The 116,042-nt window shown below is 43.1% G+C and overlaps 5 protein-coding genes across 18 annotated transcripts; 4 read left to right on the forward strand and 1 right to left on the reverse strand.

Moving 5' to 3' along the window:
* Nucleotides 1-7,810: 7,810 nt before the first annotated feature.
* Nucleotides 7,811-15,194, forward strand: LOC132836116 (zinc finger protein OZF-like). The gene is made up of 2 exons (XM_060855395.1): nucleotides 7,811-7,949; nucleotides 10,375-15,194. Exon 2 carries the CDS (start codon nucleotides 10,537-10,539, stop codon nucleotides 12,199-12,201), a length of 1,665 nt encoding a protein of 554 aa, XP_060711378.1. The 5' UTR covers nucleotides 7,811-7,949; nucleotides 10,375-10,536; the 3' UTR covers nucleotides 12,202-15,194.
* Nucleotides 15,195-33,421: 18,227 nt separating this feature from the next.
* LOC132836201 (zinc finger protein 850-like) lies at nucleotides 33,422-86,031 on the forward strand. The gene is made up of 3 exons (XM_060855530.1): nucleotides 33,422-33,481; nucleotides 41,789-42,943; nucleotides 84,826-86,031. Exons 2-3 carry the CDS (start codon nucleotides 41,862-41,864, stop codon nucleotides 85,925-85,927), a joined length of 2,184 nt encoding a protein of 727 aa, XP_060711513.1. The 5' UTR covers nucleotides 33,422-33,481; nucleotides 41,789-41,861; the 3' UTR covers nucleotides 85,928-86,031.
* Nucleotides 62,623-107,667, reverse strand: LOC132836120 (gastrula zinc finger protein XlCGF8.2DB-like). 13 transcript variants are annotated; one of them, XM_060855414.1, is made up of 6 exons: nucleotides 107,540-107,667; nucleotides 102,695-102,777; nucleotides 96,507-96,570; nucleotides 93,199-93,324; nucleotides 69,105-69,321; nucleotides 62,623-63,955 (listed from the first exon to the last, which is right to left on the reverse strand). In XM_060855414.1, exons 5-6 carry the CDS (start codon nucleotides 69,145-69,147, stop codon nucleotides 62,883-62,885), a joined length of 1,116 nt encoding a protein of 371 aa, XP_060711397.1. In that variant the 5' UTR covers nucleotides 69,148-69,321; nucleotides 93,199-93,324; nucleotides 96,507-96,570; nucleotides 102,695-102,777; nucleotides 107,540-107,667; the 3' UTR covers nucleotides 62,623-62,882. The 13 variants fall into 13 exon arrangements, with proteins under 13 accessions (XP_060711397.1, XP_060711398.1, XP_060711395.1 ...); XM_060855415.1 differs by lacking the exon at nucleotides 107,540-107,667 and adding an exon at nucleotides 107,357-107,373; XM_060855412.1 differs by lacking the exon at nucleotides 107,540-107,667 and adding an exon at nucleotides 107,065-107,241.
* Nucleotides 95,044-99,482, forward strand: LOC132836119 (zinc finger protein 84-like). The gene is made up of 2 exons (XM_060855408.1): nucleotides 95,044-95,121; nucleotides 97,484-99,482. Exon 2 carries the CDS (start codon nucleotides 97,807-97,809, stop codon nucleotides 98,941-98,943), a length of 1,137 nt encoding a protein of 378 aa, XP_060711391.1. The 5' UTR covers nucleotides 95,044-95,121; nucleotides 97,484-97,806; the 3' UTR covers nucleotides 98,944-99,482.
* On the forward strand, nucleotides 107,455-112,614 carry LOC132836131 (zinc finger protein 664-like). 2 transcript variants are annotated; one of them, XM_060855441.1, is made up of 2 exons: nucleotides 107,455-107,542; nucleotides 109,548-112,614. In XM_060855441.1, exon 2 carries the CDS (start codon nucleotides 109,944-109,946, stop codon nucleotides 110,616-110,618), a length of 675 nt encoding a protein of 224 aa, XP_060711424.1. In that variant the 5' UTR covers nucleotides 107,455-107,542; nucleotides 109,548-109,943; the 3' UTR covers nucleotides 110,619-112,614. The 2 variants fall into 2 exon arrangements, with proteins under 2 accessions (XP_060711424.1, XP_060711425.1); XM_060855442.1 differs by lacking the exon at nucleotides 107,455-107,542 and adding an exon at nucleotides 107,798-107,865.
* The last annotated feature ends 3,428 nt before the right edge of the window (nucleotides 112,615-116,042 follow it).

Genomic DNA, 116,042 nt, shown 5'->3' on the forward strand with positions numbered 1-116,042 from the left:
GAAACCCCATTTGCCATTTCTCGGCCCACTTCCCCACCCCAGCTGATCAGGGTCCTGCTGCAATTTCTGACAACCTTCCTCACTGCCATGATACCACCTATTTTAGTGCCACCTGCAAACTTACTACTCATGCTTTCTACATTCTCATCCAGATCATTGATATCAATAACAAACAGCAATGGGCCCAGCACCGACCCCTGAGGAACACAGGCCTCCAGTCTGACAAGATTCCTTCCACGATTACCCTCAGCTTCCTACCATCAAACCAATTGTGTATCCAATTTACCAAGTCCCCTGGATTCTATGCAATCTAACTTTACAGAACAGCCTCCCTTGTGGAATCTCATCAAAGGCCTTACTGAAATCCATATAAACTATGTCTTCCACCCTTCCTGGCCGCTTCATCAAAGAATGCTCCTAAACTTGTGAAGTATAATGAGAATGAGATGTAATAGCCCACTTTGAATAAAACAAAATCGCACCAGCAAATGGGAATTTGAATAACTCAGCATGTGTATGGTTCGACGGAACATGTACATTCAAGTCAGTAAAGTATGAACAAGATTAATAAATAGATAGTTTTCTTTTGGCAATGTTTGCTTACTTTAGAACATCGCAAGAAACTGGATGTGATTGTCCAGCCACTACCTGAGGTACTAGAACTTTACTAAAGGAGTTAAGCAAAGATCTTCAAACTGATACTTCCTTGGACTTCTGACAAAGTTACCTAAATGTCATGAGTGGTTTGTATCAGATGCCACTTTTAGCATGATATTGGGAAGGAAGTGTTAGAAAGCAGATATGATTTATAGCCCCTGAAGAATAAAATGTGGAAATGCATGGGGGAGCTGCCCTGAACAGCATGTCCCAGACATACTCAGAGATTTGACAACAGAGCAACATGACCATTGTAAATCATTAAGGGACACTCCACATCGGAACTGACTTTAATGTAATGGATTCTACCAACAGAATCAGACAGAGTGGCTTTTACGTAAAAGTGAGACAGAGAACCTGTATTGAGGAAATACCTACAAGGTGGATGCAGGCAAATAGTGAGAGCTGCAGAATCTTGAAATTCCCACAGGAACTTTTACCTAAACCATAGGGATTGACGACGTGTCAACAATTTAGAATTGTGAGAGCAAATCTAGTTATTCTAAGTTGACAGGTTTTCACACGTTGGTGATAGCATTTTGAGATTTATTCCTGGAGGCAGATCGAGGGCTTGTGTTCTGATTCTGATCTTTTTAGTAGCTTAGGTATTTTCTCTTAGGTATTCCATCATGAAATTAGGTAAATAAGATTGGAGCTGAGAGCTGGAATAGCCTGAAATCAATATGGATGGTACTTTCTGAAGACTGGGAGATTGGTAACAAATTGCTGAATAATACTTGATATAACTGTCTTTGTTACGTGGTATACTAAGGGTTATAGATGCGAATTTTGGTTTCAGTTTAAGGCAAAATACAGGTTGTTTAATCTCCTTTTGGCTTATTATGCCTGCAGGTTTATAAATAACGCTTCCACTTTTAACCTAGTTTAGAGTCCTAGAAGTATGAAAGCCCTAGGGTTTTTATGGGGAAAAATGATAGTGGAGCTGTGATCTAAAGCAAGATTGGTGGTGCTTGGTTCAAAAAGGAAGGATGTGAGAAGAAATTTGATCTGCTGTGTTGGACTAAAGAAATTGATTCTTCAGGTTTACAGAGAGTCAGAGTGAATTCTCATGAATTGGACAGAACCAAATAGCTCTGTAATGAGAGAGGTCCGACTATGGAATAGACATTCACAAAGCGTCTACATCCGTCTGATGGACTGTTGTATGAAACTGTCAGTGATGCCTATATTTGGACAAGGAGGTTGTATTGTAGGGGCATACTGAAGACCCTCAGAGAAGAAAAGAAACTCTCTTCCCAAGTATGAATCTGTTTAAAAACCTGTCTGCATGAAAGCCGCGGTAAAAAAAAAGAGCAATGTTAGGTCTGTTGGATTTCATTCAAAGTAGAAATTTATATTGATTAAAATTATTATCTTGCTCGCTCATTGTTGTGCGTGTTGTTTTGTTGGAATATGTCCAGTAAAGACTGTTTTGGTATTTCAAGTTAATTCTGATGTCCTGCTGCTCCATTTTTGTACCCTAGGTTATTCTCCACATTCTATTCTTTAAATGATTGTGGTGCATCCCGTCCTTAAAAAGTTCAACTCATCCAGTATTCTGGGATCATGTCTCCTGATAAAAACCTGAAAACATTGGTTGAACATTATAGAAATGGAATCCTAATCCTAGATTCTCGCTGTCTTATAAAGAAAGTTTTCTTAGCAGTTTTCTGGCTGGACAGGCCTGTCATCTCTGCCCAGGACATATCTCGAGCCCTGAAACAAGACTGGTACCACTGGACCTGTATGGAATCCAACTGTCCATGTGTAAAGATCAAAACAGACTCTGTGCAGAATTGGTCATCTATTGGTTTGACATCGAGAGCAGGAAGCCATTTTTAAGTTGTTGCTTCTTCTTCAACTCTTTGAAAACCCTGTCCAAATTAATTAGGTTTATTGGGGGGTAAGTGTGACCACAGGATCACTAAGACTGCAAGCAGTCTGACTGGTGACACTCTGCAGAAAGATATCAGAGGCACTGGAGAGGGCACAGAGAAGAGTAACAAGAATGATGCCAGAAAGATGTGGGTCTAAATTTCAGGAAAAAAATTATAAAGACTGGGTCTCCTCTCTCTTGAGAGAAGAAGACTTAAGGGGTGACCAAATAAAGATCTTTAAAATGTTTTTAAAATTTTGACAAAGAGCATACAGAGATTGTGGGGAAAGGTGCAATTAGAGATCATCAATATGATATTCCCCAAGAAATTAACTAGAGAATTCAGAAGAAACTTCTTCACCTAAAGAGTGCTGAGGTTGTGGAGCTCACTATCAAACAGCATGGTTAAAGTTGAAAAGTGTGGTGCTGGAAAAGCGCAGCAGGCCAGGCAGCATCCAAGGAGCAGGAGAATCGACGTTTCGGGCATAAGCCCTTCTTCAGGAATGAGGCTGGTGTGCCATTGGGTTGAGATAAAAGGTGGGGGGGAGGGGGGAGGAATTTGGGGGAGGGGCGCTGGGAATACGATAGGTGGAAGGAGGTGAGGGTGAGGGTGATAGGCTGGAGAGGGGGTAGGGGCGGAGAGGTCGGGAAGGAGATTGCAGGTCAAGAGGACGGTGCTGAATCCTGGGGTTGGGACTGAGATAAGGTGGGGGGAGGGGAAATGAGGAAGCTGGAGAAATCTACATTCATCCCGTGTGGTTGGAGGGTTCCTAGGTGGAAGATGAAGGGCTTATGCCCGAAACGTCGATTCTCCTGCTCCTCGAATGCTGCCTGGCCTGCTGCGCTTTTCCAGCAATACATTTTTCAGCTCTGATCTCCAGCATCTGCAGTCCTCACTTTCTCTTAGCATGGTTAAAATGAACAGTATCAATGTATTGAAAGGAAAGCTAGACAAGCATGAGAGAAAATGGATCAGAGGAATATGATGATAGATTTACATCAGGAAAGATGAATGCCAGCTCATCTGTAGAATCTACACTGGTAAGACTGGTTGTGTCGAGTGGCCTGTAGCTATGTCCAAAAACACTCCTTGATCTAACTCCATCTAGTCTTATTCCTAGATTCCCAGTTCAGTGAAAATAATTGATATTTACCTTCTGTTCCCCTCAATGTGTTTGATTCTGCTGTTAATCCAACCATTAATTGCCCCCAGACTGACCCATTTTCATTCTGACTGTTAGAGTTTATTTGTACTTATTCTAATGATTCCTATAGCCAAGCTGGAGCTTAATATCTTGATGTCTGTGAAATAAATCAGCTTGGTTTCACATACACAGTCTGTCAAGTCCTTGATTTCTGCAGGGTAAGCAGAGACTAATTGACATCCTGTTACTGACTGTTGCATTATTTTGGATATTTTCGTCTTTCTTAATCTAGATTATTTCATGTGCATCAAACTCCTGATATCGCTGAGAGAGCCTTTCTTCACCCTTGGGTGAATGATTAGATTAGATTCCCTACAGTGTGGAAACAGGCCCTCCGGCCCAACAAGTCCACACCGACCCTCTGAAGAGTAATCCACCCAGACCCATTCCCCTAACTAATGTACCTAACACTATGGGCAATTTAACATGGCCAATTCACCTGACCTGCACATCTGTGGATTGTGGGATGAAACCGGAGCACCCAGAGGAAACCCACGCAGACACAGGGAGAATGTGCAAACTCCACACAGACAGTCACCCAAAGCTGGAATCAAACCTGGGTCCCTCGTGCTGTGAGGCAGCAGTGCTAACCACCTTGTCGCCCTAATGCAAGGGACATAAGAGATGAACCACATTGCTGAGGATCTGGAGTCGAAATGTAGGCCAGATCAAGCAAGAATAGCATAAGGACATTAATGAACCCATTTTCTAACAATCAGCAACAGTTTCACAGCAATGGTTTCATAGAATCCTACAGTACAGAAAGACATCATGCGGCCCATGAAGTCTGCACCATCTCAGTCAAATCCAGCCCCCCCGTATCCCTATAAACCCATATTTACCAAGGCCAATCCACCTAACCTGCGCATGTTTGGACTGTGGGACAACACTGGACCACCTGGTGGAAACACATGCAGATGTGGGGAGAATGTACAAACTCAAGACTGGAATTAAACCTGGTGTTGTGAGGCAACGGTGCTAATCACTGAGCCACCATACCATCCCATGGCTGTCGGTGGAATCTTACTTTCCATGTTTGTTACTGAATTAACATGCCACCATGGCAAGGTTTGAATCCAGGTCCCCACATTACCTGGGTCTCTGCATTAATAGCCTAGTAATTATACCACTAGGCCATCATCTCCCCATTAGGAATGGCTGAAGAGGGATGTAAATATTGTCTTTTGTTCTGATGTGCGGAGCTGCCCCTTCATTGAGGATGGGGGTATTTATGGAGCCTTAATCAGTTGTTTAGTTGTCCATCACCTATCATGACTGGGTATAGCAGGACTGTAGATTCCAGATCTGAGCTATTGGGTGTGGAATTAATCTTGTCAATCGCCTGCTGCTTACAGACTCCAGACCCACAGCAAAGTGGTTTTCTTAACTGCCCTTCGGCAATTAGGATAGCTAGTAAATGCTGGTCCAGACAGTGGCGCCCACATTTCATAAATGGATGAAAAAAAAATACAATTAACTGAATGGAATTTGACATTCCATTCCAAAAACCAAAAACATTTCTACTCACTAGGACATATTAACACATATTGAGGCATTCCTTTTTTCCCTCATGTCCAGAATTAGGACAGAATTAATCTTCTCCCAGGAGGCACTGTGGCTCAGTGGTTAGCACTGCTGCCTCACAGCACCAGGGTCCCAGGTTCGATTCCAAACTCAAGCGACTGTCTGTGTGGAGTTTGCACGTTCTCCCAGTGTCTGCGTGGGTTTCCTCCCACAATCCAAAGATGTGCAGGTTAGGTGCTAAACTGCCCATAGTGTTGAGTGCACTAGTTAAAGGGAAAAGAGGTTTGGGTGGATTAATCTTCGGAGGGTCGATGTGGACTTGTTGGGTCAAAGGTCCTGTTTCCACACTGTAGGGAATCAAATCAAACTGCCCTCACTTTCCTGCCAGTTCATTTGTTGTTTGTCTACAAACAAAAATGAAAATTGCTGGAGAAGTTCAGCTGTCTGGCAGCATCTGTAGACAGAAATCAGAATTAACGCTTCGGGTCCAGTTACCCTTCCTCAGCGGAAGCTGTGATTTGGAGATGCCGGTGTTGGACTGGGGTGTACAAAGTTAAAAATCACACAACACTAGGTTATAGTCCAACAGGTTTAATTGGAAGCACACTAGCTTTCGGAGCGTCATTTCTTCATCAGGTGATAGTGGAGGGCTCAATCCTAACACACAGAATTTATAGCAAAAAATTTACAGTGTGATGTAACTGAAATTATACATTGAAAAATTGATTGTCTGTTAAGCCTTTCATCTGTTAGAATACAGTGATAGTTTCACTTCTTTCACGTGTAAATCACAAAACCCTTTTGTAAAAAGTTGCATTCTCGGGTTAGCTGTTAACAATGGTGATAGCTGGACAATATGTTGAAGGTGTTGGCCCCCTGTGTTCTGTGTTCTCTGTCTATGACCTGATGTTTAAATTGATTCTAATCTAAAAAGGTGAGATAATGGAGTTTTACATGAATTCATGCAGTTTTTGAGCAAAGTACAATGTAACCCTGCAAGTACAAATTCACCCCACAAAATATACATGTGCATGTGGGTCTTTGTCTGTGTGTGTGTCTGTCTGGGTTGGGGGTTGTGAGTGTGAGAAAGTGTATGTGTGTGTGTAGTGAATGCAGAGTGTCTCAAGTCTGTGAGGGGGTGCATGTGTGAGGGTGGGAGTGTGTGTCTGTAATGGTGTGTCCATGTGTATGTGTGTATAGGAGTGCCTGTGAGTGTGTGTGTGTGTAGGAGTATCTGTGTGTGTGTACAGTGCAATGGTGATCACCTGTAATGTGACATGAACCCAAGGTCCCGGTTGAGGCCCTCCCTATGGGTACCGAACTTATCTATTAGCCTCTGCTCAGCCACTTTTCTCTGCTGCCTGTCCCGAAGTCCACCTTGGAGGATGGTCACCCGAAGGTTCAAGGATGAGTGTCCTGGACCACTGAAGTGTTCCCCAACTGGGAGAGAACGCTCCTGTCTGTTGATTGTTGTGTGGCGCCCATTCATCCATTGTCGTAGCATTTGCTCGGTTTCCCCAATGTACCATGCCTCAGGACATCCTTGCCTGCAACGTATAAGATAGACACCGTTGGCTGAGTCACATGAGCACCTGCCACGTACATGGTGGGAGGTGTCCCCACGCGTAATGGTGGTATCTATGTCCACACTCTGACACATCTTACAGCACCTACCGTGACAGGGTTGTATGGAGTTGTCCCGAGAGCTGGGCAGCTTGCTACAAACAACGATCTGTTGGAGGTTTGGTGGTTGTTTAAAGGCAAGTAGTGGAGGCGTGGGGAAGGCCTTGGTCAGGTGCTCATCCTCATTGATAATGTGTTACAGGTTATGAAGAACATGGCGTAAATTTTCAGCTCCGGGGAAATACTGAACAACAGAAGGGTACCCTGTCGGTTGCAGCAGGTGTTCTCCAGCAACTTCGGTTTTGTTTCTGATTTCACAGAAAAACAGAATCTCTACAGTGTGGAAACAGGCCATTTGGCCCAACAAGGCCATACTGAGGAGTAACCTCCCAGATTCATTCCCCTACCCTCTTACTCTACGTCTACCCCTAGCCTACACATGAACACTACAGGCAATTTAGCATGGCCAATTACATCTGCAGTTCTTTCAGTTTTTATTTGGTCGCTCTGTCTAACCAATATTCTCTTAAATTGGCCTTTGAAATATTTGTGCGTTTGTCTCATCATATTCCCCTTTTTATTTAATCCCAAGTTTTGAAACGAGTGCTCCAGCAATACACTCTTTACAGCCACAACCAGGAAGACCCACTTCCATCCTGGCATCTGAACTAAATAAAGGAAGGTCTCAGCCAATGAGAGCGCGGCGGGCTCTACCCCGCCCCCACTTCTTTCAATCTAATTCGTTGGAGGACCAATCACCCATCTCGGTCCTCCAGCCACGCCCCCTCTGTCAATCAATTTCGTTGGAGGACCAGTCTCCCCAGCTCGGTCCTCCCGGCACGCCTCCTCGTCCTATTGGCCCGGAGCCGCCGTTAGTCACATGTGCACAACGCGCCTGTCGATGCTGGTCCCCAATGCGCAGCAGCAGTGCGCGTGTCGGATTCGGGAAGAGGTTCGCCCTTCACGTCTTTCGGAGACAGGCCTCGGCGGAGTCTGTAGCCGGAGCGAATGGGCTGAAAATCCGTAAACAAACACCCAACATACGTTTCGAATCCCAGTCAAAGGTACCCGGTCGCTTGTTTTCACCAACCTGCGACGTGTTCGCGGCTTCTTCGCTGACAGGCCCCCGCGTGGACTGCCGCCTCCACCGGGGCTCTGCTGGAGGAGGACGCAAGCGCAGCCGCCATCTTAATGTGGTGTGGCACATGCGTGGCTGTCATTTTGTAGAGGCGGCGTGCTGCAAGGCGCATGCTCTGGGTCAGAGAATGTTGAGAATATTTTCCCCTGGAATGGGACAAGTGTGTTTTATAGGAATTTACAAAGTTAAAAATCACACAGCACCAGGTTATAATCCAACAGGTTTAATTGGAAGCACAGTTGTTTTCAGAGCACTGCTCTGATACACATTCATCAGGTGTATGTGGAGGGCACAGTTGTAAGACACATAATTTATAGCAAAAGTTTACACTGAGATGTAACTGAAATTATACATTGAAAAAGACCTTGTTTGTTTGTTGAATCTTTCATCTGTTCGAATACTATGTTAGTTTCACTTCTTTCGTATGTAAATCACAACTTTTTTTTCAAGTTACATTCTCAGGTTAACTGTAACAATTGGTCATGATTTGCAGATGCCTGTATTGGACTGGGGTGTACACAGTTAAAAATCACACAGCACCAGGTTATAGTCCAACCGGTTTAATTGGAAGCACAGTTGTTTTCATCACTTGATGAAGGACATCGCTCCGAAAGCTAGTATGTTTCCAATTAAACCTGTTGGACTATAACCTCATGTTGTGATTTTTAACTTTGTAACAATTGGTGTTAGCCAGATAATATGTTGAAGGTATTAATGCAGCTGGACAAATCATAGGTTAGGCCACTGTTGGAATATTGCGTGCAATTCTGGTCTCCTTCCTATCAGAAGGATGTTGTGAAACTTGAAAGGGTTCAGAAAAGACTTACAAGGATGCTGCCAGGTTTGGAGGATTTGACCTAAAAGGAGAGACTGTTTTCCCTGGAGTGTCGGAGGCTGAGGGGTGACCTTATAGAGGTTTACAAAATTCTGAGGGGCATGGATAGGATAAATAGAATCTTTTCCCTGGGGTTATGGAATCCAGAACTAGAGGGCATAGTTTTATGGTGAGGGGAAAGATATAAAAGAGACTTAAGGGGCAACTTTTTCACACAGGGTGGTACGTGTATGGAATGAACTGCCAGAGGAAGTGGTGGAACCTGGTACAGTTGCAACATTTAAAAGGCATTTAGAAGGGTATATGAATAGGAAGGGTTTGGAGGGATATGGGCCAGATGCTGGCAGATGGGACTAGATTGGGTTGGCATATCTGGCTGGCATGGATGGGTTGGACCGAAGGGTCGGTTTCCATGCTGTACATCTCTATGACTGTATTACCCCCTGTGTTCTCTGTGCCATAATGTTTAGACTGATTCTAATCTAAAAAGGGAGTTATTCCTGATGAGGAGCTTTTGCCCAAAACGTCGATTTTCCTGCTCCTCGGATGCTGCTTGATCTGCTGTGCTTTTCTTGCACCTCTCTGATCCAAACTCTGGTTTCCAGCATCTGCAGTCCTCGCTTTTGCCTAAAAGTGTGTTAACAGAATCATTTATAGCAGTTGAGGAGGAGAGTATTTAGACACAGTAAAGTTGAAAACAAATATCTGTCTTTTATGTACATTTTGAAAATTCTGAATAGTTTGGATTGGTCCATATAGCTGAAATGCTTCCACATCTTGGAGAATCCAATAGGGAGTCATGAATGCCCGAGAGAGACTGATGCATCGATAGAATTTATTTCTTTCCTTAGTTATTGAAATGTGACATTCGCTATTGCAGGAAATCATTGCAATTATCTGAAAGTCTGAGATGATGTCAGTAGGTTCAGGTGGAATGGAAATTCCGACGCAGATGAGAGACTGAAAATTTTTGGAATGAAATGTTTTACCACACTGATGCCTGGGGTGGCAAGACTGACCTATGAGGAGTGATTTGAGTCGGTCAGAATTGTATTCACTGGAGTTTAGAAGAATGAGAGTAGATCTCAAAAATCTACAATACTCTAACAGGATGAGACAGGTTAGGTGCAGGAAGAATGCTCCTGATGGTGAGGGAGTCTCTAACCATGGGTCATCATTAAGGGTAATGAGCAAACATTTTACGACTGAGATGAGCATTTTCTTTACCCAGAGAGTGGTCAGCCAGTGGAATTCACTACTGGCTGAGGCCAAAATATTGTGTTTCCAATATAGCTCTGTGGCTCAAAGGATAAAAGTAATGGAATGGAGGGGGAGGGGGGTGACAGGGCAATATAAGGGTGTATTGCTCGATGATGAAGGGCCAAGCTGGATCAGGGGGTCGAATGGTCTACTCTTGCTCTTCTATATTGTAATATACTATAAATCTGTGTTTCTAAGTAAAAGCCTGATTGTATATTGGATGTTCTGTGTAATTCCTTGCAAACTCCTTTTACAGGATATTGGAAGAGAACGTTTGCACTTTGGAAAGTCAACCCAAGCCTCATGTCAAGACGTTCTCTTGAATCTCAAGATTTGCAGATTGAAGGGAGATAATAACAGGCTCAGCTGGAAACTGGTGAAAGGCCGCTGTTGGAAGGGATAGACCCAGCAGGGAAACATGCTGACACGCCAGCGAGCTCGCAAAAGCGAGAGACTGTTTACTTGCTCTGTGTGTGGGAAGAGCTTTAGTTGTTCGTCCAACCTACGGGCACACCAACTTGATCACATTGAGAGGCATCTTCAACGCTCTGACCCTGGGGACATCTTTGAATCCTCTAAGGAAATAGTGAAAAATCACATTGATGAGAGGCCGTACAGTTGCTCCCACTGTGGAAAGAGGTTTAGTCTGTTGTCCTGTCTCGGGGAGCACCAGCTCCTTCACATTCATGAGAGACCGTTCAGCTGCTCTCACTGTCGGGAGGTTTTCACTGGGCCAGAGGATCTCGCTGAGCATCAGCAAGTTCACACCAAGGACAGGCCATTCAGCTGCTCCCACTGTGGGAAGAGATTCACTCAGGCCTCCCATTGCATTAATCACCAACTGGTTCACTCTGCTAAAAGACCTTTTAAATGTTCTAAATGTCAAAAGACATTTAAAAGAAAGATTCATCTCTTGAACCATCAGACCACACATGTCAAGGAAAGATTGTTTTTCTGTTCTGTGTGTGACAAGAGATTCACTCATCCATTCCACCTCCTGACACACAAACGGATTCACACTGGGGAGAGGCCATTCAGTTGCTCTGCATGTGGGAAGAGATTCAATCGGGCATCTGACCTTTCAACACACAAGCGTGTTCACACTGGGGAGAAACCATTTTCATGCTGTGTGTGTGGGAAGAGATTCACTCGTTCAACCTACCTTCTGATGCACAAACGTATTCACACAGGAGAGAGGCCGTTTTCTTGCTCTGTGTGTGGGAAAAGATTCAGTCAGTCATCTATTCTGCTGACACACCAGCGGGTTCACACTGGGGAGAGGCCATTCATCTGCTCTGTGTGTGGGAAGAGTTTCCCTCGGATGTGTCACCTTTTGGTTCACAAACGTGTTCACACTGGGGAGAAACCTTACATTTGTGGTGTGTGCGGTAAGGGTTTTGCTCGTTTCCACCATCTGCAGAAACACCGTCTTATTCACACCAGGGAGATGGTGTTCACCTGCACCACATGTGGGAAGGGATTCACTTTGTTGTCTAGATTGCAGAGACACCAACGTATTCACGTTGGGGAGAGGCCGTTCACCTGCCCCGAGTGTGGAAAGAAATTTGCTCAGTCACACAATCTGGTGAGACACCAGCAGGTTCACAAGACGCTCATCTGCCCTGTGTGTGGGAAGAATTTCACTCAGTCATCTAAGCTCGAAGCACACCAGCGAGTTCACACCGGGGAGAAGCCATTTCTCTGTGCCGTGTGTGGGAAGCGGTTCCCTCGTTTGCCCTACCTTAAGATACATGAGCGAATTCACACTGGGGAGAGGCCGTACATCTGTCCTGTGTGTGGTCAGGGATTTGTTTATTCATCCCACCTTGTGAGACACCAACGTAGTCACAGTGGGGAGAGGCCGTTTAAATGCTCTGTGTGTGGGAAGGGATTCACTGATCCATCCCACCTGCAGAGACACTACAGAGTTCATGCCAGGGAGAGGCAGCTCACCTGCTCTTTGTGCAAACAGAGATTTAGCCGGCCATCCAGCCTCCTGAAACACCAGCAAATTCACGTGTTTGAGGCAGAGCTAGATTCTGTTCTTGCTGCTGTGAGACAGATCAAAGGAGGTGTTAGCTGAGTGGTATTATTGCTTGACTTTTAATCCAGAAGCCAATAGTGCTCTCGGGAGCCAAGTTCAAATCCTGCCATGGCAGATGGTGGAGTTTGAACTCAACAAAAATCAGGAATGAGGAGTCTAATGAAGACGACTAAATCATTGCCAATTGTTGAAAAACCCAACTGGTTCACTAATGATCCTTTAAGGAAGGAAACTAACATCCTTACCTGGTCTGGCCTACATATGACTGCAGCTCCACAGCAAATGGCTGACTCTTAACTGCCCTCTGGACATTTAGTTATGATAATAAATGCTGGCTGGTGATGCCCATATCCCATGACTGAAGATTTTTTCCTTTTGAATCTAGATTATTTTAGTTCTTGTCCCTTTAATTATTCTCACCAACAGGTTCGAGCTCCTGACACCTCTTAGGGGTGTCTCTTGTAACATTAATATCCAGAGAATATAAAGTAAATGCTTCCATGGATCACCCCCAGCCTATACCTCATATCATCTACTGGACGTCATGTATGCCTCACAGTATCTCTGCACCTTGAATGTGTGACTAGAACACCACACCTGCAAACCTGGTTTCAATGTACATCCAGTCAGTGTACTGAACGGAGACCTGCAGGCTGCTGATAGTGTTAAGCAGCCAGTTTGTTCCTGATCTACTCTGCTGCTTGTAATTTTGAAATTTGTCTGAATGTAACCTTGCTGTTCTGAAATGTGGATATGCATTAATGAGGCTCGCATCCTATGTCGAGTGTTGTAAAACTGCAGAGTAGTGAAATTATCTCCAACCTGTTTCGAACTTTGTTTAGACCAGACTTAGAGCACTACTTACAGTTATGGAGGTTATATAATGAAAATGTTAATCGAGGCACTCAAGGGAATGCAGAGAAGTTTGAGAAGGATGATGCCAGACATGTGCATTCGCAGATCAGAAAATAATTAAAGAGCTAACCCTAAGTCTCCTGACAAAACAAGACTGAAGTGGTGACCTAATAAAGGTCTTTAAAATAATAAACGGTTTTGTTAGAAAGAAAGTAGAGAGAATCTTTCTCCTTGTGAGGGAGGCAATAACGAGAGGCCATCAATACAAGATAATCACTGAAGAAATCCCAGAAGAAAATTCAGAGGTAGTTTTTCTCTCCAAGTGGGGAGAATGTGAAGCTTGCTGTCATAGTGTGGTTGAAGTGAATAGTATGATGTGTTTAAGGAGAAGCTGGACAAGCACAAGAGGAGGAAACAGCATAGGGAGGTATAATGGTATCTTTAGATAAGGAAAGATGGAGAATCAAGTAGAATGTGTACACAGGATGAATTGGTTGGGCCAAATGTCCAATTCTGTGCTACCTGTATTATGTAATTGTGTGTAATTGAACTCTGAATGCAAACAATATTATTTCTGCTTGTGTTTGGAGGCTTCATGACATTAAGCTGAAGCCCAAAACCAAATGCCATCAGGACATTGCACCAGACAGCAGAGTGGGGAGGGCAGAGTCTTGGGTCTGATAAAGGACCACATCAAAGCTTGAGAACATTTCCTCAAAAGATGGCTGAGAACTATTGGGATGGCAGGAGAAAAAAAAAAAATCACAGTGAGGTTTTCCCTAGTGCTGGGTTCAACAGCATGAAAACCACTCTCCAGGAAATCTAACTAAAGCAGATCATGTCACCTATATGGCTGATTACAGAATCCCTCAGAAGTCCCAGAGATGTACAGCACGGAAACAGACCCTTCCGTCCACTCATCCATTCTGGCCAGATATCCTAAATTAAACTAGCACCATTTGCCAGCACTTGGCCAATATCCCTCTAAACACTTCCTATTTGTAACTCATCCTCATGCCTTTTAAATGTTGTAATTGTCCCAGCTCCTTGAGTCCCTTTTAACTTTTTGTCATCTCCTCCTAAACCTATCTTTTTAGCTCTGAACTCTTCCACCCCAGATAAAGACCTTGTCTATTTATCCTATCCGTGCCCCTTATGATTTTATAAGCCTGTGTAAGGTCACCCTTCCGCCTCCAACGCTGCAGGGCAAGCAGCCCTAGCCTATTCAGCCTTTCCCGAAAGCTCAAACCCTCCAACCCTGGCAATATCCTTGTAAATCTTTTCTGAACCCTTTCAAGTTTCACAACAACCTTTCCTATAGAAGGGAGACTAGAATTGCACACAGTATTCCAAAAGTGGCATGATCAACATCCTGTACAGCAGCAACATGTCTTCCCAACCCCTAGACCCAATGCTCTGACAAATAAAGGCAAGCATACCAAGTGCCCATCTTCACTAACTGTGACTATGAACCTGCACTCCAAGCTCTTTGTTCAGCAACAAACTTCTTGCCTTTCCAAACTGCATGGAAACAGACCCTTTGTTCCAACCGATCCATGCCAGCTATAATCCTAAACTAAACTAGTCCCAACTGCCTGCACTTGGTCCAGATTCCTCCAAACTTTTCTTAGTCTTGTACTTATCCGAATGACTTCTTAAAAATTGTAACTGTACCTGCAAGCACCACTTCCTCTGGAAGTTCAATCCACACACAACACTCTGTGTAAAAATGTTGGCCCTCGTGTCTTTTTTTAAATCTTCCTCCTCTCCCCTTAAACATATGCCCATAGTTTTGAAATCCCCCACCCTGTCATTCAATGGGCAACAGTATCAGAATAAAACAACAGCAGGGAGATTCATACAAACCACACAACACTGCAGAAATTCCTCTAGTACCAATGACAACTACATGATGCATCAGTTCTGTGGATGTTTAGGCTAATCTCACATCATATGCTTCAGGTATGAGAGCAGCCACAGAAGATGATTAAATAATTTATGGCTTGAATGTATGCCCCACAATGGGCTGTCCACCTCAATTTTTATCTCTGTTTCCAGGTGGGTTAGCTGTTATACATCTGGTGAGGGCACAGAATTTACTGTTTGCCTTGTGCTTTGGGTGCTTAACTATCTGTTTATATTACTGAATTGCTATTAATAAAGTCAGTAGACGACAATCTGTTGCTATGAACTTGATTTATGTGGTGTCTGAAATCAAAAGGAGCAATATTTAGAGTCTACAGAATGAACAAAGAAATGTATTCATGAGACACTGTGGGCTATCAGCAGAATTGTACCAGTACAATTTGCAGTCTCATACCCTGTCCTTTCTTGCCGTTGCCATCAATCCAGAGGATCAATTCTCCTTCGATGAAGAGTGCATATGGGCATACCAAGAGCTGCACTCTTGGAGTGCTTAAAAATGAGGCATTAGCTTGGTGAGGCTACAGAACAGGATCATTTGTGTGCCAAACAACATCAGCAACAAGTTGTAGACAGGGCAAAATAATTCCAAAACCAGCAGTTCAAATCTAAGGCCTGCAGTCCTACTATGTCCAGTCATAAAGTGACAATTGAACGACTCTCTGCACTTGGAAGCACCACAAGCCCTCAATAAGATGAGAGCTCAGCTTTTGAGTGCAAAATATAAGGCTGAAATATTTACAATGGAAACCAATGGGCATCCAGTGGTTAGAATCATACCTGACACGTAGGAACTTGGTTGTGGTTGTTGGAGGTCAGTCATCTCAACTCCAGAGCATCTCTAGAGGAACTTGTCAGGGTAGTGTCCTCTGCTCAACCACAGTTCATCGATGACCCTCTCTACATTATAAGGTGAGAAGTGGGAATGTTTGCCAATGTTCAGCATTATTAGTGACTGTGCAGATACTGAAAAAGTGCATGTTTGAATGTAACAAGATCTGGACAGTATCCAGGCTTGGACTGACAAGTGGCAAGTAGCCTAGCATTTGTGTGGCATGTTATGACCTTCACAAATAAGAGACATTTTCACCACTAGCCTTTGGCATTCAACAGTGTTACCATCACTGAGTTCCCTCACTATCAGCATCCTTGGGGTTATCATTGACCAGGCATTCACTGGACTCACCACATAAACACAGTGGCTACAACAGCAGGTCAAAAGCTAGGAATACTACGGCAAGTTAACTCACACCTGACTCCTCAAGTCCTTTCCACCAACTGCAAGGCACAATTCAGGAGTGTGATGGAATACTCCCCACTTGCCTGGTTGAGTGCAGCCCCAACAACACTCAAGAAGCTTGACACCATCCAGGATAAAGCAGCCTGCTTGATTGGCACTACATCCACAAGCATCTACTGCCTCCCCCACCTACACAGATGTATGGGAACACCACCACCTCACCATCCTGACTTGGAAATATATCACCATTCCTTCACTGTCATTGGGTCAAACGCCTGGAATTCCTTCCGTAATGGTATTGTGGGTCAATCCACAGCAGGTGGACTGTAGCATTCATGAAGGTAGCTCCCTACCATCTTCTCAAGGGCAACTAGGGATGGGCAATAAATGCTGGTCAGCTAGTGATTAAACATCCCACAAAATGAAAAAAAATCTCTGCCTTCTCCAGAGGTCCTCAGCATCTCCATTGCCAGTCTTCAGCCAATTCAATTCACTTCCTGTGAGGCCAAGAGCAACTGGAGGCACTGGAAACTGCAAAGGCAATGTATCCTGACAGGACACCAGAGCTGCTTGTGTCCCTAGCTATGCTGTTTCAAGACAGCTACAATACTGACAACTATTTGACAATACAGTTATGTGCAGCACAGAAACAGGCCCTTTAGCCCAATTCGTCACTGCCGACCAGATTATCTAAACTAAACTGGTCCCATTTGCCCACGCTTGGCCCATATCCCTCTAAATCATTCCTATCCATGTACCTGTCCAAATGTCTTTTAAGTGTTGTAGAAGATAGGGTGATTGTACTCATCTCTACCACTTCTTCTGGCAGCTTATTCCATATACACACTACTCTCTGTGGGGAAAAAAGTTGCCCCTCAGGTCCCTTTTAAATCTTTCCTGTCTCAACTTAAACCCAGGCCTTCTAGATTTGGTATTCCCTACTCTGGGGAAAAGACGTTGGCTATTCACCTTATCTATGCCCTTAATGATTTTACAAACTTCTATAAGGTTACTTCTCAGCCTCGAACACTCCAGGGAAAAAAAGGTCTCGGCCCATCCAGCTTCTTATATGCTGGGACTTCCCTGGCTGTAATGCACTTTGAAGATATTCAAAACGTAATATTTCCTTATCTGCTGTTCAATGTCTCTTCTGTCTGTACTTTATTGTTTAATTTTTTTCTATTCATCCCTCATTTCTCTATTCATCCCTCTATTCATCATCTCATTTCTCCCTACTTTTTTTCCCCCATCTCATCCACTATTTCCTTATAACTCAAACCCTCCTGTCCCCATTAATAGCTATTCATCCTCCTAACCAGATCGTAATCCACTCCTTTGTCCAACTGTTTTTCTCTCTCTTTGGGATCTATCCCCACCTATCATTTATTTCTTAACCCCTCTCCCACCCTATCGTCTGCATAAAAATCCATATTTTCCTAGCTACTATTAGTTCTCAGGAAGGGTCACTGGACCTGAAATATTAACTCTGATTTCTCTTCACAGATTCTGCCAGACCTGCTGTGCTTTTTTTTTCTGCAACTTCTGCTTTTATTACAGGACAAAGCATTTGTTTGATTGTCAGCACAAGCGGAGATTTGGGAACATTACCACCTGCAGGTTCTACTCCAAATCCCTCACCATCTATTTTTGGAGATACTTCACCAATGGTCAGCACAGTAGCTCAGTGGTTAGCACTGCTGCCTCACAGCACCAGAGACCCAGGTTCAATTCCCCCTCGGGCAACTGTCTGTGTGGAGTTTGCACATTCTCCCTGTGTCTGCGTGGGTTTCCTCCGGGTGCTCCAGTTTCCTCCCACAGTCCAAAGATGTGCAGGTCAGGTGAATCAGCTGTGCTAAATTGCCCGTAGTGTAAGGTACATTAGTCAGGGGTGAATGTGGGGGAATGGGTGTGGGTGGATTGCTCAGATGTGGACTTGTTGGACTGAAGGGCCTGTTTCCACACTGTAGGGAATCTAATCTAATCTAATCATTTCTTCAGTGTTGTTGGTTCAAAGAAGGTGAATGGCTTATACCAGTGTGGGCTTGCTGGTGTACAGTAAGTTGAGATGGTCCCTTGAGCCCAGCACGTGAACAATCTCTCCTCAGTGTGAGCACGTTGGTGAGACATCAATTCCCCTGAAGTTTCATAGCACTTTCCATAATCTGAACGTTTGAAGGGTCTCTTGTCAGTGTGAGTTCGCTGGTGTGTTGGACAATTGACTGAATCCTTTCATTGGAATGGATGAACAACTTTTCACCTGTATGTTTTTGCTGATGTCTCAGAAGATTGTTTCAATGGGAGAGTCCTTTCCCACACTCTGAGCAGATCGATGGCGCCTCTCTGGTATGAATTCTCCAGTGTCTCTACAGACTGGATAATTGAGTGAATCCCTTCCCATAGTCAGAGCAGATGAATGGCCTCCTCCCAGTGTGAGGGCGTTGGTGTCTTAGCAAGGTGGATGAATTGGTAAATCCCTTCCCATACTACATACAAGTAAATGGCCTCTCTCTGGTGTGAGAGTACTGGTGTATGATGAGTTCAGATAAGCGCCTGAACCCAATCTTACAGTGGGAGCACCTGAATAGTCCCTCATCAGTGTGAATTCTCTGATGTGGCAATAGTTTGGATGACTGAGTGATTCCGTCCCACACTCTGTGCAGGTAAACGGTATCTCCCCAGTGTGAATTTGTTGGTGGATGAGCAAACTGGATGACTGAGTGAATCCCTTCCCGCACTTGGTTCCTGCAGAAGACTGACAAAGGACGGGAGGGAAATATGTATCTGGTGGTAGCAAGTCTCTGAAGGTCGTGAAAATGGAAGTCAATGATCCTCAGGATGTGGATGCTGGTGGGATGGCTGGTGATAGAGGTTTACAAAATTATGAGGGGCATGGGTAGGATAAATAGACAAAGTCTTTTCCCTGTGGTCGGGGAGTCCAGAACTAGAGGGCATAGGTTTAGGGTGAGAGGGGAAAGATATAAAAGAGATTTAAGAGGCAACTTTTTCACACAGAGGGTGGTAAGTGTATGGAATGAGCTGCCAGAGGAAGCAGTGGAGGCTGGTGCAATTGCAACATTTCATGGGTATATGAATAGGAAGGGTTTGGAGGGATATGGGCCGGGTGCTGGCAGGTGGGACTAGATTAGGTTGGGATATCTGGTCAGCATAGACAGGTTAGACTGAAGGGTCTGTTTCCATACTGTACATCTCTATGACAAAGGCCACCCTATTGCTGTTGCGGGAGGGACGACAGGGTGTGAAGGTCAAAGTATGAGAGATAGTTTGGACCTGGCTCAGGGTCTGCCAACAACAGTGCTGGGGAATCCTCAGTTGAGGAAGAAGGTGGACATTTCAGAGGCTCCCTTATTGAAGTTGACATCATCAGAATAGATGCAACGGAGATAGAGGAATTGGGAGAATGGAAAAGAATACCTACAGGGTGTGAGGATGTGTAGTGGAGGTAACTGTGGGAGTTGGTGAGTTTATAGTGGATATTGGTGGCCAGTCTATCCCTGAAATGAAAACAGAGATTTTCAGGAAGAGGAGGGAGGTGTCAGAAATGGACCAGGTGAAAGTGAGGGAGGTGTGAAAATTGGAAGTGAAATCGATAAACTTTTCCAAATCTCAAGAATACAAAGTCATCTGCCCTGATATCTTCTAATATATCTCCAGTATTGGTTACTATCGTTTCTGTGAAACTCCTCAAAATGAACTTTATTCTACAATAGGATGTGGGCAAGGTCAGCAGCTGTCCGTGCCTAATTTCCTCTTGATTGGGTTTGCTAGGCCAAAGGCTTTGACAAAGATCAAAGCCTTTTCACTAGTCACTATTGTTGAGATTGGATTTAGGTTGAATTTAAATTCCATCAACCGCCTTGATAAGATTTGTACTAATTACCATTTGACCGTTATATATGAGAGCAATAATAGGCCATTCAGCCCATCAAATCTGTGCCATTCGATGAGATCAAGGCTGATCTGATGATTGTCAACTCCACTTTTCCGCCTTTCCCACTTAACCCTTGATTCCCTTATGGATTAAATATCTATCAGTCTCAGTCCTGAATATCCACAATGACACAGCCTCGACAGCATTCTGCAGTAAAGAATTCCACAGATTCGCTACCCTCTGGCAGAAGAATTAACTCCTCACATCTGTCTTATAAGGGTAACCGCTTACACTGAAATTATTCCCTCTGGTCCTAGACTCTCTCACAAGGGTAAATAGCCTTTCCACATCATCTCTGTCGAGTCCCCAGTCCTGCATGTTTCAATCAGGTTACCTTTCATTCTTCTAAACTCTGACAAGTACCCAACCTCTCCCCATGAGAAACTCCCTCTATATGTGTGATCAGCCTGGTGAACATACTCTGCATTGCCTCCAATGTTCACAGACTTCCAGTTGTGGTAAAACTAGTACCTGTGAGTCTCATATAACAACAAGCGGCAAACCCATTCCATCATCAGAGACATTGCTCCCTATAAAGTTGGCTGCCACACATGGCAGCCATTAATGGGCTTGCTTACTGGCGGCAGTGGCTTTTGCTTGCTGCAAACCGAGGGGCCGAGAAATTGTTTATCCCTGCTTGCATATTGCAGACACCTTTATGAAGGCTTCCCAACCACTGTCTGGATTCAACCCTCCTTTCGGCTGCCATTCTCTTACTGTTTGTGGAAAAAAAACCTCTTCCCTGCTGTTACTGACTCCGTTCCAAGCTCTGTCTGATTCTGTGCCCGAAATTCATTTTCGTATTCTGGAGTTTCCTCACCACGGGAATACTGGGCAAAGACCCTGCCATGGGAAGTGTGAATTATTCATCATGATTTACTTTCTTTCATAAGATAAATATTGAGATTAGAGGATTCTATAATAAAGTTACAAGACAAATTTTACCTCTGAATTATCTGGCTCTAACAGAAGTCCGGAATCCTGCAGCAAGTAATTTGATTCCTGACTCACCAAAAACTGTCCACAAGGCACAAGTGTGACAGAATATTCTTCACTTGCCTGAATGAGTGCAGCTCTAATAACACTCAAGAAGCTTGACACCATTCAGAACAAAGCAGCCCACTTGACTGGCACCACATCCTTAAACATTCATTCCTCACCACTGCTAATGTTCATTAGGAGCAACAAGATGTACTGAAGGAATTCACCAAAGTTTCTTCCAAAGCCATGATCACTACCATCCAGAAGGACCATTTTCTTTTCCAAGTTTTTTTCCAAGCCACTCACTCATCACTGGAAATATGTCAGTGTTCCTTTAGTATTATTGGTTAAAATACTGGAACTCCCTCACTAACAGCATTTTATGGGTGTATTGATACAAAATGGACTGCAGTGGTTCAAGCAGGCAACTTATCACCACCTGGAGGGCAAATTAGAATGGGCAGCAAATGCTGGCCTAGCCAGCAAAACCAAACCACTGAATTTTTTTTAACAAGAAACCTATCTATATGGGCCTACCATTATCAGTCAGGAAGAATGAGTGTGGGGCTTAGTGGAAAATCAAGACTCCCTAAAATGACACAAATAACAGTAGTATTAACAGCCTAAAGTCATGTAAACTCACTGCATTTCAGTAGGAGAGATGCAGGAATGAATTACTGAATGTTTAATAGATTCAATCCTGTTTGAGGGTGTTATTATCCATCAAATCCTTTAAACATTCAAAGTTAGCGGGTTTGGAGGTGGGAAAATGAAGTAAATCATTTCACACTCGCAAAGTACCTGAATGGTATCTCTCCAATGCAACTGCGCTTCTCTCTCTGGAGATGGGATAATTGAATAAGTTACTTACAGAATTAGCTTGTGAAAATACTCTCCCTGGTGTGAACGTGTCCATGAGTTTCCAGCTGAGACAGAGAATGGAATCACTCCCTAGTCAACAACAATGCAGTGCATTTATATATCACCTTTTTCTTGTAATAAAAGTAGCCTGAATTGCTTCACTTGGGTATTAATATTCTCATATTAAGACAGGCTCTGCTTGTGTCTCAGTTTACTCTCAGTCATATGGTATAATGTTCATCCAAATAAAATGATAATACATCTTTTACCAATATACATCAGTGTCTTTGTACAATTTCCTTTATGGTTGTAAAATAGTAGATAAATAAGATCTGTGCTGTGGTTTGCCTGCTGAGAGTAGAAGGCATTGTTTGTGTATTTCACACTGCTACACACATGTACCTATTTTATTAAAATATCTGAATAGTTTAGTTTTCTCCTCCCATGTTCATTTGTACTGCTCATCCATCCAGCTGAACCCATTTCTATTCCTCACTTACATTTTAGCTCACTATTTTCCTCAGTACCCTTTCTTGTATTTTGTTTCCAACCTACATCCTTCCCAAGTGTTCAGATTATGTCAACACAGTTGTAAGACAAACATGTTTCTGGTGCTGGTTGTTGATGCTTGTGCAGAAGGTATTCCTCTTCGAGAGTCCCATCTGAAACATGAACCTTTATGCTCGGGAAATGTGTTTCTCTGAGGCCGGGGAATCAGTCAAGATCTAGTTAATAATCGTGGGAATTGAGTCCACAAATATGAAGTACCATTTGCTGGCTGCTCCTGTGCTCTTTGGTTCTCATTTACAAACAGGGACAGTTTTCTCTTTACCTATTCTGTTCAGACGACTCATGATTTTAATAACTTCTAGAAAATCTCCTTTTAGCCATCGCTTCTGCAAGACAGCAGACCCAACTTCTCCAATTTTCCCTCATTACTAAAGTTTCTCAATGCTGGAATAACCTCATAAACTTATTCCACACTCTCTCCAATCCATTCACATCTTTCCCATAATGTAGCATCCAGAGCTGTACGCAATACTCCAACTGAAGTCTAACAAGAGTCCAATTTAAGTTAATCATAAATTCCCTCCTTGTGTACTCTTAGATTCCTATTAATGAAGGCTAGGATTCTGTATATTGTATTAACAAATCTCTCCATTTGTTCTGTCACCGCCAGTGATTTGTGTACATATACAGCTAGACCTCTCTGCTTCCATATACTCTTCAGAATTAGATTCCTTTCAGTATGGAAACAGGCCATTCGGCCCAACAAGTCCACACTGACCCTCCGAAGAGCAACCCACCCAGACCCATTCCCCTACATTTACCCCTGACTAAAGCACCTAACATTACAGTCAATTTAGCAATCCACCTGACCTGCACATCTTTGGACTGTGGGAGGAAACTGGAGCACCCGGAGGAAACCCACGCAGACACGGGGAGAATGTGCAAACTCCACACTGACAGCCACCGGAGGCTAGAATCGAACCTGGGACCCTGGTGCTGTGAGGCAGCAGTGCTAACCCATTGAGCCACCATGCTGCCCCAAAATAATCCCTTTTGATTTATATTAGAGTCACATAGAGTTGTACAGCACGGAAACAGACTCTTCGGTCCAACTCATCCATATCAACCAGATATCCTAAATTAATCTCATCCCATTTGTCAGCACTTGGCTCATATCCCTCTAAACCCTTCCTATTCCTATACCCACTCAGATGCCTTTTAAATGTTGATATTGTTTCTTCAGAGTTTTTGTCCCAAAGATTTGTATTATCTACAAACTTTGAAATTGTCAACTGCACATCCAGAACTAGATCATTTATGTCAGGAAAGGCAGTGGTCCCAATATTGACCTCCGGGGTGCTCCACAATAAACCTCTGCCAACCCAAAATTGTCCTTTAACCCATTACTCTCTGTCTCCTATTGTTCAGTTAATTTTGTATCCTCAATGCTCTTGTCCTTTTTTTTATTCAGGAACATTTGACTTTCTTCATGCCATACAGTGGAAGTACACTGATTTCAACCTAGCTCATGTTTCCTCTGGGATTCAATAACCTGCACATCCTTCAGGAACTCACATAGAACCTGATGGATAAACGATGGAAAACAAGTCTCTTGATAACACAAATCAGAGGGTGTTAATTGTCAGATTCACCTATCAGCTTTCAAAAAAAAAGGAAGACATTTTGTGGTGAAATGATTTAGAAAATTGTGAGTTTGATCTGTCATTCTCACTCGGGGACTGCGTTAATGCTACTTGGAGGTTTAGTCAGCTTGATATAATCTCCCTGCATTGTTCCGAACCAGTGCTCAGTGAATGGGAGATCTGGCCCATGTTAGGGTCTCATTGCATCCCAGGGATGGGCAATAACTTACTGGGTGCAGGTGCAGGCATCACTTTCTGTTGGCAGCAGAGTATTGGAGGGATTGTGGCTGAAATATTTCAGCGTGTCCCTGTCTTGCTTCATTTGAACCTGAAGAAGAGTGAATCATTGAAGGATTTGGTCGAATCATTTCATAGATATCTAGTGGCTCGGATGCACATAGGTGTGAGGTCTAATTATTTTCTCACCATATTTGAAGGAATATTCATTTGAAGAAAACGGGAAGAAATTTACTGAACAACGGCAGAACTAACAAGCGATGGGGAACATTTTCTTACAGCCAAAGTCTCCATGACAATCCAAAACTGTGCAATAGTGAATGTTGAAACAAACACAAGAGAATGCTGGTGAATTATGACAGATCTGGCAATATCTGTGGAGAGAGAAACAGAATTAACATCTTGAGTCTGTATGACTCTTCTTTAGAACTGAAGAAGGTCTTACCAGATCTAAAGAAGAGTAATGCTAGATTCGAAACATAAACTCTGTTTTTCTCTCCACAAATGCTGCCAGATCTGCTGCGTTTCTGTAGCATTCTCTGTGTTTGTTTCAGATTTCCGACATCCGCAGTATTTAGCATTTCTTGGTGTTGAATGCTGGTGCGGTGAAATGGTGAAGGCCTCATCCTTAAATTGACTCAATCCACCAATCTTTAAGTTCGTAATGGAACAAATTGAGACACTGCGCTGCAGAAACTGAGGCAGTGAAATCTACAAGGTTCCCTCAAACAGATTTTGAGAATGCTAGAGAAACTCAGCCATTCTGGCAGCATCTGCGGAGACAGACAGAGTGACTCTTCTTCAGAAGTCAGGGAGTTCAAGCTTCAGATGGTCTCTTCCAGGAATGATAATCATCCTCTATCAGTTTACTCTTCTGATCCCACTCACTGCAGAGTCATCTATGTCATTGAGATCCAGCTCTCCTACGACTGGAACCATCTCCTTCTTGCACTTCTGCTTCTTGTCTGTTGCCACGTGTCTGATCACTTCACAGCCGAGATTCAGTTTAAATTCTTGTCAATTAATCCTGGTTCTTTCAATGTCTCAGATCAGGTAAAGTTGCCAACAATGTCAGCATCAGTGTCACAGCATCTTAAAGAAGGGAAAGGTGACTTGACCAGCTCTGGTCAATCAGACAGGTCACTCTTCACTCTTCTTCGAGTCTTATTCACAAAGAGATTTGAAAGATTCACAAGCTACTATTTTGTTTTGTTTCAATATTTCCACCTGCCAACGGATAATATTTTCCAAAAATCTCACCACATCCTTCAGCCTGCAGTATAAAATTTCCTACAGTGCAGGTAGAGGCAGATGGACTAAACCATATCCATGTAACCATGCATTTTACCCTGATTAATCCACTCAGCCTGGCAAAAGTGAGGACTGCAAATGCTGGAGATCAGAGTCAAGATTAGAGTGGTGCTGGAAAAGCACAGCAGGTCAGGCAGCATCTGAGGAGCAGGAAAATCGACGTTTTGGGCAAAAGCCCTTCATCAGGAATCAGATTTTCCATCACCAGTCTAATTTTGACTTTAATCCACTCAGCCTGCACATCCTTGGACACTACAGACAATTTAGCATGGTCACTACCATACCTTTGGACTGTGGGAAGAAACTGGAGCACCCTGCAGTGTTATGGACTGGGCCAGACCACTCAAAACAGTCTTAAGCAGGCAGGCCTAGACCTAACTTTGCAATTTGTTTTGGTAGGTATACAGTGAAAATTACCTGGAGTAAGAGAGCTAGGTTGACTACTAGACTTTAAAACAGACAAAAACTTTATTCACAAAATTACACAATGAAACACAAAGAACAGAATAATGATCCCCCACAGAACTCAACCTATCCAGCTATTATTACACTATTCTGAATACACACAACAGTCCCAATAAGCAAACTCCCTTTAAAAACCAGTATAAATGGAACACATGCTTACAGGTTGAAGTTGAGGGGCAGAAAGGACCCAGAGTCTCCACACAGCTCCTGTTGAACTTCCCAGTTGAGGACTGAATTAAAAACTGTTTAGCTCAGCTCAGCTCGCTAAAGAGCTGACCACTCCCCTCTCTTTATAGAGGTCACTTCTAAAGCATGACCACTTTGACCTGAAGTCTCATCTGTTTACATATAAACAAAAGGCCTCTCAAAACCCTTTTCATCTCTGTACCAAACCAGACTAATCAGAGGCCAGCCCCGTTTATTGCCCTCTGAGAAAAATCAAGGACAGTCTCCTTGAGCCAAGGAACAGCTTTTAGGAAAAAAAAGGGACTAGCTTTATGACAGCAGACATGAGGAGAATATGCAGACTCCACACAGACAGTCACCCAAGGCTGGAATTGAACCTGGGTTCTTAGTGCGGCGGGGCCACTGAGCCCCCATATCCACTGCCAGGAATGAATAAACTCAGTTTTATGGAGAGGATCCAGACTCCAGGATTGCTCCTTTAGGGCAGAAAGGTTAAACAAAGATTCCATGGCACTGTTGAAATTATGGAGATGGGGAACAGGGTAACACTGAGCTTGACACAGCAGATAGTGAGAAACTGCATCCACGGATGAGGGTCAGTAAACAGAGGACTGTCAAGATTAGAGTGGTGCTGGAAAAGCACAGCAGGTCAGGCAGCATCCGAGCAGCAAGAAAATCGACGTTTTGGGCAGGAGCTCTTCATCAGGAATGAGGCTGGGAGCCTTGGGGTGGAGAGATAAATGGGAGGGGGTGGGGCTAGGGAGAAGGTAGTTGACAGTCCAATAGGTGGCTGGAGGAAGGGGTAAAGGTGATAGGTCGGAGTGGAGGGTGGAGCAGATAGGTGGGAAGGAAGATTGACAGGTGGGACTGGTTAAGAGGATGGTGCTCAGCTGAAAGTTTAGAACTGGAGTAAGGTTGGGGGGGGGGGGAAGGGAAATGAGGAAACAGGTGAAATCCACATTGATGCCCTGGGGGTTGAAGTGTTCCAAGGAGGGAGATGAGCATCATCCTCATGACCTGTCCCACCTGTCAATCTTCCTTCCCACCTATCCGTTCTACCCTCTTTTCCGACCTATCACCTTTACCTCTTCCTCCATCCACCTATTGCACTCTCAACTACCTTCTCCCCAGGGAGTGGCGGTGGAGGAGGCCCAGAACCTGCATGTTCTCGACAATAAATGACATTCATGGAAATGCAGGTGAAACTTTGAACAATGTGAAAGGCTTCTTTGGGGCCTTGGATGGAGATCAGACCTCCAACCTGACCTGGTCAGGTCCAAGCCTCCCAACAATCCACCCTGCCCTCCTGGCACCTTCCCCTGTCACCGCAGGCATTGCAAAACCTGTGCCCACACCTCCCCCCTCACCTCCATCCAAGGCCCCAAAGGAGCCTTCCACATCCATTAAAGTTTCACCTGCACTTCCACAACTGTCATTTATTGTAATCGTTGCTCCCAATGCAGTCTCCTTTACACTGGGGAGACTGGACACCTTCTTGCAGAGCACTTCAGGGAACATCGCCGGGACACCTGCACCAATCAACCCCACCGCCCTGTGGCCCAACATTTCAACTCCCCCTCCCACTCTGCCGAGGACATGCAGGTCCTGGGCCTCCTCCACCACCACTCCCTCACCACCCGACGCCTGGAAGAAGAACGCTTTACCTTCCACCTCAGAACACTTCAACCCATGGGCATCAATGTGGACTTCACTAATTTCCTTATTTCCTCTCCCCCACCTTACCTCAGTTCTAAACTTCCAGATCAGCACCATCCTCATGACCTGTCCCACCTGTCAATCTTCCTTCCTCCGTTCACCTATTGCTCTCTCAACTACCCTCTCTGCAGACCCACCCCCTCCCATTTATCTCTCCACCCCGAGGCTCCCAGCTTCATTCCTGATGAGGGGCTCCTGTCCAAAATGTTGATTTTTCTGGTCCTCGGATGCTGCCTGACCTGCTGTGCTTTTCCAGCACCATTCTAATCTTGACTCTAATCTTCAGCATCTGCAGTCCTCACTTTCACCTAAACAGAGGACTGTGGTAAGACAGACTTGCCTCAACGTCATGCTTTTCACTTCCAGTGAAAATCTCAAAGTGCTCTGAAGTCCTTTTTGAAATGTTGACTTTGTTGTAATGTTGAAAATGTGTTGCTGGAAAAGCGCAGCAGGTCAGGCAGCATCCAAGGAGCAAGAGAATCGACGTTTCGGGCATGAGCCCTTCTTCAGGAATCCTTTTTTCTTTGTTGTTATGTTAGAAACATGGCAGGAATATCCATCAAGCAAACTCTCAGAGACAGCAAGGGCAGAATGAGCAGAGAATGTGTTTTTGTGATGTGACAGTGTAGCCATTGAGCAGGACACTGTTGTTAATTCCTCTACTTGTCTTCCAAATATTCTCAAGTGATTTTTGACATTCTGGCACCTAAAAATAACCCATCCATGTGTTATCTTTCCAGATTAAATAAGAAAGGAGGGTCTCACCACACCTGCACTGAACTTCAGTTTTGTAGCCAACCTGGCATTTTTTTCCTTTTCCTCTCTTATGAAAATCAATACAAATTTATTTGGCAGCCTATCTGCAGTTTCAACTGTTTCAATTCCAGTATCACCTCTATTTGTCTTTTGGAGTGCATGTTACTATCAATCACTCTTTGTGTGGTTTATAGAATCCCTACAGTGTGGAAACAGGTCATTCAACTCAACAAGTCCACACCGACCCTCAGAAGAGTACCCCACCCAGACCCATTACCCCTCCCCTATTATTCTACATTTTCCATGACTAATGCACCTAGCCTCCACATTCCTGAATACTATGGGGCAATTTAGCATGGCCAATTCCCCTAACCTGCACATCTTTGGACTGTGGGAGGAAACCGGAGCACCCAGAGGAAACCCACGCAGACACGTGGAGAATGTGCAAACTCCACACAAACAGTCACCCAAGACTGGAATCGAACCTGGGTCCCTGGTGCTGTGACGTTAATCTTTGTCAACAAACAGATCGGTGTCAGTTGCTGAGTGTACAAGCTCAATAAATGATCTGGATGTGAAGGTACGAGACATGATTAGTAAGTTTGTGGATAATACAAAATTAGGAGGTGTGGTTGGTAGTGAAAACATGTTATCAAAACTTACAGAAGGATCTTGATCAGATGGGGAAGTGGGCTGAGGACTGGCAAATCTAATTCAACACAGATAAGTGAGGTCAGTCCAAGGTAGGACGTATACAGTAAATGGTAAGATCCTGAAGAGTGTTGTAGAACAGAGGGACCTAGGAGTACAAGTATATAGTTCTTTGAAAGCGGTGTCATAGGTAGACAGGGTGGTGAAGAAGTTATTTAGCATGCTGGCCTTCATTGGTAGAGGCACTGAGTATAGGAGTTGAAATGTTATGTTATTGTTGTATAAGTCTTTGGTGAGGCCGCACTTGGCGTATTTTGTACAGATTTGGTCACCCTGTTATCGGAAAGACATAGTTAAACTGGAAAGAGTGTGAAGAAGATTGGCAAGGATGTTGCCAGGACTAGTAGGCTGGGTTATAGGGAGAGGTTGGCCAGGATAGGACATCATTCCTCGGAACATAAGAGAATAAGGTGAATTGAGGTAAATAAAATCATGAGGGGCATAGATGAGAAGAATGCATATAATCTTTTTCCCAGGGATAGGGGATTGAAAACTAGAGGGCATAGGTTTAAGGTGGACCTGAGGGGCAACATCTTCTCATAGAAAGTGCTGTGTATATGGAATGGGCTGCCAGAAAACGTGTTGACAGAGCAATAGCAACATTTAAAGAAACTTTTGTTTAGGTACATGGACAGGAAGGGTTTAGAGGGAGATGGACCAAATGCAGGCAGTTGGAACTAGCTGAGTGGGCACCAGTTTGAACTGAAGAGACTGTTTCCATGCTAAATTACTCTAGGACTCTATGCTAATAGGTCTGCTGAGTGACCATTGAAATTTTTTGACAATATTTACTGTGACAATGCTATCACGTTATTTTGTCCCAGGCTTGTTTGAAGAGAGGTTGTAAAGGCAGAGGGTCACGTTTAACACTGAAAAGCCAGTGGCCAGTTCTCCCACTTCAGGTTTTTTCTCATTTGTTTTCAGCTGTAGCAATCACAAGGTGTGTGAACCCAGGGGAGTTGCAAGCTTCAGTAAAGAATTCCTGACTTTCTTCTGAAATCTCCCTTTGGATGTTGTTCCCTCCTGCCTGTAAGAACCTGTGTTTGAATTTATCGTTTTGCCAAGGGGTACTTATGGGATGTTATTGTATTGCAACGGTCAATTAGTAATAGTTGTTGAATTAGGTGGTGACTTTTTCCAATAGTTAAGTTATTCTAAATTCTGTTTTCTTTTGTTCATGTTTCAACTGTAGTGTTTCAAAAAATTCTAATTTGCTTAAAACCAAGTGGGTTGACCAAGTGGAACTCCACTTCACATCTGCCTTTAAGATAAGAAAACGTGAGGGTCTAGGCTACCTGCTTAAAATATTTTGAAGGGGTCTGGTCTGGTCCATAATATTACTGTTTTGTGCACCATGAAGTTTCACCTCTTCTTATTTTGCAGATTATTTTCCAGCGCTTCAGGTAGAGAAGTAGTCATGTGGCTGTATGATGCTGTGTTCAGTTGTTATTTATTAATAATAATAATAATTGCATAAGCTTTGATCCATTCAGATTTCACACTGGAAACTGCACATGTCAGGCCAACATGATAACCACCATTTTCGTCGAAATGCTGCACTCAGTAAATCCAGTGATCTGCCTCAAGTGTGAATCTGTACAGTAATACACTTCAGGTATTTTCACCAAGAAACTGCTTTCCTCCAACTGGAGAGGCAAGAACTGAGTTCATATTCACTAGATGATGGGTCAGTCAGTTAAGACTGAGGTGAGGAGACATTTCTTCACTGGACAGTTTTGTGAATCATTTGAATTCTCCAACCCAAAAGTCAGTAGATAATCAGTCAATGAGGATATTGAAGTTTCAGCTGGAGAGAAAGTTTTTGGAGTCTAAGGCAATCAGGAACTGTAGGAGCACATGGCAATTTGATACCGAGGATGGAGTCCATTATGATCTGACTGGATACAAATAGTTGAGGTGCTGCTTGTTATCGTGACATGGCTGCTCTTTCTGAGGTCAAAGGTCCTGTTTTGGTGACGTGGGCGTGTATGGAGAGATGACTGGCTAATTAATAGGAAACAGAGAGTAGGCATAACGAGGGCTTTATTCATTGGCAGGATGTAATGAAGTGATACGCCAGTGCATGAAACTCAACATTTTTCACAATTTATACAAATCATTTGGATGAAGGTTTTCACAGAATGGTTATGACATTTTTTTTTATAGATATTTTTATTGGGAATTTAACATTTTGACAAATTTACAAAAATAAGCAGAATTTTCAAGCACAAACATTAATGGTTATGACATTTGATCAGGACACAAAGATAGATAGAATGCAACGCTGTGAGAAGCTTTAGTATGGAAAGGCAAAATGTGTTAGCACAGAATTGGAGCACTGAAAAGATCATTCCTGTGCTGTATTGTTCTTTGACATCAGGAGGATACAAAAGAGAAGTAGATAGGTTAAATGATGGGGCAAATATTTGGTAAATGCAGTTTAGTATGAGAAAATGGCAGAAAGGATAAAAGAAAGAAATATATCATTTTAGTGGTTAGAAATTGCAGATTTCTAAGATGCAGAAAGATTGGCCCAAGTGTATGAATAACAAAGAGTGATAATAGCCAAACTGCAATTTTCCTCTTGTAAAATCTAGAACTTGGGATCACTGTTGGGAAAATAAAGTATCTTCCTATCGAGGCAGAGATAAGGAAGAATACTTTCTCACAGAAAGACACAATTATTAAGAACTCTCTTCCTCAAGAGGTAATAGAAGCAGAATCATTGTATGTTTTATTAGGCAGTGGTAGATTAGTAAGGAAGGAGCTAGGAACTTATTGGAAGAGACCAGAATATTCAGTCATCAGTTGATACAATCCCTACAGTAGAAGGAGCCCATTTGCCCTATTGACACCGCAAACTTCACACAGACAGTTGCCCAAGACTGGAGTTGAACTTGCATCACTGGTGCTGCTACACCGTATCTGAAAGGATTTTGATAATTGGAAATCAGTGGACAACAAGCACTAAGTTGATACAAAACCCAGGCAGTTTAGTTACATTCAAACATGTGACCCGAACATGATTTGAACACACAGCCTTCTGATGCAGAGTCAGATATGCTGCAATTGCACCGCAAGCTCACACTGATAATATTAGCCATGAACTTAGTCACCTTGCAATAGGAAAAATATTATTAAATTGGAGAGGTTTCAGAAAAGGGTTTGAGTTATATGGATAGGCAGGGACTGAGGGGTGACCTTAGAGAAGTTTATAAATCATGAGGGGCCATTGATAAAGTGAATTGCAAAGGTCTTTTCCCAAAGGTGGGGGAGTTGAAAACTAGGGGGCATAGTTTTAAGGTGGGAGGAGACAGGTTTTCACACAGAGGGTGGTTCATATGTGGAATGAACTGCCAGAGGATGTGGTTGATGCAGGTACAGTTGTCATATTTAAAGACATTTAAAAGGATGGGTACATGAATAGGAAACGTTTAATGGGATATGGGCTGAATGCAGGCAATAGGGACCTGTTTGGTTTGGGAAACTTGGTTGATATGGATGAGTTGGACCGAAGTGTCTGCTTTATGACTCTGTAACTTATTGGATGGTGGATCAGTGATTGAGTGAGCAACTCCTGTCTCCAACTTGTGTGTTCGTCTACTCCATATATTCATACTGGCGATTCGCTTCAAGGGATCTGTGCAAGAACACCTACCAATTGTTTTAACTCCTGCTTCATCACCAATTGCCTTCTTTCTGGCAGTTGAGGATGGAGGATGCATGCACTATAGTTTCAGGATTTATTATTAGACTTTCCAAATCAAGTTTCCCTTCCACAAGTTGATAACATTCAGCAACAAGTCACAATTGCCTGACTGTAATGTTCAACAGTGGAGGGTTTACCCAGCATTCTCCGAGGTGAATGTCCACAATGGGACAGCAGTGCACAGGCGCAGTTCCATATACTACAGGGAGCATGCGCCCAGCGAGTAATGGCGACGGCGAAGGTTTTTTTTCACGGACTCATAAACGGTGAGAATCTGTGGGAGGGGGAAAAAGTATTCTATTTAGTGCGTCGACCGAGAGCTTTCGAGGAAATATTATATAATCATTAAATTTCAAACAGGATAGGGTCCCCTATTTGCACTGGTCGGGGCGGGGGGGGTTGGAATGTTATAGGTCTGTGTGCTAGGCCCTTGTCAACGGTCGCCATCTTTAGCGGGGCAACGGGCAACGTCGCGCGTGTAAGGCCGCCATGTTTGTTGGGGGAGAATGGTCGGATGGTGCATGCGCAGCAGCCATCTCAGTGTCATCTGCAGAGGCTTCCTGAGAGTGGTTTAAAATGGAGCTGAGATAACACCACAGGAAAAAGGAGTTGGCCACTTAGACATTCGAGCCTCCTCCAGCATTCAATAGGAGGACTGCTGATCCGACATTCTTCACGTCCACTTTCCCTGTAACTACTGATTCGCTATAGATCAACAAATGAAGGATATGTAGGTTAGTTTGATCTTAGAGTAGGATAAAAGGCTGGCACAACATTGAGGGCTGAAGGGCCTGTATTCTATGATCTATCTCAGAGTCATATTACATGGAAACAGACCCTTCGGCCCAACACGTGCAGGCCTATCTGGTGTTCTAAAATCATCTACTCCCACTTGCCTGCATTTGGCCTACATCTGTAGAAACCCTTCCTATCCCTGCACCTGTCCAAATGTCTTTTAAATGGGGAATTGTACCAGCCGCTACCAGTTCTCTGGCAGCTCATTCCATTTACTCACCACCCTCAGTGTTTAAAAAGTTGCCTCTCCATCTCTTGTAATTCTTTCCCCTCTCACTTTACGCCCTGTAGTTTTTGACTCCCCTACACTGGGGAAAAGACTTTGGCTGTTCACCTTATCTATGCTTTCGCAAGATAATCCCCTCAGCCTCCTATGCTCCAAGGATAAAAGTCCCAGCCTCTCCTCAAACCCCCCCAGTCTCGGTAACACGCTTGTAAATCTTTAGTAACATCCTTCCTATGGATTAGATTACCGACAGTGTGGAAACAGGTCATTTGGCCCAACAAGTCCACACCGACTCTCTGGAGAGTAACCCACACAGCCACATTCCCCTACCCTACCCTACCCTACATTTACTCCTGACTAATTTTCCACCCAGGCGTGGTCGACGATGCTCTCCACCGCATCTCCTCCACTTCCCGCTCCTTCGCACTTGAGCCCCGCCTTTCCAATCGCCACCAGGACAGAACCCTACTGGTCCTCACCTACCACCCCACCAACCTCCATATACATCGTATCGTCCGTCGTCATTTCAGCCACCTCCAAACAGACCCCACCACCAGGGATATATTTCCCTCCCCACCCCTATCAGCGTTCCGGAAAGACCACTCCCTCCGTGACTCCCTCGTCAGGTCCACACTCCCCACCAACCCAACCTCCATTCCCAGCACCTTCCCCTGCCGCAAGAAATGCAAAACCTGCGTCCACACCTCCCCCCTTACTTCCCTCCAAGGCCCCAAGGGATCCTTCCATATCCGCTAGAAATTCACCTGCACCTCCACACACATCATTTACTGCAACCGCTGCACCTGATGTGGCCTCCTCTATATTGGGGAGACAGGCCGCCTACTTGCGGAACGTTTCAGAGAACACCTCTGGGACACCCGGACCAACCAACCCAACCACCCCGTGGCTGAATACTTCAACTCCCCCTCCCACTCCACCAAGTACATGCAGGTCCTTGGACTCCTCCATCGCCAGACCATAGCAACACGACGGCTGGAGGAAGAGCGCCTCATCTTCCTCCTAGGAACCCTCCAACCACAAGGGATGAACTCAGACTTCTCCAGTTTGCTCATTTCCCCTTCCCCCACCTTGTCTCAGTCCCAACCCTTGAACTCAGCACTACCTTCCTAACCTGCAATCTTCTTCCTGACCTCTCTGCCCCCACCCCCACTCTGACCTATCACCCTCACCTTGACCTCCTTCCACCTATCGCATTTCCAACACCCCTCTCCCAAGTCCCTCCTCCCTACCTTTTATCTTAGCCTGCTTGCACACTTTCCTCATTCCCGAAGAAGGGCTCATGCCCAAAACGTCGATTCTCCTGCTTCTTGGATGCTGCCTGACCTGCTGCGCTTTTCCAGCAACACATTTTCAGCTCTGATCTCCAGCCCTCACTTTCTCCTGACTAATACAGCTAACATTACGGGCAATTTAGTATGGCCAGTTCACCTAACCTGCACATCTTTGGACTGTGGGAGGAAGCCCACACAGACACAGGGAGAATGTGCAAACTGCACACAGACAGTTGGCCTGAGGCTGGAATCGAACCTTGGTCCCTGGGACTGTGAGGCAACAGCGCTAACCACTGAGCCATCATGCTACCCCCAAAGCAGGATGACCAGAATTATGCCCAGTGGCCTTACCAATATCTTGCACAGCAGTAACATGACATCCCAACTCTTGGAGTCAGTGCTCTCTGACCGATGAGGGCATCCTGTCTACCTGTGAGTCCATTTTCAAGGAACTATGTACCTGCACCTCAAGGTCCCTCTATTCGACAACACTTCCCAAGGCTCTAACATTATTGTGGAGAAAGAAATGGAGGGCAGAGACGTCAGGGAAATAAATACTGATATTTTAAAAGCAGTTCACAGAACTGAAGAGGAAGTGCTGAAGGTCTCAGAAAATTTAAGGTGGATAAATCTCTGGGACCTGATCTAGTGCAACTCAAGACTTTGTGGGAAGTTGGCGAGGAAACTGCAGGGCCCCTTGCAGAAATATTTGTCTCATCTATAACTACAGGTGAGGTGCTGGATGACTGGAGAGTGGCAAATATGCTTCAGTTTAGGAAGAGATACAAGAAGAAGCCTGGGAACTACAGACCTGTGAGTCTGACTTCGGTAGTGGATAGGTTGTTAGAAATGATTCTGAAAGATGGGATTTATATGCATTTGGAAGGCAAGGAATGATTAGAGATAGTCAGCATGGCTTTCAAACATAGAACAATACAGCAGAGTACAGGCCCTTTAGCCCACGATGTTGCACTGAACATTTATCTTAATCTAAGATCAACCTAACCTATGCACCCCTCAATTTACTGCCGTCCATGTGTTGCTTAAATATCCCTAATGTCTCTGACTCTACTACCACTGCTGGCAATGCATTCTACACACCCACCACTCTCCCCGTAAAGAACCTACCTCTGACATCTCCCCATACCTTCCTACAATCACCTTAAAATTATGACCCCTCATGACAGCCATTTCTGCCCTGGGGAAAAGTCTTTGGCTATCTATGCTCTCTTGTACGCCTCCATCAAGTCACCTCTCTTCCTTCTTCTTTCCAGTGTGAAAAGTCTAAGCTCACTCGACCTCTCTTCATAAGATAAATCCTCCAATCCTGGTAAATCTCCTCTGCACCCTCTCTAAAGTATCTACATCCTTCCTATAATGAGGGGACCAGAAATGGACACAATATTCCACATGTGGTCTAACCAGAGTTTTATAGAGCTGCAGCAAAACCTCGTGTCTCTTAAATTCAATCCCCCTGTTAATGAAAGCCAAAACACCATACGCCTTCTTAACAATCCTATCAACTTGGGTGGCAACTTTGAGGGATCTATACACATGAACCTCAAGATCTTGCTGTTCCTCCACACTGCCAAGAATCCTGTATTTAAGTCTGTATTCAGCATTCAAATTTGACCTTCCAAAATGAATCACTTCTCAGGTTGAACTCAATCTGTCACTTCTCAGCCCAGCTCTGCATCCTGACAGTCATGTTGTAGCCTGCAACAGCCCTTGACACGATCTACAACACGGCCGACCTTTGTGTCATCGGCAAACTTACTAATCCACCCTTCCACTTCCTCATCCAAATCATTTATAAAAATTATTAAGAGCACAGGCCCAAGAACAGGTTCCTGCGGACACTACTGGTCACCTATCTCCAGGCGGATTACTTTCCATCCATTACCGCTGGCTGTCATCTTTCGGCCAGTTAATTCTGTATCCAGACAGCCAAGTTCCCCTGTATCCTGTACTTTCTAACTTTTTGAATGACCCTACCATGGAGGACTTTGTCAAATGCAATACTGAAATCCATGTAAACCACATCCACTGCTCAACTTTCATCAACTTGTCCCGTCCTCAAATAACTCATTAAGGCTTGTGAGGCATGATCTGTCCCTCACATAGCCGTGCTGACTATCTTTAATCAAACTATGTTTTTCCAAATAGTCATAAATCCCATCTCTCAGAATCCTTTCTAGTATATTGCTTACCACTGACGTAAGACTGACTGGCCTGTAATTCCCAGGGATTTCCTTTTTCTGCTTTGTGTGAGGAAGACAGTGTCTCACAAACTTAACTGAGTTTTTTTGACGAAGTAAGCCAGAAGATTGGTGAGGGCAGAGCAACAGACATTGTTTACTTGAACTTTGACACGGTTCCACATGGTAGAGTAATGAGTAAAGTTAGGTCACTGGATTCAGGGTGAGCTTGCCAGTTGGATACAAAATTGGTTTAACAGCAGGAGACAGAGGGTGATGGCAGAGGGTTGTTTTTTGACTGGAGGCCTATGACCAGCAGTGGTCCACAATAATTGGTGCTGGATCCACTTTTACTTGTCATTTATATAACAATTTAGATGAAAATATAGAACGGATCTGATTTGATTTTATTCATTATTGTATGTACCTAAGTACAGTGAAAAGCTTTGTTTGTGAACAGTACAGGAGATCATAGTAGGCAAAGACATACAGATCATAGGGTGCTTGGACAGAGTGAGGAATACAGGTTACACTGCACAAAGGGTGTGTGAAGCAAGATCAGTATTATCAAGATCAACATTATTTGAAGTTAGGAAGAAAGGGTGTCGTTGTATCTTCTTGACCATCACATCTATGTGGGGATTATCGTCACTTCTCAGAACATGATACTCTCAACCTCCGCACCGTTGATGTAGATGGACTAAGTAAGTTTGGAAATGACAACAAGATTGTGGTATAGTGGACAGTGAAGAAGGTTATCCAGGATTACAAATAGCTCTTGATTAGTTGGGTCAATGGGCTGAAGAGTGGCAGATGGAGTTTAATTTGGATAAATGAACTATTGCATTTTGGTGATACAAACAAGATCAGAACTTTTTAAATTAAAAATAGGGCTTTGGGTAGTTGTGGAACAGAAAGACTTAGGGGTTCAGGTACATAATTCTTTGAAGGTTTGTATCACATTAAGAAGGCTTCCAGCACGCTTTAATTGCTCAGATGTTTGAGTATAGGAGTTGGGACATTATGTTGAGGTTCCCAACTCAGGCGACTGTCTGTGTGGAGTTTGCACATTCTCTACGTGTCTGTGCGGGTTTCCTCCCACAGTCCAAAGATGTGCGGGTCAGGTGAATTGGCCATGCTAAATTGCCTGTAGTGTTAGGTAAGGGGTAAATGTAGGGGTATGGGTAGGGTGCGCTTCGGCGGGGTCGGTGTGGACTTGTTGGGCCGAAGGGCCTGTTTCCACACTGTGAGTAATCTAATCTAATCTTGTACAGGACCTTGGTGATGCCTCTTCTGGATATTGTGGCCAGTTCTGGTTGTCCTGTTATAGGAAGGATGTAATTAAATCAGAAGAGATTTACCAGGATCTCGCCGGAAATGGAAGGTTTGAATTATAAGGAGAGACTGGATAGGCACAGGAGGTTGAGAGGTGATCTTATAAAAGTTTATAAGATCATGAGGGGTATAGATAAGGTGAATGGAGGTGTCTTCTACTTAGGAAGGAGGGTTTCAAGACTCAGGCATATTTTTTAGGTGAGACGAGAAAGATTTACACAGAGTGGTTCATGTGTGAAATGAATCTCTAGAAGTAGTGCATGTGAGTAAATTTACAATGTTTAAAAGTGATTTAGATAAATACATGACTAACAAATGTTTGGAGGAATATGGGCCAAGTGCAGGCAGCAGGGACTAGTTTAGTTTAGGATTATGGTCAGCATGGACTGGTTGGACTGAAGGGTCTGTTTCCATTCTGTATGACTCAATGACTCTATTAATTGATCAATTGGGGAAGTGGGTTGAGAAATGGCAAAAGAATTTAATATAGATAAATGTTAGGTCTTCCATTTTGGAAAGTCAAATCAAAGCAGGAGTTTCATGGTGATTGGTAGAGCCTTAAGGAGTGTCGTGGGATCGAGGGGTCTTGAAGTTCAGGTGCATGGTTTTCTGAAAATGGAGTCCCAGATAGACAGGGCGGTGAAGAAGGCTTTTGGCACACTGGCCTTCATCAGACATGAGTATAGAAGTTGGGAAGTTATATTGCAGTTGTACAGGACATTGGTGAAGCCATACTTGGAGTATTGTGTTCAGTTTTGGTCACCTTGTGAAATAGTGATGAAGAAATTTACAAGGATGCTGCCTGGACTCAATAGTCTGAGTTATAGGGAGAGATTGGACAAGCTGGGATTTTCTTCTTTAGAGTGTAGGAGACCGAAGGGGGACCTTACAGAGGTGTATAAGATCATGTGAGGCATCTATTTAAGGTTAGAGGGGAGCCAATAAAAGGGAACCTGAGGGGAATCTTTTTTACACAGATGGTGGTACGCATGTGGAATGAGCTGGCAGCGGAAGTGGTTGAGACGGGTCCATTAACAACATTTAAAAGGCATTTGGACAAATACATGGATAGGAAAGGATTAGAAGGATATAGACCAAGTTTGGGCCAAAGGGCCTGTCTCCATGCTGTGGGAAGGGCAATGGAGCCAGTGGCAAGACAATGGAGTTGATCTTTCCAATATTTAAATGGAGAAAATTTCTGCTCATGCAGCATTGGATGTCAGACAAGTCAGGCTAGTGTGAGACTTGGAGGGGAACCTGGAGGTGATGATGTTCACGTCCACCTGTTACCCTGGTACTTCTATGATGTGGAGGTGGCAGTGTTGGACTGGGGTGGACAATGTCAGAAGTCACATGACACCAGGTTTTAGTCAGAACAGGTTTACAGAACAACCTTGATTATCCGAACGAGATGGACGGGGAATATTTTGTTCGGATAACTGATCTGATTGTAAACAAAGGAAGCCATACTGAACATAAAATGTTAAAAAAGCATGTTTACAGTTTTTATTTCATTCACTCAATAAAATGTGTACAAACACTGGATATTGCTTAAAAATTCATGACATGTTACAAATAAAATCACTTCTTGTGTAAATAAAATTCATTGAGGTAGGGGCCAAATCTTCAAATATTCCTGAAGCACTCTACATATGTCTGGAGGAGACTTGAGGATCTAATGCTGTGCGCTACCAGAGTTTGTTTAAATCTATAATTTTATGAGTCTGCTATTTAAACAAACTAATCTTCGCGTTCTGCAAATTATAGATTTTCAAGTGCTTTGTTCAGAAGTATCTTGGTATTTTAGCAGCAGGAAATAATACTAAAGCAACATTTCAGTCTGCAAGGAGCAAATTGCACAAATCCAGTTAAACTGAGAGGGAGGAAACCCTCACCATCACAGAAGTATGGAAATCCCAGCATTAAACAAGGTCCTCAACACCTTCTAAAATCACAAGAGCATTTGTCAGTTTCTTCTGAACTCAGTGTCTGGAAGAAAGACAGAAGCACCACCTCACTCATGCGTTTACTTCCTCTGCCTTTTTTTTCATGAACAGCCTGCTAAAGTGACTGGAATAAAGCACTTACTTTTGTAAAGGGCTACGTAACTAACCCTTATGTAAAAAATATCCAGTCGCTTTTGCTTGAGTTGCTTGTGTTTCTTTGTTTTTGCAGCGTTTTCACATGTTCTTCAGTACAGGTAATCCAAATTCATTTTTAATCATTGTAAACAAAAGACACAAACGTCGCACCATTGTCGGTAACACCTCTTTGATGGAATGTTTTTATGGGACCTTGAGATCTTGTTCAGAAAACTGAGGTTGTTCTGTATTTGAAATCACAAACTTTCAGAGCATGCTCCTTTGTCAGGTGAAGCCATGTTAGAACAGTGCTCCAAAAGCTTGTGATTTGAAATAAACCCGTTGAACTATAACCTGGTGCTATGTGATTTCTGACCTGGACCTTCTCAGTGGTGAACTTTGGTAATTTGAAAGATTCTACAAACATTTTGGTCAAGTTATAGATATCTAAAATCCCACTCCTTTTCCCCTGACCTCTCTCCTTCCACACAGCGTCTTGTTTAGATTCATATTGGGTAACCCTGAAGGATATCAATTGACTAAGTGCAACAATTCAGCAGCTTTCATGTTAGTTTTTCCTTATGCCAGTTCGATAAATGACTGGGCTCATTCAGTTCAACTTCATAACCTGGCTTTGTTTTCATAGGCTTCTCTCAATCCCTTTTGTTTTAAAACAATTCCACAGCAGAGGGGAGGATTTGGAGTGGGGTTGAAATCCAATGAAGTCACCTGACTTATCACAACTTGAATCTCATCAGTCTTCGAAAATGGAGGGAAAAAGCACTGTTCAGAGTGGGGAGAAACTGTACTCATGTTGTGTGTGTGGACGAAGCTTTAGCCAATCAGCTGGCCTGTCAAGACACAAGCGCAGTCACACTGGAGAGAAACCATGGAAATGTAGGGACTGTGGGAAGGGATTCGGTTACCCGTCTGAGCTGGAAACACATCGGCGCACTCACACTGGGGAGAAGCCGTTCACATGCTTGGACTGTGGGAAGGGATTCACTCGGCCATCAAATCTGCTGACACATCAGCGTGTTCACACCGGGGAGATGCCGTTTGCCTGCTCCAAGTGCGGGAAGGGATTCATTGATTCATCAAACCTACTGAAACACCAGCGGGTTCACACTGGGGAGAGGCCGTTCACCTGCTCTAAGTGCGGGAAGGGATTCACTCATTCATCCACTCTTCTGCGGCACCAGCGAGTTCATACCGACAAGAGACCTTTTAAATGTCTGGACTGTGGGAAGTACTACAAAAGTTCTGGGGAACTGATGTACCATCAGCGTGTTCACACTGATGAGAGACCTTTTAAATGCGCAGACTGTGGGAAGTGTTTTAAAAGTTCCTGGGAACTGATGTCCCATCAACGTGTTCACACTGACGAGAGACCATTCAGGTGCTCCCACTGTATGGCTGGATTTTTGCGTTCATCTGACCTTGCTGTACACCAGCGCATTCACACGGGCGAGAGACCGTTCACCTGCTCCGAGTGTGGGAAGGGATTCAGCCAGTCATCTACCCTGTTAACACACCAGCGGGTTCACACTGATGAGAAACCTTATAAATGCCTAGCTTGCAGGAAGTGTTATAAAAGTTCCTGGGAACTAAGATGCCATCAACGTGTTCACACCAATGAGAGACCGTTCAGGTGCACTCACTGCAGCGCTAGGTTCAGACGATCATGTCAACTCACTGTACATCAGAGAATTCACACTGGGGAGAGGCCGTTTACCTGCTCCGAGTGTGGGAAAACATTCACTCAGTCATCCCACCTGCAGAAACACCAACAAGTTCATAAGTATCCACAGTGATTGGATTTCATTGTTAATCACATCTAGGACTGAATTATGTTCACTGTGGTCTGTTTTTGCTGATGTTAATAAACTCCATTGCAGTGATACTGATTAATAAAAAGATTAAAAGTCAAATAAAATCAGCCTTGTGTTAAACACTGTAATAAGAATCATACAGCACAGAAACTGACCCTTTGGTCCAACTCATCCATGCTGACCAAGTTTCCCAAACTAGTCCCACTTGCCTGTGTTTGGCCCATATTCCTCATAACCTTTCCTATTCATTTATCTTTTTAAGTATCTATTAAATGTTGCAACTGTACCTGCATCTACCACTTCCTCAGCCATTCATTCCACATATAAACTACCCTCTTCTCACGTTAAAAATATGCGCCTAGTTTTTCCCCTCAGGAAATTACTTTTGAAGAATTTTATGAAACTGTACAAAATACAAACCACCAGTGAATAATAAACAGCCATTTATAGGGGATGAGGTAGCAATGCCAAACCCACCGTACAACCAATTTGACGGAAAATGCGGATGAAAAATGACCTTTTCAATTCACCTTATCTCTACCCCTCATTATTTTATACACCTTTATACGATCACCCCTCAGCCTCCTATATTCCAGTTAGAAACAAAAATCCCAGTCTATCCATATAACTCAAACCCTCCATTCTCGGTAACATCCTAGTAAATCTTTTCTATACCTCTCCAATTTAACAATATCCTTGCTATAGAGGGAATTGTACAGCAATTGTACACACCACAAAAGTGGCCGTGGCCTCAACGTCCCAACTCCTGTAAATCGATGGTCTGAGCACTAAACACCTCCTTAACTATTCCCAAAGTTCTAAATCCCCATCCACACATTCTCACTTCTCCTTGTGCCAAAATCAAAACCCATCACACTAACTCAACTATTTATTTCCCTGAAATCCATTTTCTGACCGTCTCTCTGAGTATGCAGTGCTCAAGCTCCCATACACAAGGAGAATATAAAAGAATCATTTTTGCTCCTAGGCACCAGGACTCCAGAACACCAACAAGTGTCTTTTTTTTTTAGAATAGCACCATAAAATTATAAATCATGGAAAGAGTCCATTCGGCCCATCCAGTCAACAATTTGCCAACCCCCCCCCCCCCCGCCATCCTAATCCCACTTCTTAGCTCTTGTTTCATAGCCCTGTGGCCTCTGACATTTTCAAGAGTGCATCGAAATCCATTTTAAAATATGATGAGGCTTTCTTTCAGTCTTTCAGACACTGAGTTCCAGAGCCCCACTAGCCTGAGTGAAAACAATATTCTTTCTAAAGGTATCACTTCTTCCCCTAAATATGTGGCCCTTGTAACAGGTCTTCTGCCAAAGAGAGGGGCTCCTTCCTATCCACTCTATTCAAAATGCGTCATCATTTCATACATTTCACTGAGTTCTCCCCTCAGCCTAGTCTATTCCAAAGAAAACATCTCCAACTGTCCAATCGTTCCTCACTATTACAAACTTTCAGGCACACCACCTAAGGTGCAGTCACATTATACCACAGAAAGCATCCTCGCCGTATACATCGCAGCTTGGAATGGCAACCGCTCTTCCTAAGACCACAAGAAACTACAGGGAGTTGGGAACATAGCCCAGTCCATCACACAAACTAGCCTCCCACCCATTAGCTTCATCTATAGTTTCCACTGCTTCAGGAAAGCAACCAACATGATCAAAGACCTCTCTGACCCTTGTTATACTCTCTTCCACCCACTTCTGTTAGGTAGAAGATACAAAAAATTGGATACACAATGGATTCAAGAACTACTTAAACCTGTTGTTAACAGACTTTTGAATGGACTTCTTTATTGTTAATCTCTCTCTGCACCTTCTTGGCAGCTGTAACATTGTATTCTGCGCTAGGTTCTGTTACCCTGATGCACAGTATGATCTACCTGTAGATTTTCTCTTTTCTCTGTACACCTGACAGTAATAAATCAAATCCTTCCTGTATGGTAATCAGTGCTCTAGCTGTGACCTAACTGGTAATGCATACAGTTAAAATACAACCTTCCTGTTCTTACATTCCTCATCTTGGCTAAATAGGTAAAAAAAACCTGTGTTCTTTCTTAATTGTTACTCTCCAGTTGTGGTATGTTCAGAGGTCAATTAACATAAACTCCAAGATAGTTGCAGGTAGATAAGATAGTGAAGAAGGCATTTGGTATGCTTTCCTTTATTGGTCAGGGTATTGAGTGCAGGAGTTGGGAGGTCATGTTGCGGCTGTACAGGACATTGGTTAGGCCACTTTTGGAATGTTGCGTGCAATTTTGGTCTCCCTACTAACGGAAGGATGTTGTGAAACTTGAAAGGGTTCAGAAAAGATTTACAATGATGTTGCCAGGGTTGGAGGATTTGAGCTAAAGGGAGAGGTTGGGTAGGCTGGGGCTGTTTTCCCTGGAGCGTCGGAGGCTGAGGGGTGACCTTATAGAGGTTTATAAAATCATGAGGGGCATGGATAGGATAAATAGATAAGGTTTCTTCCCAGAACTAGAGGGCATAGGTTTAGGATGAGAGGGGAAAGATATAAAAAGGACCGAAGGGGCAACTTTTTCACGCAGAGGATGGTGCGTGTATGGAATGAGCTGCCAGAGGAAGTGGTGAAGGCAAGTACGATTACAACATTTAAAAGGCATCTCGATGAGTATTACGAAGAAGGGGGGTTTGGAAGGATATGGCTCGGGTGCTGACAGATGGGACTAGATTGGGTTGGGCTATCTAGTCAGCATGGACGGGTTGAACCAAACAGTCTGTTTCCATGCTGTACATCTCTATGAATTTATATTCCTTTTCGAGCATAATTCCCAGAATCCTACCATTTACCGTAGAATTCCAGCACAGACAAATGTTCCCTGTGCTAAATATTCAGTGTAATTTTACGTCAATCCTTTTAAAGCTTATTAGAAGCATATAATTTATAGACAATAAACTCAATATTGATCAGAGTCACTCGATATGATTGGCCTTGTATGTCAAAATAGAAATGTTTGTCGCGTGTGTTGACTGGCCTTCAACATATCATCCAAGCTGATGAGAGACAAGGACAGCCACATAAAGGAGAACTGTGGAAACATATAACTGGTACTTGGGTGGCTCAGTGGTTAGCACTGCTGCCTCACAATGCCAAGGACCTGGGTTGGATTGTCTGTATGGAGTTTGCACATTCTCTCTGTGTCTGCATGGGTTTTCTCCAGGTGCTCCGATTTCCTCCCACTGTCCAAAGATGCACAGGTTAGGTGGATTGGCCATGGTGAATTGCCCATGTATGGCAAGCTAGGTGGATTTCCCATGGGAAATGCAAGGTTTCAAGGATAGGACAGGGTGTGGGTCTGGTTGGGATGCTTTTTGGAGGGTCAGTGTGAACTTGATGCGTTGAATGGCCTGTTTTCACACTGTAGGGAATCTATTTATACATATGTGCAACAGGGAAAGAACATTGTCTTCTGAGGAGATGTTAGAGAGGCTGGGCCTTTATCTATTGATATTTAGAAAAAAATGAGACATACAAGATCCAAGGGTGGAAGTTGAAAGCATGTTCTCCTTTGTGAAAGGCACACTGTACACATAAAAGTAGCTGGAGATCCCATATCTGGTCTTGTGAAACTTTGCCCTGTCACCTGACATTCCTCTTGATGTAGGAGCAGAATTAGGCCATTTGGTCCATCATATTTCCTCTGCTGTTCAATGAGATCATAGCTGATCTGACAATCTTTAACTCCACTTTCTTGTCTTCTCCCCATAACCCTTGATTTGCTTTCTGATTAAAAATCTGTCTATCTCAGCCTTTATTATACTTAATGACCCAGCCTCTACAGTCCTCTGTTGTAAAGAATTCCACAGATTCATTCACAGCAGAGAAAAATATTCTTCTCCCTTTGACTTAAATGGACAATCTCTTATTCTGAGATTCTGCCCTCTGGTCCTCTGAAACAACCTCAAGTCCCTTATATGTTTCAATAAGGTTGCCTCTCATTCTAGTGAATGCCAGTGAATACAACTGATGGGCTGTTCTGATCTGTTCACTTCCTGTCCCAATTCCAGACACATCACTTTATTTCCTGCTAAGCCTACCCATGTACCTGGTCATAAATTCACAATGAGTTTGCAATTTATACTGCAGAATTGGCACAACCTCCTCAGTTCAGCAGTAGCATCTATAATATGTATCAAAAGCAAATAGATGATGCTGAACTTGCATAAGACACTAAGCTGGAGTATTGTGTACAGTTCTGGGTGCCACACTGCAGGAAAAATTGTGACTGCATTGGACAAAATGCAGATGAAACAAGAATGAAGTAAGAAAACCGTTTTCACTCAGTGAGCAGTTGAAAGCCACTGCCCAGAGGTATGATGTTTGATTGAGGCATTCAAGAGGGTATTGGATGATGTTTTGGATAAAAATAAAGTGTAAGGGCATGGGGAAAAAGCAGAAGATTGGCATTAGGTAATGATGCTCATTTAACAAGTCTGTAGAGGTATAATGAGCTGAAAGGCTGCCTTCCAAACCCTAACACTTCTGTGACTCTTTAATGCTCCAGCTCCCCGTGTCTGTGAGATTTACAGCAGATCTGGAACAATAGGGAAATGGGGCCATTCTGAAGGACAAAGGCTGAAATAGCTGACCCTCCATCCATTTCAAAGATGTGGTCAGATAAATTGGCCATGCTAAATTGCCTATAATGTCCAGGGATGTGTATGTCAGGTGGATTAGCCAAGGGAAAATGTAACCGTTAAAGGCATAGGGTGGGAGTGGGTTTGGGTAGGATGTTTTTCAGAAAGTTGGTGTGGACTCAATGGGTGAGTGGCCTGTTTCCACACTGTAAGGATGCTATTGATTCAAAAGAGAGTTGGGTCTAGGCCTGGTCCTACTCTCCCTTGATGAATAAAGCTCTGTTTTATTTAATATTGATCACTCTCTGCACTTCTCGGCAGCTGTAACATAGTATCCTGCACTCTGTTTTGTTACCCTGATGCACTTGTTCAGTATTATCTGCCTGTAAATCATGGAAGAAAACACTTTTCACAGTACTTTGGTACTCGTGACAACAATAAATCAAATCAAATTTGGAAACCTTATTTGTGTCAAACTGCTGGAGAAAACTCAACCTTTCTGTTTGTGGCTTTAAACAGATGAAATCCTGTGGGACCAGACCAAACTTTTCCACATTTGTACACTTTCATGAGCAAGGAAAGGCCGTCTAGGCTTGGAGAGCTGAGACTTATAACTGAAGAGAGGAGGAAATGAAAAGTGAATATTCAGTATTATAACATCAATTAGTCTCCCCTTATCAAAGTGAAACTAAAAGACTGACAGAATTATAACTGATTTATGACTTAAATTGGGATTTTTTAAGTTTCAACCCAGTTGAGATAACTAACGTCAGCAATAATAAATACAAACCATCAAAAGGAAGATCGTTCAGTCCTGGATATAATTAACAGCAGGAATAACAACATGTATTTATATAGCACCTTCAAAAACATCCCAAGGTGCTCCACAGGAACAGTATCTAAGAAACCTCCATGCAAGTCCCAGAAAGACATATTAGACCCATTGAGAGTACCCTGTTATTCCAAGACTATCTCAGCTGATCAGATGCCTTTTACACATCCCCTCCTCATAATTCTGTATGACACTGATAATCAGAAATCTATCTTAAACATATTCAAAGACTGAGCCTCCACAGCCCTCTGTTGTACTCAATTGCAAAGGTTCTCAACTGGCAGAGTGAAAACAAATTCTCCTTATCTCACACTAGTAACACCACTCCCTCCTTTATTTTTAAATTGGTTTCAGGCTCACTGAAAAGGGAAACATCTTCCCTCTCTATCCCTTTAAGTATTTTCTAAGTTTCAATGAGATCACCTCTCAATACACGTCCAGTTTGCTTAATCTTGCTTCACACGACAGCTCTGCCAGCCTGAGAACAAGAAAAGGTGATAACATATTTCCCGAGATAATGAGAATAAAACTACACACAGTATTCCAGGTGTGGTTTAAAAAAGCTTCTGTACAAGTGATACTGCTCCTGTACTCAAATCCTCATGCAATAAAGGCTACCATTCTATAGCTTTCTTAATAGCCTGCTACACTTACATATTACTCTTAATTATTTACTAACAGGGACACTAAAGACCTTGTAGAATGCTCCACACAGAATCACAGCATGGAAACAGAACCTTCAACCAGTCCATGCAGAACATGATCCCAAACTAAACTAGTCCCACCCCCCTCTGCCCTGGCCTACATCCCTCCAAACATTTCTTATTCATGTTCTTAACCAAATGTCTTTTAAACATTGTAACTGTGCCCACATCCACTACTTCCTCAGGTGGTTCATTCCATAAATAAACCACCCCAGGTAAAAAAAAATTGCCCCTCGTCTTTTCTAAATATCTCTCCTCTCACCTTAAAAATATAACCCTAGTGTTGAAAATTCCCCTCCTAGGGAAGGTACACCTTCCTTTAACCTTATCCATACCCCTCATGATTTTCTAAACCTCTTTAAGGTCATCTCTCAACTTTCTGTGCTCGAATAAAAAGTCCCAGTCTATCCAGCCTTTCTTTTTAAATCATACCCAGCATCTGTTCCTCCTAGCAAAGTGGATGACCTCACATTTCACATTATGTTCCATCTGCTAAGTTCCTGTCAAAAAAACTCCTGAAGCCACTTAACATTCTCCTCACCACACATTTGCCTTTTAAAATATTTGCCAATTTGGAAACATTACACTTTGTCCCCAACTCCAAATCACTGATATATATATATATATATGATCGCTCATCACTGATCAGTGATCAGACCTTAAGTACCGATCTTTGCAATACTCCACCAATCACAAACTGCCAATGGGAGGTTGATGGATTTATTTCTAATCTCTGTTTTCTATCTGTTGGCCAATTCTTAATGCATGCCAGTACAACACAGCACAGTGGCTCACTGGTTATCACTGATGCCTCACAGTGCCGAGGTTCAATATGACCCTTGAGTGACAGTCTGTATAGACATTTTATGTTCTCCCTGTGCCTGCGTGGGTTTCCTCCTGGTGCTCCAGTTTCCTCGCACAATCCAAAGATGTGCAGGTTCGGTGGATTGGCCATGATAAATTGCCACAAATGTCCAGAGATGTGTAGGTTAGGTGGAGAAGCCATGGGAAATACAGAGTTGTGGGGATGGGCTAGACGCTCTTCAGAGAGTTGGTGCAGATTCAATGGGCCGAATGGCCTGCTTCAACCGGATTACTTATAATTCCATTTTAATTTTTCTAACTAACCTCCTGTGAGGACAATCAAAAGCCTTCTGAAAATGTAAATATATTACATACAACAACTCTCCTTTATCAGTTTTGTTAGCAAGCTGTCCATTCCAGTCCCATTGAGGTGTAACCTATCCAGGTTGTCCAGGTCTCACTGCCTCACAACTGGTCACAATTGCTCAGAAACCTGATGCTCTCCCTCCTACACCTGTTCCACTGCCACAAGTGCAATTGTTCGATCTTCCTGTTCTTATATTCATTAAGCACTGAGAGCACTCCTGAGCTTACTGCTCTTGAGAGCCTCCTATTTAATTTCTTGATCATAATTATTGGTTTTCTAATGTTCAGAGAAAATGTACAGAAACCCCCTCTTGAGCTGATCTTCGTGGGTGCTGTGAAAATGTTGATGTGTTTTGAACACCAATTCACCCACAATGCAAATCAGAACCCTTATACTTCTCCCTACTCCGCTCTCCAATGTAATCAGCAATTAGCTGATTGGCGGGTGGGATGGTGGCACAGTGGTTAGCACTGTTGCCTCACAGTGCCAGAAACCTGGGTTCAATTCCCACCTCAGGCGACTGACTGTGTGGAATTTGCACATTCTCCTTGTGTATGCGTGGGTTTGCTCCAGTTTCCTCCCACAGTCCAAAAATATGCAGGTTAGTGAATTGGCCATGCTAAATCGCCCGTAGTGTTAGGTGAAGGGGTAAATATAGGGGAATGGGTCTGGGTGGGTTGCGGGTCGGTGTGGACTTGATGGGCTGAAGGGTCTGTTTTCACACTGTTAAGTAATGTAATCTTATGCCTATTTACCAAATATATAAATCAGATAGGACTGGGTGATTTCTAAAACAAGTAAAACACAAATCCAAGGATCGACTTAACTTCAATGAAGTGGCTATGTTCAATCTTCTTTTGAGCTTCGGAGGCTGAGGGGTGACCTTATTTAGAGATTTATAAAATCATGAGGGGCATAGATGGTGTAAATAGACATGGTCTTTTCCCTGAGGTGGGGGAATCAAAACTAGAGGGCAAATATTATTCGCCTCCAAACCCGCCACTCATGTGAACCATCTTCTACTTGTTGCTCCAGGGTGGCTGCTGTTCCACTGTACCTCTTAGAGAGAGAGAGACACAGAGAGAGGCGATTATAAGACCAGGAACTGATAGCTCTGGATCAGGGTCTGGCTTCACAGTGCTCCCAATACCACCTGGGCCAGCTACAAGCTCCATTGCATCCTCCATATGCTGGAGAGGCAACAACGCTTTTGGTCAGACCACATTTGGAGAATTGTGCGCAGTTTTGGGCCCCATATTTCAGGAAGGATGTACTGGCCTTGAAGCATGTTCAGACGAGATTCCCGAGAATAGTCCCAGTAATGAAAAGCTTAACATATGAGGAATGTTTGAGTCTATACTTGACGAAATTCAAAAGGATGTGAAGGTATTTAATTGAATCATACAGAATAGTGAATGGCCTGGACAGAGTAGATGTTGAGAAGATGTTTCCACTGGTAGAAGAGACTAGGGCCCAAGGGCATAGCCTTAGAGTAAAGGGAAGACCTTTTAGAACAGAGACCACGAGAAATTTCTTTAGCCAGTGAGTGGTGAACCTATGGAATTCATCGCCACAGAAGGTTGTGGTAGCCAAGTCATTAAGACTGAGATAGATAAGTTCTTAAGTATCAAAGGGATCACGGGTTATGGGGAGAAAGCAGGAATGGGGCTGAGAAACTTATCAGCCATGATTGAATGGCAGAGCAGACTCAATGGGCTGAATGGTCTAATTTCTGCTCCAATGTCTTATGCTCTAACAGTGGGCGGTGGTGACCGAGAGATATTATTGCCATCTATTAATCCAGAGAGAAAAGTAACAAAGAAATGCAGATGTTGGAAATCAGAAACAAAAGTCAGAAAACTACTGGAAAAAACTCAGCTGGTCTGGCAGCATCTGTTTTATATAGCATCCACGGTTCTTTGCTTTTTATCCTCCAATCTTTTCCTGGCTACAATAATTTGTGAAGAAGGGTCTGTGGACCTGAAGCGTTAACTCTCTAATATAAAAGCAAATTACTGCGGATGCTGGAATCTGAAACCAAAAAGAGAAAATGCTGGAAAATCTCAGCAAGTCTTGCAGCATCTGTAAGGAGAGAAAAGAGCTGACGTTTCGAGTCTAACTGATCCTTTGTCAAAGCTAAAAAAAAAGGAGAAATAGGGAGGTAATTATACTAGGCTGAGAGAAGGTGAGTCATGGATCCAGAAGCAAAGGTGATAATGACAGTGCATAGAGAAATTATAGGGAGATTAGGAGCAGTGAATGACCAAGGCTGAAGCCAGTGTTATGTGACAAAATATGTGGGGATGGGTGAAGCAGAGGCAAAATGGAAAACAGGGGAGAAGGATAGCAAAGGGGGAAGAGGAGAGGAAAAAGGTGATGAGAGAGTGGGGACCGAGAAAAAGAGAGACAATCAAGAAATATGAGGTACAGAACAGTGAAAGAAATATATACAAAAAAAATAAAATTATGGAGCAGAATGAAAACAGAGGGATCGAGATGGGATAATCATCTGAAGTTGTTGAATTCAATGTTGAGACCGGCAAGCTGTAATGAGCCTAGTCGGAAGATGAGTTACTGTTCCTCCAGTTTGTGATGAGCTTCACTGGAACATTGCAGCAGGCCAAGGACAGACATGTGGGCATGGGAGCAGGATTATGTGTTGAAGTGGCAAGCCACGGGAAGGTCCGGGACCTGATTGCGTACAGACCGAAGGTGCTCAGCAAAGTGATCACCCAGTCGGCGTTTTGACTCTCCAATATAGAGGAGACCACATTGTGAGCAACAAATGCAATAGACCAAATTGAAAGAGGTACAAGTGAAACGCTGCTTAATCTGCAGATGCTACCAGACCTGCTGAGTATGAACCCAGAGACCCAGGTGATATTCCGGGTACCGAGTTCAAATCCTACCATGGCAAGTAGTGGAATTTGAATTCAATATAAAGGTTAGAACTAAGAGCCTGTGACCATTATCAATTGTCTGAAAAATCCATCAGCTTCACTGAATTCCTTTAGGGAAGGCATTATTTACTAGGTCTGGCTGACACATGATTTCAGACCCAAAGAAATGTAACTGACTCTTTAACCTCTGAGAAATTTGAAATGGATATTCAAGTTTTGCCTGTGCATGGACAATCACATCCCTACAGAATGTTCACAAATAGATGTGATTGACGGCAGTATAGACCAATAGACGTGGCGGGTGGCACCGGAACACGCTGAACCAACCAATCAGAATGAAGTGCATTTGCCTTCCGCCTGCCAACTGAATCTGCATGTTATTCGTAAGAGAATCCTGAGCTTGGACTCCTAAGTCTCTTTGTCCTTCAGATTTCCAAAGTTTTTCTCCATTTAGAAAATAGTCCATGCTTCCATTCTTCCTAGCAAAGTGCGTAACCTCACACTTGCCCACACTGTATTCCATCTGTCGCTTCTTTTCCCTCTCTCCTTGTCTGTCCAAGTCCTTCTGCAGACTCCCACTTCTTTAACAGTCCTGCCCCTCCACCTATCTTGGTGTCATCTACAAACATAGTCATGATGACCTCAGTTCTTTCATTCAGATTGTGAATGCCAAATAGGTGAATAAATGTGGTCGCAAAACCAAACCTTGCGATCCACCACTTGTCACCAGCTGCCATCCTGAAAAAGACTTCTTCATTCCCACCCTCTCTGCCTTCTGCAAGTCAACCATTCCTTACCCATTACCTTGCCCCGAACACCATGGGCTCATATCTTATTTAGCAGCCACCTTTGCAGCCTAAATTACTCTAGTCATTTCCTAAAGATCACAACCAATGCCTCCACAATCTCCTCAGCCCTCTCCTTCAGAATACTGGGGTGTAGCCCATCTCATCTGGGTGATTTAGCCACATTCAAACATTTCAGTTTCCTCAGCACATTCTCCTTCGTGATGGCCACTGCACTCACCACTGCCCCATGATTCTTCTGAAGCTCTGGTATATTACTGTTGTCTTCCACCATGAAGACTAATGCAAAGTACCTATTCAGTTCCTCCAACATTTCTTTGTTTCCCATTACTACTTTTAGAGCCCTGTAGTACAGAGACAGCCCCATCACCCAAGCTGGTCCAAGCTGACCAAAATGTCTATCCACGCTACCCCCTTTCCCTGCACTTTGCCCATATCCTCCTTAACCTTTCCTATCAATGTATTTGTCCAAATACCTTTTAAATGTTGTTGATGTACCCAACACAACCAATTCTTCTGGCATATCATTCCATATACGTACCACCTTGTGTGTAAACAAAAGTTGCTCCTTGGGTTCCCTTTTATTCATTCCCCTGTTACTTTAGACTGATGCCCTCTAGTCCTCAATTCCCCAACCCTGGGAAAAAAAGACAGTACATTCACCCTATCCATGCCTCAGATTATCTTATACACCTCTGTAAGATCCCCCTTGGTCTCCCACACTCTAACGATAGAAGTCCTAGCTTGTCCAATGTCTCCCTATAACTCAGATCCTTGAGTCCTGGCGACATCCTTGTAAATTTATTGTGCACTCTTTCCAATTTAATAACATCTTTCCTATAGCAAGGTGACCAAAACTGAACACAATACTCCAAGTGTGGTCTCACCAATGTCCTTTACAACTGCAACATACCTTCCATACCCAATGCCCTGACTGATGAAGGCCAGTGTGCCAAAAGCCTTCTTTCTTGCCCTGTCTACCTGGGACTCCACTTTCAGAGAACCATGCCCCTGAACTCCAAGGTCCCTCTGTTCCATACGCTCCTTAAGGCCCTACCATTCACCATGAAACTCCTATCTTGATTTGACTCTCCAAGATGCAAGACCTCACACTTATCTCTAGTAAATTACATTTGCCAATTCTCAGCCAACTTCCCCAACTGATCAAGATCCTGGTGCAATTTATGATGCAACTTTCCTCACTGTAACCAAACCAATTTTGTATCTAATAAGACAGTTCCCCCTGCATTCCATGTGATCTAACCTTCCGGAGCAGCTTACCATGTGGAACCTTATCAAAGGCCTTTGAAATGAAATCCATACAGACTACGTCTAATGCCTGCCCTCATCAGTCCTCCTGGTCACTTAATCAAAGAGCTCTAATAAATTTGTAAGGGATCATCTTCCATGCTGACCACTCCTGATCACACTTTGTCTTTCCAAATGCATGTATATCTTATCTCTCAGAATTTTCTCAAGTAACTTACCTACCACAGATGTTAGACTTACTGGTCTATAGCTTCCAGGTTTTTCTTTGCAGCCATTCTTCAATAAGGGCACAACATTTGCTACCCTCCAGTCTTCCAGACTTCACCCATGGCTGACGATGATGCAAAAATATCAGCCAGGGCCCCTGCAATTTCTTCTGTCGCCTCTTGCAGTGTTCTTGGATGTATCTGGTCAGGGTGTGGAGGCACCGGTATTGGACAAAGTTAAAATTCACACAAGAGGTTATAGTCCAACAGGTTTGTTTGCAAGTACAAGCTTTTGGAACACTGCTCCTTTGTCAGGTAGCTAGTGGGGCAGGTACATAGGACACAGTAAAAGATCAAAATGTCATACAATTGATGTGATTTATTAGACAGACCTAGATGGGCTGTTAAATCTTTAATCACTTAGAATGGGAATGCAGGTTTGATTGATTAATATGTAAATTCCAGAATTTCTTTCAAGTCACAGCCCCAGATAATTTAATGTTTTATCATTAGATTACAAAAAGGTGAGCCCAGACAATGCATTAAAAGTATGAGGTTAGAGTCTGTCTGTATCCCAATCTGGAGTCAGACTGGTTGTATTTCCAAAGTAGGAAATTATAAAATGTCACATTCATTGACTGCCTACAGATTGTGTACTTTTTGTACAAAATAGAATGTATCTGCAAATTCTACAAATCTGCAATCTACAAATTCACCCCATAGAATTAAGTGTATGTCTGCATGCGCTGGTGTGTGTGTGAGAGAGAGAGAGAAAAGAGTGTGTGTGCATGCTTGATACAGTGTGTGCATGAGTGTGATAGAGTATATGCCTGTGAAACTGTGAGCACTTGAGTGAATGTGTGTGTGTGTGTGTGTGTGTGTGTGTGTGCAAGAGAGAGAGTCTGTATGCGTGTGTGTGCTTGTGTATGATTGTGTGTGTGGGAGAGTGTATCGTGTAGTGGGTCACCTGTAGTAAGATCCCTATTGAGGCCATCCTCATGGTGCCGAAGGCCCTACCAGCCTCTGCTCGGTGACTCTGCATTGTTGCTTATCCCGAAGTTCACCTTGGAGGACCTTCACCCGAATATCTGAGGCTAAATGTCCTTGACCGCTGAAGTATCCCCCAACTGGGAGGGAACATCCCTGTCTGGTGATTGTTGCGCAGCGTCCATTCATCCATTGTCATGGTTTCGCCAATATACTATGCCCTGGGGCATCCTTGCCTTCAGCGTATGAGATGGACAATGTTGGCCAAGTCATGCAGACGCTACATTATACACTCTCACTTATACATGTTCTCTCTCACACACTTGCGCACACCCTCTCACAGGCATATACTCCACCACACTGACATACACATGCACTCACACTATCTCCCTCTCTCCCATACACTCTCTCTCTTTCTCACTCACACACATATAAGTCTATGAGGTGAATTTGCATTTGCAGATACATTCTATTTTGTTCAAAAAACACACAATCTGTAGGCAGTCAGTCAATGTGACATTTTATAAATTTCTGTTTTGGAAATAAAACCAATCCAACTCCGGGTTGGGATACAGACAGACTCTAACCTCACACCTCTAATGCATTATCTGAGCTGAGATGTCACCTTTTTTAAATCCACTGATAAAACCTTAAGTTACCTTAAATTCTGGGATTTACATATTAATTAATCAAAACCTGTATACCCATTCTAAGTGATTAAAAACTTAACAGGTTTGTCTAATACATCACCTCAGTTGTATGACACCATGATCTTTTGCTTATAAATTCTGTGATGTACCCACCCAACTGATGAAGGAGTAGCACTCCAAAAGCTTCTACTTTCAAATAAACCTGTTGGACTATAACCTGGTGTTACGTGATTTTTAACTATATCTGATCAGGACCAGATCAGATTTATCCACCTTCATACATTCTAATACATGCCAGCACATGCGATATGGACTTCTCCAGCCTTATTTTCCATCAGTCCATTGTCCACTTTAGCCTCTCTCTTACCTTTTATGTATCTGATATAACTCTCACCAGTACCCAGTATGGCTGAAGTGTGACCCATCTACTTGTATTCAATTACCCTCACAATAAATGATAATATTCTGTTAGTTTTCCTAATTACTTACAGTGCTAACCTCCTCAGATTGATGAACAAGGACACACATTCCCCACTGCATCTCAGCTCTGTAATCTTTCACCATGTAGATAATGGTTTTTTGAAATTATTCCTTCCAAAATGAACAATTTCACCTTTTCCAACATTATACTCAATATAACAGGTCTTTCCCACACACTCAACCTATCTGTATCCTTTTGTATCCTCCTTATGTCCTCTTCACAGCTGAGATTTATTTCTACCTATCACTGCTTCATTAGCAAATTTGGTAAAATTTCCTTTTGGTCTTTTATATCTGAACATTTACATATATTGTAAACAGTTGAGGTTCAGTAAAGACTGCATCCTTTTATTTTCTGTAATGTTGATTGTGGATTGGAATGCGAACAGGACTGTTTTGGAACCAAGGACTGGTGCAACTCATTGTGAGCTGTGTTTACACGGTTGCTTTGGAGGAATTTAGGAGGAGAGGTAAGACAGAATGGCACTGAAGTGTGTGTGTAAAGTGAGATTCAGCCAGTAAGAGGTAACATATTATTTTGTCCCTTTGTGACTAGTTGTGGATTTCAAAGGTCATTAGCCTAGCAACAATCTCTGGTACCTGGGGAACTGAAGTATATAGTAGCTGAAAATTTCCAGACAGCTTAAGGCAACTCAGTCACGCCTGGAGACACAGTTACTTTCTCCCACCATTTATTGTATTTTATTACCTTCAACCAATAATTGTGAAAATGAACAATTAAAGTTTAAATCTCCTATGTCTTTAGCAAAGAACCAAGGATCTGAAAGGATGGACTTTGGAAGACAAGCGTTTGGGAAAGAAAAAGGAATACTTCATCTCAGCCTGTAGATGTATGCTTTTGAACTATGATTCCCTAGTACTTTTCTCCTGCATCCACAACATCCATGGTTTGTCTGTCCCTGCCTGTATGGTGTGGAGGGATTTTAAAGGAGGTTTAACATGTACAGCCAGGTATAGATAGTTCATGGCTGAGTACTTCTGTTAGAATGTAATTATTTACAATAAACAGAAGTTCTTGTTAAGTACAGGAACCTGGTTAATGTTTTCTATTAAATTGTTCCATCAGACGGTATATTGGGACTTTGTGTTGTGACAATACTATGGCTTTAAGCGATGTATTTTATCCTTGTTTTTGAAGAGAGGTTTTGACCCATAGGTAACAAGCGGTCTCCTCCAAACCAATAACAACTTGTGAGGCCTTAGGTTTTTTTGAGTTGGAACAATGGAAGCAGCCTGAATGGGTGGAGTCAGGCTCCCACAGAACCAGGGTTTTAGTTTAGCTTTCAGTAGTTGTTGGGGTTTTCAAGTTGGTTGCGGAAGCAGCCAAACATCTCCCTCTGCCAGAACTTTTTCTTGGTGCTTTACTCCTGGACAGGAGAAACATCACATTTCAGACAAACTATTTTGCTAAATTTGCCTTTGTTAAGAATACACTTGCTGTTCACTAGCTAAATAATCAATTGTTCTGTTAAGTTTTCTAATAGACTTTTAAAGTTATAACAATTCTTTCTTTTGCTTGTATTTAACTGTGTTTTGCTTAAAGCCAAGTGGTGTAACCAATCAAATTACATCTGGAACACAGCACCTTATACTTGCCTTTAAATAAAAGTTAGGTTTGAGATTATCATCTTGATATACTTGAAGGGGTTTTGGTCTGGTCTATAACAGTGTACTTCGATTGAATAATTTACTTTTGTCGCAACTATAAGGGAGTGAGGCTTGAGAATCTGTGCACTTTCCCAATTGGATCACAACAATATATGGCAGTTCAGGATTATTTTGAAACAGAAATAATGAGGATTTCTTGGGGCATTAATTAGTGATAACAGTTAAGAAAACATCAAAATTGCAAATAAGAAGTGGTCTAGAAATTGCAATGAATTGACTGCATTTAGAAGAGTTGCCCCTGACTGTACTAAGTAAACTTCCAAAGATCCAATTAATTAAATTGGCAAGTAAGGTAGGGTGTGCATTTGTCTGCTAAAGCTAGGAAAACAGATACAATTAAAGCATTAGCACAGCATTTGAATTCAGCAGAAAGACAAGAAAAGATACTCCTACTGGCAAAACATCAGAATCACATGAAAGCAGTGTGAGTATGAAAAAAAGCTGGAGACAGAAGTAGGAAAGGAAATGGAATTAAAAAAGGTAGGAAGTGGAAGTGAGAAAATTCAGATTAGAATTGGAAAGGGGAGAGAAAGAGAAAGAACCCAAGTAGAGGTTTTAAAATGCTGCAGTTTAAAAGAGACATCAGATGCTGATGTGGGCCCTAGTGCAGAAAATCTGAGTCAAAGTCCAGTAATTAATTTTTTTGAATTTGTACAGGTTCTATCAAAATTTAAGGAAAAGCATGTGGAGATGTTCTTCGTGTCCTTCGTGAAAACAGTGGGACAAATGGATTGGCCAAAGGAAACTGGACTTTATTGATGCAGAGTAAGCTGATAGAGCACAGGAAATTTATGCTTCGTTGTCAGAGATTTCTAGGGATTATGACTGTTTAAAAAAAAACTTTTGATTGTAAATGAGTTAATGAGGCATATAGTAAAATAGCTTGAATTTAAGGAAATAATTTAGGCAAACCTACATTTGATTTGAAAGAGTTAAGCAAAGTAATTTGTCAAGTGGGTACATGCAATAGAAGTTGAAGCTATTTATGAAGTCCTCTTAAAGAAATGTAAAAAAAATGTAAAGAAATGTATAATAATAATACCCATATTGAGGACAAAAGGATTGCAACTACTGGACAGACAGCAGTAATAGCTCATAAATACAGCTGATCCATAAAACAAAATAGTTTCCATCCTACTCAAAAATTCAGAAGTGGGAGGATGAAAGGAAAGGCAAGTAACAAGTATAAAAGATATAACATGAAATTTTGACTTGTATTTTTTTGTGGGAAGTGATCAGTTATTAAGTACTCCCATTTTACAAAGCTTAAGATGACTTTTACTGTCAGAATCTTACAAAATGGAAACAGACCTGTCAGTCCAACTCGTCTATGCTGAGCAAGTATCCCAAACTTAATTCGTCCCATTTGCCTGTATTTGGTCCATATCCCTCTTCTTTATCAACATTTAAATAGACAGATATATGGATTTGTTGCAGTCAAGTGGTTAAGACATTGGATACATTGAGAGAATGAATTTGTAAACTCAAATAATCAAAATTTCAGTTCGGCGATTAGATCAAAGAAATTAAGGCTGTTCTCCTTGGAGAGAAGCCTGAAAGAAGATTTAATAAAGGTTTCCAAAATAAGTGGGCTGGATAAGGAAAAGCGGTTAGATTGGATTTTAGATTACATTCCCTACAGTTTGGAAACAGGCTCTTCAGTCCAACAAGTCCACACCAAACCTCTGAAGAATAACCCACCCAGACCCATTCCCCTACCCTATATTTACCCCTGACTTGGCAATTTATCATGGCCAATTCACCTGACCTGTACATCTTTGGATTGTGGGAGGAAACAGGAGCACCCGGAGGAAACCCAAGCAGACACGGGGAGAATGTGCAAACTTCACACAGTTGCCTAAGGTGAGAATCAAACTCGCGTCCCTGGTGCTGTGAGGCAGTAGTGCTAACCACTGAGCCACCATACCGTCCCAAACAAGGCTCCTGCTTGTAAAAGAAAAAAAATGAGGGGCATAGATTTAAAGTAATATGCAAACAAAGCAAAGGTGGTGTGAGGAAAAACCTTTCTTCCCACAAGTAGTGGGATGCATTGCCTGGAAATGTGGTGGATACAGAATCAATTGAAGAATTCAAGAAGACATTGAATGATTATTTAGATCTAAATGGTATGTAGGGATATGGGGAGAAGGCAGGAGATTGGCACGAGTTGACAGAACCAGTGCAGACACAATGGACTGTCATGAAGGTATAAGGGGTACTGTATCTTTAAGAGTTGAAAGCTAGCAAAGGACTTAGAGAGACACACAGAGTACTGTAAAATTTACAATGTAACATTTGGTCCAGCAGTTACCAGTACCTGGGTTGTTGTGAGACAAAAACAAATTCAAATTCGGCCAATCAGTTTAAATTAAACTCCCAAAATACTAAACTCCAATCAAGTTTGAATTTGTTATTTTGACAACATTAAAACCAATGAAATGATCCAATGCTTTGGGGTATTAATATTAAACAAATTGTACAGTTAGATGAGAACTGCCAACAGATGGAGACTGCTAGTAAGAACTCTGAGAGGTACCTGTCTGGAGAAGGAGTTTGCACAGAGAAAAAATATCGACACTGACCTGGACAGCAAATCTACAGAGGAAGATACAAAAAGAGACTGTTGGCTGGTTTTGAAATTTGATTTTTTTTTGTAAATCTTAATCGGAATTTTTATCAGACCAGTATTGTAGAAGGGAAAGTAAAAGATAGGTTAGAGAAAGGAGTTGTAAATAGTTGTCAGTTAATTATTCTGTTAGACTTTAAAAAATAAAGTTGTTAGTTTTTACTTTAAATAGTGACTTTTGGGATAGTTCTTTGCCTCTCGAATTTTCACAGATTACCTACTGCATGGGGTAGATCTTTTCTGTGCTCCTGGTTTAAATTGGCAGGGGAGGCTTTACCCTGTGTCGGAATAAGACCAAATGGCCTCCTTCAATGCTGTACCAATGATATGATTCACACTGAAATCTGTCAGACATGGAAATAGTTTCTCATGTTGGACTAGATCAGCTTGTGCTTTCAACCTCTTCTTGACATCACATGGAGTGAACCGAATTGATTTAAGACCAGTGTCTATGATGCCAGGCACGTCAGCAGGAGACCGAGGTAGATCCCTGAAGGAATCAGATCAGATTGTCTGAATCTTCGTGTTAAAGAAACTCCATAAGCTCATTGTCCTTGTCACTGGAGGAGAGGATGGAAGAGATAGTCCTTTGAAAGGAACTGACACATATCACAGAGATAAGAAAGACTTGACACCCTGTATTTAATATGAAGCTGATTTATTTGATTCTTATAAAGAATATTACCCAGTATAACCAGTAGACATATTCTCAATAAAAATGGTCATGTTCAGGGTATACTTAACAGAAAAATCCAATAACTGTCGTGGGAATAAATAAACAAGTTCCTATCATCACCTGGAGCAGGAAAACAGCCTCCTTCACTGTGAAGTTAATGGTGCATGCTGAGTTGAGATGATTTCCTGAATTCAGCCTTGCATGGAGGATATGTGCAGAGTCTCTGGGTCAGTGTGGATGTGCTGAAGATTTAACAGCAATTCTGACAGACTGCGTATCTAGAGGGTCCTCCCCAACTATGGAGTCACCGCTGTGTCAGTAGGTTGGACATTTGAATGAAGCCTTTCCCACACTCGCAACAGGTGAATGGCTCTTTCCCCATTGTGTGCTCGCTGGTGTCGCATCATGTTAGATGATTGAGTAAATGTCTTCCCACATTCTGAGCAGGTGAATGGCCTCTCCCCAGTGTGAATTCGCTGATGTGCAAGGAGGTCAGATGACCTCAAGAATCCAAACCCACAGTGAGAGCACCTGAACGGTCTCTCGTCAGAGTGAACATGTTGATGGGACACCAGGTCTCCAGAGCTTTTATAGCACTTCCCACAAACTGGGCATTTGAAAGGTCTCTTGTCAGTGTGAACTTGTTGATGTCTCAGCAGATGGGATGACCGAGCAAATCCCTTCCCACACTCAGGACATGCAAACGGCCTCTCCCCAGTGTGAGATCGCTGGTGTGTCAGCAAATCTGATGACAAAGTGAATCCTTTCCCACACTCAAGGCAGGTGAATGGTCTCTCTCCAGTGTGGGTTCTTTGGTGTGTCAGCAGGTCGGATGACCGAGTGAATCCTTTCCCACATTCGGAGCAGGTGAATGGCCTCTCTCCAGTATGAACCCGCTGATGTGTTAGCAGGTTGGTTGAATTAATGAACCCCTTTCCACACATGGAGCAGGTGAACGGTCGCTCCCCAGTGTGTACTCTCTGGTGCGTCAGCAGGGTAGACAATTGAGTAAATCCCCTTCCACACTCAGGGCAGGCAAATGGCCTCTCCCCTGTGTGACTGCGCCGGTGAGTTTCCAACTTCGACTGGTAGTTGAATCCCATTCCACAGTCCACACATTTCCATGGTTTCTCCCCAGTGTGACTGCATTTGTGTCTTGACAAACCAGATGATTGGCTGAAGCCTCGTCCGCATACAGCACAAATGTACGGTTTCTCCCCAATGTTAATGGCACTACTTCCTTCCATGTTCAAAACGCTATGATACTTTGTGATAAGTTGAGCGACTCTGCCAGATCCTGATGTAATGTGATGTTCAGTTTGAAGTCTCTGTCTGCATATCCTCCCCTTCCGATATCCCGTGAAATTAACTTAAAACAAAAAAAAACAAAGAAAGTGAGAGAGAAAACCTCCTAAAACACAGCAGGTTGTGTGATAGAGCTGAGTGAATCTGGTCACATATGGGGCCAGCATCAGGGGAAAGTGAACATGCATTGTCACTAAACTGAATGTCTTTCACAAAATCTCCTTCAGGGAAGGGAACCTGCCATCTAGTCCAGGAGAATGCAACAGGCTTCTTCTGAGGATAGATGTGTGAGAGAGAAAGAGAGATGGCTGCAGCTGGTAATGAAAGAGATGGACTTTATATAAACTACAATCAATCAGAATTTTGACAGACCAATCAACTTGAAAGACGAGATTAGCAGGTAAAAAGAACACCATTTCCTCCAGGTCTCACACAGCATTGACTAATCTGATATCCAGTACTGGATAAACACAAATTTCATTCTTTTAGGTACTAAACAAATTAAAGCCATTGTCTTCAGTCCCTCCTAAAAACCTCATTCCCTCAACAGAATCTATCCATCACAACTATCTAAGGCTGGACCATGGTGAAATATTTCACTTCAAAATAAACTTTCACCCTCGTATCCCCATCATCACCAAGATCACGTTTTCCACGTCTGTAATTTTGTCTGAATCCACCTTAGTCTCAGCTGCTACTGAAACTCCCATCATTCTACTGCTACCTGTAGACTTTTCCATTCTAAAGCACTCCCAACCGCATTCAACCTCCCTGTAATCTTGAGGTCACCCAAAGCACTTCAGTCCGTTGTGCCTCACACCCAATCTTGTTCACTCACCACATCATGCTCTCTTGACCAGTGAAGACTCTGGCTTAAGAAGCATGTGTTTTCAAATTTATCATGCCTATTTTCAAATCCATCCATTGTCTCACCCCTCACAATCTCGACAATATCCTCCAATTTCTCAACCTTCTCACATATATATATGCTCCTCAAATTCGAGCCTTCTCATTGTTCCCACTCTTATTCTCTCCACCTTTGTTAGTCATGCCTTCAGTAAGTAATGGAATTTTCTCCACAAACCTCTCCATCTCTTTTACAATACTCCTTAAATTTGACCTCTGAACAAAGCCTTGCTCATCTATCCTTAATACAAACACAGGAACCAGAGTAAGATATTTAATCTGTTCAGCTTGCCACTCAGTACGATTATATCTGAGCGAGCATTTCAATGGCTTGCATCCACATCAACCCCAGAACCTTGTATGCAACTGGTAATCCAAAATCTATCAATCTCAATCTTAAGCATTCTCTCAAAGACTGCACTTCCTCAGTTCTCTATGGTAGAAATTGCAAAGATTCACAACCCTCTGACTAAATAAAATTTTCTTCAAAGACCTAAGTGACATCCCCCTTAGATTAAAATTGCAAACCACCCTCTCCCACCAAATGATCTTAGACTCTCCAACCTGGAGAAACATCTTATCTGAATTTATCCTTTCTATCACTGCAAGTCTTTTTGTAAGTTTTAATAAGATTGCCTCTCGTTCTGTGAAACCTCTGTGAATGTAGGCCAGTTTGCCAAATGTCTCTTCATATGATAGTCCTGACATCTTTGGAACAAGTCTAGTGGATGTGTGTTATGGCCACAGAGGAAATGTAATATCTTTCCTAAGTTAAAGAGATCAAAACTGTGCATGGTACTCCAAGTACGGTCAAACTAAGCCCCTATACAATTGAAGCAACACTTTACTACTTCTGTATTCAAATCGTCTTGCAATAAAAGGCTAACATTCCATTAGCCCTTCTAATACTTTGCTGAAACTGCATGTCAGCTCTTCATGTCTTATTCACAAGGATACCTAGATCCCTCGGTACAACTACACTTTCCAACATCTTATCTCTGGACTTCCCACCAACATTTTCCATATTTGCTAAGTGTCAAATATTCCCCTATAACACACAGGAATGTTTTAACATGAAAGGTGCTATATTAAAAGAGGGTACTATTGTTTTCAACAAATGTCACTGTACCTTCTTCATCACCACAAGCATAAATTTTAACTCCTTGCCTAACAGCTTTGTGAGAGCACCTGCAAAATACTGACTGCAGCAGTTCAAGAAGATCAAACACACTTAGGTAATAGGGACGGCAGCAGGTACTAGCAGATTTCTGTTGCAAAGAAGTCATTCAAAGATTCAGTGGGGGAAAAAAATCAAGAGAAGCCAACCACTGATGTCCATACTAATACAAACTGACTGTTAACTAGCCTGCCCATGTTTCTAGACTCAGTTCTGGGAGCAAGCCTGCAATAAGATAGTAGCAAATGACTGCAGCTGCTGGAAATCTGAAAAGAAATACTAGAATTAGCAGTATTTGTGGACAAACAAATTTAATATTTCAAGATGTGTAGAATGAATTATGGGTAATAAGCAAGCAGACTTTAATGGTCAATATAAGCTTGGAAAGAAAAGTGCCAAATTGTCCATAGTGTTCAGGGATGTGTAGGTTAGGTGCATTAATCAGGGGTAAATGTAGAGTAATTGGGTAGGTGAATGAGTCTGAGAGGGTTATTCTTCAGAGGGTTGGCGTGGACTTGTTGGGCCTAATGGCCTGTTTCCACATTGTAGGGATTCTATGTGTCTATGAAATCCTGATTAAAAAAGATCACAAGTTGTCAGGAGATGGACAACAGTGACATTCTCATTCGGACACCATGAGTGAAAATAACAGAAGAGTCCTAAATATAGCAAAACTACCCGAAGGAAAAGTAGTTCTGCCATGGCTAGGAAGTGATCAGGTAGGACAGAGGGAAAAAGAGCAATGAATTTACATATTTTCAAGTCCACAGTACAGGTGTCACACCAGGCCTAGTGCTATACAATCTCTCAACGGCAACAGAGCACAGCACTGAAATCTGCAGCTGGAAAGATATTGAAAGGCCATGTAGAATGCAGAGCACCTGCATCAACACAAACTGATCAGCACACATCACGAAGAATGTGAGGGTGTACAATAGATTTACCAGAGTAAATCTATTTTGAGAGATATCAGTTTCATGGTTAGATTGGAGGAACTGGGTTTGTTCTCTTTGGAGGAAAGGTGGTTCTAAGGACATTGGATAAAAAGAGACACAAATTCGTGGAGTGTTCCATATTTTTGGGGCAGCACGGTGGCTCAGTGGTTAGCACTGCTGCCTCACAGCACCATGGACTTGGGTTCAATTCCTGCCTCGGTCGACTGTCTGTGTGGAGTTTGCACATTCTTCCCATGTCTGCGTGGGTTTCCTTCGGGTGCTCCGGTTTCCTCCTACAATCCAAAAATGTGCAGGCCAGGTGAATTGGCTATGCTAAATTGCCCATAGTGTTCGGGGAATGGGTCTGGGTGGGTTACTCTTCAGAGGTCGGTGTGGGTCGAAGGGTCTGTTTCCATACTGTAGGGCATCTAATCTAATCTAATTAGGGCATATTGAAATAAGGTGGATAATATAAACTTTTCCCATTAGCTGATCACAAAGGATTAAGGGATACAGTTTTAACAATGTGTACATGGAAATTCAACGAAAAAGCTTTCCAAGTTTTAATGACCTGGCGCTCAACGTTTATGCTTAAATGCCATTAATGTCCAGGTCCTGATGTATTGAATGATTCTGTCATATTTTGACATGCTGTTTGATTTGAGGGCCCTATTTTTAAATTTCTCTTTTAATCTAGTGAAAAATAAATTTATAAACTCCACCAGTGTCAGTCTAGGGTAGAAATTCGTAATATTCTCTCGCTTTGCTGCCTGGCCCAGAAGGGACCCTGCTACATGTTGACTGACCCACAATTCATGGCTGTTGACTCCTCAGGGTCACGTGTAGCTGCTGAGGGTTTTCAGGTGGATGGACAGAACCACATGTCTTGGGGCACATGGGGCAGGAAGCAGTTTGATGGGGGGGGGGGGGGAAGTTAAGACCTTTGCCTGTCCAGGGCCCGCTGCACTGGAGCTGTTGTCTGAGCATGCGCGTACAACAACAAAAATGGCGGTGGGGACCGGCGCCTAGATGAAGAATGAAGCCTTCAGCTGTACCCTCACTCTGCGCAAACGGGGGAATCGATCAGTTATTTCTGGTGATTTTCGCCTTCAACGACGAGTTTTCGGAGCCTTCCCATTCACCGACCGGATCCATCACGCCCTCGGTCTCCGCCTTCATTCTCACCGTTTGCGGTCCCGAGACACCAGCACCTCTCTGCCGTCGAGTCTGCGCATGCTCTGCACAACGTCTCGCAATGCGCCTGCGCATTGCTCTGCAGTGGTCTGGCTGGGATGTGGAGAGGGAAAAAATGAGGTCTGCAGATGCTGGAGATCACAGCTGAAAATGTGTTGCTGGTTAAAGCACAGCAGGTTAGGCAGCATCCAAGGAATAGGAAATTCGACGTTTCGGGCATAAGCCCTTCATCAGGAATGAGGGTTTATGCTCGAAACGTCGAATTTCCTATTCCTTGGATGCTGCCTAACCTGCTGTGCTTTAACCAGCAACACATTTTCAGCTGGGATGTGGAGAGTCTAGAGGTGGTGCTGGAAATGGTCCAAAAATCACAGGACACCAGGCTACAGTCCAACACTAGCACCTGACGAAGGAACAGCACTCCGAAAGCTCGTGCTTTCAAATAAACACGTTGGACTATAACCTGGCGTCGTGTGATTTTTGACTTTGACTAGATAGGTCTTCTTAATTGTAAGGAGGTGTGGGTAAATACACCCCTATTTGTAGACCCAGTCTGTAACAGGACTTCACTTCATCTCCTCTGATCGTGGAGAAATCATGGATTTAACAGACTGTGAGTTTAAAACAAAGCTGATTTACTTAACCAATATAAAGATATCAAACTCAAGCAAAGTGACAAAAACTATGCACGTCAGTACTAATAAATGTCAGAAGTTACACAACACCAGGCTATGGTCCATCAGGTTTAGTTGGAAGTGACACTTCACCTGATGAAGGAGCAGCATTCCGAAAGCTTGTGATTTCAAATAAACCTATTGGACTATAACCTGGTGTCAATGGACTCCGGACCTCGTCCACCCCAATCCAACACCAGCACCTTCACATCATGGCTAATAAATGTAAACTGTCAGAATGAACATGGTTTAGTTCGAGATGTGAGTAACAGCAGAAGCAAATATATTTAGGTGACTGGATGGTAAATATCACTTACTTCCACTGACCTGACAGTCCATGACCTGGTGATCCCTCCTTAGTGCATATCATTGGCGTTTTAGTGCATCAGAGGATCCAGGGAATGGCCTCTCTCCAATATGAATGCACGGATGTATCAGTGCTTGGGATGACTGAATTTAATTTCTTCCCACAATAGTGAATGGCATCTCCCCACTGGCAACTCACTGGTATATCTGCAGACTGACTCACCAAGTGAATCCCTTTCTGTTGTAGGAGAAATATCAAAGAGGAGTCTTAAGTTCTATGTTCGGGAGTACAAGTGATCTTTAATCAGAGTTGTTTGCCACATGTGTGAGAGGCCAGAGATCACACCAAATCTAGTTTTCACACGGGGACTTGTTTGCCCTCTTAAATATAGCTCGGACTGGAGGACAGTGACGGTGCTCCAGCTGAATACAACATTTACATAACTTTTGCATTACAATAATTACATGTCATTGTTAGCCACATCTCCTAATCCATAAATCCAACCCAATAAACACGCAATTAGTGGTGGACAAGTTTATGGATAGCTGAAAATGTGTTGCTGGAAAAGCACAGCAGGTCAGGCAGCATCCAAGGAGCAGGAGAATCGACATTTTGGGCATGAGCCCTTCTTCAGGAATGAGGAAAGTGTGCCACGCAGGCTAAGATAAAAGGTAGGGAGGAGGGACTTGGGAGAGGGGCATTGGAAATTCGATAGGTGGAAGGAGGTTAAGGTGACGGTGATAGGCCGGGGGGGCGGGGGGGGAGCAGAGAGGTCAGGAAGAAGATTGCAGGTTAGGAAGATGGTGCTGAGTTCGAGGGTTGGGACTGAGACAGTCCCAACCCTCGAACTCAGCACTACCTTCCTAACCTGCATCAATACACTATTCAAAAAGGGCCACAACACACTGCAGTACACTAGAACTGCAAAAAAGAGGAAGAAGAACACCTCTACAATGTATTCGCAAAAATGGATACCTGCGCAATTTCATCAACAGGGAAAGACAACAGACGAGGACATGCCGCAACCCAAAGGACTAGCCACACTACCATACATCAAGAGCATTTCCGAACTGACAGCCAGACTACTGCGACCACTAGGACTCATAACAGCACACAAACCAACAGCCACTCTCAGACAACAACTCACCAGAACAAAGGACCCGATACCCACCATGAGCAAAACCAATATAGTGTACAAAATCCCATGCAATGACTGCACAAAACACTACATAGGAAAAACAGGAAGACAGCTAACGATCCGCATCCATGAACACCAACTAGCCATGAAACGACATGACCAGCTATCCTTAGTAGCCACACACGCAGATGACAAGCAACATGAATTTGACTGGGACAACACTACTATTATAGGACAAGCCAAACAGAGAACAGCCAGGGAATTCCTAGAGGCATGGCACTCATCCACAGATTCAATCAATAAGCACATCGACCTGGACCCCATATACCGACCACTGCAGCGGACAGCTGGAACTGACAACTGGAAGCGGCAGATTCAAACCACTACAAATACCGGAGGAAAGATCACAGAAGCACTTCACAGGAGGCTTCCAAGCACTGAGGATGTCACCTAGACAGGACGAAACGTCTGCAACACAAATTCCCGGCTCGGCAAACAGAACCACAACAACAAGCACCCGAGCTACAAATCTTCTCACAAACTTTGATATTAATTTCTACGTGTTATTATAAAATCTTTAAACTCTAATGTAAAGTTACTACAATTCTGTGACACACTGACAAATTAAGAACAATCTCTCACTTCAGTCTGAGAGATCAAATAACAGTCTTTCTGATTTGCAGCTGCAGTTTACTACCCTTGCTATTTGCATGCTGAAAGTGCATTTTAAACTAAAGTTTCATTTTTAAGTAAATCTTTACTGTTTCTATTCTAAAACTTTACAATACTAATTACCTAATCTTAGAGTCATAGAGATGTACAGCACGGAAACAGACTCTTCAGTCCAACTTGTCCATGCCGATCAGATATCCTAAATTAATCTAGTCCAATTTGCCAGCACTTAACTCATATCTCTCTATATCTTCTGCCTGACAGGAGTGATTGTAGCAGAGTATTACCGGGGTGCAACGGGTCTTTGATGATGTTGGCAGCCTTTGTGTGGCAACAAGCCATGTAATTGGAGTCCATGGATGGAAGGTTGGTTTCCGTGATGACCTGTGACGTGCACACAACTTTCTGTAGTTTCTTACAGTCCTGGGCACAGCAGTTGCCATACTAGGCTGTTATGCACCCAGGCAGTGTGCTTTCAGTGGTGAATCTGTAAAATTTGGTGAGGGTCCTTATGAACATGCCAAATTTCCTGAGCCACCTGAGGAGGAAGAGGCGTTGAGTCACATCTATGTGGGAAGTCCAGAACAGATTGTTGGTTCTGGTCACTCCTAGGAAGTCACCCTCCATCCTCTCAAACTCAGCTCCATTGATCTAGATGGGGACTTGTTCTCCTTTCTTTCTGAATTCAATGATCAGCTCTTTAGTTTTGCCAATGTTGAGAGAGGTTGTTCTCATTGTACCATGTCACCAAGCCCACTATCTCCTTTCTGTATTCTGACTCATCATTGTTAGATATCTGTCCTACCACAGTGGTGTCATCAGCAAAATTGTAGATGGTGTTTGTTTGGAATTTGTCAACACAGTCGTGGATGTACAGGGAGTACAGTAGAGGCCTGAGGCCGCACCCTGGTGTGGCAGGGGTGTGGGGGGAAGAGGTTCCACCTTTTATAAACATATAGACTTTGAACAGTTCCTATGGACTGGAGGGCAGCTAATGTAACCCCACTATCTAAAAAAAGGAGGAAGAGAGAAATCAGGGAATTATAGATCGGTTAGCCTGACATAGTTAACAGGGAAAACACTAAATTCCATTATAAAAGATTTAACAGCAAAATACTTGGTAAATGATTTAAGTGAGATTATAGCAGGCATGCTTAGTATGTTTGCAGATGACACCAAAATTGGTGATATAGTAAGAAAGGCTATCGAGGAATACAGTAGGATCTTGATCAACTGGGCCAGTGGGCCTGGGAATGGTGGATAGAGGTTAATTCAGATAAATGTGAGGTATTGCATTTTGCTAGGACAAACTAAGGCAGGTCTCGATTCACCTGCTCCTTGGATGCTTTTCCAGCACCCCACTCTAGACTCTGATCTCCAGCATTTGCAGTCCTCACTTTCTCCTAGTTGATGAAAGGCTCTTGCCCGAAATATCAATTCTCCTGCTTCTCCGATTCCAGCACCCCACTCTTGACTCAGGTCTCACACAGTTAATGGTAGGGCTCGAGGCAGTGTTGTCCTACAGAGAGACCCAGAGGTACAGGTACATAGTTCTTTGAAAGTGGCAACACCCTAGACAAGGTGATGAAGAAGGGATTTGGCATGCTAGCCATCATGGGTGAGAGCACTGAGTATAGGAGTTGGGACGTCATGTTACAGCTGTACAAGACATTGGTAAGGCCACTGCATACAACTCTGGTTGCCCTGATAAAGGATGGATGTTATTAAACTGGAGAAGATACAAAACAAAATTTACAAGGTGTTACTGACACTGAAGGGTTTGTGTTATAAGAAGAGGTTGGATAGGCTGGGACTTTCTTCCCTGGAGCATAGGAGGCTGAGGGGTGATCTTTTGAGGTTTATAAAATCTTATAGGGTGAATAACCAAAGTCTTTCCCCCAGGGTAGCGGAGTCCAAAACTAGTGATTTAAAGGTGAGAGGGAAAAGATTTAAAAAAGACCTAGGGGACAATGTTTTCCACACAGAGGCGCATGTATAGAATTAGCTGTCAGAGGAAATGACAGAGGCGGTAACAATTATAACATTTAAAAGATATTTGGACAAGTACATGGATAGGAAAGGTTTAGAAGAATATAGAGTAAATGCAGACAATTGGGTCTAGTTCAGTTTAGGAAACCTGTTCGGCATGGACAAATTGTGGTAAAGGGTCTGCTTCCATGCTCTATGATTCTATGACTCTGTGGCAGGATTAGACAGAATCAGCATGGATTTACAAATGCAAAACCATACTTGGCAAATCTATGAGAAATTTTTGAGGTTGTGACTCATAGAATTGGTAAGAGGGGAGCTGGTTTACTTGGACTTTCGGAAGGCTTTCAATAAGGTTCCCATAAAGAGCACAGGATTCAGATATTCTTCTGATATGGATGGAAAACTCACTAGCCAGGAAACGTAGAGTAAGAATAAATGGGCCATCTTGCTAGTGACAGACTGTGACTAGTGCTTAGACCCCAGCTATTCACTACAATGTTAACAATTTAAGTGAAGGAACTAAAAGTAATATCTCCCAGTTTGCAGATGACACAAAGGATGAACTGTGATGAGGATACAGAGATGCTTCACTGTGATTTGGATAAGATGAATGAGTGGGCAGAAATGCATGGCAGATGAATTATAATGTGGGAAAATATGAGGTTATCTATTCTGGTAGCAAAAACAGGAAGGAAGATTATCATCTTGAATGGCAATAGATTGGGAAATGAGATCTTATACACCAGTCTTTGAAAATAAGCATATGGATACAGCAGGTGGTGAAGGCGGCAATGGCATGTTAGCCTTCATAGCAAAAAGAATTCAAATAGGGTAGCAGGGATGTCTTTCACTAATTGTATATCTCCTTGATGAAACCACATCTGGAGAATTGTATACAGTTTTAGTCTCCTTATCTGAGGAATGATGTTCTGGCTATGGAGGGAATGCAACAAAGCTTTACAGAACTGACATTTGAAGAGAGACTGAATCGGTTAGGATTGTTTTCGCTAAAGTCCTGAAGAATGAGTGGGGAATCTCTCATGGAAACCTATAAGTCTAAAAGGACCAGGAACGGTAAACGTGGGAAAGATGTTCCCAATGACTGGGAAGTACAGAATCAGAGTCACGGTCTAAGAAAACAGGGTAGGCCATTTAGGACTGAGATAAGGAGTAATTTCTTCATCCAGAAAGTAATGACCCTGTGGAAATCTCTGTCACAGAAGGCAGCTAATGCCAAAACATTGAATATTTTCAAGAAGGAGTTAGATATGGTTCTTAGGGCTGAAGGAATTGATGAGTATGGGGAAAAAATGAGATCAGGGTACTTAGTTGGATGATCTGCTATGATTGCATGGGATGGTGGAAAGGGCTGAATTGCTGACTCATTTGTTTGTTTCTCTGAAGCCAATGGCCCCACAAAGCTTGCTAACTGCCCTCTCATTGTATCTTGTCACTTTCAAAGATGTGCATGCATCAATCTCTCAGTCCCTATGTCCTGACACACTCTATACAGTTCTGCCATGATGTGTACATTTCTTCTCACTCTATCCTCTTCCAAAATCCAGCACCTCATTGAAAGCTTCAAAGATATGTCACATTCAACTCTTTCTTTCTCCATGGATACTGCCTGAGCAGTTACTGCACATTTTATTTTTACACCCCCAAACTGAGAGCAGCAGAATTCTCTCTTGAAAGTATGAAGGTGCTGATGCTCCAAAAGATGAAGTGACTTGCTGAATCTCTTCACATGTATTGAGTAGTTGAATGGCCTCTTACTTTTGGGAGCTTGCTGGTGCATCAGCAATGAATATCCACTACTTTGATCCTCAACAGGAGGGAAAAATAACAGTATCTTGTTACTGTGAGCTCTCAGACGTTTCAATGTCTTCCCACTATGTCAATCCTTCATGGATTTTGGATCCAACATGCCAAGCTACCCTGAATAGCATGCTCTTTTCCTTTCATCAGTCTCCCACGTTGGACCTATAATACTCCAAGTTTTAAAGGAGAGATCGTCCAGCCTCCCTTGAAACTCAACATGGCTGAACTCCCTCTGTCTTGGTTCCTTTACTATACGAGTAGTTCTGGGATAACATGCGTTTCAGCAGCACGATTTGGCTAGAACGTCACTGAAGAATTAGGGATCGGTATCATTGAGAATGCTTACCTCTGTATGCAATAGCATGATTCCCGCGGGGCTCAGTTCACACGCTTCGTTCTGTGCATGCGTCGATGCTCATGGCATTCTGCACATGTGCTGATGTCCGCACTGTTCTGCGCATGCACAAAATCAGCGAAGGTCATTGTGCCACACTGCATATGCACCGATGTCAGCTGCTGACAGAGCAACTTTCTGTGAGAGGTTCTGTACAGAGAGCAACGTTCTTAGATTTTTTAAAATGTACTTTGTTAAATTTACTTTTGTCAATAAATATGATTTCGATCTTCATTCAGACTGTGATATACTTTGTGTTAGACTTTTGGGTGATTTTTAAGCGATCTGGAGTGATTTTTTTTGCTGGTCTGACCCAACCACACTTTTCCGCATTGGTCCCACTATTTTCTTAAGCAACTGTCTATTAAGTGAAGTTTCGCTGTAATGTAATTACGGTGTTATAGTTTGCTATGTCTGTTCTTCTTATCCTAAAGCTCTGTGTTCCCACCCCTGGCAAACTAGTTTAAACCCCTCTTAACAGCACTAGCAAACTCACCCACAAGGATGTTGATCCCATTCTTGTTCGGTTGCACACTTCCCGCTTGTACAGGCTCCACTTTCCCCAGAAGTGGTCTCAGTGATCCAGATATCTAAAATCCTCCTGCACCAAATCTCCAGCTACACCTTAATCTGCTCTATTCCTCTATTTCTGTACACACTGGCACATGATATTGAGAGCAATCCAGAGATTACAACTCATGAAGTCTTGCTTTTTAATCCACTGCCTAATTCCCTAAATTCTTGATGTACGAACTCATCCCTCAGGGTGCAGAAATGTCTGCCTAATGAATCCTCTATCATTATTGCTCCTCCTTTTCTCTTATCTTCCTCTCTTATACAATCAGGCTGCTTATGGTGCCAGAGGTTTGGCTCTGCCTGCACTTCCTTGACAAACCAACATTCTCATCAACTTCTAAACTGAAAAACTGATTTGTGAGCAGGACCCAGGAGCCTCCTGCACGACAATCAACAAGTATCAATAGCAGAGACCAAGCCCTGTACTATTACACAATTAATATTCTTAACCTTGTTAACTGGATTTATACAATGGATACTTTTCCCCTTGTTAGCTGACCTTGAACACTGAATGCTTCCAATACTGTTAAATGGCTCTACATAATGACTGCTTTTCCACCTTGTTAACCCATTACCCTTGCCTCCAGCACCCCATTGTTAACTGTAAGATCTTATCTGATCTGAGTCATGCTCAGCTGAACCTCTTGTTTCACAAAACTCAGAACTTAATGCTTTCCCTGCCTGCTTATACCCTACACACATTCTCAAAGAAAGCACATCAACACCTCTACTTCCTCAGAACACTAACGAAATTTGACATGTTCCCAATTACTCTTACCAATTTTTAAAGATGCACCATAGAAAGCATCCTATCCAGATGCATCACAGCTTGGTATGGCAACTGCACTGCCCAAGACTGCAAGAAGTTACAGAGTTGTGAACACAGCCCAGTCCATCATGAAAACCAGCCTTCCGTCTACTGACTCCACCAATATTCCTCACTGCCTTAGGAAAGCAGCCAACCTAATCAAAGCCCTCCGGGCAGAAGATACAAAAGTTGAAAACACACACCAACAGGTTTAAGAACAGCTTCTTCCCCAATGTTATTAGACTAATAGATAGGCTTCTCATATATTAGAGCTGATCTTTCTCTGAACCTTCTCTGCAGCTGAAACACCATATTCTGCATTCTGTTCTATTATCTTGATGTACTTGAGAGTCTGAAACCTGAATACAAACTGAGCCAGGCCATGGAGACTCATGACCTGCGTCTACATGACTAGTGTGACTAGTTGCAGTTAGGAGAAATCACCTGACGGATGCTCTTGGTAACTTAGACGGCAACAAGATGGCTTCTCGATGCAAGTTAGCGTGACAAAATGGCTTCTTGGCTGCAAACTGCTATTCTGCTAGAGTTGCATAAACAACTAAACACAGACTGCTGCAAAAAGAGATTAGCAGACAATGCGCCCTGTAAATAAAGAAGTAACTTGACAAGATAAGAAAGTACTAACTGTTCTGGCTGATCTTTGGGCACAGGTGCAGCAGCTCTGCATCATGAGCTAAAAGTGGCCTAAGCGTTGGGAAAATGGTTGTTGCCCAATTAATGTCACTGGACCAAGTAATTGCCAATGAAGCAATATCATGTACTGATTGGTAATTGTTTAAATCTACTATGTGATCACGCCCTGTACCCTGCTTTAAGAAAAGTATAAAAATGTCTTTGTATTAAGCTGTTGTGTGCAGCTCCTCCAAGGAATACAGACGTGCTCAACATCTGTGTTTCCAGGTGCTCGGCACCTGACTGTATGAAAAAATAAAAAGTGAAGTCTTAAACAGCCAGACAGATTGTGAGTGCTTACTAACCAATCGCAGAACCAAGAGACCCCACTGGGGGTCAAGATCTTCATACTTATATAAGGTATGATTTGTCTGGTTAGTACAAAATAAAGCACATCTCAGTACGTGACAATAATAATACTAATTAAAAAACAAATTAATAAACCAAACAGAGGGTTGTGGTAGAAGGCTGTATTTATGACCAGACGCTGGTATCCAGTGGGGTACAAGACGGATCAGTGCTGGGTCCCTTATTTTTTGTGAAATACATAAACAATATAGATGAGAAGGTAACTGGGGGAGAATAAGTTAGTTTACAGATGACACAAAGATTGGCTGAGTGGTTGATAGTGAGGAAAAAATGTCTTAGATTACAGGAAAATATAGACAGATTGTTCAGATGCACAGATCAGTAGCGGATGGAATTTAACCCTGACAAGTGTGAAGTTATGCACTTTGGAAGAAGTGACAAGATAAGGGTATATTCAATGAATATCAGGTCACTAGGAAGCTCAGAAGAACAGAGATCTTAGGGTGCTTATCCACAGATCCTTGAAGGCAGTAGGACAGGTTAGTAGGTAGTTAAGGCAGCATATAGAACATATGCCTTTATCAGTCATTGTATAGATTATAAGACCAGGGAGGGTATGATGTAGAAAGCTTTGATCAGGCCCCACTTCAAATAGTGTGTGCTGTTCTGGTATAGGAACATACTATAGGAAGAAGGTGATTGCAAGAGTTGCAGAGGAGCTTCAGTAGGACATGGACTCAGATGAAGCATTTTCACTACGGAGGGAGACTGGATAGGCTTTAGAGTAGAGAAGGCAGTGGAGGTCCTGACTGAGATGAGTAAAATTGTGAGGGGGCATGGACAGGTCAGATAAGAAGCAGCTGTTCTCCTTAATTAAGATCAAGGGAGAATAATTTTAAGGTGAAGGGGAGGAGGTTCAGTGGGAATTTGAGGAAAAAAGTTAACCAAGAGAATGATTGAAATCTGAATTGTAATGCTTGGGAGGACAGGAAAGATAAGAAACTTCACAACCTGGGTGAATGTAGTCAAAGAGATGTACAGGACAGAAACAGACCCTTTGGTCCAACTCATCCATGCCGAACAGGTATCCTAAATTAATCACGTTCCATTTGCCAACTCTTGGCTCATATGCCTCTAAACCATTCCTACTCATGTACTAATCCAAACGCCTTTTAAATGTCCACACCCCCCACCAACCCAACCTCCACACTCGGCACCTTCCCCTGCAACCGCAAGAAATGCAAAACTTGCGCCCACACCTCCCCCCTTACTTCCCTCCAAGGCCCCAAGGGATCCTTCCATATCCACCACAAATTCACCTGCACCTTCATCCGCTGCACCCAATGAGGCCTCCTCTATATTGGGGAGACGGGGCCACCTACTTGCGGAACGTTTCAGAGAACACCTCTGGGACACCCGGACCAACCAACCCAACCACCCCATGGCTCAATACTTCAACTCCCCCTCCCACTCCACCAAGTACATGCAGGTCCTTGGACTCCTCCGTCGCCAGATGGCTGGAAGAAGAATCTTCCGCCTAGGAACCCTCCAACCACAAGGGATGAACTCAGATTTCTCCAGTTTCCTCATTTCCCCTCCCCCCACCTTGTCTCAGTCAAATCCCTCGAACTCAGCACTGCCTTCCTAACCTGCAATCTTCTTCCTGACCTCTCCGCCCCCATCCCCACTCCGGCCTATCACCCTCACCTTGACCTCCTTCCACCTATCCATTTCCAACACCCCTCCCCCAAGTCCCTCCTCCCTACCTTTTATCTTAGCCTGCTTGGCACACCTTCCTCATTCCTGAAGAAGGGCTCATGCCCGATACATCGATTCTCCTGCTCCTTGGATGCTGCCTGACCTGCTGCGCTTTTCCAGCGACACATTTTCAGCCTTTTAAATGTTGTAATTGTATTAGCCTCCACCACTTCTTCTAGCAGCTCATTCCATACATGCACCACCCTCTGCTTGAAAAAGGCATCTGGATGGGTGCATGAAGAGGAAAGGTTGATGGGGATAGGGGCCAAGTGCTGGCAAATGAGACTAGATTGATTTAGGATATCTGGTCGGCACGGACAAGTTGGAACGAAGGGTCTGTTTCCGTGCTGTACATCTCTATGACTCTGACTCCCTTGAAATGTCATGATGTGGAGGTGCCGGTGTTGGACTGGGGTGGACAAAGACAAAAATCACACATCAGGTTTTAGTCCAACAGGTTTACCTGAAAGTTCCAAAAGCTTGTACTTCCAAATAAAACTTTTGACGATAACCTGGTGTTGTGATTTTTAACTTTGAAATGCCATAACATTCAAGGCGATTGGAAATTGCTAGAAAGCGAAGGATCCCTTTCTGGACCCGAAATGTAAACTCTGCTTTATCTCCACAGATGCAGCCAGACCAGCTGAACTTTTACAGGAGTTTGTTACAGGTACGGACTAGTCCCGCCCCTCATTCACTCTGATTGGTTGGAGGACCAGGCGCGCCCACCTGGTCCTCCAGCCCAATCCTTTTTTCGATTGGCCCGTAGCCGCTGTCAATTAAAAACCACACGAACCGTCCATCAGCCGGGCGCTGCACATAACGTCCGCTGAGGAAGTGGCCTCGCAAATCGTGCAGGTGACTGCACTCGGATGGGAGTGACGGAGACCGCCAGTGGATTATAATTCGACAACAATATTCAAACTCTGAGTAAACGTTACCGGTCCGAGGGCTGAAGCGACAGCACCTACTCGAACTGTCTCCACAAGTAACGCCGGCCATTTTTACAGGGTAGGGCGGCCGGCGAGGCGCATGCGCAACGACGGGGACGGTTCCACCAACAAGCCCCGCCCTCCGAAGGGCTCTCCGCTTTGACTGGCTGGAGGACCGCATGCTTTTGGTGGCTCCGGGTATGCACCTTCTTTCTATTGGTCCTCGGCTGTTGTCAATCACTCCCATGGGCATTGTGAGCTGGTTTCCCCGGGAGGGTTACGGATGTTGTATAGGCACCTGGTGGAGGTTGCGTGCTTTGAGCATGAATCTGCAGCTCAGGTGCTTTCCACCTCGGAGCAGGGACAGGTAAAACTAAAACTAAAATACTGTGGATGCAGGAAATCTGAAAGGCACCCTGGTTCAGGAGAGAATTGATTGATTCACTGAGATAAGTAGTACCTAAATTAGTTCATTGGTGGGGAGCTGCTATTTTTACAGCGTCTATAAAATAGCCTAAAATCAGAAATCTAATTTTATAATTACTTATATAAACTCAAGAACCATGCAAGGTGAAATAAAGTTAAAATACGTAACGTATTAAGGTATGATAGGACAACTCAGCCTCCTGGAGTGGGGCTATCGTGGATATTAGAGCGACACGGGTAACAAGTCAAGGAAAGACACAGTCTACCAGCACCAATGCAGCTTGAGATCATCTAACTCGCTGAAGGGTGCTCCATTTTCATTGGGTAAAAAGCAGGACTTTAAAAGCAAATAGGAGCAGGAATATTCCCCACGCCACATGCTAGTGAGAGTAGGAAAAGGAAAATTGAGTGAACGCATGGCTGGAGAATTGGGGTCAAAGATGAAATTGGCATTAGATTTGAGGTACTTGAATGGCTCTGTGGCAAATAGAACATGTACAAGATGGAAAAGTTGCATCTTAGCAGATTCTCTACAAATATGTAGATTTGCTAGTGCGGGGGTGGGGGTGTCAACAAAGTTGTTAACTGTAGGTACACTCATGTTTATTCTCCCTGTTCCTTGCTGCCATCTTCTGACCTTTGTTTTTCTTATTAATATTTCACTGTTTTGTTCTACCCCATGATTTGCCACATCTACCCAAGCTGGATCCATCACCTCCATTGTTTTCTTTTAAAGGCCTCCCTACTTCACCTAGTTATATGGCTCCATGGAATACTAGACCCATCAGGACTCGGATGCAGACTGTCCCACTGGTTCAAGTGCAAACTCTCCCATTGATGCCATTGCACCTACTGCCCTACAAACTGGAACCCACTCCTCCCATACTAGTCTCTGTATATGCTGTATTCATTTCACCAGCCTTATGCTGTCAATTTTCAATGGGCTGAAGTAATAATGCAGAGAATCAGGTGCTGCTCTTAAATTTGGTGCCTTACTCTCCAGATGTCTAAACCGAGCCTTCTTAATAACCCTCCTTGTATGTTTGGTATCTACATGAGTAATGACAGCTGGATCCTATCACTACAACCTCCTGTCCAGTGCTGAGTAAATGTTCCAAAACCTGGCACTGGAGAGTTAACATAGCCTTCTGGAATTGTGCTCTTGGCTGCACCAAACCGTGTGTATTCCCCCCCTCACTTACTATCCCCTATTGCTACTACATTCCTTAATATTCCCCTTTTCACATAAGGTATCCTGACCAAAATGTCCGAGTCTGTCCATCTTTCCTCTTTACAAACCTTGCTTTCGTTAACACAGGTGAGTACCTTCAACTTGTTTCATCGTTGTAAGGTCTGATGCTCCTGTACTCTAGTATTCCCTGACCCGTACCTGCCTCAATAGCAGTCAGACTCTCCTGTCCCTTACGACAAACTAATCCCTCCAGCTGCAATAGCTGTATTTACCGCCTCCTTGAAAACTCAAATGCTTTGGCCTCAATGACTTTCTGTAGTAGCGAATTCCATAGGTTCATCCCTCTCTGAGTGAAGTAAGTTCTCCTTACCTTGGTCCTAAAGATTCTTCCACTCCCATTCTTCTAAAATACAACCATAACTGACTTAGTCTGTCCTCATTCATCAGTCCTGCCATCACAAGAATCAATTTGGTAAACATTAACTGCATTTCCTTTGCAACAAGAACATCCTTCCTGAGATAAGGAGACCATTCCCAACACATTCTTTGGATCCAGAAATGTCCAAATTCAGCAGCTGCTGCCAATTCCTGTATCACTGTTGTCTGTGTGCTAAATATTTAAAAGTAATTCATTATGTAAAATTAATTCCTGTTCCTTACCACAGCTTAATTAATGCACATATCTGAAAGTTATCTGGCCCTTAATTAGACAAGTAACTGTTTCAGCTACATACACTAAGCTTTAATACTTTTTAAAATTCATAGCCCGTCCCCTAACTCGTGTCCTAATCAGGTTATTCACATAATCCTTTTAAACTGTAAGACCCTTGTACATTTCCAGAATCCTATGTTGTTTCTTGTTTTTCAGTCTGGACTTTCTAAACTGAGCATGTACTGCCTTCCAACTCCTGAAGTACCGGGCTCTAAAAAAGTTAAGATAGGAAAACCAAAGATACACTTGCTTTCCCTGCACTCCAATAGCTGCCAGAGTTCCAGATCACTTTGTGCCTGCTGTATTCAGTGCGGGCTGCACTCCACAGGCACTGTGTATATTACTGCACAATCACTGAGTATGTACAAGACAATACTTGAAAGATACTAAGAATGTGGAGGAATATGGGGATAGCATTGAGGTAGCTTGTGACTTGGATGAGTCAGCTTTGCTTGCTATTCTTCAGGAACTCATTTTAGCTAGCTCTGTGATTAACTAGCTAAACTTCACAAGTTTGATGACAAATTGGGTAGGAATGAAAGTTATGAGGACCCAACGAGCTTCAAGGAAACTTGGGTGAGCTACGTGAATGGTGAGGAATATGGTATTTAGAATATAATGTCAGTCAGTGTGAAGTGATCCACTTTGGCAGGAAAAAAAGGCAGTGTGTTCATTAATTGGTGGGAGGTGTTGATCTCCAAAGGGAATTGATGAATAGGAAAGCATTAGAAGGATATGGGCCAAATGCAGACAAGTGGAACTAGTTTAAGGGATATGATGAGAGCGTGGGTAAATGGAGCTGAGTACATGAAAGGTCAGCCTTGGTCTTGTTGAATGACGGAGCAGGCTTGAAGGGCCAGATGACCTACTCCTATTCCTGGTTCTTACGTTCTGTGTTTAGTTTGGAAAACTTGGCCGGCATGGATGAGTTGAACCGAAGGGCTGTTTCCAGGCTCTGTGGCTGTGAGACTGTGACCTTTTTTGAGTTGTGAAAAGCTAGGTGTAAGTGCCGCAAACAACTAGGGAAGGCAAATAGCATGTTGGCTTTCAATGTGAGGGTATATAATGTACAATTGTAAAGAACCTGGGTGAACCCATATCTGTGCGTTCATATCTAAGAAAAGATGTACTTCGCATAGAGTGATTGCAACAGATACCTTGGATGGCAGGATTGCTTTAGAGGAGAGATTGAGGAAACTAGGCCTATATTCTTTAGCATTTTAAAGAATGAAATTGTGTCTCTCTGTATTTTACACAACTTTTACAGTCTGGATGTAGGAAGAATGTTGCCCCTGGCTGATGTGCCTATAAGCAGGGGAAACAGTCTGTGAATAAGGGGTAAGCTATTTAAGACCTAGATGAGGAGGAATTTCTTCAGAGGTTACTGAACCTTTTGTAATTTTCTATTCCCGCAGACTGTGGCAGATTAATCACTGAGTATGTACAAGACAATACTTGAAAGATACTAAGAATGTGGAGGAATATGGGGATAGCATTGAGGTAGCTGACCAGCCATGATCTGATTGAATAGTGGGACAAATTTGTTGGGCTGAATGGCCTATGCCTATGTATTTTTTTTAAAAACCCTGCAGATGCTGGAAATTGGAAACAAAAACAGAAATTGCTGGAAAAGCTCAGCAGATCTGGCACCATCTGAGAGAGAAATCAGTTAACATTTCTGGTCTAGTGACCCTTCCATAGAAGCAAGAGCTTTTATGCCTGTGTTCTGTATGCTAAATAACAATCTCCCTCTGTCTGCAGGACCTTGAGAAACCAGCCAGACTGAAAGGAGGAAGAAAACTGACAGTGGAGCAAAGAAATGGTAGCATTTTTGGATTTTTGCACTCCGTGGAGATAGAATGTGGGAGACCAACTTTAGTGTTTTGGAGAAAGGCAAGAGGAAGAAAAATGTTGCAGCAAAACAGGAATAATCTGTTCTCACTTTCTATCCAGTACTTATTGATGCTCTTTGTAAACTGTTTACAGGGTGTGAGAAGGCAAAGACTTGAAGATACAAAATTCAAATCAAACATCATGGTTAAGTCACTCAGTGATTCAGGAACCAGATTTCATCACCCCTGAAGTGTGGCAGGATAAAGTGCTTCTCCATTATATTTATGGGAGAAAGTTTTAAAATCAATGTGACCACAAAAACATTGAAATACTCTCTCTCACCTGAGTGAGAACATTCCGGTGCACTGACTTTGGAAAGAGTTTTAACTGGTTAAAAATGCCTTATGTTTCACAGCAGTGAGAGACTGTACGTGTGTAGTGTTTGGACAAGGCTTCAACTAATCATCCAATCTGCAATGACGCAGCAACACTATGGAGAAGCCATGGAAATGTCAGGACTGTGGGAAGAGATTTCGATCTCCTTCTGAGCTAGAAACCCACCGACGCAGTCACACTGGAGAGAGACTGTTTAACTGCTCCAAGTGTGGGAAGGGATTTACTCAGTCCTCCCATTTGCTGACACACCAGCGTGTTCACACTAATGAGAGACCTTTTAAATGTCCAAACTGCGGCAAGTGCTACAAGAGTGCCCGGGAACTCATGTCCCATCACCTTGTTCACTCTGAGGAGAGGCCATTCAGGTGCTCTCACTGTGGGACTGGGTTCAGGCGATCGTCTGAACTCACTGTTCACCAGCGAATTCACACAGGGGAGAGGCCATTCACCTGCTCCATCTGTGGGAGAAGATTCACTACCTCATCCCACCTGTTGATACACCAGCGAGGTCATGCTGCGGAAAGGCCGTTTACCTGCCCTGAGTGTGAGAAGGGATTCACTAATTCATCGGACCTAATGATCCACCAGCGAGTTCACACTGGGGAGCGACCGTTCACCTGCCCAGAGTGCGGGAAGGGGTTCACTCAGTCGGCAACCCTGCTCAGACACCAACGCGTTCACACTGGAGAGAAGCCGTTCACCTGCTCAGAGTGTGAAAAGGGATTCACAGATTCGTCCCACCTTTTGAAACACCAGCGAGTTCACACCGGGGAGCGGCCATTCATCTGCCATGATTGTGGCAAAGGATTCTCTGATTCAGCCACCCTGCTGAGGCACCAGCGAGTTCATACTGGGGAGAGGCCGTTCCCCTGCCCCGAGTGTGGGAAGGGATTCACTTCATCCTCCCACCTGCTGAGACACCGGCGACTTCACAATGGGGAAAAACCATTTTCCTGCCCTGGGTGTGGAAAGGGATTCACTAATTCATCTGATCTGCGGATACACCAGCGTGTTCACACTGGGGAGAGGCCATTCACTTGCTTGGAGTGTGGGAAGGCGTTCACTCTTTCGTCCAGCCTGCTAAGACACCAGCGAGTTCACTCCGTAGAGAGGCCATTCATCTGCTCTCAGTGTGGGAAAGGATTCACTCGGTCATCCCATTTGTTGAGTCACCAGCGAGTTCACAAATAAGGATATTTCTTGTTTGTCGCAAACAGGCCTGAACCATGTCTTTGGTTTACAGTTCTGCTGAGGTTAATCAACTGGAGCACAATTCAAAGCATTAATGTTCTGGATCAAAGTCAAATAAAACTTTTTTTTTCTACAAACATATGTTGTCAGATCTTTTTAATAGCTTACACAAGTTACTTTTTTGAATGGGTCTTTTCTCAGTCTTATTTCCTTCCTGACCTAATAAGTGCAAGGAACACAAGGAACATCTTTGTCGCCTAAGTTTGAGAAAATATGATCAGCTGTTTCTGCTGCTTCCCACAACAGCTTTGAACATTTCCCACTAGTCCCGAACCTACGCCTTTTTATAGTTTATATTTCACTCCTGCTCTCTTGTGGCTCATTTTATCCATGCGACAACCTATTCCCACTAAACTGCTGGTCACCCAGCTTACCCATGTTCATTGGTCTTGATCTTCTGGTACTATGCCCCCCACCCACTCACCAAAAAATCTGAAATCAATATCACTGCTTCAATATATTAGCCTTGGGTCCCTACAATCCCTTTCCTCCCAAAAGGCTTTGATCATTTTATCAACTCCTGAATCTATGCCTTTTCCCCTGGCACTCCATGATTGACCCACCCCGCCACCAAATCATGTTTCTGCCCTGTCACAGTACTGAAGCAGTTTTAATAAAGATGCAAATTATGTCCAATGTGATTTAAGCAACAAGTCCATCTCATCCTAATTAGATTACTTACAGTGTGGAAACAGGCCCTTCGGCCCAACAAGTCCACACCGACCCGCTGAAGTGCAACCCACCCATACCCCTACATTTACCCCTTACCTAACACTACGGGTAATTTAGCAATTCACCTGACCTGCACATCTTTGGACTGTGGGAGGAAACCGGATCACCCGGAGGAAACCCATGCAGACACAGGGAGAACATGCAAACTCCACACAGTCAGTCGCCTGAGGCGGGAATTGAAACCAGGTCTCTGGCGCTGTGAGGCAGCAGTGCTAACCACTGTGCCACCGTGCCGCCCGCATGTCTACAGACTTTGTCAAAGTTGATCACACTCTCTCCCTCCAAAGCCTCTGCATTATTATCCACCTGCTCTTGGGTATGCAAGATTACGTGGTTTACCATTCACACTGATGATGTAAAACTATCCCTGCAGACAGACCAAACATTTCTCTCACCACAATGGATGACATGGTGGTTCAGCAATTAGCGCTGCTACCCTACAGTGTCAGGATCCTAGTTTCATTTCCACCCTCCGGCAACTGTGTGGAGTTTGCATGTTTTCCCCATGTCTGTGTGGGTTTCTTCCTGGTGCTCCAGTTTCCTCCCACAGTCCAAGATATGCAGATTAGGTGGATTAGCCATGAGAAATGTGGGATTATGGGAATGGGGGGGGGGGATTTTTCTGGGTGCGATGCTGTCTTGAGGATTAGTGCACATTTTATGGGCCAGATGTGGAAAAGTCTAAGGTGATTCCATTTGGAAGGAGCAACTGGAATAAAGGGTACTGAGATAATGGTAAATTCTTGGTAGTGTAGATGAGTAGCGAGATCTGTGTCCTTGTACATAGATCCCTGAAAGATGCCACCCAGGTTGAGAGGATTGTTAAGAAGGCATACCATATGTTAGCTCTTATTGGTTGAGGGATTGAGTTTTGGAGCCACAAAGTCATATTGCAGCTGCACTTGGAGTATTGCATCCAGTTCTGGTCATCGCATTATAGGAAGGACATGGAAGCTTTGGAAAGGGTTCAGAGGCGACTTACTAGGATGTTGCCTGGTATGGAGGGAAGGTCTTATGAAGAGAGGCTGAGGGACTTGAGGTTTTAGTTAAAGAGAAGAAGGTTGAGGAGTGACAATTGCGATAAGATAATCAGAGGGTTAGATAGGGTGGACAGTGATATGGGGACATAGCTTTAAATGGAGGGGTGATAAATATAGGACAGATGTCAGAGGCAGTTTCTTTACTCAGAGTGGTAAGGGTCTGGGATACTCTGCCTGCAACAGTATTCGACCTGCCAACCTTAAGGGCATTTAAATGGTCATTGGAAAAATATATGGATGAAAATGGAATAATGTAGGATAGATAAGCTTTAGGTTGTTGCACCGACCTATGAAACCATCGAGGGACAAAGGGCCTGTACTGCAATGTAATGTTCTTATGTTTCCACACTGTAGGGATTCTGTAATCAGAACCCAAGATCTCATTGAGATATTTCAGTTTCTCATCAGCAAATTGTCTCCCTCTAATTACCATGCAAACAGCATCTACCATTGTCAGTATAAGATAGGAACTTGAATAATCTGTTCTATGGAGCATTGTTTTCCCCTTTCTTTGAATCTGCAAATCCTTGTCTCAAACAATCCTTCTTCTCTCTCTCTCTCTCTGCTCCTTGCTCCAGAAACCGTGTGTTCCCACATCCCCCAACTTATTCTTCTCAGTCCTCCTGTCCTTAAATTTGTGACTCAGGCTGTGGCTCACCTCAATCTCACTCCCTCACTCTCACTATACGAGATAATACAGTTCACTGCAACTAGTCACCTTTTATGAATTTTTGTAATTTTGAATGCACAAAATTATTTCTTCTAATGGGAGGAAACAAAAGGTCCAGTGATTAGTTCAGAGCTGCTTTCTCCCAGGTTTGTTCTAACAAGCTGTCTATCTGAGTAACATTTATATAGACTCACTCACCTAGTGATCTGATTTTACAGAACAATGACTGCACCATATAATTATAGAGAGTCCTTCAGCATTCAGGGCTAGAATTTACCAAGCAAAACCTCATGCTGAAATCCATCAGTCTCGATTCATTGGGATCTGAAGCATTTGCAAATCTGAAAGGATTTATTTGACCGTCTTGGTTTGAAACTGGTGAGAGTCCAATTACTACTACTACTGTTGACCCAGCTGGGAAGCATGCAGACAGACCAGTGAACTTGCAATGGTGAGAGACTTCACCTCTTCATTCAACCTGCAACCAGAGCAACTTGTTCAAATTTGGTGCGAGACCTTCTCATTGCTCTGCCATTGGGGATACCATTGAAATGTCTGAGGAACTGCTCCAACTCCAGCAAGATCACAGTGATGAGAGATCGTCCAGTTTCTCTGATTGCAGGCAGAGGTTCAGGCAGGTGCCATTCCCATGACCTCCCACCCCTGCCTTGAACAGCACCATAGGCCTTCACACTCAGGAGACACTAGGACAGTTACTCCCGCTGCAGGGAGTGTTTCAGTGAGTTAGTGCATCTCTCTGAGCACCAGCAAGTTATTAGGTCATGGAGTTGTACAGCATGGAAGCAAACCCTTCAGTCCAACTTGTCCACATATACTAAATTAATCTAGTCCCATTTGGCCTATATCCCTGTAAACCCTTTCTATTTATATATCCATCTAAATCCTTTTAAATATTGTAATTATACCAGCCTCCACCACTTCCTCTAGCAGCTCATTCCATACATGCACTACCCTCTGCATGAAAATGTTGCCCCTTAGGTGCCTTTTAAATCTTTCCTGTCTCAGGAAATTATGCCCTCTACTTTTGGATCCTGTACCCCGGGGAGAAAAGATTTTGACTCGTCACCTTATCCATGCCCGTCATGATTTTATAAACCATTATAAAATCACCCCTCAGCCTTTGACATTCTGGGAAAACAGCCCCAGTCTATTGTTACGACACAGGGTAAACCCCTCTGCTAATTTAAAACCCGCAACACAGAAAGGATTTATCTCCTGCAGTAATCTGTGAAAATTAACAACTTTATTTTTTAAAGTATAACAGAATAATTAACTCAAATATTTACAGCTCCTTCCTCTAACCTATCTTTTACTTTCCCCTCTAAAATACTAGTCCAATAAAACTCCTGATTAAGGTTTATAAAACAAAACTTCTTATCACAAAGCCAGGGAGCTTTCAGTTCTTCTCTGTATTCTTGTCTTCATTTCTTCTTCTTTGGGATTCTGTTTCACTGGTTACTCATCGATAGAGGTACCTTTTAAGAGAGCTATTTTTCAAGCAGTCCTTACATGTTGGTAATCTTGGCAGTTCTCCTCCCAACTGTTCAATTTTCCCCAGTCTTATACCCTCAAAGCATTGGATTGTGTCATTTGCTTTTAAGATTGTCAATATACAAAATTCAAACGATTGGGATTTGGGATTTTGGGGTATAATTTAAATTGATTGGCCGAATTCAAATTTGTCTTTGTCTCCTAGCAACTCAGCCAGTGCTATTGTTCTGAACCAAATGTTACCTTGTAAATTCTCCAGCACTCAATGTGCTTGCCATGTCCTTCACTCTCTTAAAGGTACAGTGCACTTCTACACCTTCATCACACTATTCAGCCTCTCCATTTAGCTCATCCTGGCAACATCCTTGTAAATCTTTTCTGAACCCTTTCAAGTTTAATAACCTCTTTGCTATAGCAGGAAGACCAGAATTGAATGCAGTATTCCAATAGTAGCTTAACCAATGTCCTGTACAGTCACAACATGATCCCCCAACTCCTATTTTTCATGCACTGACCTATAAAGGCGAGCACACCAAATGCCTTCTTCACTATCCTGTCTCCCTGCAACTCCACTGTCAAGAAACTATGAAAATGCACCCCAATGTCTCTGCTCAGCAACACTCCCTAGGACCTTACCATTAAAGGTATACGTCCTGCTCTGATTTGCCTTTTCAAAATGCAGCACTTCACATTTATCTAAATCAAACTCAATTGGCCATTCCTTGGCCCATGTGCCCATCAGATCAAACTCCTGTTGGACTCTGAGATAACCTTCTTCACTGTCCACTACTAGCAACTTCAGCAATTTACTAACCATTCCTCCCTTAGCACGAGACATTCAGCTTCTCCCAGTGTAGAAAGAGGTTCACTCAATCCTCCCATTACACTGACCACCAGCTGTTCCAGTGGGTTAAACAACCTTTAAATGCTCTGAATGTAAGAATTATTTAAAATTTGAAGATATAGTGAATTTCACTAATAAAATTTTATTACTGAAATTTTATTTCCCTGGTGCACCCACCAGGGACAGACCATTCACTTGCTCCTTAAGAGATTCACCTTCTGCAGTGCGAGGGCCTTCACAGTGCAGAAAGACGACTTATCTGCTCCATGTGTCAGATGGGATTCACCCGGTCATCCCACCTGATGAAACATGAACAAGGACAAGGGAAGTTCTCAATCCTCCCAACACATTTAGCATTGATGTATTCACTCTGATGAGGGAATTTGAGATGTTCTGGATGTGATAAGATCTTTAAATGGTCCTGATTTGCTAACACACTAGCATGTGCTCTGAGTTGGGAACAGGTTTGGTTACTCTACTGATCTGACATTCTCATACTGAGGAGAAGCCATTCATCAGCTCCCAGCAAGGGAATACACCTGCTGACAGACCAGCAAATGGACACACATTTGAATATAGGAGTTGGAAGCACATGTTGAGGTTGTACAGAATTTTTGTGAGACCTCTTCTGGAATATAGTGTGCAATTCTGGTCGCCTTGTTTTTGGAGGGATATTATCAAAAAGGGTTCAGAAATTACTTGTCAGGATGTTGTCAGAAATGGAGAGTGTGAGTTAGAGGGAAAGGCTAGATAGGCTGAGACTTTTTTCAGGTTAAAAACAATGACTGCAGATGCTGGAAACCAGATTCTGGATCAGTGGTGCTGGAAGAGCACAGCAGTTCAGGCAGCATCCAAAGTGTAGTGAAATCGACGTTTCAAGCAAAAGCCCTTCCTGATGGTTTTGGGTGTGGAACAAACTTCCAGAAGAAGTGGTGGATGCAGGTACAGTTACAATGTTTAAAAGACATTTCAATAAGTAAATGAATAAAAAGGTTTGGACAGATATGGGCCAGGCCCAGGCAGGTGGGATTAGTTTAGTTTGGGATTATGGAGTAGCTGGACCAAAGGTTCTGTTTCCATGCTACATGGCTTTATGACATTGATGCGAGATCTTATAAATGCCTGGATGACAGGAAAAAGTAGAAAGCCTCCAAGGAGCTGATGTCTCATCAACGTGTTCACACTGAAAAGGTGCTCTTACTGCAAGTCTGGGTTCAAGAAATCATCTCCACTGACTATGCCTGCAAATCCATTCTGGGAAGAGGTTGTTCACCTGCTCTGATTGTGAAAAGAGACAAAAAAAAACCTGCCGATGCTGGAATACAAAGTATTTGCTCGTCCTGATCTATTGAGAAAAGGTGATTTTATACTTTATTTTTAACATGGATGCTATGCTATTTGAAAGCACCGATCACCCTTAATACACATGATTTCTTTCATCCCCAGTCATGATCAAATTCCATCAATGATAGTAAGTTAAATCAGGACATATGCACAGGAATGAAGAGGGATGAACAGATGGCCTACTGTTATGGCTTTAATCTTGTTTTGATGGAACACCTAATCTTTACTTATTGTAACAACCTGTCTGGATGTTGTCCTAATGCCTAATGGCTTAAGGTGTCTTACCTTCTCATGGGAAAGAAGCCTTTTAATCTGGGCCTAGCAGAGTTCACGTGAGAGTGTTGTCATTTCACTGTCCTGTGTGATTCTTTATAACTCTGGGACGTGACTACTTGTTTTAACCCTTACTCCTCTGTGTGCCCTATTTGGTTTGTCATCATGTCTGACCACATGCAGGAATAAATTAACTATTTTTGCTAAGCCATATTAGTTGGTCCAACTTCTAGTCTACCTAAAATTTATCAAACCTTTGTTTTATTTTTCACCTTTCAGATTATACACAGAGATTGATAATGTCGATTGGATTCCCCTCATCCACCAAAGAAGCAACTTCTTGTGAAAAGATTGTTTATCTGAGTTCCAGCTGGGTCATGTTAAACATGAAAGACAAATAAGAAACACAACTGAAATTCCCTGGCTTTTTTTTTCCTTTTTGTTATTGAACTATTAACCAAATGGACCCAAATCAATTTAACATTTGAATCTGGATCATTGATACGTCACAAAATGTGGATTCCAACTGGAAGCAGGTGTTGATACATGGTTTATTCCTGGATGTGGTGAATAGCAGCATTAACAGTGGAATACAACCTCTGCTGTTGTGTGTGAACTTGCTGGTATCTCAGGAGGTTGTTTGCCTGAGCAAATCCATTCTGACACAAAGTGCAGTTGAATGGCTTTGTCCCCGGTATAAACTCACTGATGTGTCAGCAGATGCAGTTAAATTTTAAATCTCTCATTTGATTGTGACTATGTTGATGAGTTTCCACCAGATAATTGGATCCCTTACCACAGTCTGCAGATTTCCATGGTTTCTCTTTGGTGTGAGAATCCTTGTGTCTTTCCAGTTGAATGTTCAGCTGAAGTCCTATCCATGCACACACAGGTACCATTTCTCCCTGTTGTGAACATATTGCTGAAAAAGACACATTTTGTTTGAAGCATTATTATCTTGTACTCAACAAGATATGTTGCAAGAATACAAATTCAAGGGTAAAATTGAAACTTATCTTGCATGAGATGTGATTGTTGGACTCCGGTTAGGGCATTACGATTCTGATTGACAAACAGCCAGGCTTTGTTAAATTTCAAACTAGGCAAATTGACTCTGGTCAGGGTATTTCCCTGAGAAATGAATCAACAATACTTACTTTGTTGATCTGAAAAAATTGCAGTACATGTACACAAACTTTCTGTCTAAAATTTAAAAAGGGCCAGTTGCTTCCAGTACCCAAAGGTGTGACACAATGTTTGTTTCCAAACTTGGATAATTGTCTGTATGGGAATTTGCATGTTCAACTCACATCTGTGTGGGTTTCCTCTGGGTGCTCTGATTTCCTCCACAGTTCAAGGATGTACAAGTTAGGTGGATTGACCATGCTAAATTGCCCCATAGTGACAAACGATGTACGGGCTAGGAGGATTATCCAAGGTAGATATAGGGTTACGGAATATGGTGAGTGTTTGGTCTGGGTGGAATGCTCTTCGGAGGATTAGTGCAGACTTGATGGACCAAATGGCCTCTTTCAACACTAGGGATTCGATGATTCTATTCTTTTCTGTGAAGGTTTGTAAGGGTCAAGATTCTGGAACTTTCTAACAGCACCGTGGATGTCCCTGCACCCCAAAGTCAGCTATTTTTCAAGATGATAGCTCACTACCACCCTCTCCAGGGCAGCTGGGGTTGGACAATAATGCCCACATCCACGAATAAATTACAACAAAATGTTGGGTGTTGTAAAAAACTGGATGTAGAGTTGAAAGATCAGGAGCCACTGTCCCTCTGTCAGTCTGTGACTGTCCTTCCTCCTACGGTCCGTTTAAACTTCACATTACCTCCTCATCTCCCTACTCGCACTCTGCCATTCTCAGGGCTGCATAACACCCATTCTTCAGTATTCTGATTTAGGAATCCTCATGTCTGGCAGAAAGAAAGGAGGCACAGTGCTAGGTAAAGTGTCGAGGAAAGTGAACCCCACAAAGTGTTTTGTGATCATGTCAAGGGCATCAACAATCTGGCACTTGGCTTGCCATGCTGGGATCAAGCGGATCTTGGGATGTGTGAGCATGCTGAAAATCTTCCTGAAGAGTTCGATTGGAATGCAGTTACCAATACTGGACTTGCCAAGTGAGAGATGGTCACTACTATGAATGTGCTGCTTGCTCTGAAATACCAGGGCCGCACTTCGGATTCAACTACTCAACAACTGGAATCTTTTCAGTCAACCATCTCCTTCCATCGCATTAAGTCTGGAATCTGTACAACCCTTATTTCTACGTGCAAAAATGTACTGAATACGGTTGCGCTGGGAGCAAACATAGCTTTCCCAATCTGAGATTAGGACAGGAAGTGGGTGAATTGCACATTTTCATTTGTAACAGGAATGAGTGTATAGCTGGGTGATAATACCACTAGACCATCACCCACCTGAAATACACGCGATGCATTTACGTGTCTTCCTAACTGTAGTATTTATTCTGTACATTTCCCCGATTAGGATTCCAGGAGAATTAAACCTTCAACCAGGAAATCGATGGCGTTAATGTATACCCAGACTGCTCCGCGCTGCAGAAAGCCCCCTATCAATGCATACAGGAGCCCAATGCGCAGGAGTAGGAGCGGGCAGTGCTCTGAGCATGCTCAGTGATGGTCATGGGGGCAGTCTGAAGAGGACTGGACGGTTCGAGCAGCGGGAGGAAATTGTGAGAGAAGGTAGGAATGGAAACCACGGTACTGGGGCCTGGCAACTTGTTCAACTCTTGGTGGTGGCTTGGGGCCTCAAAGGCCCGTATTTACCCTGCGCAGGCGGAATCAGACCCCTGCGGAGCGGGCTCCCTGGCCGCCATCTTAGGGGAGTGGGATTCCAGCGGCCCAGGGAGGAGGGGTTACCCAGGTAACCGGCCACCTGCCATCTTGGTGAAGGGAAGGCGGGGTATGTTCGGTGTGCAAGGCGGACGGGCGGCCACCTTGGTGAAGTATCGGGGGAGGCGGGGTTTGTGTCCTCGTGATGAGAGAGAAAAGCATTGAGGTAGTCACTCCCTCTTGAGTTTAGTAGCTGGAGAAAAGAAAGTGAGATAACTAGGCGTGGACGAAAGAAATGGTGCGACAGGTTTGGATTTCAGCCAGGAAGAATGGAGAGCGTGAAGTACAGGCATTTAAAACTTTGGAGACAGAAAGAATGGAGGAATGGGAAGCTACAAAATGATACCTCCTCTGGTCGTGTCTGAATGCCATGTGATCAGTGTTCCTCAGTTACTCATAAACACACACCCCCTTTACACATCTTTCATCGATATTGAAATGTTACTTTTGGAAATAACAAATTTGTAATTTTCCTATCTGTCTCCCTTGTATTTATACAATTATACATCATGGAAACAGACCCTTCAGTCTAACTTGTTCACGCCAACCAGATATCTGATCTAGTCCCAATAAGACAGCATTTGGTCCATATCCCTCTAAACCCTCCCCATTCATGTCCCATCCAGATGCCTTTTAAATGTTGTAATTGTACCTGTCTTCTCCAACTCCTCTGGCAGTTCATTCCATATGTGTACCACCCTCTGCATGGAAAAAGTTGTCCCTCGGGTGCTTTTTAAAAATCTTTCCTCTCTCACCTTAAACCTCTGCCCTCTGGTTTTGGACTCTCCTATGCTGGAAAAAAAGACCTGGGCTACTCACCTTATCCATGTTTTTCATGATTTTGTGAACCTCTATAAGTTCACCCCTTAGTCTCTGATGCTGCAGTGGGTGAGGGGGGGAGGGGGGGGAGGGGGGTGGGGGAAAGCCCCAGCCTGTTCAGCCTATAGCTCAAACCCTCCAATCCTGGCAACATCCTTGTAATTCTTTTCTGAACCCTTTCAAGTTTCACATCATCTTTCCCATGTCAGCGAGGCCAGAATTGATCTCAGTATCTTAAAAGCAGTCTCGCCAATGTCCTGAATAGCTGCATATAATCCAAAGCATAAGTCTTTTTTTCTGAAGGGTCCTCTAGCATCAGTTGTGGTCTCTTTATGTTCTAACTCATAACTCATTACCCCGCACAATAAAAGTTGTTTCCCTCATGATCTGTAACTTATAACCCTGAGCAAACGTACCTTGCCTAGGCCTGGGTGACCTGCAAAAAGCCAGGAATGTGCACCGTCTGCTCAAGCAGCCTTTCTGCCGGAAAGAGAGGAAAGAAAATAAAATGTTCCATAAAACTTAGTCATGTCAGTTCTGAATTTGCATCCTGAGCTTGTAGTTACATCTTCTGTGAAATACTTTTACAGTGAATTTGAAAAGTAGATTTGCCATTGGGAAGGCTAAATTAAATATCACTTCAAGATTTGATTAATCAAGATCTGAATATCAATGGCTTTTAAATATGGAAGAAACAAACATTAATCACGGTATTGAGAGACTTGTTGTGTGCTGGAAGTATGGACAAGGGGTCAATGCATGGTTTGAACTGACAAGATACTTAAACATTTGTTGGAGGTGGCATTATGCAGCTTGGAAATGTGTGGAACAATTTGATTCGACATCCGAATTGCAAGCTCAATGTCGCCACCATGCCAAGGAAAGATGCAACACCTACCCAATTTGTGGGAGGGAATTCACTTTGTCATAACGCCTGGTGGCATGTCAGGACCTTTACGCTGGGGAGATGCCATTCACCTGCTCTAGAAATCACTTCCTACCCTGTTACAGGACAATTCATTGTCAGACAGTGAATGAACTGCACCCCTCATAGACCTTAAAGGAGAGTCTAGGACCAGAGGGCATAGTGTCAGAATAAAAGGGTGCCAATTAAGACTGAGATGAGGAATTTCTTCTCTCTTTTGGGATCAAGAGCTGTCAGAGCAATTAGATTGTGGCATTAACAGGAAATGGTTGTGGCAGGAGTTTCTTTTAAATAAAGAAATTAGATGAATGCATGAGAGAAAAGGGATTAAAAAGATCAGTTGAAAGTCTGAGGTGACATAGAGTGAATGGGACCAGAAGCATAAGATGCATAAATACTTACAGAATAGTTGGACCTAACAGCCAATTTATTTGTTGCATATTCTAAATACTTCAACTCCTTTTACAGGGTATTCAGAGCAGTGGATTTGCAGATAGTAAATTCAAACCAAATATCAAGATTTGACAGAACCATTCAATTCATTGGGACATGTACATCATTGGTCTTTGAATGTACGAGAAGAAATGTTTGTCTCTGGGGGACAAAAAAATTCAAACATCAGTGAGACTGAAACAGAGACACCTAAATGTGAGTGTTCCAGTGAGTTGACTTTGGAAACCGTGGTTACTGATTTCATCACATCACTCATGGTGGATGGGAACCATACATTTGTGTGTAGATTAAACTTCAAATGATCATCCAAACTAGGGACACCCAAAGACAACCACACCATGGAGAAACCGTGGAAGTGTGGAGACTGTGGGAAGGGGTTCAGTTACCCATCTGAGCTGGAAACACATCGACGCAGTCACACTGGAGAGCGGCCGTTCACCTGCTCTGTGTGTGGGAAGGGATTCACTCAGTCATCTAGCCTCTATACACATCAGCGGGTTCACACTGGGGAGAGGCCATTCACCTGTCTTGAATGTGGGAAAGGATTTAATGCTTTATCCAATCTTCGGACTCACCAGCGGGCCCACTCTGATAAGAGACCATTCAAATGTTCTGACTGCGAGAAGAGCTTTAAAAGCAGAAAGGATATCGTGACACATCAACGCACTCACACTGGTGAGAGGCCATTTACCTGCTCCCTGTGTGGGAAGAAATTTACTCAGTCATCCCACCTCCTGACACACCAACTTGTTCACTCTGATAAGAGACCTTTCGAATGTTCTGACTGTGAGAAGAGCTTTAAAAGTAAAAAGGATTTACTGAACCACCAACGCACTCTGACTGGGGAGAGGCCATTCATCTGCTCTATATGTGGAAAGGGATTCACCTGTTCATCCCATCTTCTGTCGCATCAATTTGTTCACACTGATCAGAGACCTTTTAATTGTCCTGATTGTGAAAAGAAATTTAAAACTACAAAAGACCTTCTGAAACACAGACACACTCACACTGGGGAGAGGCCATTCATGTGCTCTGTCTGTGGGAAGGGGTTCACTCGTTTATCACATCTGCTGAGACACCATCGAGTTCACACTGGGGAAAGACCGTTCACCTGCACTGTGTGTTGGCAGGAATTTGTTGATTCATCCGACCTTCTGATTCACCAGCGCGTTCATACCGGGGAGAGACCCTACAGCTGCATGCTATGTGACAAGCGATTCACTCAGTCATCCCATCTCACGACACACCAACTTGTTCACACTGATATGAGACCTTTTAACTGTCCTTACTGTGAGAAAAGATTTAAAAGTAAACAGAATCTGTTAACACACCAGCGGGTTCACACTGGGGAGAGGCCGTTCAACTGCCCCTTGTGTGGGAAGGGATTTGCTCAGTCAAACAACCTCTTGAGACACCAGCAAGTTCACATGCGACAGCAGGGGTTATATTCCACTGTTAATCACACCCAAGACTGAACTGACGCTGGTTGCCTGTTTACTGTGGGAATCCAGTTTGTTGCACATGTTAAAGATGAGACTTAAATATTGCGGTCAAGATTAAAAAAGTTTGAGAAGAAGACTAAAGTTGATTGACAATGGGGAAGAACGGAAGGAACAGGGCAATAGATTATTGAAGAGGAAAGCAGTGAATTGGAGTCAATCTGCAGAAATGTGAGTTAATGACTTTGGGAGGACAGAGAAGAAAATGGATGGACAACAAATGGCAGGATACTGAGTGTCGAGGAATAAAAAAATCTTGCAATGCTTTCCACCGATCTCTGAAGGCAGATGTACAGGGGATCGGGTGCTCAAGAGGCACTTGGGATCCTTTCTTAGTCAAGGGCTAGAATACAAAAAGCCAGGAAAATGGTGCTGTTCAGAGCACAACTAGAGTTAGAACATAGTTCTGGTTACTGCATTAAACAGTTTAATTAGTTAATTGAAATAATCTTTTTAACAGTCATCTATTAGAGTGAGCCCATTGAGAGTCCTGATATTTTGTTAATTATAAAGCTGAAAATGTGTTGCTGGTTAAAGCACAGCAGGTCAGGCAGCATCCAAGGAACAGCAAATTTGACATTTCGGGCCAGAGCCCTTCATCAGGAATTCCTGATGAAGGGCTCTGGCCCGAAACGTCAAATTTGCTGATCCTTGGATGCTGCCTGACCTGCTGTGCTTTAACGAGCAACACATTTTCAGCTCTGATCTCCAGCATCTGCAGACCTCACTTTTTACTTGTTAATTATAAAGGGAGCCTAAACTTAATTCACATAAACTGAAGTCAATTTGATATTTGTGTGTGTTTGTTTAATCAAATGTAGCAAATAAAGATAACTAATAAGCAAGAGATAGTATAGGTGAAGAAGACTGAACTCTTCAGTAATTTACTATTTGAAATGTTTAGATAATACAAGTTCAGAAAAATACTGGTTATTTCCTGATAAACTAAAGTGATTTAATCACAATGGAAGAAGCTGATTAGTGAGTATGAAGATGAAGTCTGGAATGAAGATGAACCTTCATTTATGTTAAAAGGATATTACTAAACTGGAGAGGGTTTAGAAAACATTAACCAGTGTGTTGCCCAGAATGGAGGGTTTGAGTTATGAAAAAAATAGACTGGATAGGGTGGGACTTCTGGAGCATAGGAATTGAAGGGAGAACTTAGAGGTTTATAAAATCAGGGGGGTGGGGGGGGTCATAGATAAGGTGAATAGTCAAGATTATTTTCTGTAAGGGAATTTCAAAACTAGGGGGCATATTTTTAAGGTGAGAGAAGATTTAAAAAGGATATGAGGGGCAACATTTTTACACAGAGTGGTTAGTACGTGGAATGAACTGCCAGAGAAAATGTGGGATGCAGGTCCAATTCCAAAGTTTGAAAGACTTTTGGATAAGTACATGAATAGGAAAGGTTGAAGGGATATTGACCAGATGCAGGCAAGTGGGACTAGTTTAGTTTGGGAACATGGTGGATATGGACTGAAGGATCTGTTTCCATGGTGTATTACTGCGACTGTTAATCTATACTTATTTTGGTTAATACAGTTAATAATCGAATGAATAAGGACACAGCAGGACATCTCAGTCCCATGGAATACACATTTAGTTATACCATAAGACAAAGGGGCAGAAATAGGGCATTCAACCCATCAAGTCTGCTGCACCATTCAAAAAGATAATCGTCAACCTTCCTACTGTTATACTCCATTCACTTTTGAAGTAACAGCCAACATTTCATTTGTTTTCCCTATTACTTGCTGAAATTGTATGATAGCTTTTTGTGATTTCTGCATGAGGACCCTGTCTGTGCTGCACTTTCTACAGTCATTCCCATTTAAATAATATTCAGCACCTCTGCGATATGCATAACTGAACATTTTTCCACATTATATCCTGTCTGCCAAATTTTTGTACAATCATGTATATTTCTCTGTAGACTCTTTCTGTCATCCTCACCACTTGTTTTTCTCACCTATTTTTTTGTGTCATCAGCAAACTTGGCTATACTACATTCAGCTGCAAATGTGTTGCTGGTCAAAGCACAGCAGGCCAGGCAGCATCTCAGGAATAGAGAATTCGACGTTTCGAGCATAAGCCCTTCATCAGGAATCACTACATTCACTTTCCTTATCTAAGTCATTTGTATATATTTTAAATATTTGTGGCCTCAGCTCTGATCCCTGTGGTACTCCACTAGTTATAGATGGCCATTCAGAAACCCTTCCCCTTATCCCAGCTTTTTGTCTTGTATTAGTTAGCCAATCCTCTGTGCTAATTTATTAACCCCAACACCATGGGTTCTCACTTTTTTAAGCAGCCTAAGGTGTGGTATTTTATTGAATGACTTTCAGAAATCCAAGTATATTACTACTACTAGTTTCCCTGTCCTGCCTGTAACCTCCACAAATAATTAAGATAAATGTATCAGACGTGATTTATCTTTCATGAAACTCTGCTTAATTACATCTTTCTAATAGACAACAACTTTTTCCCAAAGACAGTTGGGCAGCACCAGCCTAGGTTGACTGTGTGGAGGTTGCATGTTCTCCCCGTGTCTGTTGGATTTCCTCCCATAGTCCAAAGATGTGCAGGTTAGGGTGGATTGACAATGCTAAATTGCCCATAGTGTCCAGGGATGTGCAGGTTAGGTCCATTAGCCATGGGAAATACCAGGTTATAGGGATGGGGAAGGTCTGGGTGGGATGCTCTATTGAGGGTCAGTGTGGACTCGATGGACCAGTTGGCCTGCTTCCACAGGATTCTACGGTTCCATATCTACGTACATATGTTCAGGACAATTGCAAAATCAGGGAGGTTCTGCCAGAATGGAGAAGATTGGTCAGACCACAGAGCACTGCATACAGTTCTGGCCTGCCAATTACAAGATAGGTGTGATTGCTGTGGAGAGTATACAGAAGACACTAATGAAGATGTTTCCAGGAATGGAGAATTTTCACTAAGATGAAAGAATTGTAGACTGTGATTGTTTTCTTTAGAATAGAGGAGACTGAGAGAAGTTTTAATTGAGGTGCATACAGTTATGAGGGAGCCAGACAGAGTGGATAGGAAGGACCTATTTCCATTAACAACTCCATGACTAAGGCACTGAGATTTTCAGTAACTGGCAGAACATAAGAAAGAGGAGCAAAAATTGGCCAGTTGGCCCTTTGAGTCCGCTCCGCCATTCAATAAGATCGTGGACTCGACTCTCCTTACCCACCTGCTCACCATAGCCCTTAATTTCTTTACTATTGAAAAATCCATCTATCTTTGCCATAAAAAACATTCAAGAAGATAGCCTCAACTGATTCACTGGGCAAGGAGTTCCACAGATTCACATCCCTTTGGGAGAAGAAGTTCCTTCTCAACTCAGCTAAATCTGCTCTGCCTTATTTTGAGGCCATGCTGCCTTGTTCACCCACCAAAAGAAACAACCTCCCTGCTTCTACCTTATCTATTCTCTTCATAGAAGATGGAAGACCTAGAATGGGAGTGGAGAAAACTTTTCACTCGGGATGGCAGGATCTGGAACTCAATTTCAGTTCGGATCATAAAGGCAGATAAACCTCATTGTATTTTTAAAAAAGAGACTTGCATCTGCTCTTGAAATGCCAGATGATTCCGAGCAACAGGTGAAGATCTATAAAAAGAGATTGGTGTGGATCACTCTATTTTAGCCGGTCAGCAAACACCTTAGGCTGAATAGCCTCCATTTTTACTGTACCTTTCCAATGATTTCACTCTGATAGTTGGATGTTTTTCTTGGTCATGTTGATAATCTTGCTCATTGAGCTGTCATTCAATATTCTGAATAAATGCAGAAAAAAAAAATTGGTTTGAAACTCTTTGCTTTTTCTTTTTCTCATCTGAGTGTAGAACGTCACCTAATCAGGGCTCAGAAAGAACAGTCTGGGAGGGGGGTGAGCTGAAAGAGGATTGTCTAACAGGAACAGAACTTCATCCTGGACACAAGTCTTTCAGGATCTCATGGGAGAGCCAAACTTCACCGGCTTTGTCACCTCTTCACTGACAGTTAAGTCCCAGTGTGAGTTAATCCTGAAGCGTGTACGAAATATTTCCCAGCTGCTCTCTACCATGCAGTGGTTAGCACTGCTGCCTCACAGCACCGGAGACCTGGGTTCAATTCCCGACTCAGGCAACTGACTGTGTGGAGTTTGCACGTTCTCTCCGTGTCTGCGTGGGTTTCCTCCGGATGCTCCGGTTTCCTCCCACAGTCCAAAGATGTGCGGGTCAGGTGAATTGGCCATGCTAAATTGCCCGTAGTGTTAGGTAAGGGGTAAATGTAGGGGTATGGGTGGGTTGCGCTTCGGCGGGTCGGTGTGGACTTGTTGGGCTGAAGGGCCTGTTTCCACACTGTAAGTAATCTAATCTACCATCATTCATAGTTGCTTTATAGCTCTACTTGGAATCAGGAAGATCAACAAGGAATACGGGAAACAAATCAGAGATTGGTGTCACACTGTGAACTGGTGGGCGGCGCGGTGGCACAGTGGTTAGCACTGCTGCATCACAGCGCCAGAGACCCGGGTTCAATTCCCGACTCAGGCGACTGACTGTGGGGAGTTTGCACGTTCTCCCCGTGTCGCTTCGGTGGGTCGGTGTGGTCTTGTTGGACCAAAGGACCTGTTTCCACACTGTAAGTAATCTAATCTAATCTATTCCTGACTGAAAGTAATACAGCAGAATTATATTTCCAGTCTAAAAGTGACATTGTTTTGCATCCACTATTTTAAGGCAGATCTTAATTAAAATAAATTTGATTAAAAATAAATAACAATGAGTTCACAGCAGTCTGTAAATATCTGGGACAATTCACAGAATCACAATATTGCTGAATGAAGTCAATGAAGCATATTGATGCCAATCTCCTACATTTCCTCATACCCTGAATGATGTTTCTGTTTAAATAATAATTCACGAATGCATCAATTCAGCCTGTCTCCAGCAGACTTTCAGATCCTTTCCTCCGTAAGTTATACAATGGATATCTCTAAATAAAGATGAATTTGTGTGGGAGACAACAGGATAACCAACAATGCACAAATGGGAACATCCACAAGGGTACTATCCTGACAGTTATTCTAAGATTACCCCACTACTGACTCTGCTGAAGGTTGTAAGCCCAAAGTGTGAAATCTCCAGGACTGGACTGTAAGAAGGTTGGGTTTTAGCATCCTGACTGGAATCTGTCAGGAACCACAGAAGTCCTTACTAACAAACAAACACAAAAGTAGAAATTGCTGGAAAAACTCAGGAGGTCTGGCAGCATTTCTAGAAAGAAAACAATGTTTTGAGTTCAGTTACCTTCTTCAGAACTAACCTTTACCATAAAGCTGTCTGGGGTTTTACCTCTCAGTGTAGGTCTAGGAGTGAATAATGCCCTACTCCCTGCATTTTCTGATACAGAACTATATTTGGAACAAGATGATCTCCATTTCCAGCAGAACAGAGACAAATATCATCCACAATTGAGGGAGACCAAAGCAGCCATTGATATTAACGACTTGAACCAATTGTGGTGTCGCACCTTACTGCTGATGCAATAATAAGTAGGAAAGCAATTTGTAAGGCTATAAAGAGTCCGTGAAGGGATACAAACAAGTTATGTGAATGGAAAAAACTTTGACAGATGGATTATAATGTGGGGTGATGTGAATGTATCCATTTTGGTAGGAGAGAACAAAAAGCAGTTTATTGAATGGAGACAGACTGCAGAATGCTGTAGTGCAGAGAGATCTGGGTATCCTTATATGTGAATCTCAAACAGCATGCTGGTACAGCATGAAATTCTGAAGACAAATTGAATTTTGGTCTTAATTGCAAGGAGGATACAGTATAATAATAAGGAAGTATTGCTAAAACCACAAAGCGTCCTGGTGAATCTGCGCCTGGATTACTGTATCCAGTTTTGCTTGCTTAGGGAAGTTTATACTTGTAATAAAATGAGTTCATAGAAGACTCACTCAGGTGATTCCAGCAATGAAGAGGTTGTCTTCTGAGGAAAGATTGTGCAAGTTGGAGTTTAGGAGAATGAGAAGTGATCTTACTGAATTGGATAAGATGCTGGAGGGTTTGACAGAGTGCACACTGAGAGACTATTTCCTCTCAGGGAATTAGATTAAGATTAGATTAGATTTACAGTGTGGAAACAGGCCCTTCGGCCCAACAAGTCCACACCGACCCGCCGAAGCGCAACCCACCCATACCCCTACATTTACCCCTTACCTAACACTACGGGCAATTTAGCATGGCCAATTCACCTGACCTGCACATCTTTGGACTGTGGGAGGAAACCGGAGCACCCGGAGGAAACCCACGCAGACACGGGGAGAATGTGCAAACTCCACACAGTCAGTCACCTGAGTCGGGAATTGAACCCGGGTCTCAGGCGCTGTGAGCCAGCAGTGCTAACCACTGTGCCACCGTGCCGCCCACTGGTTCTGGGGCACAGCGGGAAAGGGGAGGGGTAAACAGGATCTTAGTGATAGAAGACTCAATAGTTAGGGGGACAGTTAATTTGCTACATGAGCAAAACTAATGTAGTTTATAAAATACCATGCAAGGACTGCACAAAACACTATATAGGACAAACAGGAAGACAGCTAACAATCCGCATACATGAACACCAACTAGCCACGAAACGACACGACCAGCTATCCCTAGTAGCCACACACTCAGACAACAAGCAACATGAATTCGACTGGGAAAACACTACTATCATAGGGCAAGCCAGACAGAGAATAGCCAGGGAATTCCTAGAGGCATGGCATTCATCCACAAACTCCATCAACAGACACATCGACCTGGACCCAATATACCAATCACTACAGCGGACAGCTGAAACTGACACCCGGAAGCGGCAAGGACAGACCACTATAAATGCCGGAAGAAACATCAAAGAAGCGCTTCGCAGGAGGCTCCAGAGCACTGATGATGTCTCCTAGCCAGGGGACGAAACGTTTGCAACCAAAACTTCCAGCTCGGCGAACAGAACCACTACAACAATAATCCCCTATCTGCATTCACCTACCACCATCCCACCTACCTTTCCTCAGTCCCACCTCCTCCCCCCGCCCCCACTATTTCTGAGCTCTCTTGCCCCTCCCTAGTGCTGAAGAAGAGTCCTGATCCCAAATGTGGACTTTCCTGCTTTTTTGATACTGTCTGACCTACTGTGTTTTTCCATTCCACTATCTCTAAATCAGTTCTGTACAGTTCTTGCAGAATTTTGACTTTCCTTAGAGCTTCTCTGATGTCCTGAATGGTGCCAGTATTAATCTTCTCCATAACCAGTCCTAGCCCTGCCGCCAGTTCATTTATTGAAACCTGGGACTTGCCTTGTCAAATATTTGACATTCCTTTTTTGCCCACTTCTCTTAAATCAGACCTTGATTTATAAGACAAAGGAGCAGAATTAAGCCATTCAGTACATTGAGTCTGCTCTGCTCTTCAATCATGACTGACATGTTTCTCAACATCATTCTCTTGCATTCACCCTATAACCCATTCATACTCAAGAAATTATCTGTCAGCCTTAAATATACTCAATAATCTGGCCTCCACAATCTTCTGTGACAATCAATTCCATTGATTCACCACTCTGGCTGAAGACGTTTCTCCTTATCTCCATTCTAAAGTTCTTCCCTTTACTCTAAGGTAATGCCGTCGGATCCTAGTCACTCCGACCAATGGAAACATCTTCCCAACATCCACTCTGTCCAGGGCATTCAGTATTCTGTATGCTTCAATTAGAACCCTCCATCATCTTTCTAAACTCCATAGAACATTAACCAAACTCCATAGAACATTAACCAGAGTACTCAAACATTCCTCATATGTTACGCTTTTCATTCCTGAGACCATTCTCGTGAAACTCCTCTGAACACACTCCAGGGCCAATACATCTTTCCTGAGATATGGAGGTGAAAACTGTGCACAATACTCCAAATGTGGTCTGACCAGAGCAATGTAGAGCCTCGGAAGGAAATGCCTGCTTTCATACTCAAGTCCTCTCAAAATAAATACCATCATTGTATTTGCCTACCTAACTACTGACTCAACCTCCATGATTACCTGGACTAGAACTCCCAAGTCTCTTTGGTAGGAAGAGTAGAGGCATGGACTATTTTCTAAATGGGGAGAAAATTCAAAAGTCTGAAGTGCATGACCCCACACTTTGCTCACGTTGTACTCCATTATTTACGAATTTGTCTGAACATATTCCCCTATTTCAGAAGCAAATGTGGAAACGTTTGCTCCGGCCCCAGAAAGGTTCCATCTATTTAAAGTCGAGGTTTTCCCTGGCGTTTGACACAAACAAAGTTTCCAAATAAGGGAAGGTTTCAGCGATTGAAGGAGAGCCCACCTCGGTCCCGCCCCCCATTCGCCACGATTGGCTGCAAGGCCTGCCGCTCTCGGCCGGCTTTTACCATTGGTCTGGAGCCTCCACCAACCAAGTGGGCAACGTGAACTGAGCACGCGCATGTGTGAAGCTGATGCGGGATGGAGAATTGTTCGTAACTAAATTCGCGGAGTTTTAAACATCTACCGGGTGAGGCGATCGTGAGCTGCATTTAAAATTCTGCGTAATCCAGGGTCGAATAAGAAACTACCGATTCAGATTTTCCTTAAGCGAGCAGCAGTTTCGAGCTTTGGCGGTCTTTTCGTGAATGGGCTGCGTTAATGACCGCCATCTTTATAGGGGGCAGGGGGGGGGGGCAGCAGGGCGCATGCGCAGTTCCATCTGCATGGCGGCGCAATGTGAGCTAGGGCGCATGCGCATCCGCGAGCACTGGCTGGGGAGGACAATGAAGTGGATCTGAATGGGATCAGGACCTGACACCGATAGAATTTGCATGTTATCAGAAAATGAAGGTTTGCAGGCAGGAGAATGTGTGACATGCTGATTTGGAGAGCTGGCTTAGACACAACGGGTTGAATTCCCCACTTAAAAAATTCTGTGCTTCATTCAGTCCGCTGTTTGTGCCAGTTTTCTGTAAGACCAAAATCACCTAATCCCACTGCCCTGGCTCCACATCCCCCAGCACTGTCAAGTGTTTATTATGTTCAGATCAAATAAACGATTTCGACTTGAATGTAGGATGTTTGATCAGTAAATTAAGGGGGGGGGCTACGAAAATTGATGGGATAGTAAATAGTGAGGTCAGACTGACATTACAGGCTATGATGTGGAGGTGCTGGTGTTGGGCGGGGGTGGACAAAGTAAAATAATCACACAAAACCGGCTTAAAGTCCAACAGGTTTATTCGAAAGTACAAGTTTTTGGAACACTGCTCCTTCGTCAGGGAGCTAGTAGATTTGTTCAATACATTGCATCAATTGTATGATACTTTTGATCTTTTACTGTACATTCTGTGTCCTATGACCCTGCTGCTCTACCTACCTGACAAAGGGGCAGCGCTGCAAAAGCTTGTACTTTCAAATAAACCTGTTGGACTATAGTGTGGTGTTGTGTGATTTTTAATTTAGATTACAGGAGGATTCATAGAATAGAATCCCTACAGCATGAAATCTGTCCATTTGAATCCACACTTACCCTCCGAAGAGCATCCCACCAGAACTACCCCTCCACCCAATCCCTGTAACACTGCATCTCCCATGGCTAATCCACCTAGTCTGCACATCCCTGGACATTATGGGGCAATTCAGCATGGCCAATCCACCTAACCTCACACAGATGAAAGGGGAAAGCAGTGCCCTATAGAACAAAGCATTCCAGTTTTTATCCTATACTGACAATGGTAGATGTTGTTTGCATGGTATTAGAAGGAAATGATTTGCCAATGGGAAACTTGAAAATCTTGTGCAGTCACTTCATTTATACAGGATTGGGTTTGGTTTACAGAATCCGTACAGTGTGGAAAAAGGCCATTCTTCCCATCAAGTGTGCACTGATCCTCAGAAGAGCATCCCACCCAGAGAAAGCCTCCACCTGTTCCCATAAACCTGCATTTACCATGGCTAATCCACTTAGCCTGCACATCGCTGGGCACTACAGGGCAATTTGGCATGGCCAAAGCCACATCTTTGGACTGTGGAGGGAAACCAGAGCACCTGGAGGAAACCCATGCAGAACGGGGAGAATGTGCAAACTCCAGATATGCTAATCAGATGAGCTGACTAGTGGCAAATGGAATTCATTCCAGATAAGTGTGAGATAATGCATTTGAGCAGAAGAAACAAAGCAAGGGAATATTTGATGAATGGTAGGATACTGAGGTGCACTAAGGATCAGAGGAACCTTGGTGCACATGTCCACTGGCCTGTCAAGGAGTGGGGCAGGTAGATAAAGTGGTTAAGAAGGCATGTGGGATACTTGCCTTTCTTAACTAAGGCATAGAGTTTATTACAGGGAGATTGTGCTGAAACTGTATAAACTGTTGGTTAAGCCACAGCTAGAGCACTGTGTGTAGTTCTGGAATCCATATTATAGGAGAGATATGATTCAACTGCAAAGGTTGTGCACAGGCTATAACTGTTTATTTTCAATCTGTATCTGATACTGATAAATGATAATTTTTGTATTCTTATTACAGAACATTGAAAGGAAGGATTTACAGATAGGAATAAGGAATCAAACACCACGCAGAGGTCGAACACATTCACTTGAGTCACCCAGTCCTGAATATCATCGACATTTGACTGTAGACAAAGAAATTTTTTTGTGACTGTGGCAAAAGGTTTCAGATATCAGTGAGACTGGAAAAATACCAAGACACTCATATACACACACAAACATCTGAGTGCAAGTGTCCCAGTGGAAAGAGCTTGAACAAGCCACATAACCTGAATGCAAGTGTTGCAGTGGACTGATTGTACAAAAAGGTTTAACCAGTTATAGAAAGTTTTAAAAAGTACCATATCATTCACAGCAGGGAAGGATCATTCACGTATCCTATGTGTAGATAAGGAAATAACCAGACACATGCGCTATGGAGAAACCATGGAAATGTGAGGACTGTGGTAAAGGATTCAATTATCCATCCCGGCTAGAAATTCATCGACGCAGTCATACTGGGGAGAAGCCGTTCATCTGCTCTGTGTGTGGGAGGGGATTCACTGATACAACCAAACTTGTGTTACACCAGCGAACACACACTGAGGAGAGGCCGTTCAGCTGCACTCACTGTGGAATGATGTTCAGGAGTGCCTCCACCCTGCTGAGACACCAGCAGCTTCACTCTGGGGAGAGACCATTCACCTGCTCTGTTTGCGGGAAGGGATTCGCCCAGTCCTCTGGCCTTTGTACACACCAGCGAATTCACAACGAGGAGAGGCCGTTCGGTTGCACCCACTGTGGAAAAAGATTCAGGCAGTTATCCGAGCTCAGCGCACATCAATGGGTTCACACCGGGGAGAGGCCATTCACTTGCTCCATGTGTGGAAAAGGATTCACTCAGTCATCCACCCTCCTGAGACACCAGCGAGTTCACACTGAGGAGAGGCCATTCAGCTGCACTTCGTGTGGTAAGAGTTTTCGTCAGTCATCTGACCTCAAAGCGCACCAGAGAGTTCATACTGGGGAGAGACCATTCAGCTGTTCCATGTGTGGGAAGAGATTCACTCGGTCATCCCATCTGCTGACACATCAGAGAGTTCATACGTGACTGCAGTGGTTTGATTCCACTGTAATTGCTGCTGTCAATTAAGTCAGAGATTGCCCGTCTGACAGTGTCGTTTACATCAAGGAGCCTGAACAAATCTGGAAGGAGCAGGTAGATTTCCGTCCACTGGTGGAGTTAGGCTGAAACAAAAGAAGGTGGTTGTCAGGGGTCAATTATCTCATTCGTATGACATCACTGCAGGGTCATATGCCTAAACATCCTCTGTACTTCATCAATGCCCACTCCCCCATCATAAGGGCAGGAGTGGAGTTGTTCGTTGATGATTGCACAATATTCAGCACTGTTTACAAATCCTCATAAACTGAAGTGGTCTAGATCCTCATGAAGCAAGTTATAGACAGTATCTAGGCTTGGGCTAATAAGTGGCAGGCAATGGCCATCTCCAAAATCAGAGAATCCAACTGCCTCCTCTTGCCAATCAATTGCATTACAATCCCTGAATCCCTCGCTATCAAAATCCTGGTGCATGCCATTGACCAGAAACTGAGCTGGACAAGCCATATAAATACTGCTGCTACTCAGCAGATCAGAGGCTAGGAATCCTGAAGTGATTAGCTCACCTCCTGTCTCCCCAAACCCTGTCCACCATCTACAAGGCGCAAGTCAGAAGTGTGATGGGAATGCTGTTCACTTGACTGGGTTAGTGCCGTTACAATACCTGAGACTTAAGCATCTTTATACCATATGAGATGAAACAGCCTGCTTGATTGGCACCACATCCACCAGCAACGTAAAAGGACACGGACATCACATGTCATGAGCATGGCCAATTGTAAATTCCCTTTGAGCCGAATACCAGCTTAACTGTGAAAACATATCAGCATTCACTGCCACTGGGTCAAAATCCTGGAACTCCCTCCCGAACCAGGAATGTGGCTGTTGCTGAAGAAGGACTGCAGCAGCTGAAGAAGTCACCTTCTCCAGGGCAATTTGGGATGGATATAAATGCTGGCCCTAGTGAATGGCTTCTCCGTACCCTGGACAAATTTTCAAAACCTGTGTTTTATTTCTGCTCAAGTTGACAAAACTCTATAACCGGCTTGAGTTTAATATTCTGGATATGTCACAGGTTTTCAGGGCTGTGGTGTCCCTTTTCAAAAAACCCTCTGTGATCTTTTCCCTGAACTTTTTCTTCTTTCATCTTTCGTCACAGAATCATAGGATTGTTACAGTGCAGAAGGCGGCTGATCTGCCCTTCATGCCTGCGCTGGCTATATCCCTGAGTGCCAATCTCCTGCCTTTTCTGCCTACCTCTGCACACCATTTCTATTCAAATAATCATTCAGTGCCCTCATGAATGCCTCAGTTGGACCTCTCTCCACCACATTTCTAGGCAGTACATTGCTTCATTTGGATGTCTCTTTAAAAATGGGATGTGGCTGTTACTCACAAGCCCAGCATTTGTTGTTGATTCCTGATTTCCCTTTGAGTGGTTTGCTAGGCCATTTCAGAGGGCAGTTAAGAGTCTACCACATTATCGGTTTTAATTCATATGTAGGCCAAATTGGGGATGATTTCCCTCCTTAAAGGAGGGTGGTGAACCATAGAATCCCTACAGTGTGGAAACAGGCCATTTGGCCCAACGAGTCCACATTGACTCTCCGAAGAGTAACCCACCCAGACCCATTCCCCTACCCTATTACTCTACATTTACCTCTGATTAATGCACCTAACACTATGGGCAATTTAGCTTGGTCAATTTACATAACATACACATCTTTGGATTGTGGGAGGAAACCCACACAGACATGGGGAGAATATGCAAACTCCGTACAGACAGTCGCCCGAGGCTGGAATCGAACACGGGTCTCTGACGCTGTGAGGTGGCAGTGCTAATCACTGTGTCACTCGTGGGTTTTGAAAACAATAGTCTATGGTCACCATTACCGAGACCAGGATTTTAAAAAAAAATAAGAATTCTCAACAGGAGGCTAGTTTATAATGAGATTGTAAACAGTTACTTCAATCCTAAATTGATCTGGTTGCAAAATCTATGATTCAGTGTCTGAAAGATTTCACTGATTTACATCTCCAATTAGAAAGAAATGATTAGTCCTAGCTGACAATTCTAACTGACTTGCACATTATAAACAGTGACACCTGAATTATAGAATTAAATGACCAAGGAACAGTATTGTGATATATCTTACAGGCACATAAATAAAAGCTTTATTTGTCAACATTGATATCGCTGAAGTTTGGGAGTTGCTGAGTTCAATCATTTATGACACAGCAGCAGCAACATTTGGTAAAGTCAGAACCCACAACAAAAGCCTGCTCGTCAGGGCTGATATCAGTCTTTGAAGCAAAAAGCAAAGCCAACGTGCTGCAAAACATTATAGCTGGAGCACTGCATCATCTAGAAGTTAGGGAGATACTGTGCAAAATAAATACTGGATCAAACATGTCAAGAACTCCAAACTGGTTGTGGCAGTAGAAATCTACATGATGTGCATCAGCTGAGCACTTGATTTAGGTCTCGCCAAAGCTGTCTCCCTGATAACAGCAGATGGTGAAATAACGCATAAGTAATGTCCTACGTTGTCTGTCTTTCTGGTTCATTCATCTAGCAATGTATTTACATAGGGTCTAATCTTATCATCAATATGAGAGTCTGCTTCTATTGCAGATCCGTATCATCATGGGTGTGAACATTTTTATAATAAATTATTCAAATTATTTGGGTTTTCTCTGCCTGGCCTCCTCCTGTCCACATTCCACACCTCAAACCTCAAGAAGATTATTCCTTTGCAATTCTTAGTGCTCTTTAAGTGTAAATATTTCTATTCTTCTAGCAACCTGTCTCAGAATTCTCTTCTACAAGCAGACCATCTCTAGGAGAGAAATTAGCCCTAAGAGGAAGCGAGAGGCTATAATTATTGGGGAATGGTGTCCTGTGTTTTACATTATCTCCAACTTGGGTTGATCACCCAGATTGCAATAGGTCGGAGGAAGGGATGGGATGGTCAAAACTGCAAGTTTTTATGAGAAAGAGGAGGATCTGTTTGCATCACTCATTGTCAGTCTGTAAGTTCATATGCTCTTTCTGTGACACAAACAGTTCTTCACAAGAAACAATATGGGTCTTCCAAGAATCTCATTGATTGACTGAAATAGTACAATTCAAAGATTCTTCATCCAGGTTGAAATCAGAGGGTGTGTGTGTAAAGCCTAAAATCAGTTCTCAGTTCTTCCTGAACAACATAAAGTGCTTCCTACTTCCCAGATTCCTGCCTTTCCATTCACTGTTATTCTTAGATGCTTCGTACATTCTTAGTGTAAATCATCCTCTAACATATTCATGGATTATTCTTTAAAACTTTCCATTGGTGTTACCAAGAATGGTTTCACTGCTATCACCTGAATCAGTTCTGAACTCCTGTTGGTTTAATTTGAAGGGTTCCTAAAGTAATATATTGATCCAGATCCTCTCACTTAACATCAATTCATACCCCCATTTGAATTCCAGATTTTAATGTAACTATTAATGGAAAAGCATGTTGAATGTAATCACTTTGTAGTTAATTCAGAATAGCCTGTTCATACGACAAGATTGTTTTAGAGATCAGTTTCTCCTTTGTAGACTGTGTTCTGAATGATGACAGTACTACCCTTCTCCCTAAACAGCCCTAGCCCATCTGACAGTCATTTATTGAAAGCAAATCTCAACAAAGAAATAAAACTGGATGGACCACCGGCTTCAACCGAGACAATGACAGAAAACATGCCTTTTTGACCCTGCAAGGTCTTCTTTACTAACATCTATTTGCTGGGAAAGCTGTCTCACAGATTAGTCCAGCAACAGCCTTACAGAGTTATCCTCAGGGAATCACACCATACAGACAATGTTGCAGACAGCACCATCATCCCTGGATATGCCCTGTCCCACCAGCAGAGATGACAACACACTGGTGTACAACTGGGTGAGAGTTTCTTTGGGAATCAGCATTGACTCTGGACCTCATGAAATCTCATGGCTTCAGGTTAAAACATCATCAAGGAAACTTCATGTTAGTTACCACATCCCATCCTCCCTCAGCTGATGAATCTGTATTCTTGCATGGTGAACAACACTTGGAGGAAGCAGTAAGGATGCAACGGTCATAAAATGTTCTCTGGATGGAGAATTTCAATGTCCATCATAAAGAGTGAATCAGCAGCAGCACTTCTGATTAAGCTGGTCAGGTCCTAAAGGACATAGCTGCTTGACTGGGTCTGCAGCAATTGATGAAGGAACCTACAAGAGGGAACCTACAACCCCACCCTAGCTATAACTGAGTAGTACAAGATGGCCAACACTTTCTTGAGGTTGCAACTGACAACATTTGACATTTGATTCAACTCTGTAAGGAGAAACTCTGTGGGGACTGCAGATGCTGGAGATCAGAGTCAAAAAGTGTGGTGCTGGAAAAGCACAGCCAGTCAGGCAGCATCTGAGGAGCAGGAGAGTTGACATTTCGAGCATAAGCTCCTGATGAAGACATTATGCTCGAAACGTTGACTCTCCTACTCCTTGGATGCTGCCTGACCGGCTGTGCTTTTCCAGCACCACACGTTTTGACTTCAACTCTGTAAGCCATCGATAAAACAATTTAACATTTGCAGCTAACACATAAGATACAAAACTTGAACAATAGAAGCCATAGAACATTTGAAGAATAACATTTGCAACTCTATAAACCATACATAAAACAAATAACATTTGCAGCTTACACTTAAGATAACAACATTAGACCTCATACTAATGAGTTGTTTAATCAATAATTATCGAACCAAATTAGTTCATAAAAGGATTCAAACCAGATCCCAAATAGTTAACAATTAGTTCAGCAAATGCAGCAGGAAAGCTCGCTTAAGGTATTGGAATTTTAATTGGAATGTGCTAAACCACATAACTTTGGATCTGATCAAAAGTCAATATTCTTTCGTCTGAAATGTGAAATTTCTAATTAATTGGTAATTCTGGCAAATATTACTTGGACAGTAATTATTGTGAGAAGTTTCAAAGCCATCATTTTGACCATGATTGGGCCCCATCGCAGTGAAAATGCTGAGAGCCAATCACAGACCAATAACTTGGCCCTGCTGACCAATATTTAAAGCTAAAATATATACAGACATTCTGAAACCTGTGGGTTCTGCTTCTTTATGTTTGTGCCTTTATACTTTCTTTTTGCTGAATGCTGTAACTGAGCTGTAACCAAACAAATCACCTTTTGAATGCATTTCGCAATTCGGACACTTATTGAAATAAATGAGATCTATCACTTACCATCTGCCTGCTGCTGATGCATGTATTCATGTCAGCATCGGTGAGAGTGACCACCGTACAGTCCTTGTGGAGTTGAAATCCCACCTTCAAATTGAGAATAACCTCCAACGTGTTGTGTGGAAGTATCACTATGC

The sequence above is a fragment of the Hemiscyllium ocellatum genome, chromosome 46, assembly GCF_020745735.1.
Source record: "Hemiscyllium ocellatum isolate sHemOce1 chromosome 46, sHemOce1.pat.X.cur, whole genome shotgun sequence".
NCBI classification, from domain to species: domain Eukaryota; kingdom Metazoa; phylum Chordata; class Chondrichthyes; order Orectolobiformes; family Hemiscylliidae; genus Hemiscyllium; species Hemiscyllium ocellatum.

What these genes read in the sequence shown, in the direction of transcription:
- LOC132836116 (XM_060855395.1), top strand. Translation starts at nt 10,537, where the DNA reads ATGCTGACACGCCAGCGAGCTCGCAAAAGCGAGAGACTGTTTACTTGC.
- LOC132836119 (XM_060855408.1), top strand. Translation starts at nt 97,807, where the DNA reads ATGGAGAAACCGTGGAAGTGTGGAGACTGTGGGAAGGGGTTCAGTTAC.
- LOC132836201 (XM_060855530.1), top strand. Translation starts at nt 41,862, where the DNA reads ATGAAGTCACCTGACTTATCACAACTTGAATCTCATCAGTCTTCGAAA. An exon ending in AAACACCAACAAGTTCATAA is followed by an intron (nt 42,944 to 84,825) that starts GTATCCACAGTG and finishes GCAATGACGCAG; the next exon opens with CAACACTATGGAGAAGCCAT.
- LOC132836131 (XM_060855441.1), top strand. Translation starts at nt 109,944, where the DNA reads ATGGAGAAACCATGGAAATGTGAGGACTGTGGTAAAGGATTCAATTAT.
- LOC132836120 (XM_060855409.1), bottom strand. Translation starts at nt 80,247, where the DNA reads ATGGCCGGCGTTACTTGTGGAGACAGTTCGAGTAGGTGCTGTCGCTTC. An exon ending in TCGCTTCAGCCCTCGGACCG is followed by an intron (nt 63,956 to 80,186) that starts GTAACGTTTACT and finishes TTTTGTTTTAAG; the next exon opens with TTAATTTCACGGGATATCGG.